This window comes from Drosophila albomicans, chromosome 3 (genome assembly GCF_009650485.2).
Source record: "Drosophila albomicans strain 15112-1751.03 chromosome 3, ASM965048v2, whole genome shotgun sequence".
NCBI classification, from domain to species: Eukaryota; Metazoa; Arthropoda; class Insecta; order Diptera; family Drosophilidae; genus Drosophila; species Drosophila albomicans.
Genome location: NC_047629.2, coordinates 44461108 through 44601160, shown reverse-complemented (window position 1 = coordinate 44601160; position 140053 = coordinate 44461108). Strand labels below are relative to the sequence as shown.

The 140053-nt window shown below is 37.7% G+C and overlaps 15 protein-coding genes, 1 long non-coding RNA gene and 4 other non-coding genes across 27 annotated transcripts; 11 read left to right on the top strand and 9 right to left on the bottom strand.

Moving 5' to 3' along the window:
• Positions 1-21380: 21380 nt before the first annotated feature.
• Positions 21381-25754, top strand: LOC117570332 (L-lactate dehydrogenase). The gene is made up of 4 exons (XM_034251883.2): positions 21381-21544; positions 24478-24857; positions 24920-25375; positions 25444-25754. The coding sequence occupies exons 2-4, from the start codon at positions 24480-24482 to the stop codon at positions 25606-25608; spliced, it is 999 nt and encodes a 332-aa protein (XP_034107774.1). The 5' UTR covers positions 21381-21544; positions 24478-24479; the 3' UTR covers positions 25609-25754.
• Positions 25755-27117: 1363 nt separating this feature from the next.
• Positions 27118-28522, top strand: LOC117569827 (phospholipase A1 member A). The gene is made up of 2 exons (XM_034251152.2): positions 27118-27389; positions 27452-28522. The coding sequence occupies exons 1-2, from the start codon at positions 27224-27226 to the stop codon at positions 28390-28392; spliced, it is 1107 nt and encodes a 368-aa protein (XP_034107043.1). The 5' UTR covers positions 27118-27223; the 3' UTR covers positions 28393-28522.
• A 1328-nt stretch (positions 28523-29850) lies between these two features.
• LOC117567834 (bestrophin homolog 1) lies at positions 29851-48125 on the top strand. Of its 3 annotated transcripts, none has more exons than XM_034248077.2 (12): positions 29851-29997; positions 33945-34326; positions 35807-35917; positions 35971-36157; positions 36214-36582; positions 37342-37470; positions 39109-39216; positions 42327-42566; positions 42628-42979; positions 46404-46496; positions 46562-46849; positions 46913-48125. In XM_034248077.2, exons 2-12 carry the CDS (start codon positions 34256-34258, stop codon positions 47548-47550), a joined length of 2586 nt encoding a protein of 861 aa, XP_034103968.1. In that variant the 5' UTR covers positions 29851-29997; positions 33945-34255; the 3' UTR covers positions 47551-48125. The 3 variants fall into 3 exon arrangements, with proteins under 3 accessions (XP_034103968.1, XP_034103972.1, XP_034103969.1); XM_034248081.2 differs by having other exon boundaries at positions 29853-29997; positions 33948-34326; XM_034248078.2 differs by lacking the exon at positions 29851-29997 and adding an exon at positions 30091-30378.
• On the bottom strand, positions 36613-36684 carry Trnac-gca (transfer RNA cysteine (anticodon GCA)). The gene has a single exon. It is a non-coding gene; the product is annotated as a tRNA-Cys (tRNA).
• Trnac-gca (transfer RNA cysteine (anticodon GCA)) lies at positions 36955-37026 on the bottom strand. Its single transcript has one exon. It is a non-coding gene; the product is annotated as a tRNA-Cys (tRNA).
• Positions 39440-39511, bottom strand: Trnac-gca (transfer RNA cysteine (anticodon GCA)). The gene has a single exon. It is a non-coding gene; the product is annotated as a tRNA-Cys (tRNA).
• On the bottom strand, positions 39808-39879 carry Trnac-gca (transfer RNA cysteine (anticodon GCA)). The gene has a single exon. It is a non-coding gene; the product is annotated as a tRNA-Cys (tRNA).
• On the bottom strand, positions 45014-46166 carry LOC127565530 (uncharacterized). Its single transcript, XR_007954851.1, has 2 exons — positions 45786-46166; positions 45014-45651 (listed from the first exon to the last, which is right to left on the bottom strand). It is a non-coding gene; the product is annotated as an uncharacterized LOC127565530 (long non-coding RNA).
• Positions 48126-48298: 173 nt separating the features above from the next.
• Positions 48299-54779, top strand: LOC117567833 (multidrug resistance protein homolog 65). 2 transcript variants are annotated; one of them, XM_034248076.2, is made up of 14 exons: positions 48299-48417; positions 48748-49059; positions 49685-49930; positions 49986-50157; positions 50215-50535; positions 50601-51057; positions 51121-51221; positions 51281-51392; positions 51718-51993; positions 52053-52758; positions 52818-53114; positions 53172-53538; positions 54030-54386; positions 54458-54779. In XM_034248076.2, the coding sequence occupies exons 2-14, from the start codon at positions 48755-48757 to the stop codon at positions 54653-54655; spliced, it is 3915 nt and encodes a 1304-aa protein (XP_034103967.1). In that variant the 5' UTR covers positions 48299-48417; positions 48748-48754; the 3' UTR covers positions 54656-54779. The 2 variants fall into 2 exon arrangements, with proteins under 2 accessions (XP_034103967.1, XP_051860340.1); XM_052004380.1 differs by lacking the exon at positions 48748-49059 and having other exon boundaries at positions 48301-48417.
• Positions 54780-55508: 729 nt separating this feature from the next.
• On the top strand, positions 55509-71852 carry LOC117567831 (multidrug resistance protein homolog 65). Its single transcript, XM_034248075.2, has 11 exons — positions 55509-56104; positions 56160-56405; positions 56995-57166; positions 57720-58503; positions 58557-58657; positions 58715-58826; positions 60403-61123; positions 70020-70580; positions 70635-71013; positions 71073-71429; positions 71485-71852. Exons 1-11 carry the CDS (start codon positions 55782-55784, stop codon positions 71683-71685), a joined length of 3957 nt encoding a protein of 1318 aa, XP_034103966.1. The 5' UTR covers positions 55509-55781; the 3' UTR covers positions 71686-71852.
• Positions 71853-71985: 133 nt separating this feature from the next.
• Positions 71986-72679, top strand: LOC117567836 (uncharacterized). Its single transcript, XM_034248084.2, has 3 exons — positions 71986-72155; positions 72214-72378; positions 72434-72679. The coding sequence occupies exons 1-3, from the start codon at positions 72110-72112 to the stop codon at positions 72541-72543; spliced, it is 321 nt and encodes a 106-aa protein (XP_034103975.1). The 5' UTR covers positions 71986-72109; the 3' UTR covers positions 72544-72679.
• Positions 72680-72760: 81 nt separating this feature from the next.
• Positions 72761-73416, top strand: LOC117572235 (uncharacterized). Its single transcript, XM_034254917.2, has 2 exons — positions 72761-73054; positions 73116-73416. The coding sequence occupies exons 1-2, from the start codon at positions 72925-72927 to the stop codon at positions 73358-73360; spliced, it is 375 nt and encodes a 124-aa protein (XP_034110808.1). The 5' UTR covers positions 72761-72924; the 3' UTR covers positions 73361-73416.
• Positions 73417-73534: 118 nt separating this feature from the next.
• LOC117567835 (uncharacterized) lies at positions 73535-74010 on the top strand. The gene is made up of 2 exons (XM_034248083.2): positions 73535-73628; positions 73698-74010. The coding sequence occupies exons 1-2, from the start codon at positions 73544-73546 to the stop codon at positions 73979-73981; spliced, it is 369 nt and encodes a 122-aa protein (XP_034103974.1). The 5' UTR covers positions 73535-73543; the 3' UTR covers positions 73982-74010.
• A 1323-nt stretch (positions 74011-75333) lies between these two features.
• On the bottom strand, positions 75334-75650 carry LOC117567837 (uncharacterized). Its single transcript, XM_034248085.2, has 2 exons — positions 75560-75650; positions 75334-75474 (listed from the first exon to the last, which is right to left on the bottom strand). Exons 1-2 carry the CDS (start codon positions 75591-75593, stop codon positions 75386-75388), a joined length of 123 nt encoding a protein of 40 aa, XP_034103976.1. The 5' UTR covers positions 75594-75650; the 3' UTR covers positions 75334-75385.
• A 2671-nt stretch (positions 75651-78321) lies between these two features.
• LOC117567830 (laminin subunit alpha) lies at positions 78322-94759 on the top strand. Its single transcript, XM_034248074.2, has 17 exons — positions 78322-78767; positions 78959-79105; positions 81568-82192; positions 82262-82471; positions 82540-82648; positions 82796-83097; positions 83171-83443; positions 83649-83709; positions 83771-84559; positions 84715-85372; positions 85468-85974; positions 86034-86367; positions 86435-86540; positions 86902-88658; positions 88982-92348; positions 92683-92900; positions 92973-94759. Exons 1-17 carry the CDS (start codon positions 78534-78536, stop codon positions 94421-94423), a joined length of 11148 nt encoding a protein of 3715 aa, XP_034103965.1. The 5' UTR covers positions 78322-78533; the 3' UTR covers positions 94424-94759.
• Positions 94760-95963: 1204 nt separating this feature from the next.
• On the bottom strand, positions 95964-102460 carry LOC117567918 (transportin-1-like). Its single transcript, XM_034248197.2, has 10 exons — positions 102294-102460; positions 101830-101943; positions 101097-101768; positions 99921-101030; positions 99686-99856; positions 98973-99144; positions 98793-98888; positions 98375-98450; positions 97907-98081; positions 95964-97844 (listed from the first exon to the last, which is right to left on the bottom strand). Exons 2-10 carry the CDS (start codon positions 101926-101928, stop codon positions 97737-97739), a joined length of 2679 nt encoding a protein of 892 aa, XP_034104088.1. The 5' UTR covers positions 101929-101943; positions 102294-102460; the 3' UTR covers positions 95964-97736.
• Positions 102461-102914: 454 nt separating this feature from the next.
• Positions 102915-113264, top strand: LOC117572750 (AF4/FMR2 family member lilli). Of its 3 annotated transcripts, XM_034255827.2 has the most exons (4): positions 102915-103116; positions 106154-106322; positions 108925-109257; positions 110160-113264. In XM_034255827.2, the coding sequence occupies exons 3-4, from the start codon at positions 109115-109117 to the stop codon at positions 113260-113262; spliced, it is 3246 nt and encodes a 1081-aa protein (XP_034111718.2). In that variant the 5' UTR covers positions 102915-103116; positions 106154-106322; positions 108925-109114; the 3' UTR covers positions 113263-113264. The 3 variants fall into 3 exon arrangements, with proteins under 3 accessions (XP_034111718.2, XP_034111717.2, XP_051860341.1); XM_034255826.2 differs by lacking the exon at positions 106154-106322; XM_052004381.1 differs by lacking the exon at positions 102915-103116 and having other exon boundaries at positions 104796-106322.
• LOC117572752 (formin-1) lies at positions 103459-106561 on the bottom strand. Its single transcript, XM_034255836.2, has 2 exons — positions 106448-106561; positions 103459-104980 (listed from the first exon to the last, which is right to left on the bottom strand). Exons 1-2 carry the CDS (start codon positions 106460-106462, stop codon positions 103589-103591), a joined length of 1407 nt encoding a protein of 468 aa, XP_034111727.2. The 5' UTR covers positions 106463-106561; the 3' UTR covers positions 103459-103588.
• On the bottom strand, positions 113228-115587 carry LOC117572753 (peroxisome biogenesis factor 10). The gene is made up of 3 exons (XM_034255837.2): positions 115496-115587; positions 114740-115088; positions 113228-114683 (listed from the first exon to the last, which is right to left on the bottom strand). Exons 2-3 carry the CDS (start codon positions 115010-115012, stop codon positions 114057-114059), a joined length of 900 nt encoding a protein of 299 aa, XP_034111728.1. The 5' UTR covers positions 115013-115088; positions 115496-115587; the 3' UTR covers positions 113228-114056.
• A 112-nt stretch (positions 115588-115699) lies between these two features.
• On the top strand, positions 115700-123313 carry LOC117572751 (transmembrane protein 184B). Of its 3 annotated transcripts, XM_034255833.2 has the most exons (9): positions 115700-115836; positions 115912-116075; positions 118462-118738; positions 118814-118979; positions 119043-119301; positions 119392-119728; positions 120174-120248; positions 120309-120393; positions 121843-123313. In XM_034255833.2, the coding sequence occupies exons 3-9, from the start codon at positions 118463-118465 to the stop codon at positions 122115-122117; spliced, it is 1473 nt and encodes a 490-aa protein (XP_034111724.1). In that variant the 5' UTR covers positions 115700-115836; positions 115912-116075; position 118462; the 3' UTR covers positions 122118-123313. The 3 variants fall into 3 exon arrangements, with proteins under 3 accessions (XP_034111724.1, XP_034111723.1, XP_034111726.1); XM_034255832.2 differs by having other exon boundaries at positions 115726-116075; XM_034255835.2 differs by lacking the exon at positions 121843-123313 and adding an exon at positions 120603-120865 and having other exon boundaries at positions 115729-116075.
• Positions 123314-140053: the final 16740 nt, after the last annotated feature.

Genomic DNA, 140053 nt, shown 5'->3' with positions numbered 1-140053 from the left:
GTCGGATCACTAATTGGTCACGACAGCAGCTAGCGTTGAGTTTTGAAAAGCGAAAAGTAAAATCCATTGAATTTGGCAACGCTCGATTGCCATTTGTTGCTGTTGTTGTTGTTGTTGCTGTTTGTTGGCCAGCTGAAACCTTCAATTTTGGTAGCCAGACAGCGAAAACAAAGCTGCCCCCAAAGACACCTGCCCCCTTGCGTCCGCCTTCTGCCAACTGCCAACTGCCGCCTGCCTCTTGATGGGGTCTTAAAGTTTAACATCGCAATTGATTTTAGTCGTCAGTTTTGTGGGCTTTTGATTTTCGTTATTAGTACTGTTGTTGTTGTAGTTACTCTTGGCTTTTGCTTTTGCTTTTGTTGTTGCACTGATGGCGCAAACTTTAAGCATTCAACATTAAACTGTTCGATTAGTTTTAGTTTGTTGCCTCTTTTTTTGCTGTTTGATTTTATGCAATGGGTTTTTTTATTCGCTTTTTTTTTGCTTTGCCAAATTTATAAACGACTGCATTGAATTTTATTATCGAATATCAATTTGAATGCATTTTTAATCATTGTTTTATGTTGGGCCAAATTGAAAATTATTATTCTGACTGTTATTAATTCAAATATTTATTGTTATTTAATAATGCACAATGCGGCATAACGTAACAGCCAAAGTGCACTTGCAGCTTACCGCTGCATAAATTGAATTTTAAATTACAATAGATAAATTAAATGCGGACAAAATACAAAGCGACCAGGAAGAGTTAGAATTCATAGTATTGTTTTGGAAATAATACGTTTTTAATAAGAGCAAAATTAAGATAGATTATCGATTTAAGAATTTAATTTATGAGTTGGATAATAATTTGCAGAATTAAAATATTGCTGAATATAAATAAGTTTGGCAACGATTGGCTTGTTCAGTTAATCCTTTCAGAGCCGAATTAAATAGCAGTGATTTTGCAAATGTTTGAGGTGGTATTCAAAATAATATAAAAATTAATAAAATACTAAAATTAATCGACACTTTTCAAATGTTAATATGAACACCAAAATAGTAGTTTACTAAGCTCAGAAAAAAACCAAGTAAAAGGGCTAAACGAGTATGCTCGACTGTAAGATACCCGCCACTCATTTTTAATAAAAGACAAACGGTACGTTATTAATTTTAAAATACACCAAATTAATATACTACAAAAATACTGAAAACATACTGAAAACTACATTTGGTATATAAAATATACAATAAAGGGCAAATTATGCCAGATTTTTTAGTCAAAGCAACGAAGGCTCGCAGTAAGTAAGTACAAAAGTATTTCTTATATATGATAATTATCCGATCTCTTCTACAGACATAACCTGAAATCCTATCCTTATCTTAAGCTTTGCATGAACATAAGAACCAAATAGTTTAATTTTTAAAAGCACAAATATATTTAACTTCAAACCAATTACTTAAAATCCAGTTTAGTGTATTTCATACTGATGTAAATTGGTTTATTCAGAGTTTTGTTGATGTAATACAAAGTATATAAAGTGTGGTGCAATTCATTGTGTTCATGTTGTGTTGTGTACAGACCAATTAACTATCGATCTATCGATACTTATTGACAGTTTTCCCAGATGAACATACTTATAGTCTATAAATATTTCTATTTTAGTTCGTTTGAAGTTTTCTTTAATTCTCTATTCAATTTTAATTGCTTCCTGATCCATTACCTAACTAATTTATACCTCGAAGCTACCTTGTTTTCTTGGCAACACAAAATACTGTAATGAATCAGGATACATATTAATAAAAACTTTTCAGATTTATCTCTTAAATCCCAGCACTTCCCGATTGCTTTGCATATGCTCTGCCCCCTTCCCCAAAACCCCCGTCCTCTTGATCTCCATTAAACAATCTGTCTGTTGTTAATGTAATTTTGTGATAATTTATTGGCTCGGTTGTTGCAAGCACACAATAATCGAAATTTTCGGCAGTCGCCAACGGCAACTGTTGCCAAAATAATGGAAAAAAAGAAGGTAGACAACGTCATTCATCAAATAAAATTTACTTAATGAAATTAATAAATAAATTATGATATAAATCTTGTTACAATCGCCGTAGCCTTATGAACGAAGCCGCCGCCAATATTTGTTGGTGTTGCAGTTGCCGCTGTTGTTGCAACGACAACTGCAGCAACAAACAGCAACAGCAACATTTTTATTAAAAGCTCTAAATTATTGGCAGTCGCATGCGACGGCGGCAACAAAGCAAACGAGGCTGGACAACTGGACGAATGGACAACTTGCCACATGGAGTCGAGAGCCGAGCGTCGAGAGTCGAGCGTCGAGCCAAGTGGCCTGTGCCACATTAACGAGCAAATGTCAATTTCGCAGCAATCTTTTTGCAATTTTTGTGTTTTTAGTTAATAATTTTTGCTGTCCAACTGTCGGCAACAGCAACAGCCACAACCAAAGCCACAGCCACAGCCAAGGGGCAACAGTTGCTGCTGTTGCCGTCGTCGTTGTCAGCGATGCGCGTGCGCAGAAGCAACGACAACAACAACAATACGTTGCACTTACGTAATGTGCTAAAAAAAATATTTGTGTCTTGCAAAAATTAAGTTAATTTATATTTTTTGCTGTAATAATTTTAATTGGTTTTTCATCGCATTGCCGAGGGTAGCTTAGTTATGCTGAGACTCGAAATTTTATTTATAGTAATTGTCGATTGCGTAGTTGACAATATAATTTAGATGCCTATTTAAGTCGCTAGGTGGTCATAAATGTGTCAATGCAATTAGTGGTATAACCAAAATTTCTAAGGTATATCTATATAATAAAGATACTATAACATTTAAAGTAGTTTTACAACTGAATTGATTCCAAATTTCTGCTTACTTTTTACTCAGTTGAATATATATTAAGTAATCAATTAAAATTGTTTAGAACACTTCATAAATTTAAGTACTTTTTAGAACATGTTATTAGCTTTTTTAATCTCTTCTTAATTTGCAATTTAATAAGAAAGAGACATATTTTTGGCGAACATTCGATATAATTATTAAACTGTTTTCATTAGAAAGAAGTTTTAAAACCTTTTCTATTTTGTTATATTATGAGCTTAGGAATAAATTTTCTATTTTTATACAATGTAATTTTCTTCTTCCTAAAAAAAATACCAAAGTAATTTAAATAACACATCTTTGTATAAAAGAATTTAATATTAATATTAATTTTGCAACTTAATTCATTATTAATTTCAGATTATGTATTATACAATTGAATCTACATTATGTTTTATACTAAAATTGATTAGAACAGTTCATAAATTAAAGGAATTTATAAGAATTTATTTGTATTTTTCTTCAATTGTAATTTTTACAATAGCTCGTCAAACATTTGCCATCAATATTAAAATATTATCAGTTGAAAGAATTCCGAAATAATTATTTCTGTTCCGTGATGACTCAAAGAATAAATTTGGTAGCTTTCATATTTCCAATTTAAGTAACATATCTTAGTAGGAAAGAATGGAACAATAATAGTAATAAGTAGGAAATTTCACAGCTGAATTCATTCATTATATTTGCGTGCTCTTTACAGAGGTTATGTGCAGCTCTCAATCAAGATTGTTAGAGTATTTATACATCTAACTCACAATTTTGTATTGGACAGTTGATAAATTTTTTGAATTTTCCGACGTATATTTTGTGATTTTTTGTTGCATTTTGTTGGCACGTAAATGTGTCAAATATTGACAATTTATATAAGTAATGCACATAGGTGCCTAGATAGCTGTCTAGATGAGGGGGCGGTGCAAGGTAGGTTTAAAGGGGGAGCGAGAGGGGGAGATGGAGCATAGGCGATTGGCAAGAAATATGAGTTAAACGCGTTTTTTAGGTCGATGCCAATTTTGTGTTTTTTTTTTCCTTCTGCAGTTTGCAGTTTGCCGTTGCTGTTGTTTGTATGTTGCTGCATTGCAATTTTGATTGCTGTTGTTGCAGTTGCTGTTGCCGTGGTGGTGGTTGTTGCTGCTGTAAACAGGAGATTGTTATTTGCAACCCGCTGTGCGTACACCGCAAACTGGACAACTTAATTTGGCTAAAGTCGCTTGTTAGTGTTGCCAGCGAGCCTATAGAGTCATGTTGTTGTTGTTCTTGCTGTTGTTGTTGCAGTTGTTGCTGTTGCGGTTGTGGTTTCGCTCTGTGATTGCCGTGTTGCTGCTGCAACATCACTGTTGCACATATGAGTGCAGTGCAGTGCTGTGAATAAAGATGAAGCTTGCCCTCCTTTCCCCTTTTTCTCTTGCTCTTCTTCGCTGCCTCCCTCCCCTCGACAGTTCTACAGTTGTCAAAATGGCATTGGACAAGTTTATATAAATCTTTTTTTATTTCCTTTTCTTCTCTCACTCAGCTTGTTACTGTTGCTCTGTTGTTGTTGCTCTGGCAATTGCTGTTGTTCTTGTTATTGTGGCTGTTGCTGTTGTTCTGGAAACGGCAACAATTAGAGGAACAAGCAGTTATCAAAGTTAATAGAACATTGCTATGCATAACCAGACATTCTTCTTGCTCTTTTTTGTCAGCCTGGGAACATTCCTGGAGCGTTGTTTGGATTGGGAAATTCTTAGCGATAGTTTATTGGAGTACGTTTAATTTCCAATTAATGTTAAAGTTTAGTCACTTCAACAAGCTTTATCAAATTGATATTTATTTGAAAGGAAATTTTAATTGATATGACTTTTCTTACGACAACTTATAAACATATCTTCATAACATTTTATAATATTAATATACTATTATCACCTGTTCTGCAGCCAATCCCATTATATTGAGAACTTCCTTTAAACATCTTCCACATATGGGCAAATCCCAGAAACAGTCCACCAGCGACCAATTTTTAAATTTCACATTTTGTAATGTTTTTTTATATGGACCATTAAAGTAGATATCGAATTTTAAGAATTTAAAGTAAAAAAAGAAATTTCGATCATTATAAATGCAAAAATTTTTATCAAACCCAATTTTCATTATAATTTTCATAATTTTACTTACATTCGGGCTCTGCGCACACCTTCAAATCCCTTTTGTATTCTTCACAATTTTTTGGCCTCTGCTTGGGCTCACATACAAAGCCAAAGTAAATCACGTTGAAATAATTGTTAAGCACATTTATGAATATAATAAATAATGTTTAGTTTAAACAAAAAGATTTTTGCCTTATGTTAATGCCAGCGGAAAAAGTGTAGCGTGCGACACAATGGGTATACAGCTTTGCTAAAAATCTATAAACATTATTAAGACCAAACGATCGGTTTTTGTCTTCTAATATTCTTAACTTTCTTTAGGATATTAACTTTCATAGGGTTTATTTTGCAGAATTCGCTAAAAATTGCGTTGGAAATGAAAATTTTGAAACTAACTTCCACTTTGTGTAGCGTGCAACACGTCACAATTTTATTAATTATTTTCAAATCAGTGTCTCCAGTGAAAATGAATCTTATACCCTCCGAAAGTACTCTCAATTCACTCTAAATACATAACAAAAGTTTACGGTAAATCTTTAAAAAAAACCCCAAAAAATTGATTTTCATTAGATAAAATCGTGCGAATGTTGCGTGCGACACGTGGGATTTGCCCATATACTAATTTATCTAAAATACATACATTCAAAAATCGACTTCTATTTATCAGTATTTATTAACTACATATAATGAAAAAAAAAAAATATCATAATTATTTGTTTTTGTTTATGACTACTTCACTACTAAAAGAAAAGTTATAAATTCCAGATTTTGATATTAGTACACTAAAATATAGAAGTAAGTTCATTTCATTTTTCATTTTGAAATCATTTGATAAGAGAACAAGCTTTTATTAATAGGACCTTCTAAGAAGAATGGTTCTAAAGAATGATTCGCGATAGTTTTACAAACTGAACTATGGGCGAATGCACTTACCTTTAAGTACAAACATTAATGGAATTTCGATTGACATGAAAATTTTGCAACGTGAATCTAATATTTAAAGTCTTTTTAGTATTTCATAATATTTCATTTTTAACCTCATCCATAATATTCAACTTTGATCGTTTATATATTCAAACCTTCATTTCAAGTTAATTGCCCTTTGCAATTTCACTTGCGTTTATTGCCAGTTTGCCAGTGCTTAAAACTCACATCCAATTACTTTAACTAGTCGCGTATTTTGCAGTCATTTGTTTTGCTTTTTTATGGTGTTGTGCGGTGTCTGGTCTTTGCTTTCGTCCTGATCGTCTATCATCCCTTTGGCCACTTTAATTACTCAAGCCTTTTGATTAATTTGTTGACTTGCTTAGCTTAATAATTGCCACACGAGCAACGGGACAAAAAAAGAGAAGAAAAGGCAACTGCATTGCGGCGGCGACATTTTGCCATTTGCCACGCCAAGAGTGTGTTGCAACTTGGCTGCAGCTGCAGTAAGTTGCAACAACTGGAAAGTTGTCGCGTCACATGCAACAAAACGACATTTATCATGTTAACCTTTGAAGTGCATTTGTCTAGACGTCTTCAACGAGAGTTGCTGTTGTCGTTCATGTTGTTGCTGCTGTTGTTGCTGCTGTTGTTGCTGATGTTACTGCTGTTGTTGTCGCACCGGCGTTTCCTGCCGCCAGTTATGACAGCAAACGGCATTAAATACAAAAAGCAAAAAAAAAAAAATACACATACGGAAAAACATCAGAAAGCAACAAGGAATCATAATAATTTGTAATAAATTAACGCCTCGTGTGCACAGCAACAACCACGACAGCAACAACGACAGCAACAGCAACAGCAACGCCTAGGCAAAAGTCGGCATTGGGTCTAGGAGCAAGGATTAAAACACGCCCATGGCCCAAGCCCAGAGCACAGAGCACAGAGCAACTGCAGCCGCGCTTCCTCGTCATCTTCATTAAGTCAAGGCGCGTTGTCGTTGTCGACTTCACATCACAAACATACACACACACACATTCATACACATATGGAGACAGGTAAGTGGTGCCCAACTCCCTCTGGCCCATATCCTTTTGTCTAATTTCACGCTGTCGTCTCTCATCAAAGCATGACGCGCGTCCCCGGCGAGTAATTCATCATTTCGCGTGACGTACTCGCCTCCAGCTTGCAACGGCAACAGCAGCAACACACACACACATACAGCACACACACACATTCAACGTACACATACATAGAGACATAAATTCTCAAGTGCCAAATGCATTTTTTATATGCCTTTGACTTGCCTCCAACTTCTGGCAATGGCGTGACAATCGACGACGCGACGTCTCCAACATGTTGAGACTCAAGCTCAGTGCTCTCTGCTCTCTTCTCTTCTCCACTTCTCCCCTATCGTTCTCCATCTCCACGACATTCTCGTACTCCATCGAGTCCATACGCCATGCTCAAGTCTCGGCAGCGTCGTTAGCTGCTAATTATTCAAATTAATTGTTTAGCTCGAAAGACACGCGCACGCGCAACTCAAACGCCAATCAAAGGCGACAGTTGCCCAGGCCAAAAAAAAAACACACAGTCGAAGCTTTTGCTCTTCTCTCTTTCCATTGTTGTTGTTGGTGTTGTTGTTGCTATTTGATGTTGTTTTCTCCTGCTCATGTTGTTGCCGCTGTTGCTGTTGCTGTTGCTGCTGACGTTGCTGTTGCTGCTGACGTTGCTGTTGCCGTTGTTATTGCTTGCTCTCTTAACGACCTACGATTAAAAGTTGCTCCTCAAAACACAAAAAAAAACCCTTTGTGACCACTCCGAATGCCATTTTCCAGCGTTTTTAATTGAGTTGTTTGGGCGTCTCTGGATCTGCCACTAGAGATGAGCGAGTGTCGTGACACGAGTCTCTGAAAAAAAATGGATTAAGAAAGGAGCTGCACGTAGCTCAGTACGTTTTTGGAGAATCCAGAAAATACACATTCATTCCAAGTTTTCGAGAAATCTTACTTCTGTGGTATGACAAGAATATATTTTTAAAAATATAGATAATTTCGGTTTTCTTTTTCGAATTAGAGTTATAACCCTTCCAATTTTTGTATTCTTTTGGATGATTATATCACTGCTATAATATTTTGTTACATTAATGTTCATTATATAAAATAAAGTAACAAATAAGAGAGTTTCTTAATTAAATGCAAATATTTATCGATATTATGCGAACATTAATGTTTTATACTTTTCTCCAAAATTTATTAGAATATTACACAAATTACAAAGAAAACATAATTCAAAGAAACTTCATATTCCCATTTTAACTTTTATTTACAGAATTTAATTTAAGCTTTTGATATTATTAACATTTCAGATCATGAGTATATTCATTGAATAAGTCAATATTTGAAAATTATTAGAAATTAGAAACGCCAATTACCGGCATAATTTATTAATTTAAATTTAAGAAAATTTACATAACTATTCAAAAACTATTATAATAATTATATTGCATACATTTTTAAGATATGTTCCATATCAGTTAGAAAATTCTGAGCCGATTTTTAAATGTCTCCATAAGTCTTATTTTTGGAATAAACATAATAACATAATTAAACAAATAGTCTGGCTTCAAAGCGGACAAATATTATAAATGAGTAATATGAAATATACTATTGAGATAAGATAAGGTTAATTCCAAATACCATATCATTATTATGCATTATTTGAATGTAAAAACCGGTATGTCATTACCAAACAACCTAATATACTATTGAGATAAGATAACATTTCATTATTTAACATCATTTATTTACAAATATTCTTAAATTAAAAGACTTCCATTGTTAAACTGCCGCTCATCACGCTGGCAACTCTATAACAGTTTGTATGTTAATTCTGGATTACGAGTATATTTGGCAATTATAGTTCAGGCTGGGAAAGTACTCGAGTACCCAATGCTAATACTCATACTCGCATTTGAATTCGTATTCGTACCCACTGACTGGGGCAGTTCCTTTCGAAACTGCCAAACAAATAGAAATGCAATTTGAATGCAAAGTTTAATTTTAACAGTTTTCGTAGTTTTGCGACTTGTTTGCAAGTTCCAATTTAGGTCGCCTCAATGGCATCGTCAGTTAGCTAGCCTGGGCAGATAGTTAGGTAGGAGCATATACACAGGTAGGTAGGCAGGTAGGTTGGGATACCTGTCAGTGTTTTGCAGCCAGTGGAACTGACAGTGGGAAATGCAAAATGAAACTCCCAACTGTCTCTCTTACTCTCTGTGTGTCTCTCTGTGTGCTGTTGTTGTCGTTGATAGACTGCCAGCAAATTGGCTCTAATGGGTGTTAGTTTAAGGAGGAGTTTCAATATACAACTGCCAATTTGAATTAACCGCAACACAATTCAGTTAATGCAATCCAAACTCGTAGCAGCTTCTCATACTTCTCTCTCAACTTCACAATTCGGGCAATTGAGTTGTTTTCCAGCATTCCAACAGCTTCTCATATTTTGCTGATAAAGGCAACAAGTCCAACAATTTTTTATTTTTGTTGGTTTCTTTTGGGCAAAGGACGAATGCAAAAGCGAACAACGACAACTCCATTTATTTGCTTTAGCTTCAAGCAGTTGTTTTATGTACTCGTACTTCAACAAGGAGACAACAAAATTGGTTCGAGTGTTAGCTATTGATGAGCTGCACAATACCCTGTAAGATGAGTGACAAGAAAGAAAGTAAAGAAGTTTACTCAACTTTCGGAAATCTAAAAACATTTTGTATGATGCTTATAGGTTAAAGTATTTTAATATACCATAATTTAACAAATGAAAATCCTCTAGCAATAGGATAAATCAAGTTTTAGAATGCTTTCATAAGGAATATAGATTTTTTAGATACTTATCCTTTGATTTCTACAAGATTTAGTATTTTAATATACCATATTGTGGCAAATGCAATTCTTTTATTAATAGTAAGTTTCAGTAACAAAGTTTTGATTTGATTTCTATATAGTATTAGTTAAACAAATGGAATTCCTTTAGCAATAAAACTCTGTAGTAAATTTCATCAACAAAATCTTCGTACATAATTCCGATTCCTTTACAAAATCATTCCTTGATTTCTATGCAATATAGTATTTTAATATATCAAAGTTGAACAAATTCAATTCCCTTAGTGATAAGTCAAAACTGTATCATGTCTAAACAACATAACTGTCAAACTAAGAGCGATGAGACGAATCAGAATCTTTTAAAGAAGCATTTTTATAATAGCTGAAAATATTCGATTAGTATATTTTATATCACGTCAATTAACACCTCATATCGTCTAATATACCGCCTGCTGATTATGTGATTGGTTTACAGGGTATACAAAAAGTAAACTGGAAATGGCGACCACATTTTTTTGCTTCTGCCCAGCTAAGATTAGCATCGATTTCTGGCTACTGTTGTAGCGACTCTTGTTGAGGCAGTTGTTGTTGTTGTTGTTGTTGTGGTTGCCGTTGTTGTTGCAACAACAGTAGAGGTTGCTGTTTGCTGTTGGTGTTGTCAAAAGCGGTTATTTTGGGCTTAAATGGTTTGGAATCAAGAAATGAAATGAAATCGGCAGGGATAAAAATTGCTGTTTGGCCTCCGCCAAAAATGTCGACGATTATGACGACTTTTTGAGTCACAGCGCCAAAGACAAACAGACAGTCAGACTGAGAGACTGAGAGACGGACGGAGACAAAGTTGCAAAAACGACAACGAAAACGTTTTTGGGATAAATGTTAAAAGGAATGTTTATGCAAATTAGAAGCGATCGCCGCCGCATCTGTTTGATGTCCTTTGCAGAATGAATTGCTGCTGTTGCGACAAAGGGAATGAAGGTGCCTCCGGCTGCTGCCGCTGCTGCTGCTGCCACAGATACTGCGCATGATAATGACGATGATGATGAAGTTTTCGATGACGATGATGAGATCAGAGAGAGAGCTCACAATAAGCGTTGCCAAAGCGATTTTTGGCAACACGAGTAGCAGCGACTTCGACTTTGGTATCGCATTTAATCTCTTCCTGGCAGCTGTTGCTGCCACTGCTGCTGCTAAGGCTGCCAAACGGTAGCCGCAATTTGGCATAACATTTGTGGCAGCAACAACAGCACAACAGAGACTAAAAGTCATTTGTTGTCAGTCTGAGCAATCGCAATCGAATTGCAATTATCATCGAAATTCAAAACATGGTAATTATCTGGCTTGTAATTAAGTTGGTTCGACCTTTTCCTTACAAGCGTCGAAACTTGTAAATCTCTATCACTATAGTTTCCATTAAGAGAGAAACGCACTAAAAAAAATCGAAATTGTTATCGAATCCGGCAATCGTTTAATCTATGCCGATCGGAATCGAATCGAATGTTAAAAACGTCACAAAACCATTAAACGAAGTCCGCAGCTCTTAACGCAGATAATTTGCGATCATTTCGCGTTGATGATGCCACATTGATGATGAGATGATGGCGCTGATATCGCGCGAATTGCCAACGATAACGGTCTAAAGTCCACTCTCGACTCTGTGCAACCTGCCATGCAAATATTGTCGCAAAGAGAACCCAAAAATAAAAAAAAAAATAAAAACCTGCCACACGAAACCTGGCAACAAGAACGACAACAAGAACGTCGCAAACGACGACAACAACAACGACGTAGAAGACTCGTCGGCCTCTGTCCAGATCGTGTAGATAGTTAAGATCGCTTATCGAATTGAGTTATGGCAGAGCTAAAAGCCTGCCAAAGTGGGTTTTGATGTGTGTGCGTGTCACACACAAACACACACACACACACATACTCGCACACACGCACAACATTATTGCTACTAATTTGACGACCTTGCCACTTGCATTGCGTTTGTTCCAATTAAAATGCAAAACTAATAAATACTCGCGCCTCAAACGCGTAATTCACTTTCAGTTTTCCAGTTTCCAAACAAATTTGCACCTGCCACTTGCCAATTGCAATTGAAAGTAATCCGCAGAAATGTCGAAATGTTATCGAAATCCAAGTTTCAATTCAATTGGCAATTGCCAAAATAAAAAAAAATTATGCTTGTTGTTGTTGCCGCCCCCTGTGGCGCTCAAATTGAATATCGTGGCTGAAAGTGAAGTTCGGCAACAAAACCTAAAGTTGTTATTCCTTTTATACCCGCTATTCATAGGGTAGAAGGGTATTATAACTTTGTGCCGAGAAAGGCTTCTTCAACCCTAGAAAGTATAAATATATTCCTGATCAGCGTAAACAGTCGAGACGATATAGTCATATCCGTCTGTCTGTCTATCCGTCCGTCTGTCCGTCCATCCGTATGACCACCTAGATCTCAGAAACGATAAGAGATAGTGATATATTTTTTTTTCGACAGCACTTTTTTTGTTTTCACGCAGATCAAATTCGTTTCAAATTTTCGACACGCCCACTTACGCCCCCGCAAATCGATAAAAATCAAATAGCAAGCGCAATTTTGAAACTATAGTCTTACATTTTGATACAGACAATAAGTATATAACTAAAGTTTTTATGATTCCTCAAAAATTGGTTTCGATCGGATCGAAATTATAAAAGTTATATAAGAAATACTTTTAGTAGCTTTGCTGACAATCTAGAATGTTTTGCACCCTTTGGTATATTTTGAATGAAGTGCTATATCAATATACCAAATATAACCTTTGGCACATATTTAGTATTTTTGTGGTATATTAATTTGGAATATTTTAAAATTAATACCACATTTTAAAATTAATAAACTGTTTTGCTTTTCTTAAAAATGGGTAGCTGGTATTTCAAAGTCGAGCACACTCGACTGTAGCTTTCTTACTTGTTTCTCATTGCCTCTAATGCGACTATGACATCCACTAATAACACAGTCTCTATCCGCTTTGTAAGGGCACTCGACGCTGGGCGGGCTCAGAGCCAACTCGAAGTTCCAAGCTCCGTTCACTTATGGAATCAAGCCAAAGACTCCCCCGCGAAGTCAACTCGAGTCGAACCGAGTCGAGTCGAGTGCAACGGTGAAAAGTCATAAGAGCCAGAGTCAAAGCCAAAATATGGTTTTGTTTTATATATTTTTGCTTTTTTTTTGGGTTCAAGCTGTTGTTAATGGCATGAAAAAATGTCAAGCGAAACCATTTAGCTGCTAGCAAAACGACAATAAGATTGGCTTAAGTATTTTTTGTTTGCTGTTTTTCGGTTAGTTTTCTCATGAACGTATTTGCTGAGAGGCAGCTAAAATCGAAAGATATGTTTAATCTACTAAATAGCAAATAGAAATGCGATATTATTAAACTGGTCACTTTCACCAAAAGCAAGAATAAATTAAAATTTAATAAAATGTTTAAAAAGGAGGAAATTTGCAGTTTACAATCAAATTGTTGGAGTCCCTAAAGGCAAGAACAAAATCAATTAAAATAAAATGCTTGAAAATATTGGAAGCTTCTGTCGAATTTTTAGAAACCATGATTTAGCCATTTTGAATTTAATTTACTAATTTTAAAAGGCCAATTAATAATCTAAATTAATTTTTATATGACTTTTTATTCCTCCGTTCAATATAAATACTGAACTTATATGCTATTAATAATGCACTACTATATTTATTGATCTTTTTTCTGATTGCATTTAGATTTAATTAAAGTAATTTTAGGCAATGAAAACATCAGTGAATATGCTAGATATCATTTATTAATACTGGAGAAGACATTTAACTAAATTGATCATAAAAATATATAAAAATGTAATAAACAAGTTCAATATTAAATTCACCTTAGATTTCTGAAAGGCTAAATTTTTTCTGTGGGGAATAGAACTTAAAAAACAAAGTAACAACAACAATTTATTGAAATTAGAATATAAATTCTTAAGTCAAGAATAAATTTCTACAATGATTTTAGACTGGCTATTCATTAAAAAATAAAAATATTCTTTATTTAAGAGTGCAAATATGTCTGAATTGAATTTAAAATGTCAAACCTCAAATCGATATTCTACATACTCAAATTTAGATCGCATCTAAGAAAAGCAAAGTGATAATTGGTAGCATACTATTTCTGTCAAACTAAATGCTTTATATAGAATATTCAATATTTAAATTCATAAAGCATATCTTCAAAATCTATTTCACTTTTTCTTTGCTTCACCAATTGCTGACCGAATGTAAAAATTCAAGGTTTCAAATTAAGTTGCTGAAAGCTCAATCCTCTAGCATTTTTTAATAGTCCAGCAATTTAACTTTTGTAAAGTGCTTCTCTAAGAGTAATAGAGAGTATTGAATTTCTTTGCGCTTTGAGAAAGTGAGCAATCAACTAAATTGAACGTTGAGCAAATGATTTTCTTTGCAACATTTGAATATCAAGTTGATGCTTTGATAATTTACTATGGTAGTTGAGGCAATTAATTTGAGTATTGTTAGCCATCCGAGGAGTGACTCGGTCCAAAACACTGTGCTAAATGCTGCGAGTTGGCAATAAAACAAAACTGAAGGTAACACCAACAGTGCAACATTCGCCGCACTCGACACTCGACTATTGCTGTGGCAGTTGCTGTTGCAGTTGCTGTTGCAGTTGCAGTTAAGGCTAAGCGTACCGCAGAGTCGACGAGGAAAAACAAGTGGCCATAAAATATAATAAAAGGAAGTGCTTAAAACTACCAACAACAACAACAACAACAGCAGCAAGCTTGGTGTTTGGTACTTGGTGTTTGGTACTTGGAAACTGGGAGCTTGCAACTTGCAACTTGCAGCAGACGTTGCTGTGGCAGGACTCCTTTTACATAGTTGAGTGTCTGAATTTATTACCCGCGATCTAACACGATTTCTCGCACTTGTACCTACAATAATCATTATATTCAAACACACACACACACAGAAATTTACAAGCGCCAAAGCTTTTTGCATATTTGGCATGCAAGAAGGAAAAACTGCTGAAGAGAAAAAAAAGGTAACAAGTGCAGAGCCAGAGTGCAGAGTGCTCATGGCTGCTGCTTTTGCTGCTTGAGAAACTGGTCTGATCCGAGCTGGAGATGCATCCCAGAGCACACACTAGAACCCATTTATGTAGCTCTATCTATACCTAGAATATGTCTGTGTATATATCTTCTATATAGAAGCGTAGTTAGAGCCACATGTGAGTGTATGCGTGTAGTTAGTTTATGTTTTATATAATTTGCCTTGGGCAAACCCTGAGAGATGCCACCATCATGCACAAACTGCTGTGTTGCATTAATGAGCAGCAGGCGGCAGCGTCAGACAACAACAACAACAACTACAACAAACACGAGAGATTGCAACGAAACAAATCTTAAGCACAGGGTAGACTAGACTAGAGTGTTGGCAAAACTGCAATTAAAAGAAAGTATATTAAGTAAAATAAGTGGAGAGTGCAATCTGCAAAAATTGCTTAATTACTTATCATTATTTCTAGCATATTAATATTCTTCGGCTAACCAATGATAGTTAAGGTGTATTAAAATAAAACCTAATTATGTATTAACTTTAATTTTAATAATAAAATAATAAATAAAATAAAACCTCATTAAAGTTGCTCGAATTGTGGAATTACTTCTTATTTTTCTTTTTAGCAACTTACAATTTTCCAATTATCTAATGTGGATTTTTGCATATTGTGGATTTTGTCACATTTAATAAAGTTGTTTACTTTCTTATTTAAATAAATAATTGAAATTAATAAGCTCACTTATTGCATTCATAGATTGATGATTCTTAGAGCTCTTATGTAAATTTCCAGCGATTATCTTCGAAGTCGCAATATACATATATTACAAAGGAAGTTTTAAAAGATATTGTAAATGACAGTTTTGGTGGAATTTCATTACCACAAATGTCATAGGATATAATTTATTATAAATATATTAAACTAACAGTTGGTGTACTTCTACTTTTTTTGTTTAATTGGCAATTCTGATGATACAATATATGTATTAACGTCAAAGCAAAGAAAGATTCTTGACAAATTTCCCCCCGGAGCAACATTTAAAAGAAAAAAAATTAGAATCAAATTCAATTACAATAGTAACAATTTAAGATTAACTAATGTTATAAGAAATATTATAAGGTTTTGGACAGAGGAATAGACCGTGTTCTCTAAAATTGTCTTCCATCATGACAAAAATATCTTGCTTATTGAAACTTCATTTAAAAATATGAAATTTGTCTTGACTTACAGTAAGTATTTTAGAAAACTTTTTAAAGACTCGGGTTACACACAAAACTCCTCATTACAGCATATCTAGGAGTCTAAAAGTATCACAAGTATTTGAAGCAAGTGAATAATGCAGCAAAGTTGCCACTAGTTTGATTATTTTTTTGTAGTAGCATCTCGCTTGATTCGCTTGCAGGCCAAAAAAACTAACTCACAACAGCAGCAACAACAAGAAGAACAACAACGACAACAAACTATGGAAGCTTGTCTATAAATATTTTGTGGCTGGCATCGAGATGGCTGAGAAGGGGAGAAAAGAGAAGAGTATAGTGTAGAGTATAAAGAAATTCAGGCATGAGATTACAATCGCTTGTAATAAATACCTTAAGTATCACATATATCAGTAACCCAAGGACGTGCATCGTAAGTCAAGCTGAACATTATTATTAAGCGGAGCCACCACCAAGAGCAGGCGCTGTAAAGTGGTGGAGAGAGAGAGGAGGGGGGAACGGGGAGGGAAACTCAAGCAACTTGACTTACGTGCAACAATTTAACAACTTAATTATTGCTAAACTACGTCAGCAACAACAACATCCACAACGACAGCAGCAGCAGCAGCAGCAGCAACCGAAGCAGCGAACGTGAAAGACAACAACATATAGACATAAATAAACAACGGTGCGTATGAGTAATATTCGTGGCGGCAAAGTCGTGGCGAGGCTGAAATAATAATAATAAGGAGCCTGCCAAAAAGATTGCAATGCGCGATATACACAAAGATGATCATCAACAGCTAAAACAACAACAACAACAACAACTGGAGGCAACCTAAGCCAATTGGCTGCACTTTGAAAGGAGGAGGAAGAGGAAGAGGCAGAGGCATGTGGCAGGGATTGTGGAACGGAACGAAACGAAGCATTCGCTTGTCATTGAGTAATCTATCGACAGCTTGGCCATTTAGTCACACACACACACATACACATACATAGGCATTCTGAGCGCTGAACTGTGTGTGAAAATTAGCATAAAAACGCAATTTTTGAATATTAATGTGCAGTTTGGTACGTTGGTCGTTTGGCGGTTGCCTGCAACATTAAATGCAACTGTTGCTGCTGAGCTGCGGCAACATCATCGCCACCGTCTGGGAGGCGCATTGCGTGCAAGGCCAATAAGAAGAAGCAACGGCAACGGCAGCAGCAGCAACAGACGTTGCCACTTGGCTTACTCGTTTTGCCAACTCGAAGTTGCAACTCGAAGTCGCAACTCGGTAATCAGATCCCCTGGCATTGATAACAAACACAACACTTGCTGTGGTTTTTGGCGCTATCGCATAAGTTGCATTCTGCCTTTTTGCATCTTTCACTTTTCTGTTTGGCACGCATTTGCTCTCCCCCTTTCCCCTCCCCTGGCAACTCTAGATTAAGGATTAGTTATTATTGGACTGTTGCACAGCTTGAGAAATGTTTGTGTCATGTTTTTCTGCTGTAATCTACAAAACGCACAACTTCCCACTCGTTTACCTCAACGCCTGACTCTCTTCTTCTCCCTCTCCCTCTCTCTCTCTTTCCTTCTCTCTCTTTAGCTGTTTCTCTCAATCTTTCCCTATAATCTTTGGCTAATGCATTTCACCGACTGAAACAAGTCGCAAGCAACTGTTAAATGCTACTGTCAATTGTCAAAATATATAAACCAAATGATTTCGATAGTAATCAAACTAAATAAGCTTCATGAAATTAAATTAAGAAAATAAATACTTCAAAAAATGTTTCATATCTTTAAATCAGACTTCATTTCAAATTTGAATAGCGTCCAAGCAGTATTTTAAGCAGTGCACGTTCACAGACAAAGCAGTGCAATTAAATTAAAAGCAAAGCCCCAAAAGTATGCAATATTATATACTCACATAATATGTAGGAGAATAATAATAACGAGGAAAAAAATATAAATAGCGTACAAGGACGTCAACTCAACAATAGTTAATTATTTATTATTTCAAAAAAATACAAATAATATTTGAAGAATCTAGGAAATGACTTTTCGACGGCTTAAATTTAGAATTTCATTCAAAGATGTTGATGAATTTGACACACATACATTTAAAATTTAGTCATAGTAGTTATCCTACTCTTTTCTATTTGAAGATAGATAGATCGTGTTGATTTACTAAATTATGCAGACTAGTATAAAAACTTTCTCAGCGTAGGAGGAAACAATGATAATTGATAATTTTTTTTAATTAGAAAAGTGTTCAGAGTCCAAATATGCAATCACTGATATAGTGAGCTGAAATACATACGTATTTATTTGCATAACATTGATAAGCTGTTGCCAAAGCATTTGCAATCTTATCTAAAATCTATAACAAATTGTGGGGCGCGACCCACTGAAAAAACTTGCTGACGCCATCTATTGTGCAGTAGTGCAACTAAGTAAGTATGTTCTTGGCTTCAATGTTAGTTACTCTCAATGGCCGCTAGGTGGCTCACACTTGTAGTCAAAACAAGAACCTACACAGCAGTGCAGAATTTTAAGCTAAATGAAAAGTAAACAAATTGCTGCACATTTCAATTAAATGTTTACCCGTTAAACATGCTTGATAAACAAACACTATTTGTATACTTAGCTGATACAAAGCAAAAAATGATATCAAATACGCTGCTGCTAGTCGAATATAGATTTCACCAGAAACAATGTCGCGACGCTAACTGAATCATAGTTAAGCAGAAACTCACAATGAATGGTTGTTGTTGGGGGCGGGGGCGGGGCGAAGAGCAGATCAAACAAACAGAACGCGACGTCAAGTTCATTAACCCAAACAAAACACGTTTCGACGAGTGCAGCAGCAACAACAGCAAGAAGGAGAAGAGGAAGAAGTACTTGCTGTTGTTGCCCAGATTTCACAAGTTAGGCCAATGACGTCGTCACAATAACCTCGCAGAGGTCGGAGAAGAAGAAGACGCAAATGTGGGTCAAACACTTTCACAAAATCCGCGCCAATTGCATTTGCCGGCGGAAGTCTCCCATCGCCCCTCTTGCACTCTCCACATACGTTGATTCAATCCACACTTGCAGTTGTGCAATGTGCGTTGTCTATGGGGGGTCTGCGAGAGAGAAAGAGAGAGAGAGAGACAGAGAGACATTGCAGAATTGAGCATGAATCATTAGCAAAAAAAAAAACCACTGAGCGTGTGTTGTCTGTCACGAACGCCGCTAAAAGTTGTTTGGCGCCTCTTCACCCGGTTCTCTAGTGGCCGCTCTCTCTTCAGTTCTCTCTCCCTCTATCAATCACTCTCTCTGCAGTGCAAAGCTCAGGTAAGCATCGTCGTTGTGACGTCACAGGCGCTTTGGGAATTGGTTAATTTATGTTAATCGAATTATTCAATGGCATTCACTGTGAAAATTGCAAACTTGACTCTACTTAAGAAACGGGTATGTGGAATTTATTGTCTAGTTTGGTTAACATTGATTATGTTAACTATATTAGCATTGTCTTGTATCAAAAATCGAGTAATTGAATAAGTATTACAAATAATTTTCAATTATTATAAAAATGGGGGACAAATTTAATAAAATCATATATTATGATTGTTTATTCAAACAAAGATTATAATATTTTGAAATATGAAGAAAAATATTTCTGAATTCAGACAATTTATAAATAATAAATGATATTGAACAAAAATTTAAATTTTAAATTTAAAATATTATAAATATATAATAAATAGTAATAATAATAAATAATAAATAGTATTGAAGACAAATTTCATAAGATCGTATCAAATAATGGAAAGAACAATCGATACCAAAATTTGAAATATTTTCAAATATGGAGAAAAGTATTCACGCAATCTTCAAGAACTCAAAATAATGCATAAATAATAAATGGTATTGGAGACAAATTTAATAAAAAGTAATTGAATGAGAAATCAAAAACCATATGTAATATATTTAAATATTGAATAAAAAACTAATTAAAAAATTCAGAATAAATCATAAATAGTGAATGTCAGAAACAAATTATATTTATTTTATTGTTTTCCAGCTCTACAACCTAAACTTTATGCTGCTAGTTACTAACTTTATCTTTAAATATTCTTAATATGATTTTTCTCTTTTATGTACAACTATTTTATTTCCAATGCTTAACTTATTTTCAATACTTTAAATATGACAGCTAAGTGATTAACGAAAACCAACTCAAGCGAAATTTTGTATTTTTAAAAAGAAGTTTATATATACAGCTGCAATAGTTCATAATCTTTCTATTAGTAAAATATCTGTTTATGTGTTAAACCAAATAAATAATATTGAAAACCACAAATACACATCCACATACATATATAATAATTGCTGAGTGTTCGAATTATATGATTTGTATAGCATTAATGTGCTTTCAATAGTTTACGATGTTAAAAGTGTATAAAAGAAAAGAGTTCATTTGGAAAATTTCGAAGTCTAGTTATAAGAACTGTTCTGGAATGTGTCCTCTATATAATTTATTATTTGAAACAAAGAATTACTTGCAACTTGCTGCATTGTTGATGCAGATGCTGCTGCTTTGGCAGCTGGCCAACTTTATAGTGAGTGTATCTACAGACTCGTGATGTCTCTCTCTCTCTCTCTTCCTCTGTCTCTTTTCCTTCCCTCTCCCCAAGCGCATCGGCAAGTGTGATCGGTGGCACGTGTGCCACGCAGAGGTCCAAATAGTTGTGCCTCCAAATACGCACACACTCCTTACATAGATACCAGCCAGATATACAGATAGATAGGCAGCTGTTGCAGTCACGCGGCTGCAACCACCGCATAACAATTGCAGATCGAAAAGTATCTGCTGGATACAATTTGTAAACAGCAGGCATAAACTGAGTAGCTGTAAATGTAAATGCTAATGTAATGCACGGCACGAGGCACAAAACTCACCCACAACTCCAGGCACAACTGAAAATCAAATAAAGCCTAAAAATAGCCAACAACAAAAAGCAAAAGAGGCAGCGCAGAGGTCACCTTGAATAAGGCGCAAGTTTAGCTGGGAACCCAAAAAAAAAAAAAGAAATAAATAAATGAATAACTCTGGAGCGGAAGAAACTGAGCAATAGAGAGAGAGAGATAGGAAGAGAGCGAGAGCGAATTGGGAGAGACTCGCTTTGCTTTCACAATGCCGTTTAGGCCATTTCGTCATTCATCCTGACCGGCAGCTGTTGGCAGCGACGTCGACGTCGCCGTTGACGTCGACAGCTGCTGCTGTTGTAGAGAGCGGCAATGGCTACAAAATCCAGCGGCGGCAGCAAAATTCCAACGAGTCTCGCGTGTAGCACAAACAGTTCGCAACGAGCGCGCAAACTGAACGGAACGTCGACGACCTCTAAGCTAACATAATAGCAATCCAGAGGCGCCACCGCAAAATCCATCCAACACATTCAATTCAAGTGAATTCCAAATAAAACCGAAAAACCAAAAGTAAGCAATCATAATCAAGCATATCAACGTTCAAAAAAAAAGTTCACAAGTGTTTATACCTAAGTTTATTTTCTGTGTTGCAAAAAGTGCATTCAACTTTCTGGCCAAAAACGCCCTTGGCCTTGTGCTAGGGCACTTCCTGTCTGCTTGCCCCCTTTTTATGGTACATTTGTTGTGTGAGGCACTTTCACTTTCGTTTTCCTTTCGCAACGCATGCGTCGAATTTTCCAACCCAAAAACGAAAAACAGCTGTGCTGAAATTTTCTTTTCATTTTCCGTTTGCTGGTAATTCAGACACATTTGACTTTCACAGAAGGTCATTTGACATTGCCTGTTCTAGCCTGGCCTAGTTGCTTGCAACAAGTGAACTTGTCCAGTGTTGCATGACGAAACCTCGATAAATCGCATGAAACTGTCACCAGAATGACCTCATATCAGTTATTTTAACTACGAATGTTTCAAGCAGTTCCACGGAATACAATCTCTAAAAAAAACAGTACGCTGATTTACTGAAAAGAGTATGAAAAAGTTAGTTTGCTATGAAAATGTGTGGCGCAATGTCAGCAGGGGCGTTTTCAGGCGTTTAATATTGAATGTTGAACTGGCTGTTCTATTAGAACTCAGCAGTCTCTAGGCAGATCTTGCTGAAATTTCACTGAATAACTTCTTAGTGTTATAGCTGATGAATTTTCTTGTAATTGAGATATTGTCATTGTTCCCTTTGATTTTTTATAATTTCTATATTAGGACAACTTGCTGAATCCCGTTCATTTTGTTAATTTCAATTGTAACAGACATCTTTAGAGATGTTGGTAGCATTATTTCATTTAGCTATTATACAATTTTAACTTTTACTTTAAATTTCAACATTATTTTACTGAAAGATCACAAGAATTAAATTTTCAATGTTCAAATTCGTAGTTTCTCTGACATAACTTTTTATTGAAATATCCACTGATATTTCATTAAGCAGCAGCTAAGACAAAAGTGTTACCTAAAGAAGAATTTCAAGTTCATTTTAAATTTTTAGACTACTTTTGAAGAGCTGCTAAACAGTTCCAGTTGAAACTCAAAACGTCTTGTTGTTTTCCGAAGTTGTATGCGACTTATAATCTAAATTTGAAAAATAAATCGACAAAGTTTTTTCATTGACAAAAGTTAGCTAGAGAAGAATATTAAGTTCATTTCAAACATGTATACTACTCTTTTCTGTTTCTACTTGAAGAGTTGCTAAATAGTTCTAGTACAAACTCATATCATCTTGATTCGTCTTGCAGTTGTAGCTGACACAGAAGTTAATTTTGGAAAAGATATCGATTAACTCTAGTCATTAAATTTCTCATACTAATCACATTTCTTTGAACAGCTTTCTTGAAAATTAGTTCCTCATTATATTGAATCATAAATCGGTAAATAGTCTTGCAAAACAAGCGATAATCACGCTTTTTACAACTCAATTGCAGCTGTATTTCGAGTTGCTGGTTACGAGTTGTTATTCTGGTCAAAACCGCACACTTAATTAGAAAAACTCTCAAGTTCAGGGTAAGGGCAATACAACGAAACGACGCTGAGTGCAATTTCTTAATTAGAAACGTGCTCAGCTCAGTGCTACAATATATAATCGCTGAAATAGTTTACCCCTTTAAAACATACATATATATTTGCATACTTGGCTGATAACTGATAAGCAGCTGCCAATTGTTTTGCAATCTTATCTGGGAATCTAATGCAAACATTGGCGTCCGACCTACTGAACCCAGAAATTGGAAATTGCGATTATGGAGGAGTGTACTCAATACATACGTCATGAAGTTTAAAAATACAGAAATAACGCAAATATTATTCATTTCTGGTATCGTAATTAAGTGTGCGTTGGATTAGCAATCGATTGTTCAGTGCGGTAATTAATGGAATGACTTATAGTATGATAAGGTAAACTTTATTTCCGATTCTAATGATGATTAGCTGAACATCATGATGAGGTTGTCATATCATATCAAGTGTCGAGTACTTCTGCGAAATTTCTTACAAGGTCTTTCTGATAAAACACAACACCCATTACGACGGGGGTTAATGAGGTTTTATTAGCTCGAATGCTCGAATTGAATTCGTGTGTGTGTGGCATGTGACGATGGTTTTCCGCCCCCTCTTCTTTCTCCCCCCTGCAATTCATCCTAGAGTCATTCGCATATAAAGCGGACAGCAACGAGCAAAATAGAAATTATTAATAATAATTTGTTTGTGGCGGTTTTCGGCAAAAATGTTGCGTAGAGGTTTCACTACCATCAGCTATTGCTCCGGCTGCTGTTGCGTGTCTGCGATAGATATGACCTTCATGAAGGTTAAACAACGCCGACACATAGGTCTGTCTCCGTCTCTGTCACTGTCTCTGTGAATGGTTGATGAATGAATGCGCGTGTGAGTGCCGCTGATTTTTATGTTTCCACTTTTACTTTCGCTTGGCATTAACTAATTCTCGCTAATTTGGATACTATACAAAAAAAATAGAGAACTTGGGCACGTGACAAACACAAGTTGATACTAAATAAATGGGAATCACACTCAAATCCCAAATGATTTGCGATATCACCAAAAGTCAAACCAATTAAACAGGATTCCGTGTGCTTAGCCTAGATATATACCTTTGTGGTTTGAACTTCAGCTTTAATTAAATTCCTTGCTAAAAAAAAAAGTAATTCCCGCAATTCATTCGCTTGTGATTGAAGAAATCATCAAACACCAAACCACTAAATTTACTTACTTTGCAAGATAATTTGGTGGCCAAGGAATTTTGTGCCCAACGAACTTTGTGGGCAGGGAATTCTGTGATCCCTGTGCTTAGCCTAGACATTAACCTTACTTACTTAAGTTATAATCTTAATTCATTTCCATGCTAAATAATCATTCTCTCTTTCTCTCTCTCGTTTACTTAGCAATGGCCGCCGTCAAGGACAGTCTGTTGGCCCAAGTGGCTGAAGTGTTGCCCAGCTCGGGACACAAGGTCACCGTTGTGGGCATCGGCATGGTGGGCATGGCCAGCGCCTTCAGCATTCTCGCCCAGGGCGTCTCCAAGGAGGTTTGCCTCATCGATGTCTGCGCCGACAAGCTGCAGGGTGAGCTCATGGATCTGCAGCACGGCTCGAACTTCCTCAAGAACCCACAGATCACCGCCAGCACCGATTTTGCCATTTCGGCCAACTCGCGTCTGTGCATTGTCACCGCCGGAGTGCGTCAAAAGGAGGGCGAATCTCGTCTGTCGCTGGTGCAGCGCAACACTGACATCCTCAAGAACATCATCCCCAAGCTGGTCGAAGTAAGTGCTGCTCTTTCCCTTCTTTGTACATTACTAATGCTGTTTTTCTTTCCACTCTACAGTACAGCCCTGACACCATCTTGCTGATGGTCTCCAACCCCGTCGATATCATGACCTATGTGGCCTGGAAGTTGTCGGGTCTGCCCAAGAACCGCGTCATTGGCAGCGGCACCAACTTGGACTCCTCCCGCTTCCGTTTCCTCATGTCGCAGCGTCTGGGCGTGGCACCCACCTCCTGCCACGGCTGGATTATTGGCGAGCACGGCGACAGCTCGGTCCCAGTTTGGTCTGGCGTCAACATCGCTGGCGTTCGCTTGCGTGAACTGAACCCGACTTTGGGCACCGGCGAGGATCCAGAGAAATGGAATGAACTGCACAAGCAAGTGGTTGACTCCGCTTACGAAGTCATCAAGCTAAAGGGTTACACCTCCTGGGCCATTGGTCTCTCCACTGCCTCCTTGGCCTCGGCCATTTTGCGCAACACCAGCAGCATTGCCGCCATCTCCACCTCCGTCTTGGTGAGTTAAGAACTTATTTCAGTATTTTCCTTATACTAATTACACTCCTCTCTCTCTCTCTTCTTCAGGGTGAACATGGCATTGACAAGGATGTCTTCTTGTCGCTGCCCTGTGTGATCAACGCCAATGGCGTCACCTCCGTTGTCAAGCAGATTCTCACCGACACCGAGGTGGAGCAGCTGCAGAAGTCGGCCAATATCATGGCCGATGTCCAAGCTGGCCTAAAGTTCTAATTTAAGTCAGCAGCAGCATCAGCGAAGAACAAGCAAAGTATTCTTTGTCTCCACCAATGTTTATTTTTAGTCCATTTCTCAGACACATTATTTATTATTTAAAGTATTTCTTTTGGGTTTGTTACAAATAAATTTTAAAAACTTAAGTTTTATTCTTAAAGAAAACATAAACGATTTACAATCATTTATCAATTGTTAACTATAAAACTGTTATTGCAGTTGAAATTTGTTAAAATCTTGCAAAGTACTTCTAGAAATTCTAGTTAGTATGCTAAACAACCATCGCTACCTCAGAAACTAGCGTAAATCTTAAATGGCTTTGCACCACGACGGGCATTAGTCATATTTATCGCATATTTAAATGATTAAATCATATAGTCAAATTTATTATAATTGTATGTTGAGCACCTAGTTGTCTTCTCGCACTCAATTAAAAACAAAAATTAAAATGATATGGATACAAAATGAATTCACAATGAAATATATCGATAACTATGCTATCAACTCCACAAACTTAAGCGTTCGAAAACTTCAATGAAAAAGAAATGAGAGCGAATCTAGGCAAAGGGAAGTCGAATATGAATCAACTCTTGTGGTAACTTATGAATGAAGATGATTGAGTCTCGAAGAAACATGGAGAGATAGAGGTAGAGAGTGAGAGATAGAGACATATAACAAGAAGCTTTTACTTATCGTTAGTCTTGGCTTCATTCATAAAGTAGATAATAATATAATCATCACATGTCTACCAAATCTTTTGAAAGCATAGCAAAGCTAAAACTGAATTCAAGTTTATAACAAATTTAGTGAGAAGAGATAATCAAATACTCATTTAGTTATGCTTGCAACATTTTCTTCTTCCTACATGAACCAGAAGTTACTTGATATATGTATGTGATCTATGATATGATATATGATCTTCTACGATCTGTCACAGATTGGCTTAAAGACACTTGCAGCAGGCTTCTTAAATACCTTGAAAGAAATGATATATTATGTTATATTTTAGCAAAACTTAAACTTCATTCTTTTCATTATTATGTCAACCATATGACAAATTCATTCAATCTTGTCAGCTTCAACATATGTGCTGTCTATAAAGATCTTCTCTACAACAAGTTTCAACTAGATATCTGAAATGCTAAGCTTGTCAATAAATAAACGGCAGCTTTTCAATAAATGAACCGAGACTGTAGTTTGTCAACAAATGAACAGACAGACAGACAGCCGGATTTTCATAGAGTATTTCACATTTGATAGCCAAATTATGTGCCTACAAGTAGCGCAAGCTAAGCGTTTGCTTGTTGAGGCACGATTCGACACGATAATCAATCGACTTGTAGATAGATAGCCCAACGAGTGTTATCTTAAGCGACAGAAAGCGCTAATCTATGTGACAGTAGTGGGGCGAGACGTAATCCAGACACTTTTTCAATTCCAAGATTCTACTCGAATTGAGTCGAACGTGCAAAATGCCGAATAAAGCAACTACCCCAAAAACCAAACTGAACTGAGCGATAAGCTAGAAGATAAGCGAAGCTCAAGTTCAGTCTTAACGTGGCTATAAAAGACGGTGCAAGTGCGCAGAGCTGGCCAAGTCCAGACCAGTCCAGCCATGAGAGAAGTTCAAAGAATTAGCCAGCGATTGGCATTTGTTATAGGCTCTGTATTGTTCCTTGGGCTGATCAGAGGAAACTCTGGCTCAGCCAGCATCAATCGCATACAGAAGCACAATCTGGAACTGCTTTCAGAGCAACTAAATCGCGGCTGGCATGCCTTCTGTAAGTCGAAGCAACTCTGGAACTAATTACTTACTGTTTAATGGTAATCAATGGATTTGCAGGCGATGCACCTGTTGATGAGGGCGTCATGGCCTTGTTCGATGGCATCAATCCCAGCGATGCGCGTCTGCATGTGATGACGATCACCAATCAAAGCATTCAACTGCCCATCAAATCCATACCGGAAATTCGTGACTTTGACATCAATCCAGAAAGAAGAACCTTAATTTATGTGAATGCCTTTCACACCGCGGACAGTTATTTCAGTGTGCAGGAGCATTTGATGCTGTTGCAGACAACGCGACGAGATCTCAATGTGATTGTTGTGGACTTTGCCACGAATGTGGCACAATTGTATTACACCGTGCGGCATCATCTCTCCGTTCATGGCTATTCCATCTACAAGTTGCTCAGCGCTCTCACAGATGCGGGAATTTCTGCAGAGGATATCACACTCGCAGGACATTCGGTGGGTGCGAATATTGCTGCTTTGGGTGCTGATCTCTATGCCAAGGGTAACAAGCGGCAGGTGGCACAATTGATTGCCATCGATCCGGCCACAATGTGTCGCACCACCGACATCTTGGTGCGTCAAGGTGTTGCAAGTCGTGTGGTTGTGTTGCACGGCGAGGGCGATGTCTTTGGTGTGCGAGTGCCGCTGGGTCATGTGGACATCTATCCCAATGGCATTGGCTACTTTCCGCGCAAGAAACTTCAGCCGGGCTGCGAGACCAAGATCTGCAGTCACATGTATCCATTTGTCTTGTTCATGGAGGCACTCATCGAGGGCGTCATGATTCCGGCCACCAAATGCGAGAATTGGGCCAAGTTCAGGCAGGGCGATTGCAGTTTTGAGAACACTTTGAACATTGGTCTCATCTATCCACCGAATTCCAAGGGTCTCTACTTCTGCATGACGCAGCCGAATCCTCCATTTACGTACATGGAACATGGCCTCAGGTACAAGACGCGACAGCCAGAAGCAGCCAACGTTCAGGCTTAGAGCCATCGAACAGCGGATTAGCTGTGGCTTAGGATTAACAGTTTGTTTTTATATGCATAGTTTTAGTATAAGCGAAGGATGTAACGAGTGAGCTAATGCAGCTTAGCTAAACATTATTAAAGTACTTATTTATGAGCATTTTGGGTTTATTATTTCGTTAGAACTTCCAAAAATATGACTATTATAATTTAAGGATTATTAGTACAAACATTGCTAAAGGTATTTCTTGCAAGTGTTCATGAAATGCATCAATTCAAAATCAATATCAATTTCAAACGGCATCATTTCCATACAAAATAAGTCACAGCCTGAAAGTATGCAACAATTTAGTGCACAGACGCAATGAACAGTGCTGCCAAGTTTTATAACGACAAAGCCACATACTACGCCATGTATAAACATCATACTTACATATTTATATACTTATCATGATATTTGCAATGACATTATTATTATTTCATGAAGAGCACACATTTCGGTTATAAATTTTAAAAACTATTTGCTTGTGTGTTAAGAACAGAAATTAAATATATTCACTCTCCGAATAAACTTATTAATATCTTAAATAAAATGAAGAAGAAATAAGAAATTTGTTTTAATAATTAGTAACATTTTTTTTGGAGTTTACTTTGTATGAAGCATAAAGAAGTAATATATAAAATTGTAGTTAATTGAAATGCAGTGTTTGGATAAAAATAAATAATGCGAAACAATTAATCTGAAACAAAACTTAAAACTGTTAAAATTAAATTGTATTTATGTAATTATAAAAATTTCACTAAAATAGTTTGCTGAGCATTTATTTCTATCGTTAAATAAAATTAAGTTGTTAACAACGACAGAAAAAAAGAATAATTTTAAACAAATTTTAATACGAAAAATTGTTCAATAAGCGGAAAAGAATACAATAAAATAGAAAATAAGTTCCAATTTAGCTAAGTTATCTAAAGTATAGTTCATCGGACATTTATCACACTCTGCAGCCCTGGCTTAAAGCGCAACTTTGCCACGCTTTGGCTTCTCTAGCGCTCCCTCATTCAATGCATTTCTCTCTCTATCGCTCTCTCTCTCTCTCTCTTTGTCTGCTTTCCACTCTCGCACTCTCTTGGCAACTTGGCCTTTGTCTGCTGACCAAGTTGAAACGTTCTCTCTCTCTCTCGGCCGATCTCTGACTTACAAATCAGCTGATGTCCAAGCCAGAAGCCCCAAGCCAAAAGCATAAAGCACATTCGACAATTACGCTCTCTCTCTCTCTCTCTCTCTCTCTTGGTAACTATTGCTCTCTGTACACGCACACTGCAAGCTATGAGAGCTGACAGCCACTATGCTGCCTCTACCTTTGCCTCTACCTGTTGCCAACACAGTTTTTTGTTGTCATTTGCTTTTATTTTTTTTTTTACCGAGTTTCGACGCTGAAAAAATGTGAGTTAAGAGCAGACGGCGCTCAGTCTTGGAGCGCAGTTTAGTTGAGTTTAGCGTGCTGTCTGGTTGTGTCCGGCAAAAGCAACGGCAACGGCATCGGAATCGGAATTGATATCGCCATCGCCATCGGCATCGGCATCGGAACGAGCTGAGGCAGCGATAAACCCGTCGGGTGCCCCGTCGGTATGTTACAAAGCTAAACCTAACGCCGCTTTGGCAGCTCCAAAAACTACAACAAAAAAAAAAAAAAAAAAAAAAAAACTCTCGTTGTTCACTCGCCACCGCGTTGATCGTGCGGAACAATCAACCCAGCTCCAAAAAATACAACAACAACAAGACACAGACGTGTATAATCAACAAATAAAATGTCTAAGCACAAGTGTGTTATGTACATCATGCACAACAAATGTTTATAAATAATGTGAAACACAAGTGCATTTAGTGAATAAACTAAATTCAGAAATTTGTACGAGTAAAACATAAAATTGAACTGCAAAGAAGATCTCGCTTAAAGTCAGTTCATCAGATACACGCATCGGATAGATACGTGTATCTATTGGCTTGGTGAGTGCGAGTTTGAGCTTCAGCTTGTATCTATGTACGTGTATCTGCATCTGTATCTGTTAGCGCGTGTCTAGAGCTCTCGTCTCGTTTGGCTCTTCGTCTCTTAGGTGTCGCTTGGCACACACACACACACACACTGAGAAATGTGCAACTTCTCCAAATTTGGTTGTAATTTTTCAATTGAAAAATGTTAAATGAGTTCTCGACAAGTGACATCAGAGAGAGAGACTCGAGATAAAGCAATCAATTACGCAATTACACAATCGATCGAGTAAACAATAAAAATAATCCATAAATTTGCGGAAAAGTGCACGTAAATAATACATGAAATTTTATAAATGGAAATCATTAAAACAAATTACAAAACAATAAACAAAATGCATTTGGCAGTCATTAATTACGATTTTATTCACTCGTCTGATTAGCATCATTTATCATATCAAATTCAAATCTTTGCAACAAGAAAATATTCCAAAATAGTTGCCAATTAAATATTGTATAAAAAAATAAGCAACCACAAATTAAACGACTATTTACAAGTTTAGATTTCAATAATATAATGATCACGTTAATTTTCAATAATTAAGCCAAATTAATACCTCGAAAAAAATGCGTTTAAATAGCATTAACGATTTTATGGAAAATACGAGTAACAAACAATGCAAACAAACAACAACGACTATCATAAACAAGTATCTACAATCTTTTTTATTGTGTGCTAATGAAGTTGAAAACTCCCACTGTCCGAAGCTCAATTTGAAGCCCAGAACGGGCTTAAGAAAAGTGCAAGTGTGCAGGTTTGCTTCGTCGATTCGAGTGGGGGGGGGGGGGGAGAAGAAGAAGCCACAAAAAAACGTCAAGAATGCTCGATTAGGAAATACCTCTTAATATTTGCTAGACAATTAACATGAAATATTCAGCAGCCATAACTTGCTAAATATCGAAAGCATTGTCAACTAAATATCCTCTTTAATTCAATGCTAAATTCTTGTGCAATGCATCACAATATTTAATATCAAATATAGGTTAAATTGAAATTGACTCATTGAATAAACAAATTGTAAACATGTTAAAAGCGCTTGCGTCAAAGAAAGTGAAAAGCGCGTAATGGATTTGTATAAAAATCAACAACAAACAACGTTGTCAACGCTGAAGACCATGACCAATATATCTTCACTTGATGATGATGTTGATGGGGGCGACACGTCGTATACGCAATTTCCTTTATACAATTGCAATTTCAGTGCGCTCGGTATTTTTATCTCAACCCACGAGTATTGTTGATCTGTCACAAGATTGCGATGCTGTCTTAGATACGTGTGTGTGTTTATATCTATCTAACATATCTTCTTGGGACAGTTCTTGGCTTGGGTTATCTTTTGGCCGCATCGTGGGGTCATCATTGGTTACACTTTTTGTTTTATTTCTATGCAAACAGATAAGCTGTAAAACTGCTGGCAAACTAATCTTTTAGTTGTGAATTGTGTGTACTCGGCACGTGCTTGGCCCCTAAAAAATAAAGTCGTAAAAAATGTATTCTCCGATCTTGGCTCAACTACCTGCAAATATTGCTTATTATTATAATAATTCTATGGAAGTGTGTCAAGGGGGCAATGTCGCTGTCGGAATAAGCGGGTGGCTTGAGCTTAAGCTAATGATTAAAACACTCCCGAAGTCCGGAGAAGTGCAATTAACCTACAGCGTGACTATGCGAGAGAGTACTCAGAAAAAGCCATTCAAGATGCAATTCATGGGCATCATCATGGGCATGGGTGGAGAGCCAACTAACCGGTTAGTTAGTACGAGTTATTCAAATCTTCTCGCATACATTTTTCCCCGATTTAACATTTAGTATATCGTAGTCGAAGTCGAAGTCGTTGTTGCGATTCTGTCAACGTTTCTTGTTTATAAACGAAATTAACGCGCTTAAGTGAAAATTTAGCGCCCTCTTCACATGTAGGGAACCTGTTTCTCACCAATCTCTACTCCCCATATATATACAGAATACTTGGACCGATCGACAGTTTATAAATATTTTATGCAAATACTTGGGACTCGACTCGAGTGTGGATATAGTCGTAACTGTAGGGCAACTGGTTTTGCATCCCATCCCAGACAGATATTCTACAGATATCAGCAAAAAAAAAAAGAAAACGAAAAGAAGAAAAAAATAAATAAACCATTCAATCATTCCATCCCAAGCGAATTCGCTCAATTAATCAAAGTAAAATATCTTCAATCAAGCAAAAAGCCATGCGAAACGGCAACAATGCTGACTTGGCAAAAAAAATAACATAAATATAGTAAGAAATAAAAGCAACAAGCAATTTTCGGCAATCTCAAGGTTTTTTCGCCGTAAACACTTAAAGAGAATACAACAACAAACACGTGTGTCCCATATTAAAGCCAGTCTATAGTGATTACCTCTGTGTGTGTATGTGTGTGTGTGGTTGTGTTTTTGTGTTGTTGGGGAAATCCTGGTTGATCTTAAAGTGCACAGATAAAAACAAAAAGACCCTCAAGGGCTACAAGTGAACAGCAAACAAAAAATCCCCAGCATCAAAAAGTAATTCGATTTTGCGGTCGTATTACAACATTGCCGAAAACGAAAAACTTCAAAATGAATAAGCCAAAAAAAAAATAAAATATATAAAAATTTATATAATAATAAATAATCCAAAAAATGAAGCACAATAAAAATATATGAAAATTAATATAATAAAATAAAATATAAAAAGTAATCAAATGCAATTTTTGTAAATTCGATAATATAAACTGAAAAAACAAAATTTCAAATTTAATGCAGCAAAAAATAGATATGAAAGCAGTAAAATATAATTTTTATAATTTGATATATTCCTACAAAATAAAATTGATATTGAATAAAGTAAAATAGCAAACAAAATAAACAATAAATAAATAACCAAATTGAATATAAAGAAAGAAAAACTAAAATAATATTTAGATAATTTTGTACTTTAATTTTATAAATTGAAAAATAAAACTTAAGAATGTATAAGCAAAACAAAAAAATATTATAAAAGTAAATAAAATATAGAAAAATTTACAAAACGAAAATGGTTAAAAACTTTAAAACATTTGCTAACTCAATTTATACAGCAAACAATTACAATAATTGTTTACAATTGCTTAAACAACGAAAGATAAATTCTGTAATAAATATAAAGTGATTGCTAATAAATTAAATTGTTACAAAAAGGAAAAACAACTTACATAAATTTCACCAAAAGTGCATTAAATTAAATCGCATGTAAAAATAATTCAAATGAAAGACAAAAACAACAGCAAAAGCAATAACAACAATAACAATAAAATAAAATCCAACGCCAACGAACACTTGGGAAACGTGTTGGAATTTAAGTTTAGCTATTTTTTTCTGATGTCGTTGTCGTTGTTGTAGAGTTGTAGAGTTGTTGTTGTACTTTGTTGCTGTCGATTGTTGTTTGCAGTGTATTTGCATGAGTTGCACTTGTGTTGGTGAATAATTTTACAGTTATCTGAACGTGTGTCGCGATCGTCGCGCTCTCACTTATTGTTCATTTCAGAAGAAGAAGGAGAAGGAGAAGTCGACGAATTCACCTGCTTTAACAGAACTACAGCAACTACAAGTGACTGCAACGGGGGGAGGGAAAGAGAGAGAGAGAGAGAGAGAGGAGAAGAGAGCGCTGTCGTCAATGCGGCGACGACGACGTCGACTTCGATGCCGCGCTGTCAATGTCGCGAAGCCGAACTAAATTCGCGCTCAATGAATGACGCCCAACTTAGCCTCGCCAAAAACAAAATGAAAACAAACTGAACTACATAAAACAACTACAGCAACTAGTAAAATCTAACTAAAGTAAAGTGGACAACAACAATGACCGTCTCATATGCTGGCGAAGTGCCAAATGGCAGCAGCTTTGGCTGCTTCTGGAAAATCCTCTGGAAGTGAGTATATATAATACTTAAGTATAAAGTAGAAAAGATCTGCATAGAAACGCCAACGTCTGTCTGGGCGATTTTCGCATTAGTCATGAGTGTTTGTCCGAGTAATTAACATCACATATGAGTACAACTCTGGGTACAATACACAGTTACAGTCCACAGTGCACACATACTACACACATATTTTAGTTTCCAGTAGCCAGCGACTATCCCAGTCAAGTGCCCATTGCCAGTAGTTTGTTGTTTTGTTTTCTACTAGTTATATTTTTTTGTAAGCTCGCATTAATTGTTTCTAAAGTGCAGTCACTCGTAACCAGACAGCGAGCGGTCAACTCTCGTTTGTTTTCAACTATAGCGAGTAGCGAGTAAAAGACAAAAAGAAATCTGCGATCTATAAATATATATACTATACAACCTATATACTTAGTAAACAAATCGACAAAATGTAAACAATTTACTTCACAGTTGTTTCGATCTTATATTATTGCCATTTGTGTAAACATTGTGCTTAAACAATATTTGCAACGCGTAAAAAATCTGATAATTACATTTTGCAATAGGGAGTTATCTAATAAATCCATCAACAAAAGCTCATTAAAAATTTCTATAAATTACATTTTCAACAAATTTTTTTGTTATCTACTTCAATGGGGAATCGAATTCGGATTCAACTAGTTCCGAGTAACTTTTTTTCTGTTATATTTTTAGCTGACTGTAAACAGAGAAATTTTAATTTTTAATTATTCACTGTCGGACGTTTAACGATTTCACTTTTATACTTTTGTACATTTTGTGCATTATTAACCTGTTTTTCAGCTTAAAAGTTACATAAAAAATATATACAATGTTGATCGTAGAATTATAAATTTTCTTTAGAACAAAACGAAAAAATATAACTACACTTTAATTAGCTTCACGTGTAGTACTTTAGTTGAGGAATGCTTAAAAGCCACTTAAATTCATTAGGAACTCAACAGATTGGCATAGAACATATGATATTATTATTAATAATAATGATAATACCCCATATTATACAATACTAATCACGCATCGTGCAACCCAAATATTATTAACATAAAGACCTTGGATGAGAGATGAGACAAAGACCCCAATAAGCCGCAATTCCTGTTTCATTCTCTCAATCAAAACACGCAGCTTGGAGGTTATACAGATCATTAGATGTTGAGCTAGTATCATATCACACAAAAGCAAAAACAAACGAAAAACCCCACCAAATACATTGGAGCTGTCATGAAAAAAAAAAGAAAAAAACAAATAAAGTCGCAGAACTAGCGACCCATTAAACTCTGAAATATTTTGAAAAGAATTTGAATAAATGTGATATGCGCCTGATTTGATTTAAGGAAATAGATACCTGTTGTCTATCTGTCAGATGGGAAATTACAAGTCCCCAAGCTATAAATTATATTTAATAATCTCTTAATCGTGCATCTCTATTTTCTGTTTATGTTTCGTTTCGCAGATGGCGCGGCAGCGTTTACAAATTAGTTTGGCGTGAATTAGTCGCCTATCTGTGTTTATATTTAACCATTAATGTCGTCTACAGATTTGCGCTGACTCCCAGTCAGCAATCGTAAGTATTAACTAGACTTTATATGATAGATATATGAACTATTTGCTTTGCAGTCTATTTCTTAAAGTAAGAACTTATTTTGGCCTACAAATGGAGAGCATACCCATGTCCTTTGTGCTGGGCTTCTATGTGAATCTCGTGGTCAAGCGTTGGTGGGAACAATATCGTCTTTTGCCCTGGCCCGACACGTTGGCCCTGTTTATCAGCGCCGCCATTCCAAACTCCACAGGTGGTGTTAACGTAAGTGGTTCCACTTTGATTGCAACGTTCCACTAATTCATCTCTCTCTCATACAGAACGAAACGGGTCGCCTAATGAGGCGTAACATAATGCGTTACATGGTCCTGGCTTATGTCATCACCCTGCAACGAATTTCGCTGCGTGTCAAGCGTCGCTTCCCCACCACACAGCATCTCGTGGATGCGGGCTTAATGCACGAATCCGAGATGAAAATCTTCGAGGCCATGAACCAGAAGAGTCCCATGTCCAAGTATTGGATGCCGCTCGTCTGGGCCACCAACATTATCAATCGTGCCCGCAAGGATGGCCTCATTGCCTCCGATCATATTGTGCAAACGATTCTAGTTGAGTTGTCGGACATCCGACGTCGCTTGGGCGGTCTTATTGGCTATGATACCGTCTGTGTGCCATTGGTCTACACTCAGGTGAGTTGGAGCATGGAAAAAATATAACCTAGGGGGCACCCGGAATCGAACCAGGGACCAGTCGATCTGCACTCGAATGCTCTACCTCTGAACTATGCCCCCGAGATGAATTCATCACTACGAATTGCGGTTTTTAGCCACAAACTGCCTCTCTGCTTCTTTCACCTCTGCCTCAGATGTGCAAATTCAACAGCACCAAACGCATATTCCAAAAAATATTAAGATATTCCGAAGGCTTTACTTGGTATATCGCTCTACTACTACTTTCAATTTGTTCACTAGAGTCGTCATAGATTTCCTGCATTTCCGGCACATAGTTATAAAACCCTTTGTGGATGCTTTGTAGAGGAATTGTCGCAAAATATATAACTTAGGGGGCACCCGGAATCGAACCAGGGACAAGTCGATCTGCAATCGAATACTCTACCTCTGAGCTATGCCCCCGAGATGAATTAAAGCCTCCGAATTGTGCTTTTGAATCACACACTCGCTCTCTGCTTCTTTCTTCTCTGCTGCACAGATGTGTGACTCACAAGGTTATGTCTGACTAAATCAACATTCAAATACCCTGTAGCAAACAATTATGTATTTAGCTGATAAGCAGACACTTTTTTCTCAATGATCTATCACTTAAATCAAGTCCGAATTTCATCATAATTTGCTGGCAGTTAATCGACCCGTTGCATGAATCACTCTTTCAGCTGTTGTTTGTTTTTGTTTCTGGCGCTTTTATTAAATTTCTTTGAATTACTTTTTCAGGTGGTTACCCTCGTGCTCTATACGTATTTCGTGGCCGCTCTGATGGGTCGTCAGATGTTGCCCAATGTTTTGGATAGCAAGGGACGCGAGGATCCCGATTTGTATTTTCCATTATTTACCATATTACAGGTGAGCCAGTCGAACAATAATAATAATAATAAAAATAAAAAATGCAAATATGCATATGAATAATTTGCACGTTTCGCATTATTTGTCATAAATCATAGACATTTTCACGTCTCGCCGTTTTGCAAAAACATTACAAACAAGTAAGAAAGCTACAGTCGAGTGTGTTCGACTGTGAGATACCCGATACATATTTTGAGTAAAAGCAAAATATAGCGCTATTATATACCAAAAATACTAAAAATATACCAAACATTCAAAATATACCATATACGGCACAATATACCAGATTGCCAATCAAAGCAACTAAGACCCCTTGTAAGTAGGCGAAATATTGCGATATTATTTTCAAAATATACCAAAAATATACAAAAAATATTAAAAATATACCAAATATAATATATGGTATATCGATATAGTACCACATTCAAAATATACCATAGACGACACAATATACCAGATTGTCAGCCAAAGCAACTAAGACCCCTTGTAAGTAGGCTTTTTTGCTGATACAGAAGTATTTCTGCAATAACTTCAACAATTTTTATCTGATCGCAACCAACTTTTCTGAAATCACAGTTACTATAGTTATTATTGTATGTACCAAAATTCGCAGCTCTAGCTTTAAAATTACGCTTGTTATTCAATTTTTATAGATTTGCGAGGGCGGAAGTGGGCGTGGCAACAATTTGAAACCAACTTCATCTGCGTGCAAACATAAGAAATGCTGTCGAAGAAAATTATAGCTCTATCTCTTATAGTCTCTGAGATCCAGTGTTTCATACGGACAGACGGACAGACAGACAGACATGGCTAGATCGTCTCAGCTGTTGACGTTGATCAAGAATATATATACTTTATAGGGTCGGAGATGCCTCCTTCTACCTGTTACACACATTTCCTGCCGGCACAAAGTTATAATACCCTTCTACCCTATGGGTAGCGGGTATAAAAATTGTGGTTTTTGGATCATTAACGCAACTGAAATTGAAACTAAAACAGAAATTGAAACGCCAAATGAGTTAGAGGGAAGGTGGTAAGGGAGGGTAAACAATGGGTCGCTACCGCTAAACGCGTAATAACGATATGCATAATATATATATAGTAAAAGATATCTGGGCATATCGAGAGACCGAGATATACCTTACTCACTGCAGTCGGTTGGCTTTTTGCGGTTTTTGCCCCGAGTCGAAGGCAGATTTCAAGTGTTTTGCGTTATGTAAACGACTCGGAAAGAGTCACGTTCACGTTCGAAATAATAAATTGGCATTTTCGCTTTTGTGTTTTTGACGATGGCATTTTTTCGCCTCAGATAAAAATCAGCGACAAGTGTTTTTCAACCATGTTTAGGAGCTGTCATTAATAACTGTTAATTTCATTTTGCTACCTACGATGTGAGACAGTAACAGCCACAAAAGCAAATATCACAAAAGACCAAACTACAAAACAGAGAAAAAAAAAAGTGAATGGAAAATCATTCGATGTGCAACTCATATGAATACTCACTACCAGCGAGTTTGTTCGCACTCACATCACTCACGATTGTGCAACCTATTTGCGTTTCATTAATTCCATTTAATTACAATTTTATTTTCTCTCGTCTCCCATGATCATCTTATGATCTTATCATTGAATTCACAGTTCGTTTTCTATGTGGGCTGGCTGAAAGTCGCCGAGGTGCTAATTAATCCCTTTGGCGAAGATGACGACGATATCGAATTGAACTGGCTCATTGATCGCCACATTAAGGTGAGTTGATAACACTTTTTTTCAAGGGAATCGCTTAGTGAACTATGAAAGTTATTCTACTTTCCCGGAACTTAAGAATTGTTCTTCTGTCTGAACGAACAAGAGAATAGTATAACCAATTGCAGTAGAGTTTACTTGTTAGTCAAACGTTAATATACTTGGCAAATACTCACATGCTGTGCTCAAATATGGCAATGATCGAATCCAAAAAGTATTACCACTAAGGGGGCACCCGGAATCGAACCAGGGACCAGTCGAACTGCACTCGAATACTCTACCTCTGAGCTATGCCCCCGAGATGAATTATTCACTCCAAACGGCGATCATGAACCACAAACTGCCTCTCTGCTTCTTTCTTCTCTGCTCACAGCTGTGTGACTCAAAATATTAACAAAATCAGATGTGCGAATTCAACAGCAGCCAGTGCGGTATTCTTAAAATATACCAAATGAGTATTCCACAAAATATTAAGATATACCGAAGGCTTTACTTGGTATATCGCTTTACTACTACTTTCAATATGTTCACTAGAGTCGTCATAGATTTCTTTGTGGAGGCTTTGTAGACGAAATGTCGCAAAATATATAACTTAGGGGGCACCCGGAATCGAACCAGGGACAAGTCGATCTGCAATCGAATACTCTACCTCTGAGCTATACCCCCAAGATGAAATAACCCCTCCGAATTGTGCTTTTGAATCACAAACTCGCTCTCTGCTTCTTTCTCTTGTGACTCAATATAATAAGAGCAGCATACAATTATATATTTGGATGTGGTCTATCAATTAAAACAAGTGCGAATTTCATCATAATTTGCTAGCAGATCGAAACTAGGGAATTTATTGTGATTATATTAAAACAAAAAAAAAGCTATTAGCATTATCATCGCAGCAGCTTCACTTAAACAGTCTGGAAGGCAGCAAAAAAGAAAAAGCCCAAATGTAGAAACCGGAATTGTTTTAAATGAATGTCAAACTTCAGTCAATTTGATATTCAATGTGAATTGGCATATGCATTAACAAAAAATATTTTAATTAAAAATGTTCGCAAATGCGTTAAGTAAACAACGAAAATAGATGACTAGGGGTGTTACCACTGCCCCTTCCCGCCCCAAGTTATAATACCCAAGCTGTAATTACTCCGTAGCCAATAGATAACAACAGTTAGTTGGCAGTCATAATACTGTCAACATTCGTTGCAAATTTATTATCAACTAACATAACACACAAGTATTTAAATGTTTTTGTTGTTAGTTAGTTTTGCGGCCTGGACACTATATCAAATTGGGTTGCTTGACATATTCTTCGCAGTTGTTACGTGAGTGAGTCAGCGAAACTTCTTGTGATGAAAGGAAGAAAACAATGTTGCCACGCGCTAAATATAACAGGCGTTTAATACTCAATGACAGTGGAGGTAAATTGTGACAGGTTTCGGCTACAACGACTTTGATTGCGCGCTTAAAAGAAGCTTATAAGTGCGAAAAGAGGAAACAGAAGAGTTCTAACAGTTCGCTTAGAGCCGCCAACTTGTTGACAAAGTGCTACCAACTTAATTGTAAACCTTAAAATAGTATGGTCACCTTGTGCCCAAGCGCTGCTAACTTGTCGCTGGAGAGCTGCCAACTCAATTGCAGAGAAGTAAACTGAACAATGAAATATAACTTGATGTACAGAAAAGAAAATTCGAATTAGTCTGAAATAGAAAGTGTAAAATAGTATGGTCAACTTGGATAAGTGCCAACAACATATTACTAGGGTGCTATCAACTCAATTACACTTTTAGAAAAAATTATCCTGAACAAACTTTGTTAACTAAAACATAAAGTTTAATGTGAATTTTAAAGTTTAGAACAAATTGGTCACTTCTTGGCTAATTACTCTCTACTTGCCACATTGAAGCTACCAACTTGTCTTATTATTAAACTTAAAACTCAAATGTTACCTAATAAAATGGCTATTAAATGAAGCTAAAAATAAACCTTGACAATCAATTCCATGATTGCAGCTTTTGATTTCCATAAAAATACTTTTATGGATGCAGTGTACTAAACCAAATTTGCGCTTAAAATATTTACGATCTTGACCATATAACAGCTGAGATAGGAATTAGCGATCGCCTGCTCAGATTATATTGAATTTCTGATCAGATCATATGAAATTCTGACCATTTTAGTGTAGGGAATAAACTAGTCTACCTACTTCAATCAGTTGCAGCGCTTTGTTGGGGGATTTTGAGGTTTGTTTTGCAGTTTATTTATTTTTTGTTGTGCAGCTTTTCGCATTGGGCTCTGAACTTGCTGCTGTGCGAGGAGGTTTTTGCATGTGTTGTACAATGTGTGTGTCTGTGTCTCTGTGTATCTCAGAGTTTTGGGGTCTGCTGCTGTTGCCGTTTGCTGTTGCTGGTTGCTTGCAATTATTTACAAAGCCAACGGCAGCAGCAACAACAACTACAACACATTGGCAAAGTAAATTGAAAACAGGTTTTCTGTTAAAAAACATTGAAACCTCTTTTGTAGAGCTTTTTTATCATTGAATGTATTTTGTTATTTTTTTTTTTTACTTTTTCTGTAGCTGTGTTGTGATTTTGTTTTTGGTTTTTTCCTTTTTGTTATGATCAAGTTGGAAGCAGAGAGTTTTGTCTCGAGAATTTTAGGCACGGTTCAGAATGAAGAGAGGCGACGAAAACAAAAGAAGAGTTGTTTAGTTTTTTATGATCTGACGTTGAAACGTGACACTTGACAATGAGTGAAAAGATCATAAAATAGAGCAAAAATGATTGTTTTTCATTTTGTTTGGTCGTGGGTTGCGCTTAATTTGCATTATGGCATTATGAAACAATTAAAAGACATGAACAATTTCACTTTCTGGAGCGCGTGTGTGGGGGAGGGTGTATGTGTGTGTGTGTGGTTCGATCGCCGCTCGTGTCTGTGATGTAATTAGGTTTTTCGCTTTTTTATGTCCGCAGTGTGTTTTGTGGGTTTGTCGAGTGCCATCCCCGACATCAGAAATGGCAAACACGTTCTCCACTCAACGATCGATCCACTTTCGATCTTTACGATTTTGTGGCACGCGCTAATTTCCATTTCCATTTTGATTTCAATTTCGATTACAGGCCGCCTACATGATTGTGGACGAGATGCACGAGGAGCACCCCGAGCTGCTGCGCGATCAATACTGGGAATGCGTAGTGCCCAAAGAATTGCCCTACACCCTGGCCTCCGAGCACTATCGACGCGATGAGCCCAAAGGTTCCGCGGAGAAGTACAAGGTAAAGAAGGAGGATGCCATGTATGCCAACATTATACCAGGAGGCGGCAAACGCATGCTCAGCGATGATGTCTATGCGGATTATGTGAGTGGAAACTATTCAAAATTTAATTCCCAACTCATCACTGACTCTTCCCTCATTGCAGGAGAGCGTGGACACGCCCATGGTAGAGCGACGCAAGAACAATTGGCTGGTGCGGCAGCTTTCACGCATGGGATCCATGCGCAGTCAGTCGACGGCTTATTCATCGGGTGGTTTGCCCTTCAATCGCAATCGCCTGAACTCAGTTTACTCTAGTCCCGAGTCGGGCATGCCGCTGTCCATATTGCAGCAGCAGCAACTTCAGCAACAACACCAACTGCAACAGCAGCAGCAACAACAGCAGCCTGGCTCACAGCAACAACAACAGCAGCAGCAGCAACAGAGCAAGCCGAGTCTCTATGAGAAGTTTGTGCATCGCAAATCGCTGCGTGCACAGCGCCAACTGATTAAGCAGAGTAAGTAGAGATCGATAGTGACTATATATTACAACTTCAGTTATAAAATCAGTTCGTAGGACAGTGAATATATTTGCTTAGGCTGAGTTATACATTAAATTTCCTTCAGCAACGTAAGAATAAGTTACGTAAGATCACTTTTTACTGTTACGAATTCGTTATTTACAATTCAACATACTTCAACTGCTTTAAATTGACATTTCTATGGCTATAATTTACTGGCTTCTCCCACTTGTTTATTAAGTAATTCGAAAGTCATGGAAATTTTCTTATGTAGGACGAAGTGTGAGGCTCTTAAGAGCGACTGCGGAAATCACCTTAACAATCGATTGTGTTTTAAGCAAAAAGGTGCACATTCATCTCTTCAGAACTAAATTTTTTGTTGTACTTTAAAGTAGCTTGTTTTTATAGCCACTATCAATTATACATATAAGATAAAGCACACACGAAACAAATGCATTTGTTAATAAGTTACACTGCATTTTGCATTTTGTTGATATTAATGCAAATATCTTCTAGAAGTAGTGCTAATCAACCTACTAAGTCCCTCGATGTATTGTAAGAACCTGAAAAATTTCTTTCACATATGATGTTTTCTTTCTTTTATAAATTTCCAAGTACTCAAATTACTCACATCGACAAAAAAATCAAATTACAAACGTAATTTTATTTTATGTTCAAACAAACAGACAGAAGGAGGAATCTCCGACCACATAAAGTATATTCTTGATCAGCGTTAGCAGTATATCGTATATGGATATACCATATATAACCTACGGTATATTTTAGTATTTTTTGGGCGCATTCGACTGAAAGCAACACTTACTTGTTAAATATATAAACAACATAAACATAATGTTCAAAGATTAGCACATTTGCATTATTTATTCTTAGTCATCATATTCATAATTTGATCCTCTGGAACGTGGATTTATGTCAGACATTATTTCTTGACACTCAGCTGGTTTTAAGCCAATGGCAAAAATGATTGCTGCTGCGAGATAAACAAACGATGTGAATTTCATTTTCTCTGATTTGATACTGTTTCGTATTACAGATTAACATTTTCCTAAATGTAAAAACAAATCCACATATTTCCGTAACGAAATAGCAAAATAAATCAACAATTTATTGGCAAATTGTATTATATACGCTTATAGAACAGATAAACTGTGATTTAGAACTGCAACGAATTACTAAAGCAATTTTTGTTTAATTTTATTATATGCAAACAAATTTGAAAGGTTCACAAAATTACAATGTTTTTACGGTTTTTTGATGCGTTGCCAAGTTGTCAGGACTAATCCCAAAAGTCAGGCCTCAATGTGGGTCTTTTGATGGGTTTCATAGTTGTCAGTTTTCTCCCACATTCAGCTGGCTGCAAGCCAAAAGCTAAAATGGCAACAGCCAGGAAATAGCCAAACGATGTTAACTGCATCTTTTCTGAATTGAAATTGATACTTCACTTCATTGTTTTGAGGCTTTTATAGTTTAGGAAAATGTAAAAGCTGACATTTGTGTTACGAATTGGCGAGTTAATTACATAAACTCCATATTGGTATATCAAATTTGATTATATAGATATTTCCAGAAGAGTCCACCGATCCAAAACAGTTGCAGTAAATTCATTTCAAACATATATGTAAACATTATAAAATTCTATATAAATTAGTTAGAATTAAAATTCATTCACTTTTTTTGATAGATCTATTCTTTTCATTGTCGATATTGATTCAATCTAGTATTTTATCTTATAGATAAAATTATTTTATTTCATTGAAAATGTTAATTTTCGCAACGTAATTCGACAAATGTAACGCCAAGCACAAAACAAAAACCAGAAAAGAAATAGTAAATATTGTGGAATTAAATAAATGTCAAAAGCGACTACGGTCCATTAGCTTATATGTACAAATAACTTAATACAAAGAGACAACCTCAAAACTCACTTTTGCTTTCAATCAACTATTTATTGGCAAATTGTATTACATTTGCTTATAGAGCAGATAAACTGTTTTTTAGAACTGGAGCGAATTACTAAAGCAATTTTTGTTTAATTTTATTATATGCAAACAAATTCGAAAGGTTCACAAAATTACAATATTTCTTTTTACGGTTTTTTGATGCGTTGTCGAGTTGTCAGGACTAATCCCAAAAGTCAGGCCTCAATGTGGGTCTTTTGATGGGTTTCATAGTAGTCAGTTTTCTTCCACATTCAGCTGGCTGCAAGCCTAAAGCTAAAATGGCAACAGCCAGGAAATAGCCAAACGATGTTACTGCATCTTTTCTGAATTGAAATTGTTACTCCACATCATTGTTTTAAGGCTTTTATAGTTTAGCAAAATGTAAAAGCTGACATTTGTGTAACGAATTAGCGAGTTAATTACATAAACTCCATATTGGTATATCAAATTTGATTATATGGATATTTCCAGAAGAGAGTCCACCGATCCAAAGCAGTTGCAGTAAATTCATTTCAAACATATACATTTAATTCTATATAAATTATTTAGATTTAAAATTCTTTCACTTATTTTGATAGATCCATTCTTTTCATTGTCGATATAGAATCTAGTATTTTATCTTATAGTTAAAATTATTTTATTTCTTTTAAAATGTTAATATTTTATATTTACTCGGAATTTTCGCAACGTAATTCGACTCATGTATGGCTAAATGCAAAAATAAAAAAAAACAGAAAAGAAATAGTAAATATTTTGGAATTAAATAAATGGCAAAAGCGACTACGATCCATTAGCTTATAGGTACAAATAACTTAATACAAAGAGACAACCTCAAAACTCACTTTTGGTTTTCGTCACGTAATCAACTCGGTCGATTTTCACAAAATGGATTCTTAATTATAGTGCTGTTGAATCACTACAAAAATATACAAACATATTTTGTAGAAAGTGTCGTTTTAATTTTTATTATTTTATTATTATTGGAAAAGTCCATAAACAACTCCAAATTATTAATCAGATAATTCTTTTCATTATTAAGACTGTACCAATAGAAACTCAGTGTTTTTTAGAAAATAAATTTAACAACATGGTAATTTTGTAAAGTTTATTAATGATTTATTCAAGTTTTGATAATGTACTGAGAAAGCGGATGTCTGTTGTGTCTATAAAGACATTCGACGAATTGGAAGTTAGCCACCAAAAAGGCCGCAAGAAAAAGTAAATGTTTGTACTGCATTGCTTCTGAATTGAAATTGTTCTTGTCCTGTTGGTCTTATAGTCAACAAGTTATATAAGATGGCATTTGCGTAAAAAATTCATTTTACTCGGTTATAATATTGTTTTGTTAGGCTTTCCTATAATTTTTTAGAGCGTTCAGTATGGTAGTTCTTGTTATTCTGTAGATAAAGTTGTTTGCGAGTAGTTTTCTCATATATAAAACGCCTTTCCACCTCTCACAGATTCCAAGCTTAATGGGCTGAGCATCAATGTGGCCAAGACGCGACCGCGAATTCCTACGCCCGAGGTAACCAAGGATGGCAGCACTAACACAGGTAAGTGTTGAATATAAACCTAAATCGCACACACAGCAAATGCAATTATGAATCGCACCTCGTAGCAAGCAGTGCCGTCATTATGGCTCCACAGCAGCTGAGCACGCAAAGCACTGGCGGCATGTATCCGTCGTATCACAGCACCACGAGCACAGCGGGTCAACTGGGCAACGATGGCACCAATAATCTGCACCAGGACAGCGGCCAGGTGCTGGGCACACTGCTGCTGTCGCCCATCAAAGAGATGGATAGCTCATCATCGAATAACACTCTGATTCCAGGGCATCCGGCAACAGCGGCGCTCGCTCAGGCTGTCATGCCCACACGCTTGAAGGATGGCTTCACAGCGACCAGTAAGTGGCAATTGGAAATACTTAAATAGAACTCAACTAACTAAAGAATTCGCTTACTTTTAGCTTTGCCCGCGGAGAGCAATATCACCACACTCTCCTTCCCCTTCACGGTGGCCACCAGCGGCCCTGGAGGAGAGACCATGCCCACTGGCACCCTGAGCATTCTGCCACTCACAGCCAATGCTCAGCTGCCGACAATTACGACTACAGCAAGTGGCTATGATCCAAACGATGTCATCACCACGATACCCGTCTCGTTGTCCATTCAACGTTCTCCCTCGAGTCTCTCGATCGTGGAGCTGACGGGCGTTGGCGGAGATGTTGGCGATGGTGGCCAGCATCATCATCATCATCATAGCAGCGGCTCGAGCAATGGCAGTGGAGGTGGCATCACCACCACCGCTTTGTTGTCGGTGAAGCCATTGAATGGCCCCGCCAACAATATATCGCGCAACAATAGCTTCAATGTTAGCCTCAATCTGCAGGATGCGAATTTCTTGCGCTCCTCTGTGCGCTCGGCTGGACCCACAGATTCGGTGGATGCCACCGCTAGCTCAGCAACGATACCCATGCAACGTGGTGGCAACAACAAGGATTCGGCGGCACAGACAGCAGCCACAGCAACAGCCACAGCCACCTCGGCGCCCTCAACACTGGCCAAACAGAAGCCAGAGCCGAAGCATGGAGAAGTCTATGTGTAACGATGATGATTACAATGTCGATAGCTTTCTAATTGAACAGAGCTTGTAGTTAGGAATTAAGCAATTTGGCGAATATTTAAAGCCACCCGGAACCATTTGAAAGATATTAAATTAGAGAAGAGTCGAGTTTGAAAAAAACAAACAAACACATTACTCGACCTAAGTCCGAGATATATTTTTAAATTTAATCACATGTCAGTCTTTAGTTGTTAATGGATTCCTATTCTACCGATCCATGTATATAATATATATCTACTTATACTAGTTGCTATTTGTGTTGCCTAATGCTAACTGAAATTTGAAACTTGTTTTTTTTTCGTGGCACTTGCCATAATAAGCTAGTTTTGTAAGCGAAATATACATATATGAGCAATTTTATATCAAAAATCCCTATCGTGTAAATAGAAAACCAACACAATATGTGATATGCGATTTGTAACGATTAAGTCTCGATAAATGTAAGCCGTGTATAATTCTGATACCAACATTATTGCTATTTTACATACATACATACTACTATTGCCTAAGCATTGTTTATAAATATCGAGTAGCAATAAAGAGAAATTAATCATTAAGGTCATGGCTACGAAACACGAAGATTCCAATTAATATGGGTCACAGAGGTATGCGTAGAAGAGAGCCACACTATCGAGTATAAGAGCAGCTAGAATTCTTTGCCCATTCAATTGGAAGCTCAATTAAAACATGTTGATCATAAACTTAAATGGACCGTTTGTCAGCGATCGGCAGTCAGTAGCGCTGAGGCGATCGTCTGCAACGGTCGAGGAATAAAATTCAACTTGGATAGCAAATTTATGATAAGAACTCTTAAGGATAAAATATTCAAAGTGTCAAAAAGTGCTAGAGGTGAATATAATTCTGTGAATCAATCAACGCTGACAATGTCCTGCATATTTCCATATGTACTTGAATGATTTGTGATACTAAAAAAGTTATCTGTGTGCTTGAGTGCGATGGCACCTAACTTGTTAACCCTGAGGTCAATAGAGAAAACCTAAAGGCAAGGCAAACAATCTTGCAATGATTCTCGCAGCGTTGAATCTAATTGAATTAACCTTTTTGGCGTCTCTGGCGCTGCGCTCCAATGAAATGCTTTGTACTCGTGTGTTGAGAGTGTGTTTTGTGTGTGTGTGTGCTAAGATCGATGGCCTATTAAATGTTAATATCTATTCTTAGTTAAATCATGGATCTCGACGGGGCATCCATCACAACCAGCGATGAAAAGTCTCACGAGGAGGAGGCGCCCGTTGCTGCAGGCTTGGAGCCAACGGCTCCCATCAGCTTCTTGCAACTGTTTCGCTTCTCCACGTACCTTGAAATCTTTTGGCTCTTCATCGGATTTATTATGTGCTGCATCAAGGCGGTAACATTGCCAGCCGTCGTTATCGTTTACAGTGAATTTACCGCAATGCTCGTAGATCGTGCCAAGCAATTTGGCACCAGCTCCACGGTTCATGCTCTGCCTCTTCTAGGAGGTGGCAAGATTCTGTAAGTTGAGGTTATATGTACATATGTATACTCTAAGAGGTTGTGAACACGTACTTCAAAATAACTACCATAGCTTACAGAACAGTGAATTTATGTGATTTTGAATTTCACTTATATCAGAATAGAATAGGATTATGTAAAAATTTAAAAAAAAATATGTACTTTTATTTATGATTTAAACTAGCTAGAGTGAAGATTTGCAAAAAGAAAAATAACAGCTGAATTGCACCATCAAATTTTGTGATTGCAGCCTCCTAGGTCATACCTTATAGGCTTTGATATTATTCTGATAATCATTCAATCAATAGAAAGCTATTCAGCAGCTTGTTTGTCAAGGCGGCTAATAAACCAATACATATTACTATATCACTATAGCATTGAGTAATGATTTGCAAAAACCCAGCCTCATTTTGCTATGAAATACTGTTACCAATGTTGTAAGAATTGCAGACTCCTAGGTCTTACCGCTTAGACTGCCCGATGATAGTTCTTTCAGTGAATCTGTCTGTCAGCTTTTACTCACAACTTTATATATATAGACTATAATTAATACCAATTGAAAATGTCTATGACTACATAATATATCTATATTTACCACTTCATACTTTTCTTTTGCTCTGTTCAGCACAAATGCCACACGCGAAGAGAACAATGATGCGCTCTATGATGATTCCGTCTCTTACGGCATTCTATTAACGATCGTTTCGGTAATCATGTTCATCTCCGGCATATTTTCGGTAGACATATTTAATTTTATTGCTCTGCGTCAAGTCACTCGCATGCGCATCAAACTCTTTGAGTCCGTGATGCGTCAGGACATTGGCTGGCATGATCTGGCCACCAAGCAGAACTTTGCCCAAAGTATGACAGAGTAAGTATAAGTCCTATTTATATTAAGTTATGTATAAAATTTACTCTTCATATAGTGACATTGAAAAGATACGCGATGGCATCTCAGAGAAAGTGGGACATTTCGTGTACTTGATTGTGGGTTTCATCATCACAGTTGGCATATCCTTTGGCTATGGCTGGAAACTCACGCTGGCTGTCAGCTGCTATATACCTCTAGTGATTGTGGTCAACTACTATGTGGCCAAGGTGGGATTGCAATTTAATTTGTTGTTGTTCAAGTGTATTAATACAAACTCCTCTCAGATTCAAGGTACATTGACTGCACGAGAGCAGGAGTCTTATGCCGGCGCTGGCAATTTAGTAGAAGAAATCCTTGGCGCCATACGCACAGTGGTTTCGTTTGGTGGCGAAAAACAGGAGGTGGAACGTTATGAGAACTTTTTGGTGCCCGCTCGCAAAGCCAGCCAATGGAAGGGAGCCTTCTCCGGCCTTAGTGATGCTGTGCTCAAGTCCATGTTGTTTTTGTCCTGTGGAGGTGCCTTTTGGTATGGCGCCAATCTCATTATAGATGATCGATCGGTGCCTGCGGAATACCAGGAATACACGCCAGCCATTCTAATGATTGTATGTCGAAAAGTTAAAGATATATTTTTTCCATACTTTTCCCAACTCTTTTTATATATTTTCAGGCCTTCTTTGGCATTATTGTAGGGGCTGATAACATTGCTCGTACTGCTCCGTTCCTGGAATCTTTTGCCACTGCACGTGGCTGTGCTGCGAATCTTTTTAAAGTGATCGATTTGCAATCCAAGATTGATCCACTGTCCACAGATGGCAAGCTTTTGAACTACGGTCTGCGTGGCGATGTCGAGTTCCAGGACGTTTTCTTTCGCTATCCTTCACGTCCCGAAATCATTGTGCATCGCGGTCTAAATATCAAAATCAGAGCGGGACAAACTGTGGCTCTGGTTGGCTCCTCAGGCTGCGGCAAGTCCACTTGCATACAGTTGTTGCAACGCTTCTATGATCCCGTCTTTGGCTCTGTGATGTTGGATGACTTGGACATCCGGAAATACAATATACAATGGTTGCGCTCCAATATCGCTGTTGTGGGACAGGAGCCGGTGCTATTTATGGGCACTATAGGTACCTTAAAGATATCTCTAAAGTATACAATAATAATTTACATTACTATAATATTTTCTATAGCTCAAAACATTAGCTACGGCAAACCGAATGCCACACAAAAGGAAATTGAGGCAGCTGCCACACAAGCCGGCGCACATGAGTTCATCAGCCATTTACCAGAGGCAAGTGAGGCAATTGGAAAAGAAAATTTAATTTTAAGTTTTTGAAGTATTCCTTTTAGAGCTATCGCACCATGATTGGAGAGCATGGTTCACAGCTTTCGGGAGGACAAAAACAACGCATTGCCATTGCCCGGGCTCTCATACAGAACCCCAAGATATTGCTGCTTGATGGTGAGTTAAAATACCCGATTTGGTTGAAGAATTTAAAGATAGATTAGATCACTCTTTTCAATTAAATTGTATTAAATTTGTATCTCTATTTAAGCACATCTCTTTCAGAAAATATAAGAGTTTGAGTTTATCCGGATAGGATGCTACTGAAATGAAATTAGAGAATTAAGCACAATAATTTAAATGTAAATTTCGCCACGAATGATATGAAGCATATTCAGAATGCTTCTAAGGAATATCCAAGCTGTACAGCTAATAATGCGTACAGCGTATTCCACTGCCGATCAGACTCAGCTCTAGCCTATTCCTTTAATTTATTTTACAGAGGCCACCTCAGCCTTGGATTACAATTCGGAGAAGTTGGTGCAACAGGCTTTGGACTTGGCCAGCAAAGGACGCACCACAATTGTGGTCTCCCATCGTCTTTCGGCCATCCGTGGCGCTGATAAAATTGTGTTTATACACGATGGCAAAGTACTGGAGGAAGGCTCACACGATGATCTGATGGCACTGGAAGGTGCCTACTATAATATGGTGCGTGCTGGCGACATTAACATGCCAGATGACGTGGAAAAAGATGAAAATATAGACGAAGCAAAACGTAAGTCGAAGGACTCTTTATGTAATATACGAATCTTAATTCCTCAACAAATTTTGCAGGCAAAAGCCTCGCACTCTATGAGAAATCCTTTGAGACAAGTCCACTGAACTTTGAGAAGAACCAGAAGAACAGCGTGCAATTCGATGAACCGCTCGTTAGATCCCTTAAGGAGAGCAACAAGCAACAGGAAGCAATCGCTGCCGATAAACCAAAATTCTTCAGCACTTTTGCAAGAATTGTGCACTTGGCACGTCCCGAGTGGTGTTATCTCATTCTAGGTGTCATTTCATCCATTGCAGTGGGCTGTTTATATCCCGCTTTTTCTATTATATTTGGTGAATTCTATGGCGCATTGGCTGAGCTCGATGAAGAAGTCGCACTCAGTCGCACTGCCGTGTTATCCTGGGCTTGTCTCGGCATTGCTGCTTTGACGGCATTAGTATGTTTCCTGCAGACGTATCTCTTCAATTATGCCGGAGTTTGGCTAACGACACGCATGCGTGCCTTGACCTTCAAGTCGATTGTGAGCCAAGAGATTGGTTTCTTCGATCAGGAACAGAATTCGGTGGGTGCTTTGTCTGCTCGCTTGTCCGGGGAAGCCGCAGGTGTTCAGGGTGCCATTGGCTACCCTTTGAGTGGCATGATTCAGGCCTTGGCCAACTTTGTCTCTGGTGTCTCGGTGGCCATGTACTACAACTGGAAGTTGTCGTTGCTCTGTCTCGCCAATTGCCCCATCATTGTGGGCTCTGTCATAGTGGAAGCCAAGTGAGTCAGGTAGATTATTAAGTGAGAGAGTTGGGAATTACTTTATTCACACCTTGCAGAATGATGTCGAATGCCTTGATACGCGAGAAACAAGTCCTGGAGGAAGCCTGTCGCATTGCCACCGAGTCTGTGAACAATGTGCGCACCATTGCTGGACTGCGTCGTGAAGCTGATGTTATCAAGCAGTACACTGAGGAGATTCAACGCGTGGAGATTCTTATTAGACAAAAGCTACGTTGGCGCGGTGTGCTTAATTCTACAATGCAGGCTTCGGCCTTCTTTGCCTATGCCGTTGCTCTCTGCTACGGCGGTGTTTTGGTCTCATGGGGTGAAGTGCCTTTCCAGGATATCATCAAGTACGCTCTCTTTTATTTTTCATTATTTTTGCACCTTCTTATCTCTTTTCTCTTTAGGGTCTCAGAAACACTCCTCTATGGCTCCATGATGTTGGCCCAATCGTTGGCCTTTACTCCAGCGTTCACTGCCGCTTTGGTGGCCGCTCATCGTCTCTTCCAGATCCTCGATCGCAAGCCGCGCATTCTTTCGCCCATGGGCACCATTAAGAATACGCTTGCCAAGCAGCTGAATCTCTTCGAGGGCGTACGCTATCGTGACATTAAGTTCCGCTATCCCACGCGTCCAGATGCCAAGATTCTCAATGGTCTCGATCTGGAGGTGCTCCAGGGTCAAACGGTGGCTCTGGTGGGTCACTCTGGCTGTGGCAAGTCCACGTGCGTGCAGCTGTTGCAACGCTACTACGATCCCGATGAGGGCACCATTGTAAGTGTCTACCTAGCATTATTCATTTGGATACTTAAGCCTATTAGCTATTACTCTAGTCACTATAGTTTTCTTGAAATTGTAAAGCAAGTTAAATTAAAACTTATACTTTTTAATTGCACATTCTTAAGTTAAGATTGTTTGGTTAAAACAGCTTATTTTAGGGAATATCAGATGGAAAATTCTTGTATTCAAATATTTACTCCAATATCATGGGTGACATTTTAACAAATTTTCGATCTTGAAAAATATGTAAAACCATGATTTCAAACTGAAATCTAGACTTATAAATCTCAAAACAATGATTTAAAATGAAATCTTCTTTCAAGAAGTTTTTAGAATTTCTTTTAGATTGTAAAGTTCTCAAACTTTAAAGTTTTGTTGTAGTCTCGTTTTCTATCCTAAGAAATTCTAATTATTATATTCTTATAATTGACTATATATAGTACGAAAGTTCATGTTCATTACTAATACGTTTATTTTTCTTACAGCACATCGATCAGGACGATATACAGCAGGACTTGACGTTAGACGGTGTGCGTCGCAAGTTGGGAATTGTTTCCCAAGAGCCATCGCTCTTTGAGCGCACCATTGCCGAGAACATTGCCTATGGCGACAATCGACGCTCGGTGCCCATGGCTGAGGTGATTGCTGCTGCAAAGAGCGCCAATGCGCACAGCTTCATTATTTCGCTGCCCAATGGCTATGATACTCGCATGGGGGCACGTGGCACTCAGTTATCTGGAGGACAAAAGCAACGTGTGGCCATTGCACGTGCTTTGGTTAGGAATCCCAAGATACTGCTGCTCGATGAGGCAACTTCAGCGCTGGACTTGCAGAGCGAGAGGGTAAGAGTCCCTTGAATTACAATTGATCAATGATTCACTTCAATGAACTCTCTCTCTCTCTCTTTCTTTAGTTGGTTCAACAAGCTCTGGACTCGGCGTGCTCGGGACGCACCTGCATTGTGATTGCCCATCGTCTGTCCACGGTGCAGAATGCGGATGTTATTTGTGTGGTGCAAGGCGGACGCGTTGTGGAGCAGGGCACGCACTTGCAACTCATCTCCCAGGGTGGCATCTATGCCAAGCTGCACAAGACCCAGAAGAATCATTGAGCATTTATCGACGTTCTTTTACTACAATTTTATCCTATGTCACTTTCTCTAACAATACACATTTATAGCAATGCAATTTTGTACAATAAAGTATCTCACATTGATTCGAAGTTTGACTGCATTCGATTGGGAAATATTTGCGATTACCTTAAATCTTTATCAGATTTAAATCAACAATTTATATTGCCATGTTTTGTGCTAGTTTTTTGCGCATTTGAATTCCGCTATAACGCGAAACTACGAACTGCATCTGAAAATATTTTGTAGATAAAGTATCTTTGTGTCAACACTAGATAGAAGCGAAGGTAGATGTCAATGGCGCGATAATACTGATTATGACCCTTGATAAGCGTTCAAGTTATGTCTGAGTTCTTTACCAACGTTATCGTACTTATTATGGGCAACTTATGTAAATTGCAACCATAAAGGTCTATCCCAAAGAGAACGAGAGAGAGATAGAGAAAGACCGTTATACAAATACTATATAGAACGTGTATATAATCTGTGATAGGAATTTTCATGCAAATTTGCACAGACAACCTCTGTTGACCCATTATTGACCAGTAAATATTTCGAATATATTGAAAACTACATTTCTGCTACTCGTTTGAACACCTTGCCGATGGACGCACACATTTCCTCAAGTCATCGTGAACCTTGAGAAAAATCAATTCAATTGATATTAATAAACTAAAAACAAAAAAGACGAAAAAAATGAGAGAACTGCAAATGCTCTGGGAGCGTCGAAGAACATTTCATGCTCTCGACTCTTTTGGGCGATTTGAACATTAATAGAAGCCCAGAATTGATAAAAGACGAACCTCTCGGCGGCTGTCTGAACAGTTCGAGACGATATTTCAAACGGTGCGGTAGCCAAAAATCTTCTCGTGCAGTGCAAAAGCGTCAGTTCGTAATTTTTCAGTGCACTTACATCGTAAAATAAAAAAAATCAAGAACCAACAAAAAAGTTGTAGTTACTTAAAACTGAACCCATCAACTTCCTTGACATAACTCCCAGTGCAGATCGCGTGTTGAGATTCGTTTTTGCGTCAGACGAATGCGATAACTATCAATTGACCCCAAGGGTAAATGCTTATAGGCGAAACTTTCAACTCACGTCATTGCAATGACAGAGCCCAACATCAGCGCCGTAGCTGAGGCTGAGACGGTGGCCAATGAAACATATAACTACGTGGAGCCCAAAAAAGCCAAGGAGAAGGAACCCTCAATCAACACAGTCAGCTACACGCATCTCTTTCGCTATGTAGATGGCATCGATTATCTGCTCCTCTTTTGCGGCCTCATTGCTGCCATACTGCATGCCTTAGTGTTCCCCATTGCCATCATCATCTACAGCGAACTGGTGGCCATGTTCATCGACAGAAATATGGGCAATGGCACCAGCTCCACGACACATGGTCTGCCCTGGTTCGGTGGCGGCACACAACTGTAAGCCAGTTGAAATACCCCCAGGAAAAAGACTCTAAATATTCCCTTTCTCTAGTACCAATGCAACTCATGAGGAGAATATGCAGGAGCTGCGCAAGGATAGCGTCGCGTTTGGCATACTCATGACATTGGATTCGTTGCTCATGCTGTTCTCTGGCATGACCTTTGTCAACATTTTCAATCACCTCGCTCTCAAGTTGACAGTGCGCATGCGGCGCGAGTTTTTCAAAGCAACCATCAGACAGGAAATTGGCTGGCATGATATGGCCAAGGACCAGAACTTTGCAGTGCGTATCACTGAGTAAGTAGGCAGCAAGCAATTAAGAGTTTCATCAATGGGTTTGATCCCATAAAAAAGTTAAATGGCAACTAAGGTCAAGACAAAAAAAAATCTGAATAAATTGTGAATAGGGTTGAACGGGGTTGTAATAAACTAACTAAATTAAAAATTATGAATGAAAGATATTTAAATTTATGTTTCTCTTAAAATATTAATCAATTGACACAACATAGACCTATGAAATATATAGATATATATATTAATGAGCGTCCTCTCAAATCAAAATATATAATTCATAATAAATGCCAGCTCAAGTCTCAGTCTACAAAATTTGGCAATAAATTCTATGATCCAAAAAAATACTTTATGTTATAATATCAATTAGGAAAATATTAATATGGTCGAATATTAATAATTCACTCTAAACAACAGAATGGAATTTAAAATCCATCTCAACTTGAATAGCGTAAGTCAAATAAAAAGATTTTTTTTTTTTTTTTTTTTTTTTTTTTTTTTTATTTTTTTTTTTTTTATCACTTAACAATTGATATAATTTCGTTAACATTCAATTTGAATCGTTTTATTATAATTATTTCATCTTGTACTTCAGCAACATGGAGAAAATACGCACTGGCATGGCCGAGAATCTGGGTCACTTTTTGACCATAATGTTTGATGTGGCCATCAGTGTGATCATCTCGTTTGTATATGGCTGGAAGTTAGCGTTGTCCATGTTCTTCTACATACCACTCACAATGGTGGTGAATGCTGTGGTTGCTCATGTGAGTTTATAGTTTATTCATGCACAATGTCTTATAAAGCAGAACCATTTTTGCACAGTCCAAATATTTACATTTTAACAATAAATCAATTATTGCGATCAATCAATTATTCTTACTCGAAAATAAGTATTTATAGCTCAAAAATTCCGTTAAGTAAAATCAATTATAGTAAAATTTTAACACAATTGGCAAGATAAGAAATCTTTCTCTATTAACTGCAACTGTTTTAAATTGATGACATTAAATTCGCATATCTTCACTGTGTAATTTATAATTGGAAAGGCCAAATCATTTATACAATTTAAATTATAAATTCTTCTCTGTTCTCTTATTAAATTAAAGAGCAACTCTTCAAATTAAATATATTTCAAGTTGCAAATCACCACAATGAAATTTATGCAATTAAAATCAAGTAACCGGTCGTGTCGATAATGTCGATAATAATGTGTTTACCACACTTCCTTTAAATAATAATTGTCATAACCGTTACCTCCCAAAAACAATATCTTCTGTCCAACCATTTCTTGCTAATATTCTCAATTCCCTTTCACAGTACCAGAGCAAGCTAACGGCGAGGGAACAGAACTCCTATGTGAAAGCCAGTTCCGTGGTCGAGGAAGTTGTGGGTGCCATACGCACTGTGGTTGCCTTTGGTGGGGAGCGTTCCGAGTCCATGCGCTATGATAATCTGCTGAAGCCTGCACTCAAGGCGGGCAAGTGGAAGGGCGCCTTCTCGGGCCTCAGTGATACGGTGATGAAGGCCATGATGTTTATTGTGGGTGCTGGCGCCTTTTGGTATGGCGCCAATCTCATTTTGTACGATCGCAGACCTGAGGTGCCCATTCCGGATAGGGAATACACTCCTGCAGTTGTCATGATTGTCATCGCAGGCATTATTGTGGGCGCCAATCAACTCTCACGCACATCGCCCTTCCTCGAGACCTTTGCCATGGCTCGCGGTTCGGCGAGCGCCATTTACGATGTCATCGATCGTGTCTCGGCCATCGATCCGCTGTCTAAAGCGGGCAAAATCCTCAACAACGGTCTGAAAGGGAACATCGAATTTCGCGATGTATTCTTTCAGTATCCTGCACGCAAGGATATTATTGTTCTGAGAGGACTCAATGTCACGGTTAAGCAGGGACAAACTGTTGCTTTGGTGGGCTCCTCGGGCTGTGGCAAGTCCACTTGCCTTCAGTTGTTGCAACGTTTCTATGATCCGGTCTTTGGCCAAGTCTTTGTTGACGGCGAGGATGTGCGCAAATTCAATCTCAACTGGCTGCGCTCCAACATCGCCGTGGTGGGTCAGGAGCCAGTCCTCTTCCAGGGCACAATTGGTGAGTGTCAATGAATATGTTAACAGCTCGAATTGATAAATATTCCCTTCTAGGTGAAAACATTCGTCATGGCAATCCGCAGGCTACGCAAAGGGAAGTCGAGGAAGCTGCAAAAGCAGCGAATGCTCACAACTTTATCATTGCTTTGGATAATGTAAGTTTCATTGATTTACTATGAATACTGACATGCAATAAAAGCATTTTCATTAAGGGCTACGATACGCATATTAGTGAGAAGGGCGTGCAGCTCTCCGGCGGACAACGTCAGCGCATTGCCATTGCCAGAGCTCTGATACAAAAGCCAACAATACTTTTATTAGATGGTGAGTACTTTTTTAGATGCTTTGGCTTCAATCGCCAAATAGTTTATTATTTTATTTCGTTTAGTACATATTTTAGTCCCGAAGCTTATAACTTATACAACATAAAACATTATTGCTTTCGTTTTTAATTTATTTTTAAGTGCTTAAAGACTTTCTCATTTGATTTCGCTATTCATTAACGAAGCAATACCCACTTGTCACGAGTAGTCCGTGTTGAGTGAGGATATGTTACGGTCATGAAACATTCAGCTGTTGGTAAGCCACATGCCAAAAAGACTAAAACGGCAAAAAATATTAACGATTTAAACTGCATCTTTTCGGAATTGAAGTGACTCTTGTCACTTCAACAACGCTGACTTTTATAGTCAACGAAATTACGTATTCGCGGAATTCGCGGAACAAATTCAAAAGTGAATTAGATATACCTAATAGCATATATTAATTCGCAGATTTCATTATGTAAACTTCAGACATTTTTTCTTTCCCTAATAATGAATAACTAATACACCTCAATCTAAATTTCAAATCAAACTATTAAGAGACAAGATTATTATGATTTTGTGTCAAATAACATAGTTTATTTTTTATTCAAATCACCAGAAATGTGAATAGAGCCAAAGATACTTTTATTAGAATATACTTTTTATTAAACGGTGAGTAGTCAAGAGAATTTTAAAACTTACCAAACGCAAAGATTAAGGTAAGAAAAATAAATATATATTATACTTAAATTGTTCATAAAAATTAACTCATCCTAGAATAATACTTAAACGAGATAATATCAAGTTGTTTTAAATTTGTTTAAGTTTCTTTTAAATTTTTGCCATCCATCTCGGAAAGTAAAAAAAAATCGAATATCAAGAGTATGTAAATATAATAGCTTAACAACAATTTTTATGAATTGTGATAATTTGGTTGCGATTAGATACAAATTTTAGTTACTTTAGAAAATATTTGGTATGCTTTGGTTGACAATCTGGTTTATTTTGTATATCGATATACCATATTTTTTCCTGAATCAAATCATTTATAGTATTTAATTGAAATCATTTATAGATGATTTATTCAAATTTGCATAGCACCATAACATATAGCCTTCGGTATGTTTTAGTATTTTTCAATTAGTATTTATCAATTAGCCCGCTACCAAAACTCCGCTTCAATTAAGTCAATGGTATATTTTAAATGTCAATATACCAAATATAGCCTTTGGTATATTTGAGTATTTTTTTAGTATATGTATATGGTACATTTTAAAAATAATACCGCACCCCTAAATAGAAATAATCAAGCGAAATTGATGTAAATTTCATTTAAATAAAATTAGATTACTGTACCTATACTGTATGTATGTATGTATAATTCTAGGGAATTTAGTTTATAAAAAAGTTGGCAGAAATCCTAATCACATAAAAATAAAATTGCGCTTCGATACTGGCAAACAAGAAGTGAATTATACATCAAGACTTAGAAGGATAATTTGAAACTTAGAAATCTAGTTACTAAAGTAATATCTGGAGAGACTTGTATAATGTAAGTTACACTTTACGCACACTACAGTACTAACTGCTTACAGAGGCCACCTCCGCTCTGGACTATCACTCCGAGAAGCTGGTGCAAGCTGCCCTGGACAAGGCGTGCAAGGGACGCACCACACTGGTGGTGTCACATCGTTTATCCGCCATTCGGCATGCGGATCAGATTGTCTACATTGAGAACGGCAAAGCTGTGGAGCAGGGCACACACGAGGAGCTCATGAAGCTCTCGGGATACTATCACAAAATGGTGACAGCGCATGAATACGATGACAAGGCTGATGAGCTGCTCAATGAGAGCATCGTGCACCAGCCCAACGAGCGCAAAAAGTCCCATGATGCTGAAGACCTGCCCAACCCAATGTTGACTGCAATCGATAAGAATGTGGAGTTTCAAATGAAGCGCTTGAATGGCGACGTCAATCCGTCAAAACAACTTGAGACTGATACTGCGAAGCACACAAAGAGCACCAGCTATCCACGTACATTCCTGCGCATCCTGGGCTGGGCTCGACCCGAATGGAGTTTCCTCATCATTGGCACCATTTGTGCCGGACTCTTTGGCTGCACCATGCCCGCCTTTTCCGTTGTGCTCGCCGAGCTTTATGCCTCGCTGGCCGAGACCTCAGACGAAGCTGTGCTGGCTCACAGCTCATCCATGTCCATAGTCAGTGTAGTGATTGGCATCTGTGCCGGCATCTTTTGCTTCGTGCAGACCTTCTTCTATAATCTAGCCGGAGTGTGGCTTACATCTCGCATGCGGTAAGTTATCCCAATTAATTAACTTCAATTTCAATTTAAGCTTTTACCATTTATTCGGAGATTTATGAATGTTCTTTATTAACTGTTTAGCGATTGACCAAATAGTTTATTATTTTATTTCAATTAGTATATGTTCTAGTCTTGAATTTAAGAACTTAAACAAGATTACACATTATTGCTATTTTTTTTTATTTATTTTGAAGTGCTTAAAGACTTTCTCATTAATTTAATGGTTTCCGTTAACGACGACCATATCGAGTAGTCCGGCGAAATGGTTTGGTGAAGCCGCATTCAGTTGTTGGTAAACCACACACTAACAAGGCTATAACGGCAAGAAGAATTGATGATTTTAACTGCATTTTTACTGAATTGAAGTGACTCTCGTGCTTTAGTGTAACTGGCTTTTATAGTCAAAGAATTTACATAAGAAGACAAGAGCAGAGCCAATTCATAAGTCAATTAGATATGCCAATTAACATGCTTTAGATTTCATTATGTATACCTTCTATAAACAATAAACGTGCTAAAATCAAGAATAAAATCTTGAATATATATTGTTTGTATTTCAAAATTTAACCAATAAGGTTTATTCATAAATCAAGATCGAAAATCTACAAGAACATTAAATTGCTCAATCTTGAAATTCAAGATTATATTCTTGTCTCAATAATGGAAAAATCTAAAAGTTAATTTAAGATTGGAAAATCTTAAATCAAAATCAAATGATATAGATTAATTCAAGATTGGATATACTTGGTATCCATCTTGATTATGACTCAAATGCGAAGATGAAGCAATCTTAATTCAAGATTATATTCTTGTTTCAAAAATAAAAAAATCTTAATAATGAACCAAAAAGCCAAGATCTTAAAAAAAGATCAAACAATCTTAAATTTAGATTGTTTAAAACAAACCAAAAAAATTATTACGTGCTTTTTTATCTATTTATGTATGTTGTTTTTCTTTTTTTAATATTAGTTTACAATTATAACACCCATTTCTTATATGCGAACCGACATTAACCCAAGACTATAGTCATTTTACTTTATTTTTTCCCAAATAAAGATTAAGCAATACGAATATCAAATCAAACTATTACTATATGCAAATATTCTGACTCTTTTAGAACTTAAACAAGTTTCTGCATTGTTGCTATTGTTTTTTCATTTATTTTGAAGTGCTTAAAGTCTTTTCCATTAATTTAATGATCTCCATTCACTAGGACGGGGAAATGGTCGGGTGACGCCGCATTCAGTTGTTGGTAAACCACACACTAAAAAGGCTATAACGGCAAGAAGAATTGATGATTTTAACTGCATTTTTACTGAATTGAAGTGACTCTTGTGCTTTAGTGTAGCTGGCTCTTATAGTCAAAGAATTTACATAAGAAGGCATGAGCAGAGCCAATTCATAAGTCAATTAGATATGTCAATTAACATGCTTTAGATTTCATTATGTATACCTTCTATAAAGAATAATCGTGCTAAGGTCAAGAATAAAATCTTGAATCTATATTGTTTGTATTTCAAAATTTAACCAATAAGGTTTATTCATAAATCAAGATCGAAAATCTACAAGAACATTAAATTGCTCAATCTTGAAATTCAAGATTATATTCTTGTCTCAAGAATGAAAAAATCTAAAAATTGAATCAAGATTGGAAAATCTTAAATCAAAATCAAATGATATAGATTAATTCAAGATTGGATATACTTGGTATATCCATCTTGATTATGACTCAAATGCGAAGATGAAACAATCTTAATTCAAGATTATATTCTTGTTTCAAAAATAAAAAAAATCTTAATAATGAACCAAAAAGCCAAGATCTAAAGAAAAGATCAAATAATCTTAAATTTAGATTGTTTAAAATAAACAAAAAAAATTATTACGTGCTTTTTTATCTATTTATGTATATTGTTTTTCTACGAACCGACTTCAACCCAAGACTATAGTCATTTTACTAAATTTTTAACCAAATAATGATAAAGCAATACGAATATCAAATCAAACTATTAGGATATGGGTAATTCTCTGAGGGACGTCGCGTGCGACCAGCTTTTCAGTTACAAAAAAAACATATTCTGACACAATTTTAAAAATAAGTAAAGTTTATTTTTATAGCTCTAGATTAGTACTTTAATTAGAGCTAAGAATGGTTTTGGAATTTTTTTTTCTGTGTTGTTTTCTGTTCTGATAATTGCAAAAATTAACAAATTCGTACGCAAAACCAAAAAATGAACGAATTTATATATTTTATATTTTTAGTTTATGTTTTTTTTTTGTCACTGAAAAGCTGTTCGCACGCGACATTTACCAGAGAATTACCCATTTGCCAATATTTTGACTCTTTTAGAACTTAAACAAGTTTCTGCATTGTTTTTACTATTTTTTATTTATTTTGAAGTACTTAAAGACTTTCTCATTGATTTATTTGTTTCCGTTAACGACGACCATACTGAGTAGGATTGATAAATGGTTTGGTGAAGCCGCGTACAGCTGTTGCTAAGCCACACGGCAATAAGGCTATAACGGCAAGAAGAATTGATGATTTTAACTGCATCTTTACTGAATTGAAGTAACTCTCGTGCTTTAGTGTAACTGGCTTTTATAGTCAAAGAATTTACATAAGAAGACAAGAGCAGAGCCAATTCATAAGTCAATTAGATATGCCAATTAACATGCTTTAGATTTCATTATGTACACCTTTTTATCTTTTTATGTATGTTGTTTTTCTTGTTTTAATATTAGCTTACAATTATAACACCCATTTCTTATATACGAACCGACCTTAACCCAAGGCTATAGTCATTTTACTTTAAACGAATATCAAATCGAACTATTAGGATATGCAAATAATCTGACTCTTTTAGAACTATTGTTTTTTTTTATTTATTTTGAAATGTTTAAAGACTCTCATTAATATAATGGTTCACGAGAAGGACGACGAGGTGTTATCCATCCTGGTTTGGGGAAGCCGCATTCAATTGTTGGTAAGCCACACGCCAAAAAGGCTATAACGGCAAGAAGAATTGATGATTTTAACTGCATCTTTACTGAATTGAAGTAACTCTCGTGCTTTAGTGTAACTGGCTTTTATAGTCAAAGAATTTACATAAGAAGGCATGAGCAGAGCCAATTCATAAGTCAATTAGATATGCTAATTAACATGCTTTAGATTTCATTATGTACACCTTCTATAAACAATAAACGTGCTAAAATCAAGAATAAAATCTTGAATATATATTGTTTGTATTTCAAAATTTAACCAATAAGGTTTATTCATAAATCAAGATCGAAAATCTACAAGAACATTAAATGGCACAATCTTGAAATTCAAGATTATATTCTTGTCTCAAGAATGGAATCTAAAAGTTTAATTAAGATTGGAAAATCTTAAATTAAAATCAAATGCTATAGATTAATTCTAGATTGAATATACTTGGTATATCCATCTTGATTATGACTCAAATGCGAAAACGAAACAATCTTAATTCAAGATTATATTCTTGTTTCAAAAATAAAAAAATCTTAATAATGAACCAAAAAGCCAAGATCTAAAATCAAGATCAAATAATCTTAAATTTAGATTGTTAAAAATAAACAAAAAAAAAATTATTACGTGCTTTTTTATCCATTTATGTATGTTGTTTTTCTTTTTTTAATATTAGCTTACAATTATAAGACCCATTTCTTTTATACGAACCGACTTCAACCCAAGGCTATAGTGTTTTTACTTTATTTTTCTCACATAACGATTGAGCAATACGTATATAAAATCAAACTATTAGGATATGCAAATATTCTGACTCTTTTAGAACTTAAACAAGTTTCTGCAATGTTTTTACTATTTTTTATTTATTTTGAAGTACTTAAAGACTTTCTCATTAATTTATTTGTTTCCGTTAACGACGACCATACTGAGTAGGATCTATCAATCCTGGTTTGGTGAAGCCGCGTACAGCTGTTGCTAAGCCACACGGCAATAAGGCTATAACGGCAAGAAGAATTGATGATTTTAACTGCATCTTTACTGAATTAAAGTGACTCTTGTGCTTTAGTGTAACTGGCTCTTATAGTCAAAGAATTTACATAAGAATGCATAAGCAGAGCCAATTCATAAGTCAATTAGATATGCCAATTAACATGCTTTAGATTTCATTATGTACACATTCTTTAAACAATAAACGTGCTAGAATCAAGAATAAAATCTTGAATATATATTGTTTGTATTTCAAAATTTAACCAAGAAGGTTTATTCATAAATCAAGATCGAAAATCTAGATTGCCCAATCTTGAAATTCAAGATTATAATCTTGTTTCAAGAATAGGTAAATCTTAAAAATAAACCAAAAAGTCAAGATCTTAACTCAAGATCAAATAATCTTAAATTTAGATTGTTTAAAATAAACCCAAAAAATTATTACGTGCTTTTTTATCCATTTATGTATGTTGTTTTTCTGCGAACTGACTTCAACCCAAGACTATAGTCATTTTACTTTATTTTTTCCCAAATAAAGATTAAGCAATACGAATATCATAATAAACTATTCGGATGTGCCAATTAAAATTTTGTATTTTTCAACTACTCAAATCGTCAGAAATGTGTATAGATTTTTCCAGAAGTTAAACGAGATTCCACATATCATATATTATTTATTAAATGCTTTAGTTTTAATTTCTACGGAACCAATTAGGACGAAGAGTCGGTGAATAGCTGGGAATTTGATTGGAACATTCTGCTGTTAGTAATCCATTCGCAAGAACAGCCAAAACGGCAAGAAGACTTATAGACTTGAACTGCATCTTTTCGGAAATAAAATGACTCTTGTGCTTTAACGAAGCGGGCTTTTATAGTCAACGAAATTACATAAAGCGCTGGCGGAACAAATTCAAAAGTAAATTAGATATACCAAAAATATATATTAATTCGCAGATTTCATTATGTAAACTTAAAAAAAAATGTTTTTTCCATTACAATGAATAAGTAATAAAACTCAATCTAAATCTTAAATCAAACTATTAAGAGATACGATTATTACGATTTTGTGTAAAAAAAAACATTTATTTTCATTTTTCAATTATTCAAATCATCAGAAATGTGAAGAAGAAGACATTTCACATTCTATATTTTATTTATTATTTGATTTAGTGTTAACGTTTTACAATGATTGGAGAGGGGGTAGGCAGAGGGGCCAAAAAGGCTAAAGCGCCAAGAAGAACAAACGATCTGAACTGCATCTTCTCGGAATTAAATTAACTATAGTGCTTTAAAAAAGCTGACTTTTATAGTCAACAAAATTTCCTAAGAAGGCATTCGCGAAACAAATTCATAAATGAATTAGATATGCCAAATAACATACTTTAATTTGCAGATCTCATTATGTACACCTTTTTTATTATTAGTAACTTTACCATTTCTCCTCCTAATATGAATAAGTAATAAAAGCCAATATAAATCTCAAATCAAACTATTAAGATTTCTAAGGCTCTGTGTCAAATAAAATATTTTATGTTGCAAGTATTCAAATCACTAGAAATATGAATAGATTTGTCCAGAATTCCAAGTTCTACTTTTTAATTATTACATTATTAAATTTTAACGTTTTACATAGATCTTTTCGGAATTAAAGTGACTCTTGTGCTTTAGAGAAGCTGTTTTTTATAGTCAACAAAATTACAAAAGAAGGCGTTCGCGGAACAAATTCACAAGTAAATTAGATATACCAAATAGCATATATTAATTCGCAGATTTCATGATGTAAACTTCAAACATTTTTCTTTTTTTTCCATAACAATGAATAAGTAATAAAACTCAATCTAAATCGTTAATCAAACTATTAAGAGATATGATTATTATGATTTTGTGTAAAAAAAAAAAACATTTTAATTATTCAAATCATCAGAAATATGAATAGATTTTTTCAAATGACATTTCACATTCCATATTTTATTTATTAAATGATTTTGTGTTAACGTTTTACATAGATTGGAAAGGCGTTAGGCAGAGGGGCCAAAATGGCTAAAGCTCCAAGAAGAACAAACGATCTGAACTGTATCTTCTCGGAATTAAAATAACTATAGTGCTTTAAAAAAGCTGGCTTTTATAGTCAACAAAATTTCATAAGAAGACATTCGCGGAACAAATTCATAAATAAATTAGATATGCCAAATAACATACTTTAATTTGCAGTTCTCATTATGTACACCTTTTTTATTATTAGTAACTTTACCATTTCTCCCCCTAATATGAATAAGTAATAAAAGCCAAGACTCTATTACTAGAAATATGAATAGATTTGTCAAAAATTCCAAGTTATACATTTTAATTATTAAATACTCTATTTGGATAGATTGGATAGAGGGTAGGTAGAGGGAACATAGCAGATTCAACTGTTGGTAAGCCACTCGCCAAAAAAGCTAAAACAGCAAGAAGAAACAAACGTTTTGAACTGCATCTTGTCGGAAATAAATTAACTATAGTGCTTTAAAATAGCTGACTTTTATAGTCAACAAAATTACATAAAAAGGCATTCGCGGAACAAATTCATAAGTATATTAAATATGCCAATTAACACACTTTAATTCGCAAACCTTCTGTAAGAAATTAAATTAAATATGCGATTTTTATGATTCTGTGACAATTAAAATATTTATTTTGCAAATACTCAAATATCTAAAAATGTGAATACAATATTTCACATTCCATATTTTATTTATTAAATGCTTTTAGACAAGGTTTGTGTAAATTGGAAAGAGTGTTGTCCTTCCTTTCCAAATGACACATTCAGTTGTTGGTAAGCCAAACGCCAAAAACGCTAAACCGGCAAGAAAAACTAACGATTTTAACTGCATATTGAATTGAAGTGATTATAGTGCTTCAACAATGTTGGCTTTTATTGTCAAGAAATTTACATAAAAAGGCATCAGCGGAACAAATTCATAAATGAATTAGGTATGCCAAATAACATACTTCAATTCGCATATATTATTATGTAAAACAATGATTAAGCAATGAAAGTCAATAAGAATATTAAACAAACACTATGCGATTTTTTGACTCTTTGTCAATTAAAAATGTTTATTTTGCGAATGCTCAAATCTCCAGAAATGTTAATACCAATAGCCAAAAAGGCTAAACCGGCAAGAAAAGCTAACGATTTCAACTGCATATTTTCCAAATTGTAGAGACTCTTGTGCTTCAACGTAGTTGGCTTTTATGGCCAACGAAATGACATAAGAACGCTTTTGTGGAACAGATTCATAAGTGAATTGGATATGCCAATTAGAACACTTCAATTGTATTGTTATTTGTAGTTTTAGTTTATATACCCAATTACGATTAGGATGCTGTCAACACGAACTATTACAATATACGATTAATTTGTTTTTATCAATTATAAATTTGAGTTTGCAAATATTCAAATTCCCAGAAATATGAGTCGATCTGTCTGGTATATTTAGGTATATTGTAGTATTTTTCAGTACATTAAGTTGGTATATTTTTATAATGATAACGCACTGAGTTGACTTTGTTTTGAAAATGGGTAACATGCTTGTACTTTAAGTACAGAAACAATTTCTGTTGAGACATCATGTATTTTGAATCGATTGTTGTCTTCACTGCTCTATACAGAAAGTATTTGATTTTTCAAAATAAGTAGAAAAAGTGTATTTCATTAGCTATTATTTTCATACTTCTTATCATTTGTGGCATGTCTTATTTAGATTACGTGGCAGCAAAAAAAGTCAAACAAAAAGACAGTCAACAGAAAAATTATTTTCATATCTATCATTGGCTTGTCCTCATGGCAACCCTAAGAAAATATTTTTGAATCCTTAAACGTTAAATATATTTTATTCATTTATTTTCCTTTGCAAGTACTCAAATCGCAAGAAATGTGAGGAGCTCTTATTCAGAAACTAAACACGATCTCACCTTACATATTTTATTTATTACAAATTATAGTTTTTAGGTTTAGCCCCTCCAAGTAGGGTGATAAGTCTGTGGATATTGGGGAGGCGTTGGTCTGGTATTCCAACATTCTGCTGATGGTAAGCCAAACGCCAACAAGGCTAAGGCGACAAGAAGAGCTAACGACTTCAATTGCATCTTTTCTGTGATACACTATATATGTGCTATATCAAGACTTTTATAGTCAACAAAATTACGTAAGATGACTTTCGTATAACAAATTCTTTAATGAATTAGATACACCAATTATTTATCAGGCATATCACAGAAATTTCAATTGATTAGACTATACATGAACTTTTTATACCCTCTACCCATAGGGTAGAAGGGTATTATAACTTTGTGCCGGCAGGAAATGTATGTAACAGGTAGAATGAGGCATCTCCGACCCTATAAAGTATATATATTCTTGATCAGCGTCAAAAGCCGAGACGATCTAGCCATGTCCGTCTGTCCGTCTATCCGTATGAAACACTGGATCTCAGAGACTATAAGAGATAGAGCTATAATTTTTTTTTCGACAGCATTTGTTATTGCGAATTTTGGTATGTACAATAATTACTATAGTAGTTATGATTCCTGAAAATTTGGTTGCGATCAGATACAAATTGTCGAAGTTATTAAAGAAATACTTTTGTATGGGCACAAACGCCTACTTGCTAGGGGTCTTAGTTGCTTTGGCTGACAATCTGGTATATTGTGCCGTCTATGGTATATTTTCAATGCGGTACTACATCGATATACCAAATATTCAATTTGGTATATTCTTAGTATTTTTGCAGTATATTCGGTATATTTTGAGAAAAATACCGCAAAATATATTTCTTTTAATCAAAATGGATAGCGGGTTTCTCACAGTCGAGTACACTCGACTGTAGCTTTCTTACTTGTTTTTATTGCCTTTGCTTTTCTCCCTTTTAGATCGACGACCTTTGCCTCCATTATGAAACAGGAAATGGGCTGGTTTGATGAAAAGGAGAACAGTGTGGGAGCGCTCTCGGCTCGCCTCTCTGGCGATGCAGCCAGTGTCCAAGGCGCCATCGGATTCCCCCTCAGCAATATTATACAGGCGCTGACCAACTTCATATGCAGCTTTTCCATAGCATTTTCCTACTCATGGGAGCTGGCATTGGTCTGCTTGAGCACAGCACCCTTTATGATCGGATCGATTGTGTTCGAGGCGAAGTTTAGCGAAAAGTCCGCCATGAAAGAGAAGAATGTGCTAGAGGAAACGAGTCGCATTGCCACCGAGACGATTGCCCAAATCAGAACAGTGGCAGCATTGCGTAGGGAGGAGGAGCTAATCAAGGTCTACGATGAGGAAGTTGATCGCTATCAACAGCAGATCAAAAAGCGGTTAAGGTGGCGTGGATTGGTCAACTCAATGGGCACGACTTTGATGTTTTTCGGCTATGCGGTCACCTTGACTTATGGCGGTTTTATGTGCGCCGAAGGTCGCATCATATTCCCAGTGATCATGAAGTGCGTACGAAGATAAACAAATGTTGACTTTTTAATAAATTTTATTGCTTTTAGAATTGCCAATACGATGCTGTATGGATTGTTCATATTGGCTCAATCCTTGGCCTTCACACCTGCCTTTAATGCAGCTCTGCTTTCAGCCACACGCATGTATGAAATGATAGATCGTCAGCCACTGATTCAATCACCAAATATTGTGGAACAAAATGGCAATCGTAATGGAGTCTTTAAGACGAATGCTCTGCAACAAGGAGTCAGTTATCGCGGACTTAACTTTGCGTATCCCTCGCGACCCGATTACTCAGTGCTGCAGGACTTTAATTTGGATGTGCTGCAGGGACAAACAGTGGCGCTTGTTGGCGCCTCAGGTTCGGGCAAATCCACGTGTGTGCAGCTGCTGATGCGTTACTACGATCCCGACGAGGGCAAGATAGTAAGTTTCGCTACTCGATAAATACACTTCACAATCTTTGATTACATTCGTTTCTTTAGCTCATTGATCAGGAGAGCATACACCAGGACATGGAGCTAAAGACGTTGCGTCGCCGCTTGGGCATTGTTTCACAGGAGCCGTCGCTCTTTGAGAAAACCATTGCGGAGAATATTGGCTATGGTGACACCTCACGCGATGTGCCCATGCAGCAGATTATTGAGGCGGCCAAAATGGCCAATGCCCATGACTTTATTATGTCACTGCCTGCGCAATATGAAACCATGTTGGGCGCCAAGGGCACACAGCTCTCGGGCGGACAAAAGCAACGCATTGCCATTGCACGAGCCATGGTGCGGAATCCCAAGATACTTCTGCTGGACGAAGCCACCTCGGCGCTGGACTTACAAAGCGAAAGAGTAAGTTTAAGTGCAGCTAAAAAATCGATCATCTCTATTCCGTTGTGTGTTCTAGGTGGTTCAACAAGCGCTTGATTCCGCTTGCTCTGGTCGCACCTGCATTGTGATTGCTCATCGACTCTCGACTGTGCAGAATGCAAACATTATTTGTGTGATTCAATCCGGTCGCATTGTGGAGCAAGGCACACATTCCCAGCTGCTGGCCAAGAATGGCATTTATGCCAAATTGTATCGCAGTCAATCGAAAACCAAATAACGCTCATAAGTATGCAACAGTATTTTCACAAATGTCATAGCCCAGACAAAAACCTACGTGCATAAAAGTATACTACAATTTTAGGTACAATATATTTGTAAAGAACAATGTATAATAAAGACGTCATAGAAACTGCCTTAAATACAGTGAAGATCGCTTAAATTAAATTATTAATATAAAGAAATTCATTGCACACAAAATTAAAAATTCAAACAAAATTGCTTTGTAATTCTGTTGTGTGTATAAAATTTGCGAGCTTTGCTAGAAATGCCTCAGTCTATTTGATCAATGAAGTTCCGCTAATGGTTTTATCTTATCACCCATTATTATTTACTTGAGAGCAATTAGTTTTTCCACTTGAACATTATTATGCAGACACTTTAGTGCCGCATTGCGCTCCATAAAGTTCGCTTGTCTTTGCACAATGAATATTCATTTAATAGGTGCTTTAATTTTAAGCCTCTGCTGCTGTAAGTAAACTTAATATTATCTATTAAACAGTTAAATCAAGTAATTAATTCACTGTAGTAAAAGCGGAAGCTGCCGCAATAGTCAAAGTTTGCCCCTTGGAGAGCTCTTGCCTTAATGTGACTGAAAGAAGTGCAGTCTGTGCGTACGATGAGAAAAAAAACTGTATTCGGAAATACACTTCAATATGCCACTTGAAAATTGCCAGTTGTCTTCAGAATATAGGTATTATAATCCCTCGATATTAACTGCTCTTATAAAAAGTGACTTCTTCGTATAGAGATCGACGACTATAGTGAAATCTATTGTTTGATGGAGACATATTTATGCGAGGAATCTCCCGAATACGAACGTTGGACAATTTTCTTTGGCCACGAGAAAGATCGATAGCACCTATGACGTTGGATGGTGAAATAGGTGTGAGAGGAATCGCCCACCAGACGACAATTATAATACGATGATAAAACACCCCCAAAATCCAAAAAGTATTAAATAAAGCGCTGCAGACGGCGATCAATTAAGTGAATTGGTGTGTTTGTCCGTGACGTCAAACGTATTTGCCCAAATAATCAGATTCAGCGTGAGACAAAATGACGCCTCGAGCCCCTTTTCCTCATTACTCTTTAGCATTTAGTTTCGCATGGGTTGTGAGCCATTAGCCACGAGCTGGGGTCTGCTCGGTTCGGATCTGGTCTGGTCTGGTCTTCTGGTCTTCTCAATGGGGCTGATAGCTCTCGCGTAGGCAGGGCACTCAGTAGTATATAAAATCTTATGATTCTGCTCAAACTTTCGCAGTTTATCCGATTAAAGCAACTGAGACAAACGGGGATTTTTTTTTCGTATTTCGTTCGTCTGCTTTTTCGTTTCACCCGTTCAACGATGTGCCTACTACTTTTGCTTGGTTAGTCTTCGAGAGGTCAAACTTGACGTCTAAAGCAACGATTGATAACTTTTATTTGTAGCTCTATGCGTGGGCATGATCGGCGCTCGACCTTTGACCTCAACGGAACAACCATCACAAGGACGCCATCCCAATTGGCCCGGAGTACCCGATGAACGCTTGGCCGATGCTGAAGTGGATAACGCCTACGAGTTGTTCAAGTGGCAAACCGAACCATCGACAAGTGTGAAAAATTCTAAAGTCGATATGGGGTCAATAAATCGTGCAATGACGAATGAATTACAAGCCAAGCTCAATAATGCCTAACGCTTATTTCGTGTTGCTTACGTATTTTAGTATTAAATAAGTTGTTTAGAGAAAAAAGTAAATACAAAAAATTGGAAAATAAAACAACAACTATTTTGGTGAAACGTGCAATTCGCTGGTTCCTATTAAATTCCGTCAAAAATCACGTAGATTGTCATATAAAGTTCGTTGTCGCACTCAGAGATGCATTCAGTTTACTTTACGCTCCAAGTATTGACAATGTTTTTAGCCAAGTTCTTATCAGTTTTGCTTATCGCTTGTGCCCTGGGTATGTGTGTCAAATGTTTATGTTTGTCAGTGCTATAAATCGGTTTAATACGTTAAACTCCTTTTGCAGCACAAGCTTTGCCACTGGATGATTTTAGCAGTGAAGATGATCGCATTAATGAAATCAGCGCCGAACTCGGTCGTAAACTGATCTTGCCCAACGTTGATCGTCTTTTCAGCAGTGCCGAGGATCGGGAGTCAACAAAACAACGCGAATCCCCATCGAATAACATCAATAGAAAGTTGACAGAGACCACGAAGAGTTCGAAGCATGCTCATGGCATGATCACATCGATGCTCAGCTTCGTTAGCAGTGTACTTAATTTTGGCAAGACAATTATACGTAATGAATAATAAAGTTATTTTAAGAATGTACAATTAAATGTTGTTAATTACGTTAATTATATGATGTATTTCTTGATTTTTAGGAAGGTTTTTGTGTTTTTCAGTTGTTATTGCATATTTGTAAATCATTTATTTTTAATAATAGTAAAATTATCGAAAGTTATTGAAGAGTTAGTTTATAATGCTCATTTCTGTAAGTTTTTTGAATATTTTTTGAGAAATAAGTTAAATAGATAATAAGATAAATTGTTAAGAAGTTTTGTGAATGTCAGAAAAAGAACTTCAATTAACATACTTCGACGTTAAAAAGCTCAAGATTGTCTCTCTGTTTGGTCTATTAATAATTTTTAACGTCTAAAAGATATTGAACATTGAAAATAATTATTTATTTCATAATGAATTCTATTCTAATTATCGACAACTGATGAAATATTGGATATTTATGATTGATGTATCAAAATTAAAAAATAGCAGTCTAGACTCTAGACATTATTGATATAATGATGCACGTGCAGAAGATCAGTCTTTTTCCGAGAATTAAAATATTTAATTTTCTGAATAATTATTAAGTTTCATTCAAATTATCAGCTCTCAACAAAATATTGAAGATTTATAATTAATCTATACAAAGAAAAAAATCATATTATCGTTAGTCTGCTAGATTATTTAAAAAAAAATCGATCTTTTCCCTATATTTCTATAATTTAATAACCGTTTCATTCAATTTACAAACTAGCGACAATTGACATTGTGAAGCAATTAGATAGAAACTTGGACAAAGTTTTTCCAATTTGTTATGTTTTGTTAAATGTTATAAGAGAGAAGCGCAAGGTAAGCAAACTAAAAGTGTTACAGCTAATAAACATGGTTTGAAAAAACAAAAATAATTTCTTTATTTTGTTTGTTTTGTTTTAAAAACTTTAAAGCTTAAAAACGATAAAAACGAACCCTACTCGTAACAAGCCAGATATTAATTTAATTCTTAATTATAGTTATTTCGGACATTAACATAAGATTACATGTCCAACAAAAAATTGCCAAATTCTCGAAAACAGAAATCGAAAGCCATTAATAGTGGCAGTAACTGTGGATTGTGCAACGGTGCAACAGTGCTCAATAAGCCGTTTTGTGGCAGCCACCCGATGAACAAGGTTAGGCTTGCAACAGAGAGCGCGGCAAGCGGCAAACGTGTTCACACTTAGTTTAGTTTCCTTTAAAAGCGGTTTTCAAACGAAGTTATCAAAGAAATTCGAACAACACTTTGGAAATACAAACAAAAGATTTAATTAACATCTCGCTAAAATGGATTTTATGTTGATTGTACATAAAGTTTTATGTTATGCATATGGAGGGGTTTGTTGATGTGCACAGGTACATAAGGTAAATACTACGAATATATTTCTAGGTTCTTAACTAATTCGCCTCGAGTAAATGATATTTAAACATCTTGTTAAGTGAATTCATGTTCTGGGACAGCTCATTGCAGACACGCACAACGCAGCCTTTGTTTTTATTACACATGGAAATAGAGAATTATAATACAGATACAGATGCGGATAGAGAAACTATATTGTATGCCACACTAACCCACTAGATATTTGATCACTTTCAACAGCACCATGACGAGAACTGCGTCGATGCACACGCGACGAGACTTAGAACCAAATTGAACGCCAAATCAAAAGCACAACTGCGAATAAATAAATGAAACGCCTCGCAACCAGGTGAGCGACTACAACGCCAGCTGCGCTGCACAGTGGTACAGTAATTGAATGCAGTCAAGCAAAAAAAGTAAACAAACAAACTGTTTGCAAATAGCTGTTTGCTATTTGTATGTCAAGCAATAAATAAACCTTGTACAATGCAAAAATAAAATATTATATAAAAACACTTATGGGATTATATTTTACTATTCAGTTTTTTTACTTTATGAAAAGCAAGTTGTAAAATAAGAAAACGTTATTACCAACTAATAAAAAAAAAACTTTTTCAAGGCCCAAGATAAAGTGAGCACAACAGTTTTTATATTTATTAAACTAACAACTTAATATAGGAGATGTACGAAAACAAAACTACTGAAAAATTAGCTAAGCTCAAATATCTAATTTTTTGATTGTGCAATTTTTTTATTCAACTTCCACAATCAAAAAAAGTATAATCTTATATAAAGACGCTATAACCCATTTATTAAATGACAGTTTTAATTATTAAACAAATTTGTAAACCTTGAATTTGCAAATAAATCATAATTACTTCAAAAAAAAACTTAAGACACCATTTTTAAAAAATCATTTTAACAAAATAATTACGAATCAAAAACTAAGCTATGTGTAAAAATATCAAAGAAGAATATTATCATTTATCGTTCGCAACAAATACGAAATAAAACTAAATATTTAATAATAATAAAAAGTATGCTTATTATCTGAACGATACATATTGAACGATACAATTTGAGCGATAAGTAGTCAACGCTATGGTTCGAATAAGTTAAATTGACCGTTAATATTCAAAGTTAAAAAGCGCACTTGCCATTTTCGTGGCTTGTCAGCACACTGTTACAGCTAAGCGGACATGATAAATCAAGAACTTCACGTTGATGTTGCAATCGAAGTATCTATCGTATGTGAACAGTCTACACACAAACACACATGCGCGCGAATAATTCCAAAATACATTGTAAGCACTGGTGTATGTGTGGTTATAAGCATATTTTATTTGATTTGCATTTTTCGGCAGGCACTTAAAACGTTCGTCGTTTGCGTCTGCGTGAATTGCAAGAAACAGCATCAACAGTTTAAGCTTCTCAGCATCGGCATTACGATCTAACGATCGGCAACGACGACAACGCGTCGGCAATAAATGCAACAACAACAAGCAATAAACGAAAACGATGCTTATTACGTCATGAGAACTCGTTTGCATCCATGGAACAACAACAACAACAACAGCAGCAACAGTGGCGTGCAGCGACTGCACAGTGTGGCTAAATTGAGGCCAAAATTCGTCTTTATCAGTGCGATTATTTTTGTCATTGCAAAGAGTTCCATTGGCTGCGTTTACAACCAGTTTTCTCTTTAAGAAACAACAACAACAACGCGGCAACGTTGTCAACACTGTGCCGCCAAATCAACTTTGCCGTCGATGTGCATTGGTCATGAATTTTACAGTTGGTTTTTTGATCGTGATTTTCAGCTACGACGCCAGTTGCTTAGGTTATTTAATAGCACTAGCAATAAACTTCAAGTTTTTTTTTTAGTTTTCTAGGCTTTGCAGTGATTGTAGGTTGAGTTAAGTTTCGTTTTTTTAGTTTTTTGGTCAAGCCTCAACGAGAATTGACTATTTAAGCCGATATTCACCTTCACATGAAGTTATTTCGCACAGACACCATGCACAATATCCAATTAATTTCGACAGCTTTCGGTTTAGTAAGCACACGTTACGAGCAGCCTTCTAATGCCTAGTAAATAACATTAAATATATTTTAATTTGGAATAACTACGTTTAATTTCCGTTTCAATTTTCACTTTGCGAAGTGTCGCAAAAAAAGCGAGCGAATCAACTGATTCCATAGCTTGTAATCGCTTCGGAATATCGATATACACCAAAATAAATCGATGCTGTTATTACATTTGCCTATTGACATGTTGTTATTAACATAAATTCAATAAGCGCAGCCACACTGCTAATTGGCAGTCACGCATAGAAGGCGAAGTTAGAAAGGTGGTCGGTTTAATTGGATTATAAAATTAATTGCTATTTGTGTCGCACAACGCAGTTGGAAACATGGAACACAACACTTGCCCAAAAACAATATTTTGCACAAGTATTGACGCCTGTAAAAACGTATCAGCAACTCCAATAAGAACTACGAACTCCGAACTGCTTCAATTCACAATAGACAATCAGTTAACGGTTATTTGCCAAGAGCAGCGCAGCTAGTTCGCTCTCTTGCGCTCTTTGTGGCAGCCAGCTACTGTTTTGATGCTCAACAAGAGATTGCAAACAAAACAAAGCCGGCCGGCATTTTAATGTAGAGAGCGCCACACAGCGTTAATGAAAAGAGAGAGAGCGCAAGCAAGAAACTTGAAATGGGAAGACGAAATATCAACGAACAGTGCAAGCAAAACAAACGCGGTCAAAAGCATTATCGCTGTCTCGGTCTCGACTCTCAGCTGTGCGATGAAGTAATAAAATGGGCCGGGATCGCCGTCAGCCGACGGACGACACGAAGCAATCTTCGTGTTCGGCTTCGGCGACGAATCCATCAGACATGAGAGATTAAAGTGCAGACACATTGTTTTTAGTTTTTTGGGGGTACCGAGGAAAACTTCTTGCTGCATGAAGTTCAGTTGCTCGCGACGAGCCATCCAGTGCGGTTGGATGGGCTCTTGAAAAGGAATACGAAGAAAAAAAGAATACAAAAGTGAAAAATAAGAACAGTGGCAAAGATAAGAAAGTGGAATACATAAGAACTGTGCGAACCGGAAGTGCACACAATAAAAGGACATTCATTGTCAGTGCGTGAGCGTGCGTGCGAAAGAGAGAGTGAGAGTGCACAATGGGGCGGCTTGTGGCCCCATGCAGTGCAATGGGCGTGGCCCTTGCATTGTGTTTGATTGTTGCGCTTTGTAATGCTGAACTGACGCCGCCATATTTCAATTTGGCTACTGGCCGCAAGATACATGCAACTGCCACATGTGGCGAGGACACCGATGGACCCGAACTCTATTGTAAATTGGTCGGCGCAAATACGGAAAATGATCACAACAAATACTCGGTTATCCAAGGACAGGTAGGATCCAATAGGAATAATCTAATGCTAATCTCAAATGGAAAATTTCCATGCTTTTCATTCTAATTTTCAAATGCATACATATGTATGTACATACATTCATATGTGCAACACATGTGGGGCACATTTAAATTTGAAATTCTATTTTTAAACTGAAGTTTCTTTTCGTTTTTTTGGCATGTGTTCCATAGGTCTGCGATCATTGTGATCCCAAAATACCGGATAAGAATCATCCGCCAGAGAACGCAATTGACGGCACCGAGGCCTGGTGGCAGAGTCCTCCCTTGTCCCGAGGCATGAAATTCAACGAAGTCAATTTGACCATCAATTTCGAACAGGTAAACACAGCAGGCGAAAGAAGAAAGGTGTAGCCCAAAAAAAAAAATCGAAAAAAAAGAAAAAGATACATACAAAAGAATCTGGGGAGAAGTCAATGCAATGTTCGAACAATCTGAAACAAGCTGAGACAGGCGCAGACACGTTTGCAGACAGCTCTTCTGTGAGAGAGAGACAGGCTCGTTAAATTAACGTTTTTAATGCGTTTCCATTTCATTTTCGACGTGGACGACGACAACACAGCGAAAAATCTTGCTGAGCTGTTGAATTGTGCTTCTTCTTCTTTATGTTGTGACTTGTTCCCTTTGGAGTTGGGGTTATCAGCTCTGACATATGTATCTGTGAGAGTGTGTGTGTGTGTGTATGTATGGGTTGTCTCGGTTTACAAGCTCGCTTAGAAACCGTCGCAGAGCATTGACTTTTCTTCGTTTTATTTCTATACCCTGCAATTAAAGGGTTAGAAGGGTATGATATTTAGCTCACATAATACGAGTATGATAGCTTTGTTTTAATGGACTGAAAATCAGAAACTGTAAGAACTAATGTTACTCAGAGAGACTATAATGCTTATTGCAATGCAATCTAGAATTGATGTAAACTTAATCAAAGAAAACTACTAAATAATTTCAGTAAATTAAGTTACAAATTGAAAAGACATTTTTAAGAATTTTAGATTTCCTTGAGTTTTCCATAAACATGGAAAGAAAGACTTTAAGAAAAATATATATTAGAAAAAAGTTACTCGGTATCTTACAGTCGAGCATTGTGGACTGTGCCTTTTTGACTTGTTTCTGTAGCCGCGATAAGCAGTCGAATAATTCTTCTTGGTGCTCCAGCATCCAAATGAAACCATATTATACATACATATGTACTATATACATATATGTACATTCTCGAAGCTGATAGCAGACAATTGAAACTATGCTCGGACGTACTTATCACTACAAAAAAGTCTTGAATGGTTCTATAAAAAACACTTTTGGGGTCACACCCGTCTTATCGCACTTGCAACGGAAACACTCGGATCGCACAAGTCTTTAGAAACTATCAAATTAAAACATTTAGTTGAACATATTTCTACTTGAGTTACGAGTACTTTTTTCGCCTCGTGGCTGGGGAATGAAATGAGATCATCTAACATATGAAAATGCAACGCCTGCACATATGTGCATAATTCTTAGCTGCAGTATTAATAGACTGCTTACGACAGCCAAAAAGATTAGTGTAGAACATATTTACAAGACTTTCAAGATAATTTAAAGAGAAGAACGTAAACCTGAGATAATAAAACAATTCTTTAAACAAAGACAGCTCAAGAATTAAATAGAAAATTTGATTTATTTTTCTTTAATTGAAAATTTTCTTTATACATAGTTTTAGTCATTACAAAAAATTCAGAATTTCTTCATACTTCATTCATTCATCAAACCTTTTAAAATTCTGAAATGTTCTCCAATTATAAGTTCTTAACAAAATGAATTCCTCAAAGTCTTATAAAGTGAACTAACAAACTACACATGTTTACGCAAAAAATTCAAAATCACAAACAGTATCTCAAGCATACGATCGCAAAATCAGTATATGTATATACACACATATGTAAAGACTTTATATACATACATATGTACCCACGATGTTTGGTTCGTTTTCAATTGAATTCAAATTGAAAAGCAAACAGAAAACCAAAAAAAAAAATCCAAAATAAACAAACACACAACGGACGCAGATAAATTTAGTACACTGGAGGAGAGCATGGAGTTAATTCTCTTTAGAGTGATCTCATGCAACCTCAGTAGATACACATACATATTTACATAACTATGCACATAAACACAAACACACGCACACACAGTCATACAAATAGTTTGTGTACACAACGTTAATAAATTTTAATGAATTTGTGCTTTTGAGTAGACTAATTTCGCGTCCCCTAAGAGAAGATCTATGACAAGCGTGAAGAAAAAGACTTAGACTAAGAGGGAGGTTTTAAAAGTACAGCGAAATAATAAATTACGATTAAAATACAAGATAACATATAAAATATAAAGATGATAGCAGAGTAAATATTGTCGTAGAACATTTTAAAGTAATCTTCGTATTGTATTTATATATTATCAACGCAGCAAGAAATATCATATAATTAATATAAATATGATTTAAATAAATAATAATCTTTAATTCATAACAATTGGGGATGCTATTAAATATTATTGAAAAAACTAGAAACAGTTTTATTTTTGACATAAGGAATTACTCTAAAGAGATAGGATAGTTAAAAATTCGGGCATAAATTCATAAAGATATTTGAACCCTTCGATAAGTAAACTTTTGTTTTATATCCAAGAACAATTTATCTAGAGTCATTTAAAGGAAGTTCTACTCTCCGAGTAAAAAAGTCTCTAAATCTCTAAATTTTACAAATAAAATGGAGTTTAACATTTAACTTGATTTCTACGCTACGCAGGAATTCCATGTCGCCTACTTGTTCATTCGCATGGGCAATTCGCCACGTCCGGGTCTCTGGACGCTGGAGAAGTCGATGGATTATGGCAAGACCTGGATGCCGTGGCAGCACTTTTCCGATACGCCCGCCGATTGTGAGACCTACTTTGGCAAGGACACCTACAAGCCAATTACGAAGGACAACGATGTCATTTGCACCACAGAATACTCGAAAATTGTACCGCTGGAAAATGGTGAAATCCCCGTGATGCTGCTCAATGGACGTCCATCGGCAACGAACTACTTTAACTCGACGGTGCTACAGGAATGGACACGTGCCACAAATGTGCGCATTCGTTTGTTGCGAACCAAGAATCTGTTGGGTCACTTGATGTCGGTGGCACGGCAAGATCCGACGGTCACACGTCGTTACTTCTACTCGATCAAGGACATTTCGATCGGTGGTCGTTGCATGTGCAACGGTCACGCAGACACCTGCGACGTCAAGGATCCCAGCAGCCCAGTGCGCATTCTCGCCTGTCGTTGCCAGCATCACACTTGTGGCATTCAGTGCAACCAATGTTGTCCTGGCTTCGAGCAGAAGAAATGGCGTCAGAACACCAATGCGCGTCCCTTCAACTGCGAACGTAAGTAGAGTCGATTACTATCTCTCTATCTACTATGGTTCTAATGCTTCTCTATTGTTCCATTCTTAGCCTGCAATTGCCATGGCCACAGCAACGAATGCACTTACGATGAGGAGGTCAACCGCAAGGGTTTGTCTCTAGACATCCATGGACACTACGATGGCGGCGGCGTCTGCCAGAATTGTCAGCACAACACCGAGGGGACCAACTGCAACAAGTGCAAGCCCAAGTTCTATCGGCCGCGTGGCAAATACTGGAATGAAACCGATGTCTGCAGTCGTAAGTTACATAGGAATATTATTTGCTTCTCTTTAACATTACTAATCACTTTCTTGCCTTCTTTTCAGCATGCAATTGCGATCTGTCGTATTCGACGGGACACTGTGAGGAGGAGACGGGCAAGTGCGAGTGCCGTGCCGCCTTCCAGCCACCCAATTGCGACTCCTGTGCCTATGGGTAAGTCAAGCCAAAAAGGTTGTCTCTCTAAGTTTCCAATGGTCGTGACATCTTTCAAATATTGGTTAGGCTCTGCCTTCGTGTGTGTAGATTTACTCCTAACACGTTCTGCTACTTCTCTAACTCTCAATCTCTACTTCCTTGCAGCTATTACAACTATCCGCAGTGCCGCGAATGCGAGTGTTACTTGAATGGCACCAACGGCTACAACTGTGAGGCCATCAATGGCATCTGTCCATGTAAGAAGAACTTTGCTGGCGCCCTGTGCAAGGAGTGCGCCGAATCCTACTATGGCTTCCCCGAGTGCAAAGCTTGTCAGTGCAATCAGCAGGGATCGATCAACAACGATTGCGATATTGTCTCTGGCAATTGCACGTGCCTCAGCAACTGGGGCGGCGCTCGTTGCGAACGTTGCAAGGATGGTTACTACAACGAACCAACCTGCACATGTAAGTCGTCTGATTGCTAAACCAATCTCTAACAGATCCAACAGTTTCCATTTCCTTTCCATTTCTCATTTAGATTGCGATTGCGAACATGAAGGTACCGAGCCAGAGATTTGTGACAAGCAGTCGGGTCAGTGCATCTGTCGTGAAGGATTTGGTGGACCGCGTTGTGATCGCTGCTTACCAGGATATCACAATTATCCCTATTGCAAGCCTTGCAACTGCTCCACCACAGGCAGCTCGGCTAACACCTGTGACAACTCTGGCAAATGCAGCTGCCTGCTTAACTATTCCGGCAAGCTGTGCAACATGTGCAGCGCAGGATATTACAACTATCCCGATTGCTTACGTGAGTGTCTTAAATTGTCATTTATTTATTTATATTGTATTTTATTTACAATTTGTATCTATTGCTCAAATTAAATCCTATTCTAAAATGTTGAAAGAAAAGGGTATACTACAGTTTAAATTTGACTGCAGTTTTCTTTCTCATTTATTTTATTGATTGACTAATTAATAATAAGAAAATAATCAATTTTTTTAATACCTTACAGCCTGCAACTGCGACGAACATGGCTCCGAGGGCGTTACCTGCAATGAGAACGGTTGCTTCTGGTAAATTCATTTGATACTTCCATCAAATCTTCTTCTTGCTAATCTTTCCCACCACTTTCAGCAAGCCCAACTTTGATGGTCGTCAATGCGAACGATGCAAGGAATCTTTCTACAACTTCCCCGCCTGCGAGGATTGTAACTGCGATCCCGCTGGTGTCATCGATCAGTTTGCCGGTTGCGGTTCTGTGCCAGTAGGTGAACTCTGCAAGTGCAAGGAGCGTGTGACGGGCAGAATTTGCAATGAATGTAAACCGCTCTATTGGAATTTGACCATTAGCAATGCCGAGGGTTGCCAGGAATGTGATTGCTTCATTGACGGCACCATCTCCAGCTTGGACACCTGCGCCTCCAAATCCGGCAAATGTCACTGCAAACCTCACACAACCGGTCGCAGCTGCAATGAATGTCGCGATGGCACTTTCGATCTGGATGCCGCCTCGCTGTTTGGCTGCAAGGATTGTGCTTGCGATGTGGGCGGCTCCTGGAATAGCGAATGCGACAAGGTCACCGGTCAGTGCAAGTGCCATCCTCGCATCAATGGACGTGCCTGCACACAACCCTTGACCACCCATTACTTCCCCACGCTGCATCAATTCCAATACGAGTACGAGGATGGTTTGCAGCCATCGGGTGCTCAAGTGCGTTATCAGTATGACGATAATGTCTTTCCGGACTTTAGCAGCAAGGGCTATGCCGTGTTCAATGACATTCAGAACGAAGTCCGCAACGAGCTGACAGTCTTCAAGTCCTCTCTGTACCGAATTGTAATTCGCTACATGAATCCCAATGATGTGAACGTCACGGCCAGCATTCTGATTCAGTCTGAGAATCCCCTCGAGGTGGATCAGAAGTAAGTAACTAGATATGAAATTTCGGCCTAATAGTTCTTGCCGTTTGGTAAGAGGTAGGAGGTACCAATTTTGAAAATTGTTAGTTTACAAATTATTGGAGTTCATCAAATAATTTACCTAATATTCATTCCACATCTTTGTCTCTCTCTCTTAGCGTCAAGGTGCTGTTGCGTCCCACAACGGAACCCGAATTTGTCACCGTCGCCGGACCCCAGGGCAACAAACCCTCAGCTGTTGTGCTAGATCCATCGCCTTCACCCTACACCTTCATCACCAGGGCCAACAAGAATGTGATGCTCGATTACTTTGTGTTGTTGCCAGGTGCCTACTACGAGGCATCGATCCTCACACGCCAGATTGCCAATCCCTGTGAGCTGGGCAACATGGAGTTGTGTCGCCACTACAAGTACGCTTCCGTTGATGTCTTTGAACCGGCCACAGTGCCTTTCGTTGTGGATAGCGATGGTAAACCGAATAAGCCCACAGAGTTCTATACCGACTCCGAGCATCTGCAGATAACTGGCCATACGGGAGACATTCCAGTGTTGAGCAACAAGCAGAAGGAACTCAACTATATTGTTGATGTGCCGCGTAGTGGTCGCTACATCTTGGTGATCGATTACATTAGTGATCGTAATTTCGCGGTGCCCTACGATATCGAGTTGCGCGTGGGAAAGGATGAGAACTCGCTGTCCTCAGTGTATCTCTACCCATGTCTCTATTCGACCGTCTGCCGTACGCCCATTAATGACGATGGACGCGAAAAGTCATTCTACATCAACAAGGAAGATTTGATGCCAGTGACGCTCTTCGTGAGTTATTAAATTTAGTATTTATATAGTGTAAAAACTATTAAATTTATTATATTGTATTATATTATTACACATTTTCCTCTTCTTTTTAATAGACGGAGGACGACGACGAATTCCGCGCGCCTATCATTTCAGTGACTGCTATTCCAGTGGAAGAGTGGTCCATTGACTTTATAAATCCCAGTCCCGTTTGCGTGATTCACAACAATCAATGCGCCGCACCCAAATTCCGTTCGGTGCCCGATTCCAAAAAGATTGAATTCGAAACCGATCACGAGGATCTGATTGCCACCAATAAACCTAACTATGCCGTCATGGATGAGCGTGTGAAACTCATCTTTTTGGATAGCCGTCAGAATGGTTCAATTGTCGTTGAATCCAAGGTTGCTGACCCGGGACGTTATGTCATCCTGGTGAAGTACTATCAGCCCTATCATCCCAAGTATCAGGTGCTCTACACTCTGACTGCTGGCAAGAATCAATACGATGGCAAGTTCGATATCAAACATTGCCCCTCCAGCTCTGGTTGTCGTGGTGTCATTCGTCCCACTGGGGATGACATGTGGTTCGATATTGAGGATGACTTTAAGTTTACGCTAACGGTGAGTGGGAGAAGAAATGTTGAAATAAACATCAGATTTATATACCAATTATTTTGCAGAACTCTCGCCCTCTCGGTGTTTGGCTAGACTACTTGGTGGTGGTGCCATTGGAGCAGTACAACGACGATCTGCTGGTGGAGGAGACCTTTGATCAGACCAAGGAGTTTATCAAGAACTGTGGTCAGGATCATTTCCACATCACCCACAATGCCAGCCAATTCTGTCAGAATGCTGTCTTCTCGCTGACAGCGGACTACAACAGCGGTGCCTTGCCTTGCAACTGTGACTACGAGGGATCAACCAGTTTCGAGTGTCATCCATTTGGTGGTCAGTGCCAGTGCCGCAAGAATGTCATTGGACGCCAGTGTACGGCTTGTCGTCCTGGCTTTTTCGGTAAGTTATCTATGACCGAAGAGTGGACTATGACATATTTTTATGTTTTATCTTTATTTGTTTATAGGCTTCCCTGATTGCAAAATGTGTGATTGCCCGAGCATCGCCATGTGCGAGCCCAACACTGGAGAATGTCAGTGTCCCACCAATGTCATAGGCGCTCTATGCGACAAGTAAGAATTTTACATCAGCCCCTTCTCATTTTTGCTTTTCAATCAAGCTTTCCCTTTTTTCCCTTTTTGCACTGTAACTTTCCTTTTGTGTTTGTTGCCTACATTTACATACTTTCTTCAGCTTCTCACTTTCTTTTCGATTCCTGTAGAAAATGATCTCTACACAAACTTTTCATTCATTTAACTAGTCATTTATATCCTCAAGCAGAAGATCCTCATTATCACTATTAGGATTTCTTGTGTTCCAACTTAACCTATCCGCCTTACTTTTTCCTACCTCATCTGCTTTCCTAGCACGTCCGGTGCTCCTCAAATTCATCCCAAGCAAAGTTACTCTGCTAATCTAATACCTTAATTGCAGATGTGCGCCCAACACTTACGGCTTCCATCAGGTGATTGGCTGCGAGGAGTGCAACTGCAACTACATGGGTATTGCCAACGGTAATCAGCAGTGCGACATGTTCAACGGATCCTGTTCGTGTCGTGACAACATCGTTGGCCGCGCTTGCGATGGTTGTGCCAATGGTTTCTACGAGTTCCCCAGATGTAGCATGTGCAGCTGCCATCAACCCGGTACCGAACTGGAGGTGTGCGACAAGATCGACGGCAGCTGTTTCTGCAAGAAGAACGTGGTGGGCAGAGACTGTGATCAGTGCGTCGAGGGTACTTACAATCTGCAGGACAGCAATCCCGAGGGTTGTACCACTTGCTTCTGCTTTGGCAAGACCTCACGTTGTGACAATGCTTATTTGCGTGTCTACAATGTCAGCCTGATGAAACGGGTTTCTATCAATTCGGCAGACTTCCAAGAAAACACGATTGATTTCGAAGTGTGGGATGTAAAGCCAGAGGATTTGATGTTGAATGAGACGACGCTGCAAGCGGACTTCACGAGCCGCGAAGTGAACGATCAACGTGTCGCCTACTTTGGCATGCTGGACTATCTGCTCAATCAGAACAGTCATATCTCTGCCTATGGCGGTGATCTTGCTTACACCCTGTACTTTACCTCCGGTTTTGTGGGCAAAGCAATTGTGGCTCCCGATGTTATTCTGTTGAGCAAGAATCAAGTGCTCGTGCATCAGAGCTACGAACAGCCCAGCAGTAATTTGGTATTTAAGAATCGACTGGAAATGATTGAGAGCAATTTCATGACCCAGACCGGTAAACCTGTGAGTCGTGCCGACTTTATGATGGCTCTACGCGATCTAGAAGCGATTTTGATACGTGCCAATTACTGGGAACAAACGCTGAACACACGGCTCTCCGATGTCTATCTGACGCTGGCCGATGAGGACACCGATGGCGAAGGCGCGTATAGTTTGCTGCCCGTAGAGCATTGTCACTGCCCGCCCGGGTACAGGGGACACTCGTGTGAGGATTGCGCCCCCGGCTATCATCGCGTTGACAACGGACCCTATGGCGGTTACTGTGTGCCCTGCGAGTGTAACGGTCATGCTGAGACCTGCGATTGTGCCACTGGAATCTGCACCAATTGCACGGACAATACACGCGGCGATCACTGTGAACAATGCAATGTTGGGTATTATGGTAATGCCACTCACGGTACACGTCACGATTGTATGATCTGCGCCTGTCCGCTGCCCATCGATTCGAATAACTTTGCCACAAGTTGCGAGATCTCGGAGTCGGGCAATGAAATCCATTGTGAGTGCTTGCCGGGTTACACGGGACCGCGTTGTGAATCGTGTGCGAATGGTTTCTACGGTTCTCCCGAAACTGCTGGCGATGTCTGCAAACCGTGCGAATGCTCGGGCAACATTAATCCTGCGGAGCAAGGATCTTGCGATACACGCACTGGCGAATGTCTGCGCTGCTTGAACAACACCTTTGGTATGGCGTGCAATCTGTGTGCTCCTGGCTTCTATGGCGATGCCATCAAGCTGAAGAATTGCCAATCTTGTGATTGCGATGAAATGGGCACGCTGGAGTGTGATCCCTATGAGGGCAAGTGCAGGTGCCACGAGAACGTGATTGGTGAGCGTTGTGATCAGTGCAAACCCGATCATTATGGCTTTGATTCTGGCGTTGGCTGCCGCTCTTGTGACTGCGGTACTGCCTCCAATTCGACGCAGTGCGACCAACACACCGGACACTGTAAGTAAAGCAATTTTAATATAAAAGGGTGAGGAAGTCACTATCTATATGTCAATCTGTCCGTTCATGGAAAATTAAAAATTGTATGCGAGAAACATTTACCAAATATACTTTATTTAAATATATTTTTAATATATATTTACGATTATGGTATATGTTTGTGGTATATTTTAGCGATGATCATAATCTTTTATATTTTCAGTCCGATCACTGTTACTTATATAATTTATGTATATTATATAACATTTTGAACATTTCTACTTCTTTGGAATATATTTAGCTTATTCGAATTTAATTTTAATTACACCCTCCTTGCTTTTTAGGTCTCTGCAAACCTGGCGTCACGGGTCGTCAATGCGATCGCTGTGCCGTCGATCACTGGAAATACGAGAAGGAAGGCTGCTCGCCTTGTAACTGCAACCAGGGCTACTCCCGCGCCGGCACCGGCTGCAATCCGCAGACGGGACAATGTGTCTGTCTGCCCGGTGTCATTGGCGATCGCTGCGAGGCGTGTCCCAATCGCTGGGTGCTCACCGAGGACGGTTGCATGGAGTGCAACAATTGCCATCATGCTCTGCTCGATGTGACCGATCGTCTGCGCGATCAAATTGATGGCGTACTCCAGGACTTCCAGACCGTGACAATGGCATTCTTTACCACACAGAAGCTTAACTATTACGATGTGCTGGCCGATGAGTTGGCACCCAAGGTGACGAATCTGGATCCTAATAGTGTGAATCTGGCGCCATCGCGTGAATTGAACAGTGAACTGGAAGCAGCCAGCAAAGCTTACGCCAAGCAGGTGAATCAAACGCTCAGCAATGCGTTGGATATACGACAACGATCAGGAGTGCTTCTGACCAATGTTTCAACCGTGCATTTGGATGCCTTGGATAGCGTGAATCAAGCACGAGAAGCCCTGGCTGCTGTGGATGCACTTTCTCAGAATCTGGAGGCGACGGCGACCACAAAGAGCGGAGCTGCCTTGGAGGAAGCACAGCACATACTTGACAAGATCAATGGCACTCAAATTGAGCTGCAATCCAATGAGCTTGTGCTCGACAAAGCGCGTGAATTGTACGATGAGGTTGACAAACTGGTCGAGCCCATTAAGCAACAGAATCGCAGCCTCAATGCGCTGAAGGACGACATTGGTGAGTTCAGTGACAAACTGGAAGATCTCTTCAGCTGGAGCGATGAAGCGCAAAAGCAGTCGAGCGATGTGGAACGTCTGAATGTGGCCAATCGCAAGGCCTACGACAACTCCAAGTTCGATACGGTGTCGGAGCAGCAACAGGAGGCTGGCAAAAACATTTTGGAGGCCGGAAACTATTTGATCAATGGCGAACTGACACTCAATCAGATTGCCAGCAAGCTGGAGGATTTACGCGGCGCTCTCCAGGAACTCAAGGAAGTCAACAAGGGTGTGGACGAGTATTTGCCCGCAGTCGATAATCAGCACAATGAGGCCGATGAACTAACCTTGCAGGCGGAACTACGCGCCGCCGAATTGAGTGCAAGTGCCGCCAACTTGGCCAATCAGTACACGGATATGACCGCCCATGCGGAGCCAGCGATCCAGGCATCTACCGCGTACTCAGACATTGAGGAAGCCGTCGAGGCTGCCAAGGAGTTGAGCCTGAATGCGGCCAACGCCGCTGAGAATGCTGTAAAGATTCAGAATGGCATTGAGGAGCGAGCAGGTACATCGGACAAAGAATCCGCCGAGTTATTGCAGAAGGCACGTCAATCGCTTGGCAAGGTACAGGATGATCTGGAGCCACGTCTTAATGGTTCAGCGGGCAAGGTGCAGGAGATTTCGCAGTTAAATGCCGCCACCGAAGAGCAGGTGAAGGACATTAACATTTTGCTACGCAAGCTGTCCAACGAGACACAACGTGACATGTGGAAGACTTCAGATACGAATGCGGGCGATGCGCTGGAGATACTGCAAAATGTGCTCGAGACGCTGAAACCGGTGAGCGGACAAACACCCAAGGAACTGGACAAGGCACGCAACATTAGTCGCGATGTGGAAATTACCAACAAGGACGTTTCGCAGGCCAATAATCAGCTGGATAGCGTTGAGGTGTCTGTGCCCAAGCTCACCGAACTGGCCAACGAGATTGAGGAGCAACAGCAACATGTCAGTGAGCAGAGCCAACGGCTCGGTCAAGATATTGAGCATCTGAAGAGACAGATTGAAACCGCACGACGCATTGCCAACAACATCAATGTGGGTGTTAGGTTTACGCCTAGCACAGTGCTTGAGTTGAAGACCCCGGAGAAGGCGCCGCTGCTGGCTACAAAGACAAAGCTCTCGACATATTTCAGGACGAACGAGCCCAACGGTTTCCTCTTGTATCTGGGCAATGACAACAAGACCAGCCAGAAGAACAATGATTTCGTTGCTCTGGAGATTGTCAATGGATATCCAATTGCCACCATTGATTTGGGCAATGGTCCCGAGCGCATCACAAGTGATAAACATGTCGCCGATGGTCAATGGTATCAGGCCATCTTCGATCGCGTCGGTTCGAATGCGAAGCTCACCATACGCCAACAGTTGCCCAATGGCGAGATTGTCGAACACAAGAACGCCAACGTTTTGGAGGGTGCCAACAATGTGCTGCATGTGGATCGCAATAGTCGCCTGTTTGTCGGCGGTTATCCGGGACCTTCCGACTTTACCGCACCCGATGATATACGCGCCAGTTCGTTCCGCGGTGATATTGAGGATTTGCGCATTGGTGACGAGAGTATTGGTCTTTGGAACTTTGTGTATGGCGAGGAGAACAAACAGGGCGCCGATGAACGTACAGTGTTGGTCGAGGAAAAAGCGCCCGTCACCGGTTTGCGCTTCAAGGGCAATGGTTTCGTGCAATTGAAGGCAACGCCCTATAATTTGAAGTCACGTTCGAGCATTCAGTTCAAGTTCAAGGCTGCCAAGGATGCAAGCAATGGTCTGTTGTTCTTCTATGGCCGCAATAAGCATTTCATGTCCATTGAGATGGTCGATGGTGCCATTTTCTTCCGCTTCAAGCTGGGCAATGGCATGGTCTCATCGGGCAGCCAGGATCGCTATAATGACAATAAATGGCATCATGTTGTCGCCGAGCGTGATGGTCGCCAAGGTCTACTCAAGGTCGATAATGTGTTACTCTTCCACGACAAGGCGCCAGCGGATGCTGATGCCGAGATGCCCAAGCTGCAGCGCATGTACTTCGGTGGTTATCCTGGACGTCGCAATCATTCGGATATTGTTGAGCAAAACTTTGACGGTTGCATCGATGAAGTATCCATCACTGGCTATCGCGTGGATCTTACTCAGTATGTCAATGGCACCGGTTTCGTTGAGGGTTGTCCCGACAAGTACTCCACCTCGTTGTCTTATGCCCCGCATGATTATGGCTTCCTGCGCATCGCAAATGTGTCATCGGAGAACAAGTTCGATGTGGTGTTGCGCTTCAAGACCAAACAGCCAAATGGTGTGCTCTTCTATGCCGCCAATCATGATCAAAGCTCCACAATTGGCTTAACACTGAATGATGGCTATCTCACGTTGAACAGCATGGGCAGCGAGTTGGTTGTGACCGAGCGGCAGTTCGATGACGGCGAGGATCATGTGGTCACCGTGCATCACGATGCCCAACAGCTCCGATTGTCTGTTGACGATGCACAGGACGCGCGGTAAGTTAGCCCCCATGATTTTTTAGTTTTAAGGTTGAATTTAGACTTCAATGCTAAAGATAGACTCGGTTCGTGAAATACTTTTTAGTATTCCTGAATCGTAGATGTTGATTTACTTTAATAATGTGCCGATTGAGTATGAATTATTTGCTCCAAGTAAAGAGGAAATTTGAGGGATATGTTGAAATAATTGCTAAAAAGCTTAGGTTCGAGTCTCACCAAATAATTCTATCGCTTCGGTTCTCCTTTTAACGGAAGTCTTTTACCAAGGTTCTCTGTTTTACCATTTTGCAATCTTGTCTAATGCTTTTTTCATTCCCTAACGTTTTCCTAGGTTGCCTGAAATTCCCGCACCCCTGGAGATCCGAGGAGGCGACATCTTCTTTGGCGGTCTGCCCGACAACTATATACCACCTAAGAGCGCTATCTCAACGCTGGCCTACTATGTGGGTTGCATCAACGATGTTACCGTCAACGGCGAGATCATCAACTTTGCAGACAGCGCGGAGCGCAAGAACGGCAACATCAACGGTTGTCCACAGGACATTCTAGGTGCGTCAGCTCGTCGAGTTACCGTGCTTGTACAAAATAACTAATGCTCTCTATCTCTCTTTTTATATGCAGCCTACGAGCCTAGCTTGTTGTCCACCTACTATCCCTCGGGTGCCAATGAATTGGAGCCGGCATCACCAGCTAAGGTTCCCACCAGCGTTTTTGTGGCACACACAACAACCACAACAACAACCACCGCAGCACCCACAACATCCACTACAACGACAACCACAACCACCACCACGACAACAACCACAACCGCCGCACCGCCAGTTGTGATTCCCGAGGAAAAACCACTTCCACCGCTGGGACCACCGACAACACAGCGTACGCTGGTGACAAAGCCACGTCCAGAGCCCAATTTGCCAACGGATCAGCGCTGCAAACTGCCGGTGAATCCCAACTATGATGTGGACTTTGTCGAGGCTGGCTATCGGTTTTACACACTGCAGGATCAGCGTCTCGAATTCCATTCGCTGCCCGTCAAGGTGCGCAAGCACTACGACATTAGCATCTCGGTGCGCACCAATTATCCGAATGGTGTGCTCTTCTATGCTCCTGGCCAGGAGGCTGGTGACTTTATTGTCGTCTATCTGCTCGATGGTTATGTGTATCATCATGTGCATGTGGGCGCCACCATTGACGCCAAGATCGTCAGCGAGGAGGACATTATTGATGGCAACTGGCATACGGTTGAGTTTATGCGCACGAATCACAGAATTAGTTTGTCCATCGATGGCAAGGAACAGCCGGGTGCTGTTGAGCTGAACGGCGATCGTCAGCCGCCAACCTTCAATGTGAACTTCCCCATCTATGTGGGCGGTTATACCAAATATGTGGAGTCCGATATCAAATTGATTACAACGCTATCCGGATCCACGTCCTATTACAATGGCTGCCTGCGTGACATCAAGTTCAATGGCAAGGCCTTGGAAACGGAGCCCGTGGTGCACGATGTTGTGCCCTGCACGGATCAAGTGGAGAGCGGTGTGTTCTTCCACAAGCCCACGGGTTATGTGAAGCTCTTTGAGCGCTTCTCCGTTGGCTCCGAAATACTGATCAACTTTGACTTCCGACCACGTGAACCAGACGGTTTGCTCTTCTCGGTGCACGGCAAGAATTCGTATTTGATTCTGGAGCTGGTGGACAACACGTTGTTCTTCACAGTAAAGTCCGATACCAAGAATGTGGTGGTGGCCAACTATACACTGAATGACAACGCCAGCTTCTGTGATGGCAAGTGGCGCAATGTTCAGGCCATCAAGTCCAAGTTTGTCATCACCATTGCCGTTGACTACGTCAGCTCGCAGCCTGGTGTTGGCAACGAGGGATCCGCGGTGACCAAGACGAATCGTCCACTGTTCATGGGCGGTCATCATGCGTTCCAGAAGGCGCCGGGCATCAAGACCAAGAAGACATTCAAGGGCTGCATTGCCAATGTCCAAATCAACAAGAAGCCCGTTGTCATTACGCCCAATCTCATCTTTGGCGACATCTGGCAAGGAAGTTGCCCCAAAAACTAAGTTACCGAAGATGATTCCCACGGACAAACGAGACAACGATTACCCGATTCATATGGAAAGTTAGCAAAACGTGGAGCGATGACAACATTCGATTACTATTGAAGGACAACGAAAAACGAACAAATCCCACAACGAACAATTAACTCGACGAACTGACCTCTAAACTGAAAGTTCTATCAATTGTTTGAGCTTTCAGTAAAACTGCTCGTCGTACAATTATATACTATATCTAAGTCCAAAACTTGTGCCAATTTATAAAATCTACAGATTTGTAATCATGTCAAATATAATTTTTTAAAAACTTGTCTTGAATAAATGTAAAAATAAAGTAAAGTACATATTTAAATGTCTTTCTTTAATATTATCTTTACTATCTAAAGTAAAGTTGAGATCGGAGTTTCTTTCTATTATAAATAATTGGATGAACGCCCTATAAAAGTTGGCAGTTATATTCATTCCTGACTTTTCTAAACTAAACTCTAAATTTAAATAATTTCAAAACACTTGTTTTACGATTTTGGATGATTATTATGTTTTACATACATATTTATTTAGTTTTCCAGATTAGTTTACACAAAAATCTCTCTATAGGAGAATTGAATGCACAAGCTTCAGCAATTGCGAGAACAACAATTCTGTTACTCCCGAAATAGCCGCTTTAACATATTCAAATTGTGTGTAAAGGATCTTTGTTGTTATATCAATGTATACATATATTCAAATAGATATTTTGTAGTAAATTTGTGTGTCGTACTGATAGAGTTGGAGTTAGTGTGGAGAAGAAGTTGTTGTTATTGTTGTTGTTGTTAAAAGGAAAAGTTTGGATAGTGTAATGTGCCTAACGAAGAGTTCCATATTTTCTGACTGTGTGGCTGTGTATGTGAGTGTGTGTGTGTGCTTTGCCGGTCTGCTGCTTATGACTGTGTATGTGGGTGTAAGTATATAAGTGTGACTGTGTATGTGTGTGTTAGTTGTAAATTAATGGAAATTAAAATTTACTAAATTTGTTTAAACGAGCATATCGAATGAGAACCTAGTTTTGTATAATCTTAATAATATATATTTATATATTTTCCTATGTGTGTTTTTGTCTGTATTCTTGTGTATGTGTGTGTGTTTAATTGTTGTTGTTGCTTTTTATTTAATTTATTTATTTCATAATCTTTTTCTGCTTAAACGCTAATCACTAAGATCACCCGAGAGAGATACAAACGCACGCGAACGCGACCGAAATTCCGCGATGAATTCGGTTTAAGGTACAACGAAATCACGATTTATTTTTTCATTTAGTTCTTTTAGTTTTGCTTTTGCTTTCAGTTATATATATAATTATGCTTGATTGCTTCTTTTATTGGGGACTCGGGGGCGAAAGTCCCGTATTGTTAGTAGTAAATATATATACAATTATATATATATATATATTCATTTTATTTGTATTTACCGCGACGCGAACGAACGACCCGAATTTACATTATTATCACACGTTCCCCCTTGGTTGGTTTTCTTGTAGTTTTCTCCGAAATATAATTAATACTATTACTTATATTTACTTTTGCTTTCTTTTTGTTTTTGTTTTTTTTTCTTTTCTTGTTGAGTAGTAGTTTTTTCTGCTCTTCAGCTTTTCTTTTTGTTATACGTTTTATATATTAGTTTAGTTTGTTTTTTTTCTTTTGTTTGATCCGCGACAATTTCAAAGACTTTTGTTTTCCTTTACACCTAATCGTTAAAAATTTGTTCTGTACAAACAACAAGATAAATAATATGAAAGGTAACAACTAAGTATACAAAAAGTCAGGAAAAAAAATTAAACATGCTCCTATACAAAATTATATAATACTTTAAAAAGTGATCAGTCAATGGGTTGCTTTGTTGTTGTTGTTATTGTTGTGTTTCATTTTTATAATTTTACACAAAATAAATATTATTACATTATTTAGCATAATAGCATATTTCAACGGAATTCTAATCTCAATTTAAATTTGTTTTATCGTAAACTTTTTGTTGTATTTATAACAAAACCTATAAAAACAAAAGTATTTAAAAAAAAAAAAAAAACAATCTAATCTGTATAGCATATAAATATCATGTCTCGTATACATTATATAAGTAAATTTGTATCAGTAACAGTTGCACTATTATTATTGTTTATACGTTTTTTGTTTGTTTTATTACCCGACGATTTACGATTTACGAATTACGATATACGATACGAACGAACGAGCGACGATAATACGCGAACGCGAAACCGTTAGAACCCGAGACGCGATTTTTATTCGTTTATTATAGAAAGTGTTGGGCTTTTTTTTTCTTTATTATTATTGTTGTGAAATTTGCTTTGATTCGCTTGATGATTCATTCATTGCATGGAATTGAACGGAGAGTTTTTCATTTGATTTATCAGTCTTTGTTGATATAAAATATTTGTTTTAGTTGCTTCTGGTGGTCCGATGATTTTCAGTGTGATTCTGATACGATTTTGATTTGCAAATTTCACAATAAGAAACCCAACGACTTTTGTTTGTTTTGATTACCGATTTGTTTGCTTTGAATTACTTTCATTCTATTATATCAGACTAAAGTTAACGCGAGACGAACCGCAATATCAGTTAAAATTAGAAATTATAATTACCAATAATTAGCCGTAAGTAAACACAGTATATATCAGCATATTCAACTGGTGTGTGTTGGATTGGTATTCAGTGTGTGTGTTTTGTGTGTGGATATTGGTGTGTAGATATAGTATGTAATATATGTTGTAGTATTATGGTTTTGTTTTGGCTTGTGTTATCTATTCATATATAGCACTGGATCCGGTTAAGTACGGCCGGAACACACATGTAAATTATTATTATTATTTTTACTTGGATTCTACTTTACGATTCTATAGAAACGGACAGACAATGCTTCAAATCCAGATTCAACAGAACGAACCCTAATAGTTCAGCGTTATATAGCTATAGTTTGCATCGGTTAAATGTATCTCTATATATATGTATATGTGTATATGTGTTTGTGTTTTTGTGTGTATATGTGTATAGTTTGACTTTATAAGTTGAATTTTCAAATTGTTTGTAAATGTAAAGTTTAAGAAACATTCGAATGTGCATCGAATCAGCTAATATATATATATATATGTCTAACATCGGTCTGCTACTGTGCTTACTCTAAAGTTTAAAGACGACGACACGCTTACTCGCATACTTGAACATAATTGTCTAGTTAATAAGTTTGCTTATGTGTGGATGTGGATGTTGTAGTTGTTGTTGTTCTTGCTCTTATTCTTGTTGTTGTTATTGGTTTATATTTCCACCTCTTAGATTTGATACATGGTAACCAGACGCTCGGCCAGAGATGACGGGAATTGTTCCACAAATCGACGCCAATTCTCTTCTCCCACTTGTGTCTTGAATCCGTGGAGTATCTATCATAGAGATTTAACAATTTGTACACTAATTCATATTGTTTTTAGAGAGTTTCACACACCTTTTGTATCATCTGATGCAGATCCTGGGGCGGACTAACCCATGAGGCAATCGCATCGCAGAAGAATATGAAATCGGGCACAACGCCAGCCGGATTTACAGTGATCATGTGACACATTCCCCTAAAGGCCGAATCCTTTTCGTCATTATCTCGGATGTGACGCAGCGATGTGCACCTGTTTTGCAAATAAATAGGAAAATATTTAAATTGGATTAAATACCAATGATTAATGAACATTGAGCATGCCTCAGGCAAACACTCAACAAAAAGAAAAAGTAGAAATAAAATCGTGATAAAAAGTACAAAGTAAAGAAAGAAACACAAATTTTAGTATTGTATACAGTTGCTACTAGTTTTCGAAAGATAAGCAATTAAACACACAAATTAAAGAGTTAGGAGGCAAAGAGTAAGTAAGTAAAATAACGTATAAACTATATATTGATATGATAAATAAATCGTGTTACACACCACTGTCGTACAAATTCGGGCAAATAAGGAGCCACTTCAACTGGGCACACATAACCTAGACGACCGATTGTTATTGCTAAAAGAACAGAAAAATATAAATAAATCAACTGAATAAATTATATTACATTTATTTGTAATTGTATTTGATATTTGCACACTCAACATTTACATTTAATGCATATAATAATCATATGTGTGAGCGTAAATGAAATTGTCAAAGTCATTGTTGTTGTCGTTGATGTTGTTGCTCTACATGCAACGTTGATATGAGATGCGAAACAAATGCTTTAGTACATAGATACATACATACAGATGTGAGTATAATTAGCATAATTATCTCTATCTAGTATATATACCATTTTAGAGGGGGCAGTTGAGGCGAGGGAGGGGCGGATATCAAAAGCATTAGAGTACTCACCTGTATTCTCCAGCAGCGTTTTTGGTGTATTCGGGCGATTGATGATGATGAAGAGATCGGTTAGTACAAGATGTATGTACTGCTTGGTTTCCTCACCTAATTTATAAACAATAAACAAAAACAAATGTTCTATTATTAGATCGATACTCTTGCAGACTACAAGTTTCTCTCGTTGCTTACCCAATTTCATGCAAATCTCGCCAATGGCCCAAGTTGCATTGTTGCACACCGAAATAAAATCAGGATTCAAATTTTGGCCCAATATCGGAAAGAATTCAGCCATAAACGGATGCACATGCGGAAAACAGGCCTTGGTCAGATCGCCCAGCAAAGCAAACGATGATTGACGCACCTATTGAGCAAATAAAATATGATTAACAATTGAAAGAGAAACATTCAAGTGTACCTAACTTTAAATATACTTGTGGAATGTAGCTGTTGTTTATTTTTAATCCGTAAAAACATGTATAAACATTCTTTTAGAAACCATTTGAAATATGTTTACTTTTGTGTGTAAAGAAATTCTAGCCTCTACTTTGTTTATTTTATTTACGAATTGTGATAGCGGAAAAGGCGCAGACAGTATACAAAATAAACTTGATCGGATGGAAGCATAAAGAAACGTAATCATCAAAGTGTGTATAGCGCAAGCTTTACAGTCTCTAAGATTTCCGTGTTTAGAGCCAAACAGACCGACAAAACTAGACAGTATAATTTGATTATATGATTAGGCAACTCTCTTCAAGTTCAACTATTACTCAAAACAAAAATATGATGTCTATCTTATCTTATCTCCTAAACGAACTATTCTGTAAATACTTTATAGCTGCATCGTATAGCTTAGCATCCATATTCATAATATTTGAATATATCTATATTCCTCTAGCACTCACCTCGGGCAGCACATCCTGCATGCACTGATAAAGCAGATGCATAATGTTGCTGTTGGCCACCAGGGTCTCGATATGTCGATCCAGACCTTCAGCCAGGCCGGACAACAGATCCAGGGCAACAATCATGCGCTCCTTATCGGGATGATCGAATGTGTGATTCTGCTTGCAGAGCTAAAGTACAAATTACACAAAATTATTAACAAATTCAACAAGTTTTAATTTTTCAAGTCGTTACCATTTCCTGGTTGATTGTTTGCTCGATGAGCGATATGCATCTTCTGTAGACGGGATCGCAGTAGGGCAGAAAACCCGATTGCAGCGCTGTGGCAATGCTGGACAGACATTCGAGCAGCGGAAACAGATCCTTGTCATCGTCTTTCAGCAAATTCCACTTTTCAATTAGCGGCGGCATCAAGATATCAATATATTGTGGCTTATTCAAATGATGACCCACCGAATCGGCCAATGTGCCAACGGCATCGTACAAAATCAACAGATTCTTGTGCTGATACTTGGAGAAGGCAAACACCAGTGTTTTCAATATGTACTCCAAGTACGGCACCAGTTCGGTGCATGCCTCCTCCTCGAGTGTGGCAAATGCCGAGCACGCTGCCTCCTGGACACGCTTATTTGAGTCCAAAATGCGCTTCAACAGCTCCTCCATCAGCGGTTTAAGGTATTGATCATGTGGCTGATTGACCACCCAGTTGGCATAACGCGACAGCGTCCAACAGGTGATGGAGCGCACCAGGGCTTTCTTGTCCGACAAACAGCTAATCAGATAGGGTATCAATTCGGGCAAATGTGGAATCATGCCCTCCATGCAGCCCTCGGCAATGGCGCCCAGAGCCAGAACGCCGCTCTCCTTGATGACCCATTCCTGATGGAACAGTGTGTCCTTCAATATAGGCAGCACAATGGGCAGCGAGTCCTCGCGGAAAACGTTGGCCAGCACATCAAGGGCGGCAGCGCTACATTTGCGCAAGTTCCATTCCGATAGAGAGCTATCATCGTCGAGGCCATCGTCGAACTCATCGTCATCATCTTCGCCGCCAGCCGCTTGATTTGCCTCGCCGCTTTTGATGGTGTGTGTGCGAGATTTGTGGAAACGCGGACGTATATCCTCCTCGCGATCCGGCACCATGTCATCCTCCTCCACATTGCCCTTGAGCAGTATAATATCAATTTCCGAGTAGCGCATGCCACGCACCAAAACTGGGGCCAATTGTGGCAGGTAAGGAGCAAGCACATCTTTGCAAATACTTTGCTCGGCAAGTGACAACCAAAACTCCGAAGCCTCGAGAGCGACGCCCTCATCTGAATCCTGAGTCCGCAGCAGCATATACTAAGGACATAAAGGAAAGGAATACATTTAGATGTGCAAAGAATATTTTATGAAGTCCTGACTCACCTCGATAATCTGCGACATGTGCGGCATCAAACGATCCATGCGCACCTCCAGCAACATGACCAGACCATGACAGACATTCTTGCGCACCTCGTGATCTTCGTCAGACGACAGATTGAACAGATTCTCAATGAATGCATCAATATGCAGCATCAACGCCTGCGATCGATTGATAATGAATTGATTGATGCACGCGATGGCATGCGAGCGAATCTTGGGGCTGTTGTGCTTAAAGTACTGCAAGAACTTTGGTATCATCACATTCAGAGGCCTGTTGAGTGCTGCCGAATCCAGAATCTCAGCGGAATCTTCGCAAATCTTTTGCAGTGCACTAAACGCACCCTCACACACATTGTAGTCCTGATTGTCGAGCATGTCGCATAGCGAGGGCAGCAATTGTGGCCAATTCTGTAGCCCACCATTGCTGGCTATGGTTGTGATCAGGATGCCAACGGTGGCACGGATCAGGGGTGAAGCATCGCCAACAGCCTGCAGGCATTCGTGTTTAATGTACTCGACAATCTCCGGTTGCAGGGTACTGCCGTGCATACGTATGTTGTTCTTCAGGATCAGGCCGCTAAGGGAGCGTGTGGGTTCATCTTCTGTTTTCAATTTAGTCAGCACATAGATCAGATAATTGTTGAAGTCTGGATAGCGATTGAATTCCTCCAATTTCTATAACAAAATTATGTTTAAAAAAAAATTGCATGTAGAGATATCGAAATTGGAAACTTACCATTTGCACTGCCATTTGAGTCGCTGTGTCGGGTGACTGAGATTCTTTCAAGATCGATATGATCTGCTGCAGTCCTTCTGCCTGCGGTTCCCACGTCATGGTTAGGCTGAGATGCTGCGATTTATAGTGAATTATTTAAGTATATTAGCCACATTAACCAACCAACCCCACCCACAAAAATCGAAATCGAAATTCTAAGCGAGTTGAACGCCCTCTTAAAGGGTAGTACAACTAACGAGTCACTTTTGTCCGAGGCCATCTCACTCATACACAGGCACTCTCGCTCACACGCACACACACACACACATGCTCAGTTATACAGACAGCGTGAAAAAAACACACACATAATGTGTAATAACTACTTGAGGCTTGCTGCACTGCCGCCATGTTCTTTGCATTCATTTTCATTAGCTATTTACCACCTGGTTTATTCACTAGTATTGTGTACATAATTAGCCATTTACCTTCAAGAGTTTCGAATGTGCGTTAAAGCTAAATTTGCTGGGTATACTTGATAAACCCCTTAATTTTCTTCTTTTCACTCTTTCTTTTGCCTCGCCAGACGAAATTTTTTATATGGTGCTCAAGTGTGACCGACCGATGCGTGGTCGTAAATTCAACTGATGTTTGAACGAAAAAACATACAAACAATATACCAGCTGCCAAATATGCTTGTACGGCTACACTTTTTGTTCAAAATTAAAAAAAAATAAGATTATGAATAGCGTTACAAAAAAAAAAAATTAGAATTCACCTACAACATTTTTTACGATATTCGCATAATATCCTCAAACTAAGTAGATTTTTAATTTTAAGAAAATCGTCCTCAAATTAAATAGATTTTCAAATCTAAAAATTACAATTTCATAAATTAAGAAATAACTGAAAACGACATTTAAATTTTGCACAAAATTATTTGCAATTAAGCTTCACGAAGTAAGGCAAACATTTCATAAAAAAAACAAAACAAATTAAACATATAATAATATTATAAATGTGGTGACACTGGCCGCTACAGAACAGGGCTGTTAAAAAATACTAAAATTATATCGATAACATCCATGTCGATAGCAATCATAGTCGCCATTTTATTTTTTGTTACTACAACGTTGAAGTCGACGACTAGGCCGTGTTGCTGCCAGAAAATTACGATTTTCATATTAATAAACAATAAAAATTCTCAAAATAAATATAGCGTTTGACCACAAACAAAAACTAAAAATAACCGAGCCCTTCTGTCTTTTGTGCATTGGTCCTCAATTGCGTTTTGATATTGGTTTGCCATTGGTGAGTAAAAGTTCATTGAATAAATGCAAAGTACATGCAAATTACACATGTGTGTGTACAGTACTACAGTACAACAATAGTGCGAAGAACCGAATTAAATTCGAGAAAATCAACGCCCAGCGGATTAACACTGCAACACACATATGTATGACAGCGATCAACGAACGTTGTGTGCTAATTAGTATAGTTTTAAAGAGCTAAATAAATAAAACGAAAAAAAAAACGCAAATGGTTACGAAGCCATTCATACATAGAAAGTGCTTTACCCTGAAATAATCGATAGCATAGTTTGTTGTTTTGCTGTTGGTTACGCTGCTATCGATTTATCTGCAGTCTTTGAACTTGAATTGTTTGTTATATATTTAGGAAAAACACGCTTGCGCCACACACATTAAATACAAACATAACATAAACGACTTTCTTAATAATTAGGCAATAGTCATAAGTAAGAATATACATATATAAAACGTAATCAATATTTTAAGCCGCGCGATCGAAATATATTCGGACGATTGCCGCCGAAACCATTTAAGCGATAACTAGGCAAAGCATTACCGTTGTTATTATTGAAATTATTGCCAGGCAACGGTTGCGGTGGCAGAGACGACGGCTGCGGCGTCGACAGCGGCCCACGATTGATGCCCAGACCATTGTTGCGCAAGCTGGGCGCAACATACGGACGCTGACTGGTGGAGACGCCGCCAGCGCCTGCTCCAGATATTGAAGGTGATGGTTGCGGTGGCAAAGGCTGAGGCGGCAACGGCGGCTGCGACGGAATTTGACCCTGTACAATGGGCGGCACAATTGAGTTGACTGTGGAATAGCTTGGCGGCGATTGCGGTTGCTGTGGAGCAGCTGGTTGTTGAATCTGTGTGCGCTTCGCTAGCGCTGGAGCCAAATAGGGATGATTGATGCCGCCGTTGTTGCCGCTGCTGTTGCTCTGTGGTATGTCATAACTGCGACCCGATGGCGTTGTCACCTGTATGCTGTTGTTGGGCGGCACGGGAACAGCACACGGCTGCTGCTGCTGCTGCGGCGGCTCTTCCGGTTCGGGTTTTGTGTAGTCATAGCCATTGGGCAGCACTTGGACATAGTTCTCAAAGAATTGGCTTACCGTATGCATCGGTGTCGAATAGTTAACATTCACCAGCGAACGCTTTGTCTGCTCCAGCTCTGGCTGCTGCTGCTGATGTAGCTGCAACTGTTGCAACTGCTGCTGCTTTTGCCTTAACTCCTGCGCCTGCAGTCGCAATATGTTGGCCTGCTTGATGTGCGGCAATAGTTCGGCATCTCCCTTGATCTTCTCTACGATGGCCTCGTCACTGTCGTCTGCATCCTCGGCATGTTCGCTGGTCGCCTTTTTTGTTGGTTCTGGCGCTGACTTTGTTGTGCTTTCCGTTGGCTTCTCCTTGGCGTCCTTGACAGTGCCCGTCTCCTTTTTGGGCTCTACGCTCGGCTTGCGATTGACAAAGTCAAAGAGATCGTCTATATCGGGCACATCGGGCAGCCCGCCATAGGATTCAAAGTTATCGCGAAATGCATTCGCCCATTCCTCGTTCTTATGCAGCTCGGGATTAATGGCCAGCTTCACTTGCCTGTTGCTTGTTGCCGCACTCGATGATCCCACATCGCTCACGCCCACGCCGCCCACATTCTTGATCACTGTGATCGTCTTCACACGTGTGCCCTCCTTGGAATCAATATTGGTGGCCGCATAGCTTAGACTAAGATCCCGCTTCGCTGGTTGCTGTGCCGGCTGTGGGTCCAGCGCAGTTTTATCGTTGCTCTGCGGCGGATACTTGATGCTGATTATAGTGGTGCCCTGGGCGCCGACAAGCAGAAGCAGCCCGAGTGCCGACATTGCCTTTAAATTTAAGAGACAGTTTAGTTTTGTGCTCATGGTTAGTAAGGCCATGGAATGATAGGATCATAACAAAAATCGATCTCGTAATTTCTATAGCCTCAAAATTGATTTCTTTAAATATACTTGATTTCTATCATACTTGGAGTATGATTTAAGTTATCAAACTTTAAATTAGTATTTAAGAGTGGATCATTGAAAGCGCATCACTAATTTGTTTATAGAACAATGACTCTGAGAAGTATCATACTTCCCTTTAGACTTTTGAATCTATTGCCTCACTTTTCTTTTACTTTACTTTCACCTTCAATTTAAATTCTACTCATGGTTAGTAAGGCCATGGAATGATAGGATCATAACAAAAATCGATCTCTAATTTCTTTTGCCTCAAAATTGGTTTCTTTAAATAAATTTGATTTCTATCAGTTCCAAGTATGATTTAACTATTTCTCAAACTTTAAATTAGTATTTAAGGATGGATCATTGAAAGCGCATCACTAATTTGTTTGTAGAAAACAATGACTCTGAGAAGTATTCTTCCCCTTAGACTTTGAAATCTATTGCCTCATATTCTTTTACTTACCTTTCTTTCACTTTCAATTTAAATTGTGCTCATGGTTAGTAAGGCCATGAAAAGAAGATAGGTTCATAAGGAAATCGATCTCTAATCTCTATAGCCTCAAAATTTGTTCTTGAATTTTGTTTATTTGAATAAACTTCATTTTTATAATTTTCAACTATGGTATAATAATTTTCCAAGAATTATTCTTAACTTTTAACTACTATATTATTGATTGGTAATGTCCTGAAGAAAGCATCTCTAATTTTTAGCAAACTCCGTGAAGTACTTCCCCTTTTCAATTTTTTTTTTTTTAAATTCAATAATTTTTTTTTTTAATAATTTCTATTTTTTTTTTTTCACTATATCTTTCAAATATTTTCTGTGCCTCACAATTTCATTAGAATTGCTTTGTTTTCACTCATCTTATTTTTTCCGAGTATTTTAGAAATAAATTATGCATTTACTTCCTGAACCCTTTGAAATACATTCTGATAATATCCAACACGATCGATTTCGAAGCGTATGAATAATGTTTGTGGTTTATACCAGCATTTATAATATTTTTTTTAACACTAAGATATGTCTAATGTCTATGCCTAACTTTGCTCACTTAGCCCTAAGATTGCGGTACTTGTGGAAGCTTACAGATCGGTTGCCAATGTCTATCGTATAAGATTACTTTTAAGATCGGAAGTGCACAACTTGTGATATAGGCTGAAGAACCATAGCAACTAAGTGTATATCCGAAATCCGAAAATAAATTGTGAGCTGGCTTAAGATCGGGTATGTAATAATGTTTGTGCTTTTTCAAGAGAAATTTATATACTATGGTTCTATATAGTCACACAATAGATCGCATAGCTTGGGGTGTTACATATTTGTAATGTTTTATAATGAATCACACTCACAATTGCGAATTTCATAACGATGTATTGAATGAATACTCAACGCACGCGCCGACGTTGACGATGACGGTGATGACGATGACGGTAACGCGGTCAAATCTTTTGTATAACTGCAGCCCAAAGAGCCAACAATGGCTCTTTTTATATAGCCAAGCGGAAGGAGTTGGAAGAGTTTTGTTGTGGGTTTCCTGTAGTGTGTTTTGGCGTTAATCAGCTGCAGCAGCACTGCCAAAAAGCAAAAGCAAACAAAGTGGATAACTGAAAACAGGCCGTTGCTACAGACTCCCAGCTCCTCCTGTTGTTGCTCCGCTTTAGCTTTGGCTTTAACTTTGGCTTGTATCAGTTCCAGGCTGTCACTTAGTTGTGTTCGCTGCTTATTTTCATTTGGCTGTCGTTTGTTGTTGTTGTCGTCGTCATCATAGTCATTGTTGTTGTGTGTTTGTTGTGGCACATGTCGGGGACCGACTGGCGGCAATAGCAATTGAACTAAAGCTACATAATCGCTTTCCCATTACGTTCAATCTGAGCTCAACTGGTTATAACGCGCATTTCTTTTTGGGAAAGCAGTTAGCGTTTTGCACACACACACACTCACACTGCGACATCATTAACAGGTAATTGAGTGCTACTAATGAGGAAATTGAAACGTTTAAATCGATAACGACAAACTGTTGGCAGCCACTGTCCAGCCAAAATGTTCACTGAGCTTTTAGCCTAGGGATATAGCACACTAGCTTACTTTACTAGCTTTTCTCTCTTCTCTTTTCTTTCGCTCTTCGGAGGCGACCTTCAATTTTGGAGCAGGAAGGTCGCATTATTTTTGGGTAAGTGAAAGATATGTGGAAATCTTTCTAAAACCATTTCAACCAGTCTCACACACAATCGCACAATTTTCACTTTGCTCAAAGGAAAAACTAGTTTTCAATTATGCAATAGCTCGATGCCATTTAAAGCCTAAAACTGTTATGAGAATATGTATGTCCCAGGATGAAAATAAAAACGCATTTATTTATTTTTTGCTGTTAAGATTTTCCCCACCAGATAACCTGGACAGAGTGCACTTATTCAGTTTTGGGTTTCCAGGCAGGTTTTTCAATTTTCTCAGGAAATCGGTAAGCAAGCTCGGTTTTGTGCGTTTGATAATGACAAATAAGTAAATGTTAGTTTATTAGTATGCCAAATGTGCCAGCTGAAAAGCTTAAGGCGAAATAATTGATGAAGCATTGAAAATCTTTAATGCAAACATTTAATTTAATTGCTATTAAAGTAATGTTTCGATTTTAATTGAGACAGTAATAAATAGCTTTTTATACAAGATTACAAGATTTGAGATATAGATTGCATTGGAGAAATTATATGTGTAGATAATAAATTAAATACAAATTAAATGTATAATATATTCGATGGCAATGGAGAAATTAAATAAGCTGTAGATAATAAATGTAATACAAATTAAAAGTGTTGTGCATCAACTCTACCAATTATTCAAATAAAGTCGTGTATTCATCGCTTCAATTATTGATTACGATATTTTGAAATTAGAAAATAATTCTTTAGGTCCGGCCACTATTATAATAATACACTAACGATATGCAGTCTAACAAGACTTGTCGAATCAAAATTATAGCTCTATCATTTATGGTCTCTGAGATCTAGGTGTTTTTACAGACGGACGGACAGACAGACGTGGTTATATCTTCTCGTCTGTTGACGCTGATCAAGAATATATGCTTTATAGGGTTTGCGAAGCTTCCTTCTGCCTGTTACATACATTTTTCTACCCTATGGATAGCGCTTAAAAAATAACACTAATGATGAATTGTATTCTGATGATATCTTAGCAATAAGCAGGGCAATATTAAGTCTTGATAATGTTCTTGAAATTCAAGATCAAGGTAAACCGAGAATACGATAAAAAGAGAACATACGTGAAGTATTGTATACAAATATTATAGAGTCTACAATTCTTATCTTTGTCTGCCTAACCAGCTATTGTATGCGTAAATATAACATACATAGCTTTAATGCATGATTATTTCAGAAAACATTTTATCGAACCTTGAAGTCGAAAAAAGAAGAGTTGCGATCGTTAGTTCAGCTCGATATTTTTACGATAATTTCGATAAAAATAAATTTGGCAATAATTCAAAAAACTGTGGATCAGTCTTTTCTTTGGTCACACTTTTTTAATATTGATTTGTAAATTTTAATTGAAGTTTCCTATAACACACAAATTTGATTTTAAATTTAATGATCATTAGAAGCGCTTAGCAATAAAGAAGATCAAGTTGGTAAGTTTAGTAGTATTAAATATGATGAGTCAGAATTTGTTCAATCATTTCAAAACAGCAAAAATATTGAATATTTGCATGTTAAGTAATTGATACCAATAAAATATCCTTCAGAATGATCTTTAGGTTTTATAATTTTAAAGATTTTTGTTTGCATATTCTCCATAAGTTGTTTTATTCTCATTTCAGATGCCGTCTTCAAACTGTATAAGAAACGCGTAACATAATCCGATGAGCAAAAGGAAGGAATCAGTTTGCTTGAGAAGCGTTGTTTTAATTCTAGATTGATTTTCGATCAGTGATCGAGAGGAGTGAATTAAAAAGTAAAGAGAATATATCGAAATAAATAACTGAAAAAACAGAGTGTTATAATATCAAGATGAGTGTCATTATTCGTTTGCAAAACTTGCCGTGGACGGCAAATGCGCGAGATATTCGCAATTTCTTCACGGGCCTCTCGATACCAGAGGGCGGTGTCCATATCATCGGTGGCGAAATGGGCGATGCCTTCATTGCTTTCAGGTAGCTAGTAATTCTCTCTCATATTCTCTATACAAATATCTTTTCGCGAATCTTGCTTAATATTGATTGTAGCCCAGCACCATAATTTTTCTATTTTAGTAATGTTTTTGCCAAGCACTAAATACTATGTCTCAACAATATATAATCAAATTGATATATTTGTTGATTAGTAATAGACTTTCGCCAAATAGTATTTAAATATACCATAATATTGTCACATATGAGAAAGTTGCAGTTTACTATTTCTTTTACTTTAGCTATGTTTTTGTTAAACACTAAATTTGTCTCAGCAATAGAAAATATAATATATATACATTTTATATTAGGAAAAGACTTTTGGCAAATAGTATTTAAATATACCGTAATATCACATCATATGAGAAATTTACCGTTTCCAAAAAAAGACTTGCGCATTCGATAAATGGGCCCAATTTTTTCGACAATTAGAATTAGACAATTAAAAACGGTTTATTCTACACAATCATGTAATATATAAATTATATCGATTGAGATGTTGAAACGAAATAAAACAGTAGTATTTGTATTCAGAATTTAGTTTATATAATAATTACACAATTGTAAAGATCATACTCAAAATATTTTAAACATTTCTTAATAACAATTGATTTTAATTTTCATTCTTAAATTTGACTCATCTTAAAAATCAATAAAGTACTTAATAGTTAATTAATTAATTGCAGTAAATGTAACATAATGCCTTTTTGCAAGCGTTTGCCTTTTAGAAATCATGGTAGAAAGTGAGACACTAAATTTATATAATAATTATTTTAGCGATTTCAGATCTGATGTTACTTTTCTACTAGCATTCTTTACATCAGTTTATTGAGTTTAAACATTGCGCTTATTTGTTGCTTTTCTCTTCTCTCTCCAATAATCTACAGCACCGATGAGGACGCACGCTGTGCGATGTTGAAGGATCGCGAGAAGCTAATGGAGATTCAGGTGCGATTGTTGCTCTCGTCGCGCGCCGAAATGCAAAAGGTGATCGAGACGGCGCGCAAAGTGAGCGTAGCAACTGCTGCAGCGGCAACTGTTGCCGCTGTGCCAGCCACCGCAGTAGCTGCCACAGTGGCTGCAGCTGCGGCTGCCGTAGCCATGCCCCCAGTGCCACAGCCGCCGATCATTGGCAGTTTCATTAGTCAGCTGCAGCAGCAAGTGCAGCTCAAGCAGCAATCAGCCGCTGCTCCAGTTTTAGCAGCAACCAGTGTTGCCACAGCAGCAGCTGCAGCAGCAACAGCAACAGTTCCCTCTTTCTTGGCTTACCAACAGCAGGCGGGCGTATCGCTGGCCGATGTCTCCAGACACTCGCCTACAGACACGTCGCCGCATTTCAATGCGCGACGCTCTCGCAATCATATTCACAGCAGCAGCAATGCCCGACATAGTCGCAGCATAAGTCGATCGCGCAGTCGCAGCCGCAGCCGCTCGAGCAGCAGCGATGACAGTCGCGATAGTCGTGACAATCGCAACATACGCGATCGCGATGCTCGCGATCAGCATTATCATCGCGATCAACGTGGACTACGCAAGCGACGCGGCGATCTGCGTGGCGACAGCAGCGAGCGCGACTTGAAAATGCCGCCAGCCAAGCCGGTGTTGTCGCCATGGGCCATTGCACCAGCAGCTGTTGCTGCTGTGGCGCCACAGTTGGGTTTGATGTCGGTGCTGCCGCCAGGGCTGCAGAGCTACAGCAGCAACACGACCACCAACAACTACAATCTCAATGTAGCTGCGCCTTCGCAGCAGCAGCAGCAGCAGCAGCAACAGTTGGCTGAACTATCAGCCGAACAGCAGCAACAGCAGCAGCAACCGATTGCCTTTGCCAATGTCAATCCGTATGCACAAATGTATCCGCAACTCTTTCAGCAGCAGCAGCTGTTGCTGCAACAGCAGGCAACCAAAGTGGCCGCAGCCTTGTCACCAGGCGGCAACAGTAACAACACAGCAGCAACCACAACGGATGCTCTGGTAGGTAACAACAGCGGCAACAGCAACTCGGGTGCGCCTGTCGCCGAGACGTGCTACATTAAGATTAGCGGCATGTGCACGAGCACCTCGTACAGTGATCTACGCAAGTATTTTGCTGGTCTCTACATCCCACACAATGGCATCAAGATTGTGAGCGGCGCCAATGGGGCACGCACCGGGGTCGCCTACATTGAGTTTTCTCGGGTTTCGAGTGCCCAGAAAGCGTTGGCTCGCAACAACACCATGTTCCGGGATCGTTTGCTGCAGATTGTGCCCATCGGTGATGAGGAGTTCGAGCAGGCGGATGAACGTTCTCAACGTGGTGGCAGCAACAGAGAAAGCGGAGCAGCTGCAACAGTTGCTGGCAATCGTGGTGGTGCAGCTGCTTCGGGGGCACAGCCAACGCTCTTGGTGCTCTATGTGGAAGACTTGCCACAGCTGACCACCGAACAGGACATTATGAAAATGTTCTCGGCCACGTGCACCATTGTGGACATATTGCTCGCGCCCAGTCCGAACAATCGTCGCGAGTTTGTCGCCTTTGTGTTGTTTGCTCGCGAGAATGAAGCGCGTTCCGCTTTGGAAGACACTTCGAGGCATTATATTGGCTTTAGAAAGTTGCGTGTGCGTGGCAGCAACCAGCTGGAGATGCAGAATGCCAAAGAGAAGATGCGGAGAGCCAACGAGCAGCTGCAGAAGGAGGAGCAGCAGCAGCGTGAGGATGCTGAGCGCGAGCAACAAAAGCAGCAGCAACAACAACAGCTGCAGCAACAACAGCTACAGCAACAACAGCAGCAGCAACAATTGCTGCAACAACAGCAGCAACAGGAACAGTTGCTGGCGTTGCAGGCCAAATTCAGCAGCGATCCAAGACGACGCAACAACAATGAGCCTCAACAGCAGCAGCAACCACAGCTGCAACACAACAACAATAACAACAACAACAATATGCCTCCCTTTGGCAACATGCCTTTTGCCTTTCAGCAGCAACAACAGCTACCAAATAACAATGCCAACAACAACATGCACAACAATGGCATGCACATGAACAACAACAACAATATGGGACCAGGTCCATTTGCCATGAACAACAACAACAACAACCAGCCACCGCCTCGCCAAGAGGATGTCTTTGTGCGTGTCCACAACTGTGAATATGCCACACGCATCAATGATCTCGGCGAGCTTTTTATGACCGAAAATCTGCGCATCGAGCACATTGAGATGCTCTTCAATGATCGCAATCAGAGCGCCGGCGAGTTCATTGTCGAGTTCGGGGATGCGCACAATGCCAAAATTGCCATACGTGAGTTTCACAATCGTCGTTTTCGTGGGCGTGGTCTGCGCTTGGCGCCCATCACGCCGCAAGAGATTGCGGATCGCATGAATAAACCGTTTATGAACTATTTGCCCGGTGGCAATGGGCCACGACAAACGGACAAGACACCAGCGCCCATGCAACAGCAGCAGCAGCAACAACAACAACAACAGCAGCAGCAGCAACAATCGTCGCGTCGTCGTGGTCCAAGTCGCTTCGATGATGCTGACAATCGCAACAACAACACTGGCAACAATCCTCAGCAATCGCTGCCACCGTCACATGATAGCGACGACAGCAACAGCTCCAAGCAGCAGCACTTTAATCCCTTTGCCGCCCGTGGTGCGGGTCCCGATGATCTGCTGCCGCCTCCTATTACTGCCCCGCTTATGAATGGCGGCGATGGTCCGCCTGCTAACAATGTCAATGATGATGGCATTCCCGAGAAATTTACGCGTCCTGGCTGCGTCGTCGCTATGCGTAATGTGCCCTTCAAGGCGGATCTGAAGGATATTCTGCGTTTCTTTAGCGACTACAAACTGAGTCCCGAGGATATTCTACGGCGTTTCAATGACGAGGGCAAACCCACGGGCGATGCTCGTGTTGCCTTCGAATCGCAGTCGGAGGCACGTTCCGCTTTCGAGTCACGGCGACGAAAGCAAATTTTTAATCGCACTATTTATTTGGATATTATTTAAAGTGGTGTTCGGCACTTCGAGTTTTAATTGTAAATACAACTTGTAATTTGTAGTTTTAAGGTTTTTTTTTAGGGACACCAAACACCATCACCACACAGACATCAATGTTAAGCCAAAGCTGTTAAGTCTAGTATGTACAGAACAAATTCAATAAATACGATATAAAATGGAAGAATAACAATTTTGTATGCTTAAAAGATTTCAGAGCATTCCAGAATTTCCAACGGGTTCATTATTATCTAAGAAGTACTTAGACATATACAGGAACAGAATACCAGAAATATATTTAACACAATCTCTGAAATGCTTACTTTCATAAGATAAAATCAAATCCTAAATATACCTGTTTTATTTGGCGCAAAAAAGGTTCAACAAATGCTCTCGATTTAAAGGTAAGAAAGGATAAAACGAGTTTCTGATCTTATGCCCAAAAAGGATATTTCTAAGACATAAAAAGGGTTCAAGAATATCCCAAAAAGGTTTTAATACTTAGACATAGAAAAAAATTAAATAACCCGAAATCGCTTTATACTTAAACATAAGAAGGGTTCGTCTCAATCCCAGAAATTCTGGCGTTTCGTAATACAAAAAAGGATAATAATTATGAAAAGACCAGCACTTCCTAAGACTAAAAAGAGCTCAATAGAATTCAAGAATTGCCTGTTATAGGATTATTAAGGGATGAAGATGATCCCCGAAATGCCCACACTTTTCAAGCATACTAAGGGATGTAGATAATCCATGATGTTAAATCAGAAAGAAGGCATCAAAGGATACCTAAAATCGTTATTTTCCTAGGCATAATTCTGCAGTTGAATGACCTGCGACTTTTTCAGCGATTCACGGCACAACGGACACTCGTCACGTTCCTCCAGCCATTCGAGTATGCAACTCCAGCAGAAGAGATGACCACACGGCGTTAGACTGTTATTTTGTCGCGGCTCCATGCAAAGAATACACTGAGGAGCATCTCCTGCTGAGGACTTGACGCTCGACTCGCGCTGCAGAAAACGTTTTCCAGCTTGCTTGATGGCCTCCAGTTGCTGGCGCTTGTGCTCTTTCCACGCCTCCCAACCACCAATGGCCAGCGAGACGGTCACTTGCAGGAATGTAATGATGCCCAATATTTTGTAGCCATACAGCGAAAACTCAGGCTGCAACCAGTGCCGGATTAGCACATAGTTGATGCCTGTGGTGCGCTTGGACAGCTGATATTTGCTGGCGTCCAGATAGAATAGAGATTTGTGCAACGCCTTAATGTAACTGGGCGATTGTCGCATGCGCTGAATGAGGTGTTGCAGCTTCTTCTTGGCATCCGGCACAATCTCTTGGTGCTCAGCTATGTAGAGTTCCAGTTTTTGCAGCAGACGTAAGAACAACGCATCTCCACCAAACTCTAGTATAATGGCCATCAGTTGAAGCTAGATAAGGCAATGGATTAGCTATGATTTTATTAAGTATCAAGGACTTTGCTAACCAGTCGACTGGGAATTTGCTTGTAGTTGCCATCCACTTGTATGATGCCTGTGTATTCCTCACCCAACGTTTGTAGGTTATTGACAGAGGCGAAGCCATGGTAACTTAACTGAGCTAGCAGCTGGCATAACTGATTGTACTTGATCCAGTTTCGTGGGCCGGTTATTCGCAATATATCTGACAAGTCCTCGGCCAATTCGTTGGTGTAACGTGCATCCTTTTGCACGGAGCGCACGATTTCCGGTTGACGGGCGCGGGCGTTACGAAAGTCCATGTTGCACTTTTAATTTAGCGCCTTAGTTATATTTACATTATTCGAGCAGCGCCCGCAACGGGCGTTCAAAGTTCGACTAGATAAGAAAAAGAAAAGAAACAAATGGGTTGTTTTGATTTCATGGCAATAACTTATGCGCGAGTATCGATAATGTTATCGATATGACAAATACTACAGCTGTTCGCCTTGGGACAGCTGTTCTTGCGTGGTGCTATAGCAAACAGCTTTCTACAGCGTTTTAGAATAAGTGGCCGTTGTATTTTCGGTTCATTTTTAGTATTTTAATTTGCTTAAAATATTGTAGTTTTAAATAAAAGGAGTATTTAACATTTTTACATAATTTCCCCCAGTTAAACATATTATTTTCTGATGGTAACTTTAAAATTAGTATTGGTTAATTAGCAAAAACTAATTTCGGTATTTTTTAACTTCAAATGCTGTCACCAAGACTACCTCCCCCCACTGTGAATAAAATGCCGTTACTAGTTTATTGATATGACATTTTTTTGAAAAACTATATTTTTAACGGGAATTTGGTCATATATATTTTTTTAAATCACGAGTTGAAGTTAGATTCAATTCTCTGTTGCTTTGAAAAAACAATACACTACACGAAGTTTAGCCGAAAGTCTATTATGTGGGTTTCGGTATTTTGGGTATATACCTTTGGTGTTAAAACGTATATTTTTTAAATTTAGCTTGTGGGCACATTCCGACACAGGTGTTAAATAAAACAGAAAGAAGAAAAGTCAGAGTGAAGAAACAAAAAATTAAAGTCCGCTTCCTAACGATTTTGCTAAGCAATACGTTTAAATAATTAATTGGTAATTACAAAAACCGTGTGCTGCAAATACGTGCTATATTAAATTCGAAAGTGATTACGTTTCTCCGTCTTGCAGCAGACACCACGAACGTCGTGTGTTCGCGTCGCAGCGACATAGAGAAGAAGAAGAAAAATTAGAGTAGCAATTTGTTGGGAGCTGGCAAATTAAACGGAATTTCGGGCTGTGAAAAAATAAAGAAACGCAATAGCAAAATCGTGAAAAGTTGCATTTATAAAAAGGTAATTAACTTGCATTAACGTGTTTGCGTAGCTAACTGTTCGTGATTGTGTGTGTAAAAGTTGTTTTCCCTGAGATGGACGAGTTGCAAGCTACAAAAAAATTCCCATTTCGATGACGAAATTTGCTGAGTATGTTTGTGTGTGTGTGTGCGTGTTTTTATTTTCAACGTCGTTATTTTTCGCATTTGATAAGCAGGTGTGAGTGGGCAATATGAACACATATAAAATTGCATGAGGGTATGAGTGTGTGTGCTGTGATAAGCAAAGAGAAGTCGCCCTCTGCTTCCCCCCTCATAAAGGTCGCATATGTTGTTGGCATTTAAGCTGCATGTATTTATTTACAGTGAATTTTTGGCCAATAATTTCATGAAAATCAATTTAACAACTGCTAATACTGAAACCCCACAAAACGAGTCGTGTCCAAAAATGTAATTAGCACTGCCTTCCAATTTTGTTGTTGCTGTTGTTGGTTTTGATTTCAGCCCATACTCCCACACACACACACACACTAATGCGTATGTATGTTTATACATATACAGTATATGGCTTTTCTTGTCTCTCAAAAACGCTTCCGCGCTTCGTACGCCACTTCGATTGGCTCGCATTGGAGACTTGAAGTGTATGTGGAGACTTTTGTGCTTTGTGCCAATATATAAATGAGACTCTTGTGTATCTTCACCAACAGCAACTTGTTGTTGCTTTTGCTTTACGTCTGTGCTTTGCTTCTTTGCCTCGACTTCTTTTGTTTCTATTCTCCTCTTTCTTCATTCAGTCTTCGGGCCATTTTAGCTATTTTAACTACTTATTGCTCTGCAGATTTGTTTCGCCGCTTTACCCTTCACACTTTTTGGGTTTCAGTGCCACACAAGACACTTTAAGTATTTCTCATACTCTTCATATACGCATTGTTTTCAGCTCGTTTAACGTGCAATTTGTATTTGTGTTAGCGCCAATGAGAGAGAGTGGGAAAGAGAGAAATCAGTACGCTTTAACTTTCAAGTTCAGTTCCAGTTTTGCATTGCTTTGAGTCATTTGCGTTATTTCTGGCATTTATCTGGCATCTTACTTGTTTAGCAAACCTGATACTCATGTCCATTAAACACTAACTAAATTCGCTGAACTGCCGCAATTTAATTTCTTAATAATTCAATACCCAAAAAGTCACAAAAAGTCTCCAATGCGCTGGTTTCAAGGATTGTTTGTTCTCCACTTCCATCATTCACTTTTATCGATATCAGCTGATTGAGTTATGCATCTTTCATCTCTTTCTGGCGCCAGGCTATGTTCTGTTTACAAATATTTTGAGATGTGACCATATTTGTAGAGCAATTGAGGTTAATCTCCTAATTTATGATACTTATACAACACTGGGCTTAAATAACCACCTTTAATTATGTTTTTAAATTCGCGTATTTGAGGCTCCTCCATAAACTAAATTATAATTTATAAAGAAACTGAAAAATAATAATTAGTTCCAACACTTAGAATTTATAAATCCATTTAAAAACTTAAAAATAATGAATTATTTGTGGGTTTTTACTCACAATTAAACATTACCCTTGAAGAAGAGTCTTACAAATCATAATTAAATCATTACCGTATAATTTTTATAATAAAATTATAATAAATACGTTCTCCTTATCAATTCTCTGATTGATTTCGGTTGAATGAACGCAACCTGATGCTGCTTAATTCAATTGTCCGCTGCAATTTATATGCAATATAAGTATATAATGTGCGTATAATTATCAATGCACGTCTTAATGCATATTTAATTGGCTCTTAGCGACGCTTTTCCCTCAGTTCAGCGAGTTCGCGTGCCTGCACCTTGTTTCACACTTGTTTATTGATTGCCCGCTTTCCTAGTTGTTGTTGTTTACCTAGTCGCGTCGTATAATATGCAATATATTTGTTCTATTGGCACACATACTTATAGTATATATAATCGATATGGAGCAGTTTGAAGTGACCCTGAGTTTGGTAAATTTCCATGCCCCTGAAAGTAAAGTTTTGCCGAGTTTTCTGTCTACCTAATATATAATATATAAATGTAATGTTGCGTTGCGTGTCTCTCTGTCGCAATGTTGACTATCATTATGACAACAGCAACGATGACGATGATGATGATGATGATCTAATGCGTGCCTCTCCATTTAGCTGTATTTTCGTTGTTGACCCAATTTAGTTGCAACTCGCTACACACACAACACACTAAAGATACAATTTTTAATTCTGTGAATCTAGCGTGCCTGGCTGTGTGGCATGTTTACAAACTAGAATTTACTTATGCTTAGTATACATACATAGCTAATAATAATATCTAATGTAATTTCATCTAATTTGTGCGCTTTGTTATTTGCGTTTGTTTTCCTTTTTGTGTGGACAGCATGAGCACAACGCCGGCCAGTCTCATTGAGGCGGCAATAACTGCGAGCAGCGTCGCTGCTGCTGTTGTGAGTGGCAACGGAACTGCTGCTGCAACAACAACAACAACCGTGAAACCGAATACGAATTACGTGGTACAAATGAAAACTCCAGCTGTTGCACAGGAGCCATTGGATCCACTCCTCCATGTGGGCGATGGCATATTCCTGCAAACGAAGACCGCACAGGTGCTAGCCGGCGTATTTGTCTGGGCAGCGCTGTTTGTCACATGTCAACAGGTAAATTGGACATTCTCCCACATCGAAATTGATATTAATCGTGTGTCTCTCTCTCTCTCTCGCTTCTATTTGCAGATCTATCAGCATTTGCGCTGGTATACCAATCCACAGGAGCAACGTTGGATAGTTCGCATATTGTTCATTGTGCCCATCTATGCCACCTATTCGTGGATTAGTTTGCTGTTCTTCAACTCGGACAATGTTTACATCTACTTTTTTACGGTGCGCGATTGCTATGAAGGTGCGTTATCCCATATTATATATGTCTCTTAGTTCAATACTAATCTTCCCCTCTTGCTTTTAGCCTTTGTCATTTACAACTTTCTGTCGCTGTGCTACGAATACTTGGGCGGCGAGGGCAACATTATGTCGGAGATACGTGGCAAGCCCATAAAGACATCGTGCTTGTATGGCACTTGCTGTCTCAAGGGCAAGACCTACACTATTGGCTTTCTGCGCTTCTGCAAGCAGGCAACGTTACAGTTCTGTTTGGTTAAGCCGCTGGTCGCCTTCATCATCATCTTTCTGCAGGCATTCGGACACTATCACGATGGCGACTGGAGGTCTGTACACCCACAATCGCATGCTAATCTATTAACTCCTGCACCCAACTCATACATCTTTCTCCTGTTTTTTTTTTTTTGTATTTACAGCGCCGATGGCGGTTATATTTACATAACCATCATTTACAACATTTCCGTCTCGCTGGCTCTGTACGGTCTCTATCTGTTTTACTTTGCCACACGCGATCTGCTGACACCCTTTGAGCCCGTACTGAAATTCTGCACCATCAAATCGGTCATCTTTTTGTCCTTCTGGCAGGGCGTCGGCTTGGCCATTCTCGAGAAGGCTCAGGTCATATCGCCCATCGTTGACAGTGCTGGCACTGTCACATCGGCTGGTACCGTTTCCGCTGGCTATCAGAACTTTTTCATATGCATTGAAATGCTTTTCGCTGCCATTGCGTTGCGTTATGCTTTCCCCTATCAGGTGAGTGAATTGCTGACAAGATTTGACAGGTATTTATGTGCCATAACGATATTACAGTCAGCCAGTATATAGAGTATGTGAGTTGTAAGATAAGATACGCGCGTTTTATTGTTTATCAACAAGTGCAAGTTTTTTTTTCTATTCTAGTTTCACAATCAGTGTCAGCGAGTGAAGAAATTTAACTATCTTTTTTTGTTTCTGCCTCGTGCGAAAATACAGTCATGCCTGCCAAATGAATCATGTGGTAGATTCCCAGTTTATTATTGGCATTCAATAGATTGATAAATTGCTATTTAATACTACATGTAGTGTATTTAATAACAATATTGTTAGGGTTGCTGTTCAGATTAACTATGATATCGTAAAGACGCTTAATAAGTATTTTGTTGATAAGATTAGAAAACTATACTATTTTTAAATAACCTATTCTGTGTATTTTCTCTAGGTTTATGCGCGCAGCTGCATTGGTGATGGCCATGGACGCTCTGTGACTATGCAATCGATTTCCAGCAGTCTTAAGGTAAGTCCTTTGCTATATTTTGCGAATTTCATTCACTAAGATGTTGTTGTACTTTCTTAGGAAACCATGAATCCCAAGGATATTATGACGGATGCTATACACAATTTCCATCCACAGTACCAACAGTACACACAATACAGTTCAGGTAAGTTGCGTCTTTCACACGTTCTTCTTTGAGCGTTCTTCTTCTTCTTTCGATCTCTCTTTTCTATCGTGAATGTTTGTTGCCTGTGCTCTGTAGCTATTGTTAATCTTATCTTTCTTTTTTTTCTTACTTTGCTTTCATTTACACATAATTACATTATCATTATGATTTACATTTTTGTTTCTATTTCTGTTTCTTATCTTTTGCAGAAGTAACCTCAGCTCAGCGTTACGAAAAACTGTAAACATAAATAATAAAATAAAACTAGCGATGCCGCGATAAAAATACAATTAAAAAAAATTTAACGAAACAATGAAAAAGAAACTTAAAAAAGAAAAAAAAAATACAAGAAAGACAAATCAAGTGTACTTATAGCTTACAAAACGACACCACAGTTGCCTTTTGTTGCCGCTTTGAACACTAAAAACAAAAAAAAAAATAAGAAGATTAACTAAAATACGTATTAGGCCTAGTTTACTCGTACTTAACAAAAGAATGCGCGCACTCAACAAAACCCAAAACTAAAATTGCCTAGTTACCTTAGAGTTTCATTATGGAATTCGACATAAATTGAATGTTTCTACATATGTGTATTCTTTCATCAATTCTTTTGTATTCCTCAATATTCTTGTCCCATCTGATTTGCTGATTATTGTGTGTGTGTAATTCTTTTTATTATATTTACGTTTACGATTTAAGCATTTTATTCAAACTTATTTAAATGTTAGTTGTAACAAGAAAAAAAAAGACGCATTCTAATATGTTTAATATAACTATTATACCTAATGGATAATATTGTAAAATATTATGTATTTGTAAACAAAGATTTTATTACTATATGTATTGTATGTAATTATTTGTATAAAATGGCAATACAAACAGATCAGATTCAAAACGGAGCTTAGCTTATGTCCAAAATATGAGCCCAGATTAGCAGACTTCGCAGACTCAATAGGCTAACAATTAACCATAACAATTAACTTGGCAATTTTGGTGAATTTTCCATATCAGAATCTTCAAGGAGCGCTCTCAACTCTTTGAAGTTTTTTCACACACTTGATGTACTTAGCTTATTATGCATTTAACGAGTATACAAATATATTTCGATTACAAAATTCTTTAGCTCAAAGATACCAAAAAAAAAAAAAAAACGAAATACATAAAAATCTGGTTGCTTCTTTAATTTTCTTTTGTGATAGACTCAAATCGAAAGCTCGTGCTTATGTTTTTTTTTCTCTTATTAACTTTTGTAAATGTTTAAACAAACTGTATAAAATATATCTTATAAATTATCTGTATTAAATAAATGTACAATAAGCTTAACAGCGACGTCTTTCCTTTGCTTGCCAATATTCTGCATGTTTTTTAAAGGCATGAGTTTCAATCTCCTCCCAATTTGTACTTAGTACTTGTGTCAATCATTTAGTAAATAACGAAATTCGTGTGCAGGTGGCAAGAATTCGCGTGGCATTCGCGTGTCGAGCTACGATCCCGATGATCCAAGCAGCGGCGGCGGAGCAACTCAAGCGGCATCCATGGGCACAAATGCAAACGGTGGTGGATACAACGCGGTGGCAACTGGCGGTGGCAACAATGGATGTGTGGCACCCAAGACTCTTGGCAATCAACGGAAATTCCTGCCGGGCGGACAACGTGTGGCGACCATCAGTCAGAACTACAATGAGAAGACCATGCTGCTAAGCAGCGATGATGAGTATCAGTAGATGAGGATGGAAAGTAGATGGATGAAGGGGAAGGAACAGATAAATTCTGGTCACGAGTCGAAAGAGTGTAGTTCCATGTTTTTGTTTAACGAATTGTTCGTTGTCTTTTTCTGGATTTTTGATATTTGGTTTTGTTTGACAACCTCCAAAAGGTTTTGATTTGCTTGTACAATAATCTTAAGTAGCGCAACCGCAAAAAACAAACATGAAAAAAGGATAGGAAATTAATTATATATTTATATGTATATGTACTTACTATATATGTAATAAACGGAAAGTACTCTATATATGCGTCGGAATGTGTATGTAATGTATGACTAATCAATATGAGATTACTTTGTATTTTTACACAATGTATTGTAAGTTGTTTATCTCGGATGACAGTTTAGTTGAGTAATACAATACGATCAATTTAATAATTCAATTCACCTTTTTTATAAATCGTTTGAAAAACTTTGTATAAATCAAAAAGAAGACAAAAATACTTACCCTCTAGCGTCTAAAAACCGTCGTTGAGCAAATCTACAGGCTGCTTATACAATAATTAAATAAACTTTAAAGAACAAATATGTATTTAAAATTACAAATTAAACAAAGAAAACCAAATAGCAAAACGAAACGCATAAATACAAACCGAATATATTTATAAAACTGTAAGAAGCAAATTTTTAAAAAATAACTGCAAGTAGGAAAGCAAAAATATGCCGGAACCGGGTAATGAATAAACAAACAAGATACAAGATGAAAATAAACTAGGTGAATACGAACAATATATTGTATATGTGAAAGAAACACTTTCACATGCTAGCCGAAATACATGATAATTAAATTAACAGATATGGATACACGGAATTGTAGACAAAAACTCCCAAGCAACAGAAATGTATAAATCTTTTACCTGTACAGAGTATGATATAGTACGATAAAACTGATACACAATATTTATTTAAGCAAAATTGAATGAAAAAAAGAACACACACAAAACAAATTTCAATTCCACATTACAGTCTAGCGTATTCGAAAGGCTTCTCAAACACGATTAATTATTAATTAAGCAAATAAAATGAGAACAAGTTTGAAACTGGAAATGTGCGCTGAAACGATGATGATGGGCAACTGGCAATGTCAAATTATGTATGTACATGTAATTTTATGGTTCACTGTGTATAATGCGAACCAACGACAAACAAATGTTTTTATGTACATTTATTTGTTAAAACTCTATAGAACAAAAATAAAGTACATAAATGTCAAATAAAATACAACAAAGCAAAGCATTTTATTTTTTGGAATTTTCGTTCGTTTATCAACACTGCTCGAGGTCAACGGGTGGTGTGTTATCGATAACGATAGGTAATGAAAATGTAAGTGGCGCGCTTTATTTGAATTGGCAAGGCGTTCTATGGAAGCTATCGGACAATTGGTAATTGAAATAAAAATAATTGTTGAAAGTGTTAAATGTTTTTTAAAGCAAAATATATGTTTAATTTAAAATTTGTTATACTTATTTATATTATATTATTTTTAAACCAATTTTTATTTAAATTAAAGTAAAAAAAAACGTACAGTTATTGCTAATTCTTTAATATGAGCGGTCTATTCGCATACCAAATAGAATATTTTCAACATAATATTTATAAATATAATATAATTTATTAGGACTTAGGATATTTTGTATTAGCATCATATTTGTAATAAATCATATACTATTAGTTTTATTATTAAAAGTAATTTATTTCTTGATTGTGGTGCTTATACATTTTTCTATTTTTTTGTGTCTACATGATTTGTTTATACTATTTGTTAAGGCAGTGAAGCTCATAAATATAGTTTTTCAATTAATATATAGAATCGTTAAATATAATTATGCCCATTATAGATATTTTAAAGAATTTTCCTAACTGAGTTCACTAAGAACAACTACTTTTTACTATAGGAATTCCTTCAGTTTATTGGAGTTAATTTAAGATAAATATAAAAAGTAATATAAATAAAATATTCAAGTGAATTCTACAGCTCTTTATATATACCCTCTACAAATAGGGTATAACTTTGTACCTCCAGGATAGGTTCAGGCAAAAGGAGATACTTCCGACCTTACAAAGTTTATACATTTTTGATCAACAGTCGAGACGATATAGCCATGTCCATCTGTTCGTTTGAACACCTGGATCTCAGAGACTATAAGAGATAGAGATATATGATAATCAACAGCACTTATTATGTTTACACGCAGATCACGTTTGCTTACAATTTTTGCCACTTCCAGTTCCGGCCCCACAAATCACAAGAATCTAAAAATAAGCGTTAACAAGATAGAGTAGATTTCTGGTGCATGGAATAGTAACCCCACTATTTATGATTCCTAAAAGTTTGGTTACAATGAGACAAAAATTGTAGAAGTTATATACGAAATACTTACTACGCATCTTAGTTGCTTAAGCTGGCAATCTGGTATACTTTGATTTTGTTCGGTATATTTTGAATTTCGTACTATGACAATATACAAATTATAGCCTTTTGTATATTGTTGTATTTTTGTGGTATAATAATTTGGTATATTTTTAGAATACTACCGCACTGTTTTGTTTTCATTAGAAATGGGTATCTCACAGTGTCTTTCTTGTTTTAAATATATTTTTTATTTCATAATGTATTTTTATAAAAATTAGAAATAACCGTGCTGATATTTGATATTTACAGAGACAACTAGTGTGAATATTTGGCAAATTGTTTGAAATTTTGCGTAATTGTTTTGTTAACTTAATATCTTAATTGGCAGCCAACTGCAGATGTGGCACATACATATGTACAGAGAGCAGTAGATGAGCTTGGTGCATGGCAGAGAACAGCAGAGCACATCATAGCAGATATATGGTGTATATATACACATATAATATTGCAACTGTTATGTCATTTTGCTTGCATAAATTATGATGTTGTGTGGCAAAGGTAACGGATGTGCAGATGTGGGGCAGAGTCAGAAGCAGCCACAGCCACAGCAACAGCAGCACCAAACATAATCGATATAGCGACTGACTGGTTTGAGGATATTACACACGCACACACACACACACACATACATTTCCTATTTATGTGTGTGGCAGCGCACGTAAACGGAAACCGAACGACAATCGCACATTTCCCAATAATTATATTTCAATGCATCAGAATTTCAGCATGACAGTTGTCTGGTTTCCGCATACGCATGCAGCAACAATCACATCATCGTCGAGCATCATCCTGCCAGTTATGCGAATGCGTAAGCGAGACAGGTATAGAGTGGGGGTGTGTGTGTGTGTTTGTGACATAACAAAGAGCGCTCTCAATCCATGTCCATGTCGTTGTCGATGTCGATGTTCAATGCCCACGCTTGGTCATTATCTGTTTAACAGTTCCACATTAACGACGCGCTGCGACGCGACGATTCCAACTTCTGCCTGGTCATGGATACACTCTGGCAATTTCAAAAAGGGGGAGGCATTGACTGCCTGACTGCCTGGCTGACTGACTGACTGACGCCATATTGTACCATACATACAGACAATCAACGGAAAGCCGTTGGGCCAATAAGTTTATTACTTGCCTCAATGCATTGACCATCAATTCAGTCAGCATTGATACTCAGTGTGTGTGTTAGTGTGTGTTGAGGGGTGGTTGTGGGTGTATTTGCTTCCTGCTCAAGGACTGCCACACATATTCATTTTGAATGCGAGTTTATCGTTCCGACAACCACATAAATATATACGCATACACGTACAACGCACATATAGAGAGAGAGAGAGTATAGAGTGTAGCATGGACTGGAGTGAGCCTCTTTCGCCGCAGGACTTCCTTGTATAATTCATGAAATGCACATCATTCCCACAACCTCAATTATGACTACCATTCAGCAATGTGTCCGTTAACACACTAAAGGTTCAATGAGATAATACATGTACTATATACATCGTATACATATATTGTATATTGTACAGTATACTTTATGTATAATACGTATACGCACTGTAATTGGTAATAAGAGCTGTGTCGAGTCTCTGTCGACTCTGTCGACGTGCTGCGGCCTTCTTTATGGGCTTTTGTATTTCCATGCAGCAGAAAAACAATTTCATGTTTTACTTGTCACTGAAACTTATCGATTTCGATAAATCAAAATACAACTGTTCAAATGGAACACATTAATCAATGCGGAAAGGCGGAAAAGGTAATGATAGAAATAAGTACACAAATTATCTGCTGTATTGGTTATTATTGCCACTATCGCTGGCATTTTCACAGTTCCCTTTACAGGCAATATAATGATTAAATTTTGAATATAAATTAAAAGAGTTATTTTCATTTCTTAAACACTTGAATTGAAACATTTATAATTGCTTAAAAAGTAATTAACATTTTACACACAATATCCAACAAATTAGAAGAATTACATTAAAAAGAAAAACTTCAAGAATCGTCCTAAAAAAAAAATCAAATCTTACACTACATACTAAATTGAATTCATAATTTAAATACAAAATATTTAGACATATAATTTATATAAATACAAAAATGTAAGCCCTTGTCTTTTAAGTTTCAGGCCTCTGCAGCTGGTTCTTTAGAAATAATTTGTGTTTAATTATATAATATCTAACTATTATAAATAAATAAATAAGTAAACCATTTTCTTTAATAAAATAAGTAAACCATTTTCTTTACTGGGAAAAAATACTTTCTGCACATAAAATATATTTATTTTTTTACTTTTTTTTTGCAATACAAATATGGAAGCGAGACTAAACATTCCAGTATAATATATTTAACATTACAATTTTGAATTTATGAACTCAAAACATAAGATTCACCCTATAAACTTAAATTTTAACTTCTATCAGACTCCAATTTCAAAGTATTCAAATTTTAGCGCTTCTTCTTTATTATTTCTGTTATTAACTTAATTTCATCCATGTGATGAAATGTTTGTTGAAATACAAAAAGATTTCTGAATCAACATTGATTAAGTCTTAATACTTTAAAGGAACTAATTACTACTTTTTTTTGTCAAGAATTGTTTTATTATAATATTTTATTTATTATTATATTCCAAACCATAGATTAAAAAATGCAATAAATAAAATGTGAATTTATATATTTTTTTATTGTAATTTTCAATAACATTTACTTTATATTGCCCATATCTTTCAATTAAATAATAAATATATTTTCACATTTGATTATGTTTTCTTTTGCATAAATATTTGATGTGAATTCCGAAGGAACTTTGCAGCGAACGGTTTAATTGGATCAGCTTAAATGTATAATTTTTGTGACATGTGCTTACATGAGCACGATTACGAAATTACGCATACGTCATGTTGGGCATTGATGTTTTGGCATTTATTGTTGCAAACTCATTGCAAGACAATCAACAAATTGTTATTTGTTAAATGGCATTGCATTTTAATTGAGTTATTGTGCATTTAAACACGCTTACAACACAACAACCACATGCAACTAAAACACGTCACAGCGTGACGAGCCACAACAATCTGAAGCTGAAGCTGATGCCGGGTAACTGGAGAGGGAAGCTGAGACTGAGGCTGTGAACTGTAAACTGTAAATTGTAAACTGTAGCTGAAAACAATGTTGAGCATGTTAAATGGAATGAGCTGTGTGTGTGTGTGTGTGACAGACGCATTGTGGCTTATCCTTGTTGTTGTAGCACTCAAAACTCACACACGCTCACTTAAAGCGTCATTATTAGCACAACAGTGAACATACACACACACACACATACGCACAAACGAGTCGACCATTATGACCACTTGCTGTGAGCTCATCGTCGACCAGGACGTCGACGTCGTACTCTCGTGTTGACATACTTCTGCCAACAGTTGATCTTGTGGCCTACCGCAGGCATGCGGATTTAATCCATAAAGGATACGCACAAACACAAACACACTCATTACAAATGCCCATGTATGTGTCGGTGTGTGTGTGTGAGCTTGTGAAATTTTAAGCACGTCCGTTTTGGTCTAACGAGCCACGTTCCATTCTCGTGTGGCTGCTGCTGCTGCTTCTTCTTCTACTATCTCGTCTCGCCTGAAAGTAGGCAATGAAATCTGTTGAAAAATTTTGCAGGCGAGAGAGCGAACGAGAGAGAGAGAGAGTGAGTTGCCTTTAGTTGTATTAGTTTACAAATCACACGTAATAACAATTGACACAGACACGCCCCCCCACACACAACACTGACACCGCCCACAAGCTGCCCCATTATGCGACATTTGTTTGGCTTTTGGGTTAATTAAAACACACACACACAAACACATGCGCATAAAATGAATTCTGATTCCAGCACAAGTTGCAATTAGATGAGGCATAAAATGTGGTCAACTGCTCTGTGCGTGTGTGTGTGTTTGTGTGTGTTTATTATGTGTTTGCCGTGCGGCGACTTAACCGTAAACATTGCAAATTCTCTTTTTGCATATAATTCATTTTTAATTTCATTTCATTTGGCCAGTAAAAATGATTAACGCTGCGCTACACATGTAAAATATGGCTTAAATTCCAGTTCGAGTGTGTGTGTGTGTGTAACTGTTGAATAAATTAATTAAAATCAATAAAAAAAGCGGGATGACCACAAAAGCACAACTGTGTGTGTGACTGAGTGTGTGTGTGTGTTAGTGGACATTTTAACATGCACATTATTACAATTAAAATTAATTTAATAATAAATTTCAAAATAATTACAATACACTCGCTTAAATAAACGTTTGCGCCGCGTGGACAAAAATAAAAACAAGAGGGAAAAAAATATAATGGCATTTAAATATATAAAAAACTGTCATGTATACATATGTAATGTAATATGTACTCTCGTATACATACGATACATATGTATATACGTATGTTGAATATCCTCTTTTTTTTCCGTGTTTGCTGAAATGTATGCTGGGCAATCTGCTGCAACTCTAGCGGTCAGCAAGGTAAAAGTCAACAATTTGAATAACTCTTTTGCACCTAATTGAGGGCCACACAACTACTCTATTAAGTTTGTTGTGCAACTTCATAACTATTCTAGTTTCGTGGGCATATTACTTTCATAGTTATTATTTGAATGTCAGTTGAAAGCAGTATTAGTTTGTTTTAATACACAATACGATAAATTCACATATTTCTTAGTTATTACTTTGTAAGTTAAGAATATGCAGCACAGAAATTTCTTTTATTTATACCTTACTACATTTAACTGATGTTTAACTAGATTAAGTTATGATATGTTCTTAATATAATATATAAATATCGCTTGTCGGAACTGATATCGACTTTAACCCTTTCAGGACTACTTGGACAATACGTCCCAGCAATTTTCAAACTTCTGTATTTTCATCAATTTTTAACTATTCCAAACATAGCTTTAAGTGTCTATTTCATTATGTAAAAACAAAAATAATGGTAAACATTGGCATATATACGCAAAATTGACAATGAATTTCACAACTTCGGTACAATTTCGTCAGTCCGTTCGCAAAATTTGACAAAAACACATGCGTAAGCGAAGTGCGAAGTGTAAGTGCACACTGTTTGCGGTTTTCTGTGAGAAAAATGTCCCATATGTCCCACCAAAAATACATATAGGGATTATATGTATGTCCCAGGATAAAAGGACGATTTAAGGATTTTTAAGTATGCAGTACATAATTTTTTGTAGTCACCTTTTATAATAAGCAAAAACATTTGCCATTTGCCAACAATTTTAGATTTTAAAATAAAAGGTAGGAATGTTGGTTCCACTCGCATCTTTTTGAATTTGATTAGTGTTGTGATCTGACAGTGATTGTTGACAATAAAGATCACGTATACAACTAAAGTACCAAAGAGCTTAGTTTTTTTTGTTTGCTTGTCAGGTATATTACATTTAAGTATTATACCAATCAATAGTTTTCATATCGTAAGTAAGAAAGCTGGTTAAATTACAAGCCCACATATATGTAGAAGAATTAAAAACATGTATACAGTGACCCAAACACTTTTTTACCCGTATTAAATAGTTAATCTATTGTTTGGTAGAAGATTTGCTGATTTTAAACTTACACTAAACGTAAGCTGTGAGGACATTATTGGGTAATTTCCTCTTATTATTATTCAATAGTTTCGTACCTATTGATATATTAATGACTAGCCTCCACCGCTGATTTAATATATTACTCTAATTCTAAATTCAATAGATATAAAGAAGTGTGTGCTTTAATATATACTTTTTTTGTCATATATTTTCAGTTATTATTTTAAAAATACTTTTAATATTCACATTCCCATTAATGAATTTAAACAATTGTTCAAAATGTTAACATGAAATACTGCTTTATTTCTGTGAAATATTTAATGTAGAGCATATCACTCGCAGTGTGCTCTACTTAAAATTTTGCATTACAATGCAACATTTACGCTGCACTTTTCACAAGCGTCGCATAAATAAATGGCACACACACACACACACGTGTATGCATGAGAGCATTTGCTTGCTCTCTCTTTCGCTGGTTGTTTTTGCCCTCGCTCGCACTCTTTGTTTTTTGTTAATTTGTATGGAAAATCACTTTTTGCGAAAAACCCATTTAAAAATTACGCTGTTTTTATAAGGTAACAATGCATACAACAATTTACACACGCGCACGATGCAAATTTGCATAACATTTGGCCCGGGCCAACACGGCGTATGAGCGACGTAGGATGTGACACAGCACCCACACACACACACGCACACACATGCTCGCATAGACTCTCCCTCTCTCTCCCCCTTAGTGGAGTGGAAAATGGTTTGCCCAAGCGTATAAATTCACATAATAAGTCTGTGTCGGTGTCGCTGTCGGTAGATCTGTGAATACAGCTGTGTGGATGGATGCTGTGTGGCTCTCGCTTCTCCTGCTGATGATGATGATGATGATGCCACGGGTATAGCTACAGCTAGAGCTCCTGTTTGTGCCCCCTTTGCTCTTATTGTTATCGGAGTTGATGCGCAACAACAACAACAACAACGAGAGCAAGCATGACAAGGATATCATACGCCTGCCTCAACACACCCCCCAAAATGTTGCTGCTGGGTCTGCGTTGATTGGAACTCTGCGCTTTGGCCATGGTGCATGGTAATGGGCAGTGTAATGACATGTGCAGCCGGGCCAGACCAGGTTCCACTTCCCTTTCCCTTTCCCTTTTCCATCGCTTGGTCAACAGTCGACTGGCTGCGGTTTCAAATATTGCAAAATTGTAAATGTTTTATGCCTCGCTTTTGCCTTCCTCTCCGTCCAACCAAAGTTGTGACATCTGCCAGTCTGTTGTTCTTGTTGGTTTATTGTAAATTACGTACTATAAATTAAAATAACACACTCGCTAAATGTGTAATCAAAGTTGCCTGCTCTACTCAACTCAACACAGCAATTTGCTATTGCTTTTGTTTGTTTCAATTCGAATTCGAATCGTTTGTTTATAGATTGGCTTATTTTGTTAATGAATTAAATAAATGAAAATGTTTGGATTACAAACACACACACACACACACACACATTTTGAGTGCCAATTATCACACAAGTGCTATTTATTTGGTTTCGAAAGCAAAGGACTTCGAGTGCTTCACCATTTGATGAGGCAAAATATCAGATTTCTTGCATTCGAAATTTATGCATTTAAATAAGATTGATTGAAGGATAATAAAGGAAATGCAGTTCTTCAATCGAGTAACTATTTTGGATTTGATTGTGTCAGTTTGTAATTTGAGGGAATATTAAATAAATTGAATATATAAGCAACTCAAATGAAATTTATTATTTATTGGTATTTCAACTGCTATTCATTTAAGTTAACTGTCAGCCAATAACTATCAATAACAGCATTCCAAGTTGTTATGATCTAAATGTGTTCGAACAAGTGTTAAAGTTGACATTCTAACTGAGTCAGTTATAAAGTATTTACAACACAAATGATAGATCGATCAAGAGAGAAAACTTAATCTACTGTGAGTTCATTAAAGTTGTCAAGTTGTTGAGTTGTTATGTCAGCAAGTCAACTTAAGTCGAGATAAATTGTTATTTAATAAATCGAGTGCTAAGTGCGCGAAGTTGCAATTATTATCTCTTAATTATTTCACTTTAACATATTAACTATCTATCTCAGTCTACTAAATTAATATTTTGTAGGAGTAATTTAACTCTTTTATTCAATTAAACTATTTAAATTTTGAATCGACAATTTAAATTAAAGAATTTTCTGTGTGAAGCATTTGTTTAATTAAATAAATCGAAAAGTTCTTAAATCAAGATTTGCAATCTTGTTTTCAATCTAATCAGGTAAATAAAACATTCTTGAAACAAGATTTTAATCTTAAAATAAAATGTATTTAATATTAAAAGACAAATTTTTAATTTTCTTCTACAACCTGAAAATCTCATATCAAGATTGTTTAGTTTTTTAAGATATTTTAAATAACAATTTGAAGAGTAGATTGCAATGTAGATTTTTTTCTCTTTGTGTGGGTCTTATTTAGTTAAGAATACTTTCTTATCTCTGTTGGAAAGCGTTTTCTATTTTAGTATGTAAAGAGTTGCAGCCAATGACCCTTTCTTAGGGGGTCAAATGCATCTTTAATCAGTTCAACTAATGAAATTACGCAGTGTGCATGAAAATTAATTTAAATATCTTTCTTCTCCAATATTTTATGGATTATTTTTTGTCACACGTCACAACGCAGAGTTCGTGAGATGAATTTTGTGATCTTATCTTTGAGGCGATCTAATGATCTTTAAGAAATTTTCAAATTTGAGGATATACAATATAAGAATATACAAGAAGCATACAATTTATTTAATTAAAAATATATTTAAAAAACAATGTTTTATTTGTAGATAAATAAAAGTATTTGATATTACTTAAATTTAACTTTGTACAATGCACAAGAATGACAAAGTCATTTATAAATAAATAACTACTCGAGTTAGAATACATTCTATGCCTTTTAAAAATATTGTACCATGAATTTTGTTTTATATTAGGGAAACAACTTAACAGCTAAATTGCTATTCAACAAAAATTAAACTAAATAAGTAGCAAATTTATTTATTAAAATCTGTTTGCAGCAATTATTTTAGTTGAGTTAAATGTGCACTTTATTTCAAGGCATTGATCTCATTTGAGATGCTCGCTGAGTTATTTCAATTGCAAAGTTTTCCAGCTGCCGCGAACTTTAAGCAGACAATGCGCGGCCAAACAGCGAACAGCGAACAACAACAGCAACAACACCAGCAACAACAATCTGCAACATGGCATCTACAGACACAACAACACAGCAACAGAGTAGAGTCAGAGTCAGAGTCAGAGTCGGCGACTCCTCATGAGAAAGTTCTCATGCCATGGCGAGGCATCATCCATTTGCTTTTTGTTTCATGTTTTGTTTGGCGGCGAAATTGCGTTGAATGTTACCTGCCATTTGGCAGCACATACAGCAGCAAGTAGAGGTAGCGGCAAATGGAAATCGAAAGAGGCTAAAGGTTGATGAGGGTGAGAGGGAGTGAGGGAGGGACGTAGGGAGGTAGGGAGGCAACGACGACATGAAGTTGAGCCGCTGTACATTAAGTAAATGCCGCTGCCTATGTGCTTTATATAGGCGACTGTGAGTCTATATATGTTTGAATGTATGTATAGATGTATGTATATAGTATGCATATGCAAGCCAACCAACATTATTGCTTCTACACTGAGAGAAAAAATCTAGATTGAAAAAATCTTGATTTATGATTTTTTCGATCTTAAAAAGAACAATTTTGAAATAAGATTTTTACGTTGAAACAATATTAAATCAAGATGTTTATACAAAATTTGCATTTTATTTTAAGATTAAAATCTTGATTCTAGATTGTTTCATTCTTGATTGAGAAGTAGATTGCAAATCTTAATTTAAAATTTTTTCGATCTTAAAAAGAACAATCTTAAAATTAGGTTTTTGGGTTGAAACAATCTTAAATCAAGATTTGTATGCTGAATTTGCATTTTAAGATTATAAACATCTTTTTGTAAGATTACAATCTTGATTTAAGAATGTTTTATTCTGGATTGAAAAGAAAATTGCTAATCTAAATATAGATTGTTTGGATCCACAAAATAAAATTTAACTCTTGTTAGCTCATTAAGTAGAGACGGTCGGTTGGTCTTGAGTTTGAACTCTAATCGGTTCGTAAATAAAAAAATTTTTAAGTGTTATAATTGTAACTAAATTTTTGTGTTGTATTGAAAAAGTAAACAACAACGTACACAAATGTGTAACAAAATGTTAAAAAAAAACACGTAATCTATATTTTTCTTTGGTTTATATTAAACAATCTAAATTTAAGATTGTTTGATCTTGATTTAAGATTTTGCCTTTTCTCTTAAGATTTTTCCATTCTTGAAACAAGATTATTATCTTGTATTTCAAGATTGGGAAATCTATATTTTTTGTAGAAATTCGATCTTGAAAAAACGTGCTAAAGTCAAGAAAATAATCTTGAATCAAGACTGTTAGTCAAAATTGAACCAAGAAGGTTCATTCTTAGCTTGTCTCATTCATTTTTGATATTAGCACGTTTTTTCTTTCTGTGTGTGGCCTGAACAACCAACAGAGCACCGAGAACAGACAACAGAGAACAGATAGAGCCAGGCTAAAGGTGCTCGGTGTTCGGTGCTCGTCGTTTCAATGCTTTTTGTTGGCTGTGCACGGTGTTCCTTTGGCGTTTATTTGTTGGCCCGTTTTGCTGGGTTTTGGTTTTTGTGTTTGTTTGCCAGCCAGTCTGCCAGTTTGCCAGCCAGACAGTCAGCCCAAGTTGTATCCTACATCCTTGCAGCCGCAACAGCAGCGGCAGCGGCAGCAGCAACTTTTCCATTAAATCTTCTGTCCGTTCAACGTCCACGTTGTCCTCATCGTCGTCGTCTCGTCGTTCTCTCAACCTTTTCAATATGTGTTTTAAGCGTTTCCCTTTAACTCTCTGTTTGCCATTGTCATTGTCTAGACTCCAGTCTCTCTCTATCTCGCTCGCTCTGTCTATTGGGCACTTGCCCACACTGCGTATGCACAATATTTAGCCACAGTAAACTTTACAATAATCATACGCACCGTTGTGCAAAAAAACAGCAACGAAAATGCAAATTTCAGCTCCCATCTTTTTCTGCTTTTTCTTTTTGCTGCTGCTGACGGACGAACGAACAAACGGATGGAGTTCAAAGCTCGCAATGTGCAAATAGATCGAGCGATACTCGAAATGCACAAGCAAAGTCCTTTTGTATTGATATTTGTATTTGTATTTGTGTTTGCGTATGTGTATGTGTGTTTGCCTATAAATAAACGAGTTGCTGTTGTTCTGCTGCCGCTGTCTGTTGCTGTCTCCTCTTTGTATTTGTTGACATGTAATTGCAACTAAATATTTTAAATTGCTTTAAAATAAAGCGACACCTTCTCCATCTCTCTCTTTCATTGTGTCTTTCTGTCTTGCTCTCCCAAAAGGTTATGCAAATGACAAAGTTTCCTCGTTGCAGGATGCGCACACAGAACAGTGGATGCTGCATGCAACGTTGTTGGAGTAAATAACATATATAAAACTCGTATTTATACACAGCATACGTGTAAACAGACGTCGAAGATGAACAGACAGAGCGAGAGAGAGAGGCAGAGAGAGAGAGAGAGAGAGATAGAGAGAGAACGAGAGGCAAACGAGAGTCCTGAGACCTACAGCAGGTCCTGTTTGCATTTCACATTCAGCTGCGTGTTAGTGTCGGCATACCTGTATCCTTCCCCCTCCTTCCCCCCTCTCTCACTCTCTCCCTCTCTCACCCACTCTCTCTCTTTCTGCTCTGTCTGCGCTTCTGTGCGTCGAGTGATATGTGCAAATGCTTTTATCATCGGCAATTGTTCAACGAGAAATAATCATATCAACTCACCAAAATAACCAACAATTAGAAATCCTGTCTGCAGGATACGCTGTCAATTGTAGACACTCGTTTCAAGTTAAATACAGCAGAAATGTGCATTGAAATCTTCTCTAAATAGCGTGTATTAAGTTCACAATTTCGAATTGGAAATATAGAAATACTAAATAGCTTAATTTATACAGACATTTCAGAGTTTCTAGATTAGTTTAGCTTAGCTTTGCCTAATTAATATTATTGTTCAATTGCTGCTGACTATTTGGGTGCTGCTGACTAATGGGTTTGAATGCTTTATAATGATAAAATATGTGAGAATATGTTAGGGAATTAATTAACATTATTAATTGAAGGATTGAAGAGTTTAGTATTATGGGAAATGTTAAATAAACATAAAAATAAAAATAAATAGATACAAGTTGTAGGAACTCAAACAAATATTTGCTAGAAGAAAAATTAATCAACCTGTCGCATATCTTTAGATTAGTTCTGCAGAAGAAAATTGTGAAATATTATTTACTTGTGATTCCTTTGAAATCCTGTCATTTTATTAAACTAAAACACCAATATATATTTATTTTTTCTTTTAGAATAACTTTAATAAATAACTTTAATATAAAATAAATCCCATTTATTGTAGTAAAAATTAATTTTTAAATTAAATGATAAATATAGTAAAAAGGAAGTTATTCTCATATGACATTAAGACATATAAAGTTGCTTTTAGAATGATTTGAAACTTCATTCGAATTTCCTAACAAAGAATTTTTAAATAATTAAATTGAACTAAAAGATATGTAAAATATATTTATTTATGTAAATTTATTTAGTTGCTAACTATGTTGGGAACTTACTGAAAAGAAATATATAAAATCAAACTCAATTTATTTGAGACATTGAAAATCGACCCATAATGTTATGAGATTCAAATTCAACTGATAACAAAGAATCTATAATTATTTTTATAATATATGTATATAAAAAATATATGCAGTCGATAAATTTAAAATTAAAATGAAAGTTTTCTTTCTTAGATACGAAGACATATTTTTTAAATGAAAGGAAATTATTCTCATATGCTACATACTTTATTCGTTGAAAAATTAAACCATAAAGTTATGAAAAATTTAAATTTGAGAACACAGTATCTATAATTATTTAATGTTAAATCCCAGCATTAGCTTTCTAGTATTTCATTAGCTGCCTAATGAGCATAAAATTCTTATTATTAACTCTTAATGATGGCAATAAACCAAACAAAGCAGCAAAGAGTTGAGTCGATGCTTTGAGTTTTGGCATTTTGTGGACAGTTAAACGGCGATTAGCTGCAGCTGAATGCACATGTTAGTTAATTAGTTGCTCATTTAATTGTGCAAGCTGTGAGTACTCGTATTTATTTATTCGCAGAGTGCGAATGCGAGTGCGAATACGAATAGGAGTAGAGTAATTGATGTCGCTGGAATGGGGCATGAGTCGAGTTGGCGCTGTAATTAACACCAAAACACCCAGTGAACATGTCAGCAGTCACTTAAAGCGAAACCGAAATGCGCCAAGACGAACCGAGTTGAGACCTTCAATCATCAATCAGTCAAGTAATCAATCATTCAATTGCAGTTTTTTTTCAATATACGAAGGGGGAAACTTGTTTTTTTTGTCCTCAACAGCAGCAGCATTCACGATGACTCTGACGGCCACATTGGCCACATTCTTGGGGCATCATGAGACGACGTTGCAGTGGCAGTGGCAAGTTGCAAGTTGCAAGTTGTCCCAGAGGCTGTGAGAATATGCAACGGGGAGTCGTCGTCGTTTAAGTCATAAATAGTTACAGCCAATGACAGTTATGTGCAAATATGAGCCATATACTCACGTATATGCTCGCCTAATCATCATCATCATCGCAAGCACACACACAAAAAAAAAGTTGACCAACTTGGCTTAATTAATTAGGCGCGTGCGCTAATTGTTTAGTGTCCTGCTTTGTGTTTGGCTCTTCCTCTGCTCTTTTTTGTTGTTGTTTTTATTGGGAGCTGTTTACAATTAGCCTTAACATGCGCTTTGGCGCCTGCGCCATCGAAACCAGTTTTTGGCCGTTTCGCTTGCACGTTGAAAAAAGAAAGCAAGTGCAGCGAGTTTTCGCGTGATTTGCTTTGACATTTAAGCTGCGCTCAATGGCATAAAATTAATTAAGAAAATTAATAAAACATTTGCTTTTTAACATAAGCTCGAGCTGCCAGCCAGAAATATTAATTAACTCGACTCCGTTGCCATTCGCCATCGCCATCCTTTGTCATCGTCCTCCAACTGAAGTCGGAGACGGAGTCAACATCGCATCGTCGGAGTTGGAATCGTTGTCGTTGTCGTCGTCCACACTGCGTTATACAATAATTAAGTTTTCAGCACCTGCGTGTGCGCCAACTTGCAGTTGGGAGCTGCAGCTGCTTTGCAAACCACTTCGATGTCTGAGCCAGCCAGTTGTAGCAGTTGAAGCAGGAGCGCGCTGAGGGTTTTAGGCGCCAGTCGATAGGGCCGGTATCAAATATAAAACAAGTGAGAAAGCTACAGTCGAGTGTGCTCGACTGTGAGATACCCGCTACCCATTTTGAATAAAAGCAAAATATTGCGGTATTTTGTTAAATATATCGAAATAATATACAACAAAAATTATTTTAAAATATGTCAAATGGTTTTTTTTTGTGATGATACTAAACTTAATATTTACTACTCGTATAGACTGCAAAATATACCAGATTGCAACCCAAAGCAAATAAGACCTCTAGTAAGTAGGCGTTTTTGTCCATACAAAAGTATTTATACCCGCTACCCATTTGTAGGGTGGAAGTGGGCGTGACAAAAATTTGAAACAATCTTGATCTGCGTGCAAACATGACAAATGCTATCGAAAAATCCAGATCCAGTATTTCATACGGACAGACGGACAGACAGACGGAGAGTCGGACAGACAGGTATGACTAGATCGTCTCGGCTGTTGACGCTGATCAAGAATACATATATTTTATGGGATCGGAGATGCCTCCTTGTGCCTGTTACATACATTTCCTGCCGGCACAAAGTTATAATACCCTTCTACCCTATGGGTAGCGGGTATAAAAAGAAATGAAAAGAAGATAAAAATGATAAGACAAAAGAAAGTCTTTGAGATATCCTCTAAGAATAAAAAAAAGGGAGAAGGTACTTCCAAGAACATACAAATTATTGAATAAAATATACTTTAGAAACAAGTAAGAAAGTTACAGTCGAGTGTGCTCGACTGTGAGATACCCGCTACCCATTTTTAATAAAGGCAAAATATTGCGGTATCATTTTCAAAATATACCGAAAATACTAAAAATATACCAAATGGTATGTTTGGTTATCGATATAGTACACCATTCAAAATATTGCGTGGGCGGAAGTGGGCGTGGCAAAAATTTGAAACAAACTTTATCTGCGTGCAAACATAACAAATGCTGTCGAAAAATGTATAGCTATATTCTCTTATAGTCTCTGAGATCCAGTATTTCATACGAACAGACGGACAGACAGACGGAGAGGCGGACAGACAGACATGACTAGATCGTCTCGGCTGTTGTCGCTGATCAGGAATACATATATTTTATGGTATCGGAGATGCCTCCTTGTGCCTGTTACATACATTTCCCGCCGGCATAAAGTTATAATACCCTTTTACCCTATGGGTAACGAATATAAAAATAACTAATTGCGTAATACTCAAATAATAAATAAATATCAAATTGATAAACTGCTGACATTTGCATCGTTTATGGCATATCAGTTTTATGTTTCATACATATTATGAGTAGTAGCAGAAATAATACAATTAGTCCATAGAATACGATATACCAATTTGCACAGAATATAGAAATTTGTCTCGCATCAATTTGTTTATATAATTGTGCTGCTATAAAAGCAAAACAGCCACTCGCACAATCAACTAGTACGATTTAGAAAAGATGCAGCTGCATATCCTATTTTCACTTGCAATTATTGCTTTAATCGCA

What these genes read in the sequence shown, in the direction of transcription:
- LOC117567918 (XM_034248197.2), bottom strand. Translation starts at nt 101,928, where the DNA reads ATGACGTGGGAACCGCAGGCAGAAGGACTGCAGCAGATCATATCGATC. An exon ending in AACGCTGCTGGAGAATACAG is followed by an intron (nt 98,451 to 98,792) that starts GTGAGTACTCTA and finishes CTGTTCTTTTAG; the next exon opens with CAATAACAATCGGTCGTCTA. An exon ending in TGCATCAGATGATACAAAAG is followed by an intron (nt 97,845 to 97,906) that starts GTGTGTGAAACT and finishes TCTCTATGATAG; the next exon opens with ATACTCCACGGATTCAAGAC.
- LOC117567830 (XM_034248074.2), top strand. Translation starts at nt 78,534, where the DNA reads ATGGGGCGGCTTGTGGCCCCATGCAGTGCAATGGGCGTGGCCCTTGCA. An exon ending in GCGTCCCTTCAACTGCGAAC is followed by an intron (nt 82,193 to 82,261) that starts GTAAGTAGAGTC and finishes TTCCATTCTTAG; the next exon opens with CCTGCAATTGCCATGGCCAC. An exon ending in ATAGGCGCTCTATGCGACAA is followed by an intron (nt 86,541 to 86,901) that starts GTAAGAATTTTA and finishes CCTTAATTGCAG; the next exon opens with ATGTGCGCCCAACACTTACG.
- LOC117570332 (XM_034251883.2), top strand. Translation starts at nt 24,480, where the DNA reads ATGGCCGCCGTCAAGGACAGTCTGTTGGCCCAAGTGGCTGAAGTGTTG. An exon ending in TCATCCCCAAGCTGGTCGAA is followed by an intron (nt 24,858 to 24,919) that starts GTAAGTGCTGCT and finishes TCCACTCTACAG; the next exon opens with TACAGCCCTGACACCATCTT. An exon ending in CCATCTCCACCTCCGTCTTG is followed by an intron (nt 25,376 to 25,443) that starts GTGAGTTAAGAA and finishes TCTCTTCTTCAG; the next exon opens with GGTGAACATGGCATTGACAA.
- LOC117567837 (XM_034248085.2), bottom strand. Translation starts at nt 75,593, where the DNA reads ATGGTGCTGTTGAAAGTGATCAAATATCTAGTGG. An exon ending in AGTGATCAAATATCTAGTGG is followed by an intron (nt 75,475 to 75,559) that starts GTTAGTGTGGCA and finishes ATAAAAACAAAG; the next exon opens with GCTGCGTTGTGCGTGTCTGC.
- LOC117572750 (XM_034255826.2), top strand. Translation starts at nt 109,115, where the DNA reads ATGAGTGTCATTATTCGTTTGCAAAACTTGCCGTGGACGGCAAATGCG. An exon ending in GATGCCTTCATTGCTTTCAG is followed by an intron (nt 109,258 to 110,159) that starts GTAGCTAGTAAT and finishes AATAATCTACAG; the next exon opens with CACCGATGAGGACGCACGCT.
- LOC117567835 (XM_034248083.2), top strand. Translation starts at nt 73,544, where the DNA reads ATGCATTCAGTTTACTTTACGCTCCAAGTATTGACAATGTTTTTAGCC. An exon ending in GCTTATCGCTTGTGCCCTGG is followed by an intron (nt 73,629 to 73,697) that starts GTATGTGTGTCA and finishes CTCCTTTTGCAG; the next exon opens with CACAAGCTTTGCCACTGGAT.
- LOC117567831 (XM_034248075.2), top strand. Translation starts at nt 55,782, where the DNA reads ATGACAGAGCCCAACATCAGCGCCGTAGCTGAGGCTGAGACGGTGGCC. An exon ending in TGGCTTACATCTCGCATGCG is followed by an intron (nt 61,124 to 70,019) that starts GTAAGTTATCCC and finishes TCTCCCTTTTAG; the next exon opens with ATCGACGACCTTTGCCTCCA. An exon ending in ATCCCGACGAGGGCAAGATA is followed by an intron (nt 71,014 to 71,072) that starts GTAAGTTTCGCT and finishes TCGTTTCTTTAG; the next exon opens with CTCATTGATCAGGAGAGCAT.
- LOC117567833 (XM_034248076.2), top strand. Translation starts at nt 48,755, where the DNA reads ATGGATCTCGACGGGGCATCCATCACAACCAGCGATGAAAAGTCTCAC. An exon ending in CTAGGAGGTGGCAAGATTCT is followed by an intron (nt 49,060 to 49,684) that starts GTAAGTTGAGGT and finishes TGCTCTGTTCAG; the next exon opens with CACAAATGCCACACGCGAAG. An exon ending in TCTGTCATAGTGGAAGCCAA is followed by an intron (nt 52,759 to 52,817) that starts GTGAGTCAGGTA and finishes CACACCTTGCAG; the next exon opens with AATGATGTCGAATGCCTTGA.
- LOC117567836 (XM_034248084.2), top strand. Translation starts at nt 72,110, where the DNA reads ATGAATATTCATTTAATAGGTGCTTTAATTTTAAGCCTCTGCTGCT. An exon ending in AATTTTAAGCCTCTGCTGCT is followed by an intron (nt 72,156 to 72,213) that starts GTAAGTAAACTT and finishes AATTCACTGTAG; the next exon opens with TAAAAGCGGAAGCTGCCGCA. An exon ending in CAGTTGTCTTCAGAATATAG is followed by an intron (nt 72,379 to 72,433) that starts GTATTATAATCC and finishes TTCTTCGTATAG; the next exon opens with AGATCGACGACTATAGTGAA.
- LOC117572235 (XM_034254917.2), top strand. Translation starts at nt 72,925, where the DNA reads ATGATTCTGCTCAAACTTTCGCAGTTTATCCGATTAAAGCAACTGAGA. An exon ending in GTGCCTACTACTTTTGCTTG is followed by an intron (nt 73,055 to 73,115) that starts GTTAGTCTTCGA and finishes TTTTATTTGTAG; the next exon opens with CTCTATGCGTGGGCATGATC.
- LOC117567834 (XM_034248077.2), top strand. Translation starts at nt 34,256, where the DNA reads ATGACCGTCTCATATGCTGGCGAAGTGCCAAATGGCAGCAGCTTTGGC. An exon ending in TTCTGGAAAATCCTCTGGAA is followed by an intron (nt 34,327 to 35,806) that starts GTGAGTATATAT and finishes TTCGTTTCGCAG; the next exon opens with ATGGCGCGGCAGCGTTTACA. An exon ending in GCGCCAACTGATTAAGCAGA is followed by an intron (nt 42,980 to 46,403) that starts GTAAGTAGAGAT and finishes CACCTCTCACAG; the next exon opens with ATTCCAAGCTTAATGGGCTG.
- LOC117569827 (XM_034251152.2), top strand. Translation starts at nt 27,224, where the DNA reads ATGAGAGAAGTTCAAAGAATTAGCCAGCGATTGGCATTTGTTATAGGC. An exon ending in TCGCGGCTGGCATGCCTTCT is followed by an intron (nt 27,390 to 27,451) that starts GTAAGTCGAAGC and finishes ATGGATTTGCAG; the next exon opens with GCGATGCACCTGTTGATGAG.
- LOC117572751 (XM_034255833.2), top strand. Translation starts at nt 118,463, where the DNA reads ATGAGCACAACGCCGGCCAGTCTCATTGAGGCGGCAATAACTGCGAGC. An exon ending in TATCACGATGGCGACTGGAG is followed by an intron (nt 119,302 to 119,391) that starts GTCTGTACACCC and finishes TTGTATTTACAG; the next exon opens with CGCCGATGGCGGTTATATTT. An exon ending in CGATTTCCAGCAGTCTTAAG is followed by an intron (nt 120,249 to 120,308) that starts GTAAGTCCTTTG and finishes GTACTTTCTTAG; the next exon opens with GAAACCATGAATCCCAAGGA.
- LOC117572753 (XM_034255837.2), bottom strand. Translation starts at nt 115,012, where the DNA reads ATGGACTTTCGTAACGCCCGCGCCCGTCAACCGGAAATCGTGCGCTCC. An exon ending in AGCAAATTCCCAGTCGACTG is followed by an intron (nt 114,684 to 114,739) that starts GTTAGCAAAGTC and finishes TGCCTTATCTAG; the next exon opens with CTTCAACTGATGGCCATTAT.